The 130492-nt window shown below is 41.4% G+C and overlaps 2 protein-coding genes, 2 long non-coding RNA genes and 2 pseudogenes across 4 annotated transcripts; 3 read left to right on the top strand and 3 right to left on the bottom strand.

The window, feature by feature from the left end:
* Positions 1-23732: 23732 nt before the first annotated feature.
* On the bottom strand, positions 23733-29393 carry HHEX (hematopoietically expressed homeobox). The gene is made up of 4 exons (XM_001090715.5): positions 29001-29393; positions 26821-26999; positions 26614-26664; positions 23733-24826 (listed from the first exon to the last, which is right to left on the bottom strand). The coding sequence occupies exons 1-4, from the start codon at positions 29359-29361 to the stop codon at positions 24605-24607; spliced, it is 813 nt and encodes a 270-aa protein (XP_001090715.2). The 5' UTR covers positions 29362-29393; the 3' UTR covers positions 23733-24604.
* A 9254-nt stretch (positions 29394-38647) lies between these two features.
* On the top strand, positions 38648-41571 carry LOC144331196 (uncharacterized). The gene is made up of 2 exons (XR_013398157.1): positions 38648-39685; positions 40428-41571. It is a non-coding gene; the product is annotated as an uncharacterized LOC144331196 (long non-coding RNA).
* LOC144331195 (uncharacterized) lies at positions 41513-47087 on the bottom strand. The gene is made up of 2 exons (XR_013398156.1): positions 45975-47087; positions 41513-41638 (listed from the first exon to the last, which is right to left on the bottom strand). It is a non-coding gene; the product is annotated as an uncharacterized LOC144331195 (long non-coding RNA).
* Positions 47088-47151: 64 nt separating this feature from the next.
* On the top strand, positions 47152-49067 carry LOC698890 (eukaryotic translation initiation factor 2 subunit 2-like; annotated as a pseudogene).
* Positions 49068-64156: 15089 nt separating this feature from the next.
* On the bottom strand, positions 64157-129252 carry KIF11 (kinesin family member 11). Its single transcript, XM_015147695.3, has 22 exons — positions 128844-129252; positions 117891-118023; positions 117573-117670; positions 117055-117133; positions 114694-114879; positions 114430-114554; positions 110188-110278; positions 109702-109944; positions 106581-106676; positions 101039-101127; positions 93465-93552; positions 91679-91867; positions 89740-89947; positions 88597-88769; positions 84758-84883; positions 84522-84680; positions 82161-82267; positions 75263-75542; positions 72202-72424; positions 68786-68937; positions 68251-68367; positions 64157-65901 (listed from the first exon to the last, which is right to left on the bottom strand). Exons 1-22 carry the CDS (start codon positions 128918-128920, stop codon positions 65770-65772), a joined length of 3171 nt encoding a protein of 1056 aa, XP_015003181.2. The 5' UTR covers positions 128921-129252; the 3' UTR covers positions 64157-65769.
* LOC144331045 (deoxyuridine 5'-triphosphate nucleotidohydrolase pseudogene) lies at positions 68975-70473 on the top strand (annotated as a pseudogene).
* Positions 129253-130492: the final 1240 nt, after the last annotated feature.

Genomic DNA, 130492 nt, shown 5'->3' with positions numbered 1-130492 from the left:
TAAAACTGTGCATGAAATTGCAAATGTATTGGCAAACACATAAGAAGGAGCAGACTAAGTGCTATGTGCTTATTCATAGCCAGTCATTTCTGAGGCTGCCAATGTGTTATTGCAGTGGTTATTTGCCCACACTTGCCTAGGCTGTGAATAGTTAGTACCTCTGATTACTTAGTTAAATATGCTTCTAGATGGAGAGAGGAAAGGCATGGAAGAAATGAAGGATTATCTAAATTTTGTGTAATGAACAATTAAGTCATAATATACTTCTTGATTCATGGTTGATATTTCCAGAGTAATTAGGTTAGTATCCTTCAGAAAGAGCTGTTTGCTTCCCTAATCATCATACATGGCCACATTTTAACTGATGTAGTTGAGGAATAAAAAGGACTAAGGATCTTAGAGTAAAAATAATTTTTCAAACAGAACCTTAATTTTTTGCCACCATTAAAACTAGTAAGATGAAACTTTTCCCTGTTATGAGATGAGAACTTTGGTTTATTTTGTGTAATCTTAAACCTTGACTCAAATATTGTCTGACATGTGGTTATCCAAATGACTGGAGAGAAACTCTAGTATATTTCACGATCTAGAGTGTTAAAAATTAAATGCAATGAAAAGCAATGCAATTTGGCACCAGGAAGCAAGCTAGAGTAATTTTTATGAAAGTGGGTTTTGGAGTCAGACCTCTTGGGTTTGAACCCCAGCTTTGGTCCCTACCAGCAATTACGGACAGGCAGACCCACCTGAATATAGGATGGAGGAGAGAGGTGGTGTCCCATGAGCAAAAATAAAAGGGATGTAAGGAGCTGAAAACAACAGGTGTCTAGTCTACTTCAAGGGATGGTAATGGAACTGAGGGGCACAGAGCAGAGAGACTAAATGCCCACTCTCAAATCCATGGGGCAGACCAGGGCCCAGAAGCAAAGGAGTTTAAATTTGAGGCTGAGAAATAATTTACAACTAGGATGAAGATCCACAAAACAGGTTCGCATCCAGCCCTACTATATAATAGCAGCTCCATATTCAGAGTCGGCCCCAGCCACAACAGGGTTGGTGAGGACCAGCCATCAGAGCAAGCTGTATAAACACAGGGGCCAGGAAGAGATTTCTTATTGGTTTCAGAGAGTGAGATGGGTGTGTCAGAAAGGAGAGTCCATGGAATGATCTAGAGACTTCCATTTTATTTTGACTTTGTGTCTCATTCATCCAGGTATCCTTTCTGAAGTCTTTTGTTGTTTCTGTTTTTGTTTCTGTGTTTTTGAGACAGAATCTCACTCTGTTGTCCAGGCTGGAGTGCAGTGGCGCAATCTCTGCTCACTGCAACTTCTGCCTCCCAGGTTCAAGCGATTCTCCTGCCTCAGCCTCCCAAGTAGCTAGGATTACAGCTGCCTGCCACCACGCCCAGCTAATTTTTGTATTTTTAGTAGAGATGAGGTTTCGCTACGTTGGTCTCAAACTCCTGACCACAACTGATCCACCCGCCTCGGCCTCACAAAGCACTGGGATTACAGGAGTGAGTGACCACACCTGGCCATCTCTGAAGTTATAGCGTACAAGATGAAACACGGACTACTGACCAAGGCCATTGCTGAGTGCCTCGGTATCACCCAGAACCTCCACCCAATCTTCAGGATGGCTTTTGGTTCTAGAAATACCCACAACAATTCTGTTACTATCTTTATGGATCCTGGCTTTCTATTTTGGTTCCAGGTTCCCAGACAATAAAACATCAACATCCAGTCCTCTATTCCTAAACTGTGTTCACAGAATATTAATTCTAAGGGAAATAATGAGTGCTACACAAGCAAAGGGTTCTATGATCAAACAAACTTTAGGGACACTTTGTTAAACAAAGCTTAATTTACTTCTCTAGGCCGGGTGTGGTGGTTTATGCCTGTAATCTCAAGACTTTGGGAGGCCGAGGCTGGTGGATCACCTAAGGTCAGGGGTTTGAGACCAGCCTGACCAACATGGAGAAACCCCGTCTCTACTAAAACTACAAAATTAGTCAGGTGTGGTGGTGCCTATAATCTCAGCTACTTGAGAGGCTGAGGCAGGAGAATTGCTTGAACCTGGGAGGTGGAGGTTGCAGTGAGCTGAGAGGTTGAACCTGGGAGGTGGAACCTGGGAGGTGGAGGTTGCAGCGAGCTGAGATTGTGCCATTGCACTTCAGCCTGGGCAACAAGAGCAAGACTCCATCTCAAAAAAAAAAAAAAAAAAAAAAAATATATATATATATATATATATATATATATATTTCTCTATTCTGCAAGAATTCTCAGGATCTTTAAGATGTGAATGTACCATGTAAATATCCAGAAGAGGATAAGGCATGACAAATGTCTTAAGTTTATTCAACCCTAGGATTCTTTCTTTCTCATATCCCACACTCTGTGAGGCTGGCATACACAAGAAAAAAATGGATAAACAGCCGGGTGCGGTGGCTCACGCCTGTAATCCCAGCACTTTGAGAGGCCGAAGCGGGCAGATCACCTAAGGTCAGGAACTCGAGACCAGCCTGGCCAACATGGCAAAACCCCATCTCTACTAAAAATACAAAAATTAGCTGAGCATAGTGGCGGGCACCTGTAATCCCAGCTACTTGGGAGGCTGAGGAAGGAGAATCGCTTAAACCCAGGAGGTGGAGGTTGGTTGCAGTGAGCCAAGATTGTGCCACTGCGCACCAGCCTGGGTAACAGAGTGAGACTCTGTCTCAAAAACAAAACAAACAAACAAAAACCCTCAATGTGTCAAATAAATATATTAAAAAATGGATAACCTATAAGACATACAAAACCATAGTTTTGTTTTAGTTCATCAGCAAATTGAGCTATTATACAAAGCAATCAAGGCAACTGAATTCCTAAAGCTCACAAGTCCTTCCAAAGAGGGACAAGACACACCAGCTGTTTCCTCTTTTGGCAGAGAATGGGAAGAACAGACAATCATCAGAAAACTGGCTAAGAAGAAAACAAATTCTTACCGGCAAAGGATAAGCTAGCAGGGCAGTTTAGAAGTCCTGAGCATGCTGGACACAGAGAAATCCCCATCTGCTTGCCACCTTTCCCACTGGCCTCTACTCGGTGTGCAGGAGAAAGACTGGAAACAGCGCAGTAGGCCTAGGAGACCCTTCCCCCTTGGTGGTACAGCCCTACAGCACCTGCCAAGGTTTTAGGGTGGAGCAGGCATACCTAGAGAAGCCCATTCATGCCTTGAGTCTTGTCTGAGGACAAGGTGGTGCCTGTCTGCCCCTGGGGGAGGGGCAAGAAACACACTCTGATATAAATTAGCGGTCTACTGCTGCCAGGTGAAGGCCAGAAATCTCTCTTGGGCCCCAGACACTCCATCAGTACAAAGTCAGAGTTCAGTAGCTATGGCAGAAAGGGCAGGAAACCTGCCTGTGCTCTAGATCCAGAACTCAGCAGGAAGCAGAGGTTATCACTAGGAAAAGCCCTGAAATGTTATTAAAAAAAAAAAAAAAAAAGTTACCACTCCATGAAATTATTCATGTCAATGAAAGGGTCAAATCCAGGTAGACAGGGACAGACTGGCTGGTTGGGAGACTGGGGAGAGATACGAGGACAGTATAATGCGCACCGACGTTAGCAGACCTGGCCCAGGATCCAGGGTACCCCCTAATAGCTACGTGACTTTTGGAATGTTATCCAAAGTCTCCAAGTCTTAGTTTCCTACATGTAAAAAGGGTGAGCCGGGCGCGGTGGCTCACGCCTGTAATCCCAGCACTTTGGGAGGCCGAGGAGGGTAATCACTTGAAGTCAGGCATTCAAGACCAGCCTGGCCAACGTGGTGAAACCCCATCTCTACTAAAAATACAAAAGTTAGCTGGGCATGGTGGCAGACGCCTATAATCCCAGCTGCTCGGGAGGCTGAGGCAGGAGAATCGCTTGAACCTGGGAGGTGGAGGTTGCAGTGAGCGGAAATCGTGCCACTGCACTCCAGCCTGGGTGACAGAGCGAGACTCTGCCTCAAAAGAAAAGAAAAGAAAAGAAAAGAAAAGAAAAGAAAAGAAAAGAAAAGAAAAGAAAAGAAAAGAAAAAGAGGTGAGAGTAGTGGAATCTTCCCCAGAGGAATGCTGGGGAAACTGGAGCCATGTAAAACACGTGGCATAGTGCCCAGCACATTGAAAATAATCAATTGCTTTGATTCCAGCAGTTGTTGGAAACTGATAAGGAGCGGTTGCAAAAGGCACTTTCCTATTTGTAGAGGAAATTAGTTGTTTTTACCTGACAATCATTCAGTTCCTCTTCTTCTGTTAACATCTCCCTAGTTTTCTTCCAGGGAGCCCCTTATCCACAATCAATTTACATGATTCATGTGGCACTGACCCCTGCCCATCCCTACCTTTAGGAGTAGGGACATGATCACATCCTGGCCAACCATCATGTTCCATGTCTGGGCTGTAGCGATAAGTTCAAGGATGAACACACATGTATGCCAAGGCAGCCCAATGAGAGACAGTCCTGAGACTTCTAATGAAACTCTCCTATCTCCTGAAGTTGCTAAGCCTGACGTTGTGAGGATTGGGAACAACTGTAACTCTCAGGCACTGCTAGTGGGAATGCAACATGGTACAGCCTGAGTAAGTGTTCCCCTCAAAATTCATGTCCACCCTGAACCTAAAAATGTGAACTTACTTGAAAATAGGGTCTTTGCAGATATAATTAGTTAAAATGAGGTCATACTTGATAAGGGTGGGCTGTAAACCCAATGACTAGTGTCGTTAAAAAAAGGAAAAAACACAGAAAGACACAGGAGAGAAGGCCATGTGCAGATAAAGGCAGAGATTGAGTGACAGTTGCAAACCAAGGAATTCCAAGGTTTGCAGGAGCTACCAGAAGGTGAGAAGAGGAAGGAAGGGTCAGGCTAGTGGCTCATGCCTGTCATCCCAGGGATGGCAGCTGACCATGGCCACAGACCCAGTCCTCCTGCTCTACTGAGCAGGCAGGGGCCCTGCCCCCCTGGGTGCAACTGCAGCCCCTGGACCCGCAGCTGCAGACCTGGGCCTCCTGCTCCACAGAGCAGGCAGGAGCCAGGGACAAGCAGAGGAAGAGGCTTCCAAGTTGGAGGGGTGGTAGCTCCTAGGGTGCAGCTGCAGCTGCCCTCCCAGGCACAGGACCCAGGCATCTCTGCAGCCTGCACCCTCGGGGGCCCAAGAAGGCCCCTCCCACCCATACCTGCAGGCCTGGGGTTGTCTGCTCCCACTGCCTGGCCTCTCTCCTCTCCCAGTGCCTGCTCCAATCTCTGAGCAGCATGGGGGCTGAGCCCTGGGGTCATGAATGGCAGCAGAAGGCAGACAGATTCCTGCGGGGAAGGGAACACATTCCAGTAAGGCCACACCTTCAGGCCAGAGAGGGGGCTGGGTTGCCAGTCCCACAGACCAGAGTGAGGAGTTGTGGTGCCTCCTCCAGGCCACCTATGGCTGCCATGGGCCAATCAGCACATACTTCCTCCCCTCTGAGCCCTGGGCTCAGCAAGAAGAGGGCAGAGGATGGACAGACAATGGGAGGACTAGCTGCAGAGAGGAGCTACCCTCTCTGCTGAGAGCTTCAGAGACCTGCAGAGATGCCCTTAACAACCTGCCTGTGGAGAGGAGCTACCCTCTCCAGGGCCTCCTCTCTGCTGAGAGCTGAACACTCCATGGGACAACCTGCCTGCAGAGGGGAGCTACCCACTGTGGGTCTCCTCTGAGCTGTGCTAACACTAAATAAAGCTCCCCTTTGACGTCTTCACCTTTCACTTGTCTGCGTACCTCATTCTTCCTGGACACAAGAACTCAGGCAAAGGTGCCACCGGCCACAAAGGTTTCCAGGAAGAAAATCGATACCCCAAAGATCCCAGCACTTTGGGAGGCCAAGGCGGGCAGATGACTTAAGGTCAAGAATTTGAGACCAACCTGGCCAATATGGTGAAACACTGTCTCTACTAAAAAGACAAAAATTAGCCGGGCAAGGTGATGGGCACCTGTAATCCCAGCTACTTGGCAGCCTGAGGCAGGAGTATGGCTGGAACTCGGGAGGCAGAGGCTGCAGTGAGCTGAGATTGCCCCACTGTGCTCCAGCCTAGGTGACAGAGTGACAGTCTGTCTCAGGAAAAAAAAAAAGGAAGGAAGAATTCTCCCCTAGAACTTTCAGAGGGTGTATGGGCCTGCCAACATTTTGAATTTGAACTTCTAGCGTCACAGAACTATGAGGCAATAAAAATTCTGTTGTTTTAAGCCACCAAGACCGTGATAATTCGTTGTGGTGGCTCTACAAAACTGAAAATGTTTGGCAGTTTCTTATTAAACCTTAATTTATCCTATAATTCAGGAATCCCATTCCTAGATACGTACCCAAGAGAAATGAGAACATATGTTTACACAAATACCTTTATGTTAACTGTTTATAGCTGCTTTATTTGTAATCACCAACAACTGGAAAGAATTCAAATGTTCTTCAAGTAGCAAATAAATAAACAAACTGAGGTATATGCATACTATGGAATACTACTCAGAAACAAAGGAACTATTAATAAGCATATGAACACAGATAAACCTCAAATGCACTGTACTAAGTGAAAAAGAAAAAAAAAATGCATTCAAAAGGCATGACACCACAAACCTACAGCCATTTAATCTTCAGCAAAGTCAACAAAAATAAGCAATGGGGAAAGGACTCCCCTATTCAATAAGTGATGCTGGGATAGCTGGCTATCCATTTGCAGAAGAATGAAACTGGATCCTTCCCTCTTACCATACACAAAAATCAAGTCAAGATGGATTAAAGACTTAAATGTTAGACCTCAAATTATAAGAATCCTAGAAGAAAATCTAGGAAACATCATTCTGAATATCGGCCTTGGGAAAGAATTTATGACTAAGTCCTCAAAAGCAATTACAACAAAAACAAAAATTGACAAATGGAACCTAATTAAACTAAAGAGCCTCTGCACAACAAAAGAAACTATCAACAGAGTAAATAGACAACCTACAGAATGGGAGAGAAAATATTCACAAACTGCATCAGACAAAGGTCTGATATCCAAAATTATAAGAAACTTAAATAATCCAACAGGTAAAAAACAAATAACCACATTAAAAAGTGGACAAAAGACATGAACAGACACTTCTCAAAAGAAGACACACAAGCAGGCAAAAAATGTATGAAAAATGCTCAACATCACTAGTCATCAGAGAAATGCAAATCAAAACCACAGCGAGATACCATCTCACACCAGTCAGAACAGCTATTATTAAAAAGTCAAAAAACATCAGATGCTGGCGAGGCTGTGGAGAAAAGGGAACGCCTATATACCATTGGTGGGAATTGAAATTAGTTCAGCCACTGTGGGAAGCACTTTGGAGAAATCTCAGCTTGAGTTTCCCATCCAGTGTAGGAGACTGACAGGAGGTCACAGTATTGACAATGTGGACAGCTTCAACAGGAACTACTTTTGAGCTATTGTGATAATAAATCAGATTTGTATAGTTTTCTCAAAATAGAAAATAACCTCAAAACATTCATCTGAAGAAATAAGGTCATGAAAAGAGGAAGACAAAGGAGGATGCAAAACTGAGCAGTCACAAACTTGACAAAAATTAAGTACTATATGTGAACAAGAAAAATTGCTCAGTATATCTATCAACCTAACTGTGGGTTACCAATTAAGAAACGTTCACTAGTACAAACAGATTTTTAGTCTTTTTGTTTATCTAACCTTTTGTAAACCTAAAGTAAACAACGTATTAAGTGCCAATGGTCTCTCCTCTTCGACAGAGACGGTATGTAATTCTTAAGAAAATAAGCTCAGGATCGGGCGTGATGTCACACGCCTGCAATCCCAGAACTTTGGGAGGCTGTGACGGGAGGATGACCTGAGGTCAGGAGATCGAGACCATCCTGGCTAACATGGTGAAACCCTGTCTCTACTAAAAAATACAAAAAAATTAGCGGGGTGTGGTGGCAGGCACCTGTAGTCCCAGCTACTCGGGAGGCTGAGGCAGGAGAATGGCATGAACCTGGGAGGCAGAACTTGTAGTGAGCCAAGATCGCAATACTGCACTCCAGCCTGGGTGACAGAGCAAGACCCCGTCTCAAACACACACACACACACACACACACACACACAAATTATCCAGGCATGGTGGCATGTACCTGTGGTCTCAACTACTTGGGAAGCTAGGCATGAAAATCCCTTGAAGCCAGGAGGCGGAGGTTACAGTGAACTGAGATCATGCCACTGCACTCCAGCCTAGGCAACAGAGTGAGACTCCATTTAAAAAAAATTTAAAATAAAAAAAAGAAAGTACAGAAATAACCCATATGTCTATAGTTAATTGATCTTCAACAGGGTGCTAAAACCATTCAGTGGGAAAAGCATAATCTCTATAAGTGGTACTAGGACAATTGGATATCGGCTTGCAAAACAATGAAGCTGTGGCTGGGCATGATGGCTCACGCCTATAATCCCAGCACTTTGTGAGGCCGAGGTGGGTGGATCACTTGAGGTCAGGGGTTCAAGACCAGCCTGGCCAACATGATGAAACCTGTATCTACTAAAAATACAAAAATTTGCCAGGCCTGGTGGCAGACGCCTGTAATCCCAGCTACTTGGGAGGCTGAGGAAGGCGAATCGCTTGAACCCAGAAGGCCAAGGTTGGAGTGAGCCGAGATCGCACTACTGTACTCCAGCCTGGGCAATAGAGTGAGACTCTGTCTCAAAAAAAAAAAAAAAATTAAAACAAAAAGAATGAAGCTGCCTCATACTATATCCAAAAAGTAACTCAAAATGAATCAACAACTCAAATATAAGAGCTAAAATAATAAATCTATTTGAAGAAACCATAGGAGTAAATCTTTATGACCTTGGATTTGACAACTGATTCTTAACTGTGACATCAAAAGCTTGAGCAATGAAAGAAAAATTGAGAAATGGAACTTCATCAAAATTAAAGATTTCTATATAAAAAAGGACATTATCAAAAAAGTGAAAGAATGGTTATCAATAATTTATTGTATATTTCAAAGTAGCTAGAAGATGTGGAATGTTCTCAACAAAAAGAAATGATAAATGTTTGAGGTGATGGATATTCCAGTTACCCTGATTTGATCATTACACATTGTATGCATGTATCAAAATATTACACGTACCCTCTAAATAAGTACAATTGTTATGTATCAATTTTTAAAAAATGAAAAGACAACCTACAGAATGGGGAAAAAATATTTGCAAATCATATATCTGATAATGGTTCAGTATCCAGAATATGTAACAAACTCCTACAACTCAACAACAAAAAAGACAAACAACACAATTTTTAAATGAGTAAAAAATTTGAAAAGACATTTCTCCAAAGAAGGTATACAGGCTGATCTGAAGATAGTGAGTTATCTCAGTTGATTGTTCAGAGTCAGTTATAGATCGAACTCCTTGTTCTACTCTTTCCCCCTTCTCACTACTGCACTTGGCTACTCAAAAATAAAAAATAAAAAAGCAAAGAAGGTATACAAATGCAAATAGGCATATAAAAGGTGCCCAACATCATTAGTCATTAGAGAAATGCAAATCAAAACCACAAAGATATACCACTTCATACCCATGAGGTTAGCTATAATTTTTCTATAAAAGGAAACAACAAGTATTGGTAAGGACGGAGAAACTGGAATCCTCAAACATTGCTGGTAGGAATGTAAAATGGCGCAGTGATGATGGAAAATGATTTAGAATTTCCTCAAAAAGTTAAATATACAATTGCCATATGGCCCAGCAATTTCACTCCTAGGCATATACCCCAAGTAACTGAAAACAGATACTCAAATAAGTACTTGGACACACAGGTTCATAGCAGCACTACTCACAATTGCCAAAATGTGGGAACAACCCAAACGTCCATCAACTAACAAATGGATAAATAAACTGTGTTTTATTTATACAATGAAATATTGTCCAGCCATAAGAAAGAATGAAGTACCGATACATGCTACAACGTGGATGAACCTCAAACACATTATGCTAATGTTTTATAAATAAGACATGAAAGATCACATATTGTATTATTCCATTTGAGTGAAATGCTTAGAATAAGTAAACCCATCCAGAAAGCAGATTGGTGGTTGCCAGAAAATGGGGAGAAGAGAGAATGGGAGTGACTGCTTAATGGATGCAGAGTTTTATTTTGGAAAGATGATAATGTTTTGAAACAGGCCGGGCATGGTGGCTCCTGCCTGTAATCCCTGAACTTTGGGAGGCCGAGGCAGGTGGATCACCTGAGGTCAGGAGTTCGAGACCATCCTGGCCAACATGGTGAAACCCCATCTCTACCAAAAATACAAAACCTTAGCCAGGTGTGGTGGCACGCACCTGTAATCCCAGCTACTCAGGAGGCTAAGGCAGGAGAATCGCTTGAACCCAGCGGGTGGAGGTTGCAGTCAGCCGAGATCATGCCACTGCCCTCCAGCCTGGGCACCAAAAGCTAAATCAAAAAAAAAAAGGAAAAGAAAATGTTTTGGAACAAATAAAGGTGGTGTTTGTACAACATTTTGAATGTACTAAATGCCACTGAATTGTTCACTTTAAAATGGCTAATTTTATGTAATATTTCACCTCAATAAACTTGAAAATTTTTAATGAGTATGTATTAAAGAAAATATTTAACTTTACTGAGGACATTCATAAAGATTTGAAAAAAAATGCAAAAAATATAAGTCTCCAGTAAGTGTTAGCTATTGTTTTCATCTAAAGACTTTTTCTAATACACCACTGGAGTAGTATACTATAATTTAAAATAGAAATGGACTAGCAGGCAGGGCACTTGCTCCTCCGTGTCAGAGGATTCAGCCAATGATACACATAAAGCTTCCTACGTTCTGTTTCTTGAGTTCAGTGCTCTGTAGGTTCTGATAGCACTTTCATCTGCAGTGCAAGAGTCATGAACAGAAGGCCAGGCACGATAGCTCACACCTGTAATCCCAGCACTCTAGGAGGCTGAGGTGGGTGGATCACCTGAGATCAAGAGTTTGAGACCAGCCTGACCAATATGGTGAAACTGCATCTCTACTGAAAATACAAAAATTAGCCGGGCGTGGTGGCGAGCGCCTGTAATCCCAGCTACTCGGGAGGCTGAGACAGGAGAATCACTTGAACCCGGGAGACGGAGTTTGCAGTGAGCCAAGATCGTGCCACTGAACTCCAGCCTGGGCAACAGAGACAGGCTCAGTCTCACCAAAAAAAAAAAAAAAAAAAAAAAAAAAAAAGTCATAAACAGGAAAACCCAGATATGGTAGACTCTGAAGAGAATCTGATGAGAAGGCTAGCTATTGTTTGTTTTAAAAGCCAGCTCACACCTTTGAAGGAGAAAGCTGATTATATGTAAGAATGAACAGAAGCTCTCATCCTTCTGCTACAGAAAGCAAATTCTAGTCCGTAAGCCCAGCCACACAAAATACAAAAACAAAATTGAAAGAACATAGCAATTAGTCCAGAAACCAAGGTGTTTTTAGACATTTAATCCAGGAAAAGGGCAAAAAGGAATGATTATTGCATGAATGAAACAGTTAGGTATTTGGGGGTAATTTTTTATTTTAGTTCCTTACCTGATATTGTTGAGCAAAATGAATTTCAGGTAGATTAAGCATTAAATGTAAAATAATGAGGGGTTGGGGAGAGAAGGAAGAGTTTTAGGGGGAGGGTTTTTGTTTAATGTATGTGGATGTCCATTTGCTTTCTGAATGAGGGAATCTTTCTAAGCTTACGAGAAAAGAAAGAAATAATAAAAGAGATTGTTACATTTGACTACACAGAAATTTTCCGTTTTCCTAAACATCTTCTTAAATAACTGAGAAACATTTTTGCAATAAATAAGGCAAAAAGTTTATATCTTCCAACATAAAGAATTCAAATAAATCAGCTGGACATGGTGGCTTCCACCTGAAATCTCAGCACTTTGGGAAGCAGAGGCGGGCGGATCACCTGAGGTCGGGAGTTTGAGACCAGCCTGACCTAAATGGTGAAACCCCGTCTCTACTAAAAATGCAAAAAATTAGCCGGGCATGGGGGTGCGCACCTGTAGTTCCAGCTACTTGGGAGACTGAGGCAGGAGAATTGGTTGAACCTGGGAGGCGGAGGTTGCAGTGAGCCGAGATGGCACCACTGCACTCCAGCCTGGGCAACAGAGTGAACTGTCTCAAAAAATAAAAAAATAAATTCAAATAAATCCACAAAAAGGACTAAGACATGAAAGACATTATACTAAAGAAGATAAAGAAATAAAAGGTTAGCTTATATACATTTTTTTAATTTTTGAGACAGAGTCTCACTCTGTCACCCAGGCTGGAGTGCAGTGGCATGATTTCGGCTCACTGCAACCGCCACCTCCCGGGTTCAAGTGATTCTCCTCCCTCAGCCTCCGGAAGTAGTTGGGACTACAGCTACGTGCCACCACACCTGGCTAATTTTTTGTATTTTTAGTAGAGATAGGGTTTCACTGTGTTAGCCAGGATGGTCTCGATCTCCTGACCTCATGATCCTCCCGCCTCGGCCTCCCAAAGTGCTGGGATTACAGGCGTGAGCCACCGCGCCCAGCCAGAATATTTTTAAAATTCACCTTTGGGAATAATGAAATAAATGAAACATAAAACTAAAATACAGCATACTATTCTTCTCCTAAATAATTAAGATTAGAAAAACAGCACTTCCATTGGTGAAGATATAGAGAAATAATCCTTGTTCTCCACTGATATAAATTGATAGAACTTTCCCAGGAAGTAATTTCACAGTATTTATCAAATATTCATCCCTTTGCCTCAATGATTCATTTTCTACGAATATACTCTAGAAGGAATTAAACTGAAATGGAGGGAAAACATTCTCATTTTAGAAGATTTTATAATAACAAAACAACATTAACCCAACAAGAGAATTAAGAAACCATGCCATCTCTACCTAATAATATATTATGTGCCCAAAGGGTAGCTCATGCTTGTAATCCCAAGCACTTTGGGAGGCTGAGGCAGGAGGATTGCTTAAGGCTGGGAGTTCAAGACCAGCCTGGATAACATAGAGATCTTACCTCTATAAAAATTTTTTAAAAATTAGCCAAGTGTGGTAGTATGCACCTATAGTCCCAGCTACTTGCGGGCCCGAGGTGGAAGGATCCCTTGTGCCCAAGAGTTGGAGGCTGCAGTGAGCTATGATTATGCCACTGTACTCCAGCCTGGGTGACAGAGCGAGACCTTGCCTCTAAAAATATGTATACATATACTTTTATACATGTAAATATAGATATATATATACACATAATGCAAACCTTGCCCAAGGTGGAGTTACCTGGAGGAAACCAGGGGAGATGGGCAGATTCACAGCCTCAATGCTAAAGGAAGGAAATGTCAAGGGAGAGATGACAGTCCTGGGTGTGGGATGCCAGATAATGCCATCTGTTGGAGACACTTTTATCGTTATTTCAACCACACTGTGTGGGAGGTGAAGTGGGCATTGACCCCAGAATGGAAATGAGGAGAGAAGAGGGCATTTGTGGGGACATGCTCTAAAAGGAGGTCCACTTCATTTCTTATTTATGACTTTGGAATGCCCATGTGTTATTAAATATTTTGCTATGGGTTGTTTGGCAAAAGTTTTGCAAGACAAACTCAAGAACTGAAACAGCATGAAATTATTATATAGCAAGCAAAATTATAATTATGCTTAGGATAAAAATAGGTTCATCCTTGAATATTGGAAATTAAAAGGATGTTTTTTCTGGTCTTCAAAGTCATCCTACTGTGCCTTATGCAAATTTATATCCCCAGGGCTTCTCATACCACTTGCCACATAGTAGGTGCTCAATAAATATTTTCTGAATGAATACTTGAATAATTTGATAGAAAAATTATAATCAACATTCGAGTTTACTTCAATACCCTATTATTTGTTTGAAAATATATGGACAGCTGGGAAACACTTCCCTAGGGTGAGCTTTTATAGGCTTTGATAGAGACTGAGCCTTGATTCAACCTTAGAACTGACCTTAAGTATAAGACAAGTCCTGCTCAGGGAGTGAACACCAGAAGGCTGGTGAAATAAAAGATTCTTCACTCCCCTCAACACCTAAAACACATAGCCACTGAAGTTTAGGGGATGAATATGTTGCTTAGAAAGATATAGAACAGAAAAACATAGCATCTTAGTGTTAAGTGCAACATTAAAGATGACCTAGGCTGGGTGCAATGGCTCACGCCTATAATCCTAGCACTTTGGGAGGCCAAGGGGAGTGGATCACCTGAGGTCAGGAATTTGAGACCAGCCTGGCCAACATGGTGAAACCTCATCTCTCCTAAAAAATACAAATATTAGACAGGATGGTGGTGTGTGCCTGTAATCCCAGCTACTCCGGAGGCTGAGGCAGGAGAATCTCTTGAACCCGGGAGGCAGAGGTTGCAGTGAGCAAAGATTGCGCCACTACACTCCAGCCTGGGTGACAGAGTGAGACTCCATTTCAAATAAAAAAGAAAAAAAAAAAAAAAAAAAAGATGACCTGGTTGAAGCGCCTCATTTTATGATGAGGAAACAGAGAGGTAAGTGACATGTCCAAAGTCACATTGCTACTTAACAGCAAATCTAGGCATAAAATCCAGCACACCATCCCATAGCAGCTTTATAATCATAAACATCAAAGCAACAGAAAATGAAAGTGGAATAGAATGCAAACTAAATTCCTAAAACTACTGAAACAAAATACTGTAACTACAGGGAGACCTATGTCCAGAATTAAAATAAAGTTGTCTTTAGAAAATTTTTTTTTTCTTTTTGGAGACGGATTCTTGCTTTGTTGCCCAGGCTGGAGTGCAGTGGCATGATCTCAGTTCACTGCAACCTCTGCCTCCCAGGTTCAAGCAATTCTCCTGCCTCAGCCTCCCGAGTAGCTGGGATTACAGGTACCCGCCACCACGCCTGATTAATTTTTTAGAGTTTTTGTTGTCGTTGTTGTTGTTTTTTGGTACTTTTAGTAGAGATGGGTGTCACCATGTTGCCCAGGCTGGTCTCGAACTCCTGACCACAAGTGATCCAATCGCTTCAGCCTCCCAAAGTGCTGCGATCACAAGCGTGAGCAACCGCACCCAACCTAGGTGATTTTTCATTTAACCCACATGAGTGGGAAAAATAAGTGGTATTTTGGTTACTGATATTCCCAGCCCTTCTGATATGTGAAAGGTTGCAGTAATTTGTTTCTTGACAGTCTAATGCTCCTGGTCTTTCTGCTGTCTTTCTTTCTCTACACCTAGGAGTCCTGGAGTCCAGTAAAATGTGAGCAGTGTCATTTTCAAATGTAAATTTTATGGTACAGTTTTTATATTTTAGATGCATTATTTAAACTAACATGAAAATTCATACAATGGACCACTATGCAGCAGTGAGGATGAACAAACAACATCACACCATAACGTGGATGAATTTTACCAGCAAAAAACTAAAGGAATGGGCAGCCGGGCATGGTGGCTCACTGCTGTAATCCCAGCACTTCGGGAGGCCGAGGCGGGTAGACCACTTGAGGTCAGGACTTCGAGACCAGTCTGCCCAACATGGTGAAACACCATCTCTACTAAAAATACAAAAATTTGCCAGGTGTGATGGCAGATACCTGTAATCCCAGCTACTCAGGAGGCTGAGACAGGAGAATTGCTTGAACCTGGGAGGCAAGGTTGCAGTGAGCCGAGATCACGCCACTGCACTCCAGCCTGGGTGACAGAGCAAGACTCTGTCTCCAAAAAAAAAAAAAACACAAAAACAAAAACCAAAACCTAAAAATTAAAGGAATGGGAGATAAAAGAGAAAATACTGTGGGATTTTACTTTCATAAAGTTCAAAAATTGGCAAGTGAATCTATGCGATTTGGAATCAGGTTAGTGGAGTCCCTTGGAGTGGGGTTGGGGATAGTGACCTAGAGGGGGCATAAAGAGAGCTCCTTGGGATCTGGTAATGTTCTATTTCAAGATATAGATTCCAGTTACATAGTGTAGTCATGTTGTAAGCTGTACACCTATGATTTGTGAGCTTTTAAAATATATATATTATATTTTAATAAGTAGTTTCTTGAAAAAAATTGACAATCCATATCTCTTGACAAATTTTACTTGTAAAAAAAACTATCTTGTAAACATGCTTTAAAACACATTTGAAAAGTAAAACAAATACGAAATGTAAATATATGCAAAATGTAAATATATTTTAGTGCTCCATGTTGATACAGGATGGATAATACTGAATAATGGCTAAGATTCAGAACAATATATACCAGAAACTGCACACATAAATTCCCTGGTCACCATTAACATTGTGTTTTTCTTAATGCCTGAAATAACTTCTAAACAAGGGGCAGCTGCCTCAGGCAAAATGGTACTTAGGTGATTTTAAAGACCTTAATGAGATCAGGTAATTGCTTGGTGAAGCTAAAAATTTTACCTTCAATTAACTGATCAACAGCACCATATATCATCATAACTTCTCACTCCTTTCCACCTCCGTACTGTCAAGTCATTTCCTCTAGACGTCTGAACCTGCACTCAGGGTCCATTTTTTAAACACTTATTGAATTAGTCTGGTCTAATCTACAATTAATGGAAAGTCTGTAGTAATGCAGATTCCATAAGCAGCTAAGGAAAGTAAAAACTTTGAAAGAGCATGTGAAGCAAACACTTTCTGTTCCTTCTACACTTGTTTCTTTGCAATTCATAAAATACTTTCAGAAATAATTTTAAAACATTTGGATTTCCTGCTTCCATTTTCTGAATAGATGATGCTGATAAAAATAGTAGTGATCACAGCCCATCCCAAATAGTGTCATTTTTTTTTTCCAGGAAACTGGGTATATTTTAAATAAAACTCTTGATTGAAATTGAGAAGTGTGAACTGGAAATTGAATGAAATTGCCAAGTCTGAAAGGGAAAAATGGCTAATAAAACCACAGAAGCATTTCCTCTTCAAATTTATGCTGGTAAAAAGATGGGAGAGAACATTTTCTTTTAGAGCTTGTTTAGGCTTAAATAGACCTAAATATGTCCTCCCCTCACCTGTGGCCCAAGTTGGCACCTGGCAAGTGTCTCTGTAGCACTTACAGCCCCTACCCACTATGCTTTCTGCTGTGCTCCCAAAGCCATTCAGGCAAGCTGTGTTTCTGGTGGCCAAAGAATAGGAAGTATAGTGAGAGTGCAGGGCTTGGGGAGGGAGAGAAACGGCTCTCCTTTCCTTCAGGGAGGGCACATGGCTTTCACTTTCATTCTGTAATACGATATTTATTAAAAGTTTACTGTAGGCCAAACACAGTGCTGGATGCTGGGGACACAAATAGTAAGCCATCACATTGCCATGTTCAGAGTCCCTTGTGGAACATGCCTCAATGGGCCAGATGAGAGGCAAACTTTTATATATATGGATATTTTATATATATGGACATTTAAAATATATATATATATATATATTTTTTTTTTTTTTTTTTTTTTGAGATGAAGTCTCATTTTGTCTCCAGGCTGGAGTGCAGTGACCCCATCTCAGCTCACTGCAACCTCTGCCTCCTGGGTTCAAGTGATTCTCCTGCCTCAGCCTCCCAAGTAGCTGGGATTACAGGAGTGCACCACCATGCCCGGCTAATTTTTGTATTTTTAGTGGAGATGAGATTTCACCATGTTGGTCAGGATGGTCTTGATCTCTTGATCTCATGATCTGCCCGACTCGGCCTCCCAAAGTGCTGGGATTACAGGCGTGAGCCACCACGCCTGGCCAACTTTTTTTTTTTTTTAAACACTTTGAAAGATATAAAGTATATCTTATAATGCTCATTTCCCCAGAAAACTGAGGGGAAAATGGTACTTCACCCAGCTTATTAGTTTCCTAATGTAATAGAATAATATGTTACATACACAGAAATTGCTTATCCCCTATACTGTATCATAATCCCTTCCAGATGTAATGCTAGACTTGAATCAAGGCAAAAGATTAAATAAGATGAGAAAAAAAAAAGCCTCAACTCTCTTCTTATAGCTAGAATTAGACTTGATTTGATACCTTCTCAAGAATGCAACAGATTCAATGAGGAATTTCTCATTACAACATTGACCAGTATGGTAATTGAGGTTTTGGGCTTAACTTCTCAGTGACAGTTTCCTTATCTGGAAAATGGGGTTGATAACAGCCTCTACCTCATACAGTCGTTGATGATTAAATGATATAAAGCAGGTGAAAGACTTACATAATATTTAGCAGCACATAGTACACGCTCAGTAATTCATTAATGTAACGTATGTTTAACAAGCACCTAATAGGTCAGGCTGAAGATACATAGCAGTGAACAAAACAGACAAAAATCCCTACCCTCATGATGTTCATATGTCAATGAGGACAAATAATAAATAAGGCAGTAAAAATATTATATCCAATTGCATTAAGTGAAATAGAGAAAATTAAATTGTTTTTGGGGATAGGAAGAGGAGGTTGGCACGTAGAAAGGTGGCAAGTGAAGGCCATGTCTGAAGTAGAGGAGGGAGCAAGCCATGAGGCTATATTTGGGGAGAAGAGAGTTCCAGAGAGAGGAAAGTGCCAATGCAAAAACAGAGACCTTTGTGGTGCGTAGAAAGAACATAGGTCCACAATCCCTCATTCAAAATTCTCAAATCCAAAATCTCTGGAGTCCAGTCATGCATACTCCCTGCCCTCTTTCACCTCCAGGCCTGTGTACAGGATCGTCCTTCTCCGTGGAACAGCCTTCCTTTTCCTTTTCTCTAGTTGGGAGTCCCTGGCGGACTCTGCCACAGCATCTGCTGTCCACCCCTTATTGCAGCATCTCTCTGTGTCAGCTCCGTTACACTCTAGTGCTACTGAGTGCCTGGACCCTAGAGACACAGGGATTATTACTCTTCTATTTATGTTATTTTTTTTTAATTATTTTTTGAGATGGAGTCCCGCTTTGTTACCCAGGCTGGAGTGCAGTGGCTCACTGCAACCTCCACCTCCCAGGTTCAAGTGATTCTCCTGCCTCAGCCTCCTGAGTAGCTGGGATTACAGGCACCTGCCACCACACCGTGCCAATTTTTGTATTTGTTTTAACAGAGGCGGGGTTTCACCATGTTGGCCAGGCTGGTCTTGAACTCCTGACCTCAAATCATCTGCCTGCCTCCGCCTCCCAAAGTGCTGGGATCACAGGCATGAGCCACCGTGCCCGGCCTATGTTATTATTATTGCTTGTTTTGTTTTGTTTAAAAAAAAAAAAAATCCCTGGTGGGATGGGAGCAACGCATTAGGACTCCAGCAACATTTCCCTCAAACAGGATTCTCACCTCAGCTAAAAGTTGAACATTTCTAGAAATGTAAAGAAAATCTTGGCCCCAATAGTGACATCTAAAGAGCGGAGATTAGTCATTTTCTATTCTAAATGGGGAAGTAAACTGAACGAAGATGAGGAATCCTAAAAGGGAAGGGGGAAAAAAGAGAAAGGGAATGAATAAGATGAGGAAGGAAAAGTGGGGAGCAGAAGGATGGAAGGGCATGAACCATGAAAGAAAAACATAAACAAGGTTATGAGCATGTCTTACTGCAAGCGTCTGCGAGCATCAGGGGAGGGATCCTCTACTGTTAACTGTTTCCCATACTTGTTCATCTATGAAGTTGTCTTCAGAGAGAATGAGATTTTTGAATACTTACGGTTTTTCAAGGACACCAAACTCACCTTCCAAAATAAAAAGGAGTCTAAGGAATGCTTAGAAAATATGTTTTAAACAAATGTTTTTAAAGTGGGAAGCGGCCTCATTGGCTTTCATGTGGAAAGTCGCCTGATACTGGCAGTGACTTTTTTTTTTTTTTTTTTAAGTAGCGACGCAGGAAAGTGTTCGGCTGCTCGCGGCGACGGCCGGATGCTCCAAAGTCAAGATCCTCCGCAGACAGGAAATGCCTCTACCAGCTCCAAGGTCCCTTCGCCGCAGCCCTCCAGAGAGATTTGTGTACATCCGACTGAATAGGTTTCCCGCCTGCAACTGCGAACCCAAGAGCTATCTCAGAAGAAGGGAATCACTCGGGCTGTCTAGCTTTTCTGACTGACACTCGGGGCCCACGGCGGGCCAGGGACGGACGCTTTCCGCTCTAGGAACTGAGGGACGTAGGCAGAGGATGCCGGTGTCCCCCGGGGCTCCGGCCAGCAAGAGAAGGGTAGGGGGTTCCATCTCCCCTGCTGCGAGCCATGCTTGTATCCACAACGGGGTGATTCTGGTTTTCCTACAGCCACATGTGAAGGGGTAACTGCTCTTCTGTAGACCTGGGGTCTCAGATCTTTGGGTGAGTGGGATGAGTCTCCAAAGTGCTTCTTATCTGGAGTTATCAGCAATACCAAAAAATACATATCAAGGGACAAAATTAGATTAGACATATACAGAGCCCAACTGGGACTTCCTAAAACTTCTATGGACTGAAAAATAAATGTCAGTCCAACCTGATTATTTTGACCACAAAATACTGAACTAATCATTTCTTTTTTTTCTTTTTTTCTTTTTTCTTTTTTTTCTTTTTTTGAGACAGAGGCTCACGCTATCACCCAGGCTGGAGTGCAGTGGCATGATCTCAGCTCGCTGCAACCTCTGCCTCCTGGGTTCAAGCCATTCTCCTGCCTCAGCCTACCGAGTAGCTGGGATTACAGGTGCGTGCCACCATGCCCAGCTAATTTTGTAGTTTTAGTAGAGACAGAGTTTCACCATGTTGGCCAGGCTTGTCCCAAACTCCTGACCTCAAGTGATCTGCCCACCTTGGCCTCCCAAAGTGGTGGATTACAGGCATGAGCCACCATGCCCAGCTTGAACTCCCAATCATTTAGAAGCATCCTGGGTGATTGTTTGGTATTCACATTCTGTCCCATATTGTAAGTAGTCACGTAAGTACCTCCAATCACAGATTTAAAGGATCATTGATTAGTAGATCTTGAAAAAAATCAAAATCAGGAGATTTTGAGTTCATCAGCTTCCACATGCCAATATATCTGGAGTGGGAATTTTGGTGTCTTCTGTCCCTAGCAAAATGCATTTTCCCCAAGTCCAAATAAGTTTTCTTGAATCCCTGTCTGCCCCCATTAACTATGATGAGTATTCACAGTAATGAAAACCACACACACACACACACAAGCTTGTCAGAAAAGTTGAAAGAGAAAAGGTACTTTCACTATCAGAGATGGTTTCCTCTTTTCCCACAAGATGTCTTATCAGCTTTCACCCTGAGAAAACCATAAAAAGTAAGAAAAAGAAATGTTATGCAATAGTTCTCTGAATAAAATACTACACAGTAGGCTAGTCATCTCTAAAAGTTATATTGTTTAAAGAGTCAAAGTACATCATCCAACAAAATCAATATCATATTAAGTTAGAAAGGGTTCTGAATATCAAAGACCAATGAACTGAATAACTTAAAGTATAAGTACACGACCCAGGGGATTAATCACACACTGTCATGGTGAAATTAGGGCAATTCTTCCAATCATTAACGTTTTGCTTACAAAAATGTGCTTTTCTGTTTGTCTTTCTGCTAAATGATAACCGTTTTCAAGTTGAATCTCCTGATAAAAAGAGTTAAAAACAAGACAGGAGTTGTGCTGTAAAGGTCATACGTGCTGCTTCGACATGAAATAGCCAAAAGACAAACAAATGAAAAATGCCCGGATCGTAGGAGGAATTTCTAAATCTTCATTGGCAATCTGCAATGGGGTACTTCAGAAAAGTGAATGCCTACCTGTGTCCTGAGAATATTGCACCTCCTCCAGTTAACATGCTCTTGATTCTTAAGGACATGTTTAGATTCAGAATGGGAGCGACTTGAAGAGAGTTAGGATAAGCTTGAAACTGGAAAGCAGCCTGATTTCAGGGAATTGTCAACTTTAAAACTAGATTTTACCCCTCAAATTTTCTAGTGTCAATCAATACATTAGTCTGTATTTCTCTGCTGAATAGTCATGATACAGTTACTCTCAAGAATAAACATTAACCAGGGTTTATCTCCAGAAGTGAAACACACACACAGGTTTCAGGATTACTTTAATATTACATCCATAAGCCTCCCATTCTCCAAAAATCTGATACGGACAATCCCATTTTCAGACGAGACAGATTATGACCTTTGAAACCCTGATGTAATCTGTTAGGCAGGGTCTGGAGCTTGGAGCCTACAGCTGATGGGAAGGGAAACTCTCCCTCTGGGTGGCCACTTTGGGTGCCAAGGCTGAGGAGACATGGGGAGTAGGGAGAACAATAATGACAGCATGAACTGAGTTGGGAATTTGGGAGCTGGAAGGGGTTCGTGTGGTTCAACTAGACCATCTTCATTCTACAAATGATTTGAGGCCAATAACTAAAACACCAACCCAAATCTTCCAAGTCTAACCACACCTCTCTGCTTAAGGGCTAGTACTGCTTTTCTCAGAAATCTTAATTCCCCTGCAATTCTAGGGGCCTTCTTAAAAAGGAGGCAGGATATGACAAGTCCCTGAGAGCAATGACTTTTTCACTGTCTTCATCTGAGTGTCCATATCTGGGGGTACCACAGCCCTGGGAGCCAGGCCAGGGGTAGGGGCATTCCTTCACAAGTCCTTAGCCAGGAGGTACCCAACTCTCCAACTAGAGGCCTCCATGGAGGCCAAGGCTAGAGAGAGAGATTTCCAGACCTCTCCCGAAAAGGTCTCTGTCATGGTTTACCTGGAATGTCAGAGACCTGATGGCTCAGCTAGGCAAGCAGCTGGCACAGACTAGCAATACCCTGAAGAGTCAGAAACCTGGGCCCCCACACCCACCTAACCTCAGCACCCCATTCTCCCTCCATCTCATAGTGTCCCCTCCTCCACCCTGCGCCCTGGGCTCAGCCATCAAACCTCACTCCCACTAGCCTGGATAAGCCCCGCGTTCTTCTGTTCCCCCTCGCCTTTCCTTCCTCTCAGGCCTCCGCCCCAGCCTCTTGCTGGCCAGAGTTCCCCGGGGGAAGCAGGTGGGAGGGAGGAGTGCCGGTCCCAGCTGCTTCTTCCACACCCCCAAGCGCTCACATCAGTGGTTCCCCAGGGGTGGTGTCTGGGCTCGCAGCTTTGGTGTCACCTCAACGCTTGTTGGAAATACAAATTCCCGGTCCCAGCCCAGTCCTAACAGCTCAGAACTCCAGGGACAGGGCTGGCAATGAGCTTCCACAAGCCCTGCAGGAGGTTCTGAAGTTCCCCGGGTTCGAGAACCGCTCTCAGTGCAAACCACCTCCCCGCTCCTCTCGGCCAGGGTCCCCCATCCCCCCACACGAACCTCCCCACCGCGGGCCCAGCGGTGCGGAGCCGGCTCCTGAGCCCCGGCAACGGAGAGATGACGCGGTGTTGACTCAGCCGGTCAAGGACAGCGAGGGCCAGCCCGGGGGCTGAGGCGAATCGATGGGGTCCGGACAGTCCCGCGCTTCGCAGCGTAGGGGGCCTGGGCCTCGGCTCTTCCCGTCACCTGGCGTGCCCGGGACTCGAACCTGCCTGGCTCGCCATCCGCCGGCAGGAGCAGAGCCCCAAGGCAAACGCCCCGGGAGAGACCCCAACCCACATTCCAAGCACCCAGCCGCGGTCCCGGGCCTCAGAGCGAGAGCCAACAAGATGCAGCCCCAGTCACTTCCTGTCCCCAGAGCCCAGCACCACGCCAGGCACCCAGGAGGTCAAGAAAAGGTGTACAGATTTTTTAAATCAAAGAATTAGACTTGCAACGAGGTCAGTCGTCCCACGGACGGCTTTATTTTACAGTCAAGTTACTTATTTAAAAAAAAACATTTGGGCCATTTTTTTTTTTTTTACAGTGAACAATTCTATATACACATTATAAACATTGTTTGATATAAAACAGTATCTACAATCTACTTACATTTAATTAAGCTGTGACTTCTAGTTCATCTGCGATTAATTTTAGTCAGGTCAGTTTCTCTGCTTGAATTGGGAGGTACTATCCCCTTAACACCTTGGTCAAACAGGTACTAAGTGATAGTGCAAAACAAGCATTTAAGATTCTTATCAGCTATATCTCCGACAAAAAGAACACACATCTCTGAGACAAGAGCTCTGAAATGGTTTTGGATTTAAGACGCCAGTATAAGAATGTCATATAAAAGTAAAGAATGTTTTCATTTTAAAATACTCCAAGGCTGCCTGAAATGTAGGCACCTCTGGATGTGGGGTATCCCTTTGCCTTTCCATTAAGTGGGAGATACACAGATTACAGAAAAGACATTCAAGAAGGTCCTATTAAAACCTTTAAAGCTGTAACTTAAAAATTTAAATTTAACAAAATTACTTTTTTATAAATAGTGAAAACAACTTATTTTTTTTTAAAGGGGGATGAATTTAATCACTACAATGTCACTTTATGAAAACCACCTAAGATCGGTACATAAACTATTTGTTAAGTCAAAATCAAGGTCTCCATGTAGGTTTGTTAACTGAGCAGTGCACCAAATATTTTTAGGTTTCCAGAATACCAGAAAATTGATTCCCTTTCTTATATAGCCTTCCAGTTCTTCTATGAAGATTTTCTGTAGCAAAATATTATTCCTAAATCCAGTTTTCTGAACATGCCAATGCCAGTGGTCATCATCCAGCATTAAAATAGCCTTTATCGCCCTCAATGTCCACTTCCTGATCAGAATCCTCTGAAATCTCTGATTCAAGGTCTTCCTGGGAGGCAGGGGAGGGCGAACATTGAGAGCTATCCAAAGAAGCACCTTTATTCTGTTCACTGGGCAAATCTTGCCTCTGATCACAGGAACTGTCCAAACTTTCCAGTTCTTCTTTTTTATTGCTTTGAGGGTTCTCCTGAATAAAAGAAATGAAAATGGAGATTGGAAGGATCATAAAATATGGATAGTGAGAGGAATATATCAAAATGTCTCCTCATCTGATTCCATCTTTTAATTTTTAGTTTACTGTTTTTAGTTTATAATCTTATTCAGGAGATACATACTTGTGCTTTTCTCTCACTTTGTAAGAAAAGTTTCTGTCATATCAAAGATTATATGCTTAAAAGATGAGAACCAATCATGAATATAAGTGTGATATATTACACCAATTGAACATGAATTCTGGTTACTTAACACCAGCCCAGACCCATGGTTTCAATATTCTCAAAAGTTTAAGGGGGAAAGAAAATCCGATCTCTACAGATACACCTTAACTTCATTCTTTAAATATTTAAACACCTTGCCAATTAACAGTCTTTCCGACATTTTAAAAATAAGAATGCTAAATGGTGAATTAAGAATAAAGTTTCAAAATTATTAGACTGGATTTTTTTCATTCATTTTCTGGAGCAAATTTATAAACATCTACATGTGTAAATGTATAACAAGTTAAAAAATCATGGCAAAGAAAAAAATGTGTATCTGGAAGAAGGCTGCCAACTGAGAACGTAGACAATTAGCTACAATTTACTTAAAATCTGGGGCAAATTTCTGGGAAATATCCCCATATTACATAGAAACCACTATTTTTAAGGTCTCTGGTAAACTAGAGTCAAGCCTTTGACCAAGAACTATTAAGTATATAAGCTAGTGAATTTTTAATCCTATGCTTGTCTAAAATGCATATAAATACTACACAGAAATATTACAACATCTATTTGTTATATAGTTGCAAGCCTATAGTCTCAACAAATAGATGTACAAGGTCACAAATTGAGAGTGAATCTGCAAATATTTAAATCACATTACAGTAATGAAATTACAGGAATTTTATTTTCTATTTCAAAATATTCTTTGGGACACTTTCTTTTTAATGAAAAAGTAATGATCAGTAAATTTTAAAATCCACTTTGCTTTAAATTTCTCTACTCATTGTTTCAAAGTATTTATTATAAACTGTATATATAATGACAAGTGAACAATTCAGCAATTATCAGATAACTATGGAGAATATATCCAGATTAGGACATCAAAAATGAATGTTTAGCTTTAAGTCAATAGACCTTCTTTTAAAAAACCAAATTAGCCTTTACTTTTTATCGCATATTGCGAAACAAGGTCACTGGAAGAAAGACTGTTAGAAAGTTTAAGCTACTTTTCAAACAGGCTTGAATATTTTCTTACAAGTTTTATATTTCATTTTAAGAGCTGGCATTAGATAGAAAATAATTTTTAAACTCCGTGACATTTAATTCTTCTAAAAAAACAGTGCAAACAAGACTTAAAGGTGTTTGTTTCTTTATATTTACCCTTGAGTTCTGCCTGGTTTTATTATGGCTGTGTAAATAAAAGAAACAATTTTCTCCCAAAGATAACTGCTTAAGTCATTTACTGTCAATTACTTTATCTTTCCTGCGTTAATTAGATAAACAACATATGGGATTTATAAAACAATTAGCTGGGAGTTTTACTAGCCAGTGTGTGAAAACCCAAGCATAATTGATATAGGAACCCCATTAGGTGCTTTTAGCATTACTGCCACCTGAGCAACTCATCCTGAATTTCAGCAGGACTATTTGTCTTTTTAATCAAGGTGAAGAGGTTAAATAGTCTCTTAAATGACTTTTGCATACAACCCATAACAGCCTTGCACTGAGATAACGTGATAAAAATATTTCCATAGAAACAGAACCATGTCCATACCTGTTTTAATCTCCTCCATTTAGCGCGTCTATTCTGAAACCAGGTTTTGACCTACAGAAAAGAGAGAAAGAAAACTTGCCACGAGCCCGCATCGGGACGTGCCAGAGGGCAGGGTGGCTCCTCGCCTCTCTCTCGGTGACCCGGCGACCCCTGCCCCAGAAGCCTTCCCTTCCCGGGAGGCGGCCCCAGGCCCCCGAACGAGCTCACCTGTCTCTCGCTGAGCTGCAGCATCTTGGCCAGACGCTTCCTTTCGGGCGGAGAGAGATATTTCTGCGTCTCGAACTTCTTCTCCAGCTCGATGGTCTGGTCGTTGGAGAACCTCACCTGGCCGCCTTTCCTTTTATGCAGAGGCCTCTGCAAGAAGGGGCTCCAGAGTAGAGGTTTGCCTGCGGGCGGAAAGAGCGACATTCACCCACGGCCCTGGAGCGGCCTGGCCAGACCCGAGCTGCCGGGCCCAGGGGATGACAAAGGTTGGCCAGGAGGCCACCCAACCAGACACGTTCACATACACCCACCGGCACGTGGACCTAACACGTTCCCATCAACACATAAACATACCCAAAGTCACACCCGACACCGCAGATGCACACAGCTTTGTACACACACACAGACGCACAGCCGTCACACCTAGAACTAAATCCAGACATATCTTTAACCCCGAAAAAAATGCGCACTACCTGCTGGTTTTACAATACCATGACCCTCTTTCACCAGTGGATCTCGGATTTATACATAACTTTTTGCCCCGTTGGATCTCCCTTGGTGGGCCGCACTTTCGAACACCGGGTGTGTGCGTGTTGGAGAGGAGCGGGGCTGCTGCACCGCCGAGGCCTGGCTGCGCGGGAAGCGCTCCGGCCCGGCCGCCCGCATTAGGCCGCGCGAGGAGCCTCCAATCCTGGCTGGGGGAGCCGCGGCCTCCTCTGATTTCACACCCAGCCCGCGGGGGCGGCCAGTTAAAGCCACCCCATGGGCTATGGCAACATTTCCGTCAATGTGTTTCCTGTTGGTCTAGCTCGAAAAACCCTTTGCTTCCTCCTGCGCGGTCCCAGCAGTAACCCAAGGAAACTCAGGGCGCACTGTGAAAACGTTAGCCCCCAGGTCCGGCCCGGCTGAGGGTCCAGCTCCAGCCCCGACAGGCGACCACAGCCAAGCTCGGGCCGCATCATCAAACCCTCGAGGCTGGAATCAGACAGGATAACAACTGAAAATCATAAAAAGATGAACTAAAAATACAATCCCCCTCCCTGTAACGGCGAGAAGGTAAGGTAGAGGGCCGAGCTAGAGGCCGCGCCATAATAATGGCGACATTAAAATGCTAATTAAGACGTTAATTGTTTTCAGGGTCCCTACTGAAGCTTCTAATAACAGAGTTCATTTAAAACTCTAGAGGCGCCCCGTTTCCTTATTTACCCTAGGGCTCCAGACCTCGAAGGCGCCAAGGGTCACCCACAGCGCGGACCACGGGCGGCTTATTTCTTAGGCCGCACAGCGAGGGGACAAGCCCCGAAGTTCTGGAATATATGCCCTATGTGTCCCTGCTTCCCTTCCTAACTGGCGACCAGCAGCTGCTGCTTCCTACTCCCAAAGTAGTGTCGGTCGGTGTGTCCGTCAGTGTGCAGGCCTGCACCTCAACGCTTTGAAAGCTAGCATTGTTTTTTCGAGATTTTGCTTGCGTCAGGCTTCAGACTGGTGCAAAACAGCCTCGAAAAAAAAAATAGGAAGCAACTGGTTATTTTAGCTGCCATAAAGTCACATCCCACACAGAGGAAATGAACAATATCAGAAAAACGGATCCCGGCTATCAGAAGTCGAGTGTTTCCTGAATTTGTCTGTATTGAGGATGTCGATAAAATAATCAGCAGCGTGCACTACTCCGGGGGAAGGGTCTGCTTCATGCAGCCAGGAAAACACTTAACAGCTTCTGAAACCAGATTTACTCCTATCGAGAACTCAAGATTTCCTGTATGAACGGAAAGGGTCAGGCTCTTTCACTGCACAAGCCTGTTGAACCAGGTCCAGCCCCGTAGTCACCCGGGCCCGGCTGCCCCACGGGGGCCGGCCCAGGCGCCTCGACGCCCCTTTCCCCATCCCTCCCGCTAAGGGAGCCCCACCCCGGGTGACACGCGCGGTCCACGGCTGCTCTCGCCGCGAGGTCTATCGCCGGCCCGCGGGCCCCGACGCCTGCAAGGTGCAGGAAAACCAATCTGAGTCACGGTGCGGTCAGCCCCGGCCGCGCGCCTCCTGTCGCCGCGCGTGACCCACAGCCTTTTTTCCATCGCTTTTGCCACAGCCGTCTACGGCCTGGCCCCTTCGCCCCCTTGGCCTCCCCGGGGCTGCCACCTGCCGGGTGGCGCCTCCTCACCCCCACCCTCGCCCGGCCGCCTTACCCAGGGGGTCGTGGCGGAGCAGGGCGTGCGTGTAGTCGTTCACCGTCCGCGGGAAGGGGTAGAGAGGGCCCCCGAAGCCGCCGGGTCCGTAGGCAGCGGCCAGTGCGGCGGCGGAGTGGTGCGAGAAGGCGGGGTGGATCGGCGTGGGCTCGTACACCGGGGTCCGGTAGGGGGACACGAGGCTGGTGAAGGAGGAGTTGGGGGACGGCAGCGTGGGGGCGGGCGTGGGCGCGGCGGGCCCGCGGCCCAGGATGTCCTCGATGTAAAAGGGCGTCGGGTGTGCTGGCTGCAGCAGCGGCGTAGGCGCATACAGCGGCACCCCCACGGCGCCCGCCGCCGGCCCGGGGTGCGGGTACTGCATGGCTCCGCCGCGCTCCGGCCCTTCGCAGAGCTACTAGCTCGCGCCGCGGCGCTACATTTATCCGCGCTCCGCGCTCCCGGCGATAGGCTCCGCCGGCCGCGGGGTGGGGCCGCGCTTGCTGGCCCCTTCCTGCCGCCGGGCCCTGCGGCCAATGGCGCGGGGCCCCAGGAGCTGCCGCCCGCCCCCACCCCGGCCCGCCCTGCCGGCTGAGCTCCCCGCCCCTGGGACGCGCTTGCTCCCAGGCTCCGGGGACCTGGCTCCCTGGTTCCCCGCCGCCGCCGTCGCCCCTCGGGGCTCCAGGCACCCCGGCTGAGGACGCCCTCGAGGGAAGCCCGGGGCCGCGTGCGTCGGGGGAGGCGCGAGGAAGGCGGCCGCCTGGAGTGCGGGCTCCAGCGGCCCTGTCCGCGGTCCCGAGGCACCTCTGCCGAAATTCGGGAGCGCCGTCCGGCCCCGGGACCGGGGTGGCAGCAGGCGTTTCCAGGCGGGGAGCAGCGGGACTCGGCGGGAGCAGAGGCCGCTGGCCTAAGACGCCTTCCCAGTGGGTGCGCTCCCTGGATTAACAGTGGCGCTGGCTGTCACCCCGGCCGTCTCCCGAGCTCAGAGCGGGACAGCGCCCTGGGTTCCTAGGGCTGCTCCGCGGCCCTTAGCTGCGGCTCGGCGGGGTTCGGATGGCTGGCGTTCAGGTGCTGCGGGCTCTTGGCCGCTCCACCCGGTTTCATTTGGAAGCCTCGGACTCAAGCCACTTCCGCGAGGATGCTGGCAGAAGCCGCACCGAGCAGCAATCAAGGGGAGACCCGGGTTCTACAGCGCCGGGCGGAGGCTGTGCAGTCTACAATCCAGTGGGGGCTGCTCCGTGTCTTTTCTGCCGGCTCTTGAGGGTCGCAGCTGCGCGCAGTCTGGCTCTCTGGTTTTGCACATGTTTTCTATTGAGGCAGTCCGTACCGCTGGCCGGTATGGCCTCGGCTCTGTGCGGCTCCACTCGCCTGCGGGGCAAGGGGGCATTTTCTTGATTGACGCCCTCCTGCGGTCGTCACACCTCGCGGTGAGCGGTTTCTGCTAAGGTGCTCCATTAATCGTGGAAATGGAAAGACTTCCCAGCTTTTTCCCAGCTTTTTCTACTGAGACTTCTCAGGTTTTAAAGTTTATAATTTGGAACTATTTGTCCAAACGCAGCGGGACCACAGTAGGAAGAGGCGTGGACTGTGAGCCTGACCGCCTGTTCGAGTTTCACTTCGCACATTTTTGTTGAGCAACTAGTGTGTGCCAGCAGTGAAAAGGACAGATGTAGTCTCTCTCCTCACGGAGACAGGAAACAAATTTTAATACATGTATGTGCTAGGAAGGAGATGTACATAATGATCTAAAACCTGTAACAAGGGGACATCAGCTATCTGGGGGACATTAAGGAAGGGAAAAGCTTCCCAAGAATTGATGTTTGAAAAGTGAGTAGGTGTCAGCAAGCCCAGGGTGCTTTCACATTCCAAGTCCAGAGAACAGCATGTGAGCGTTGTTAGTTAATGCAACTTTCATCAAGTCACCATCCCTGAGTTTTTCTCACCTGAAACATTTGAGACTTGGCCTAAAGGCTCCTAATCTTTCTAGGGTAGTGTTAACAGGTATCTTTCAGAATCTAAGGACGAACAAGAGCTACAAGCCCAGACAAACTCAGAAATGTACTACACTGTCATTCGAGTTAAAGCATGTTGGGGGTAGGTAAGAATATAATTGCTCTATTATATAGTATATATAAATTATAATTTTATATATGATATAAACTATCTCTGGAAGGATAACGAACATTGGTTGACTATGAAGAAAAGAGTGGATTGGAGGGAACATGTATGGCTGTGAATATTTGGAGACTTGCACTAGATGGATGTATGACCTATTTGTCGTATAAGTAAGTCCTTGAAGAAGTGACTGATTCTAGGTCTAGGGCAAGAAAAGTACAAGGTAAGCTCAAAGACATCTTGTGCCAGAAACCGTGAAAAGAAAATAGGGACCACCTTGGAGTGGTTTCCATCGGCAAAATTTGGGGTGATTTAAGCTTTAAAAATACATTATAGATTTATACCACTTTGAATATAACAATTCGTGAGTCCGTAGTGGTACTCAGAGGGGGAAACGTGCAGTGGATGTGAAAGCTGGAAGAATGCCAGCTAACAGATGCAGAAAAATTGGTACAATCAAAAAACGTAATAATTCTTTCAAGAAAGTCATCATCAACTAACAAGTGAAATGTTGAGGATGAGGATTTTCACACGGCCTCATAATATCATCCCAATTAACTGGATTCTAGATTTAAAAAAACTATAAAAGACATTGCTTTTTATGGGGGGATAATGGGGACAAACTATGAAGTGTATGTTAGTTGACATTATTAATCTTCTTTTAGATATGATATTGGTATTGTAAGTTACTTTGGAAAATGTCTGCGATCTTGGGAGTTGCAAGCTAAAGTGTTTAGGGGTGATGGGTCATATCTGCAGCTTACTTTCATATGCTTCAATATATACATATATGTGCACACACATCTACATGTATATTTATACACACATATCTATGTATATGCACATATATGTATATATAAAGAGGGAGATATCACAGGTTCAGTTCCAGACCACTTCAATAAATAAACAGCAATAAAGCAAGTCACATGAATTCGTTGGTTTCCCAGTGCATATAAAGGAGGTTATCTTTATACTGTATTCAGTGTTCAATAGCATTATGTCTGAAAAAACAATGTACATACCTTAATTTAAAAATACTTTGTTACTAAAAAAATTGCTAACTATCGGCAAGGGGTGTTAGCTCATGCCTGTAATCCTAGTACTTTGGGAGGCCAAGGCCAGCGGATCACTTGAGGTCATGAGTTCAAGACCAGCCTGGCCAATATAGTAAAACCCCCGTGTCTACTAAAAGTACAAAAATTAGCCGGAAATTGCTTGAATCCGGGGGGAAGAGGTTGCAGTGAGCTGAGATCATGCTACTACACTCCAGCCTGGGCAACAGAATGAGACTCCATCTCAAAAAAAAAGAAAAAATTGCTAACAATCATCTGTGCCTTCAGCAAGTAATAATCTTTTTGCTTTTGAGGGGTGTTGCCTTGATGTGGATGACTGCAGGGTGGGAGGCACAGAAGGTTGGGGTGGCTGTGGCAACTCCTTAAAGACAACAATGAAGTTTGCCACATCTATTGACTGCTCCATTCATAAAAGATTTCTCTGTAGCATGTGGTGATGTTTGATAGCATTTTTATCCACAGTAGAACTTTCAAAATCGGAGTTAATTTTCTCAAACCCTGTGCTGCTCTATCAAGTGTGGTTGTGTAATAGTCTCTCTCTTTTTTGTCCTTTTTTTTTCCTTTTTGTAGAGAATGGAGTCTCACTACATTGCCCAGGCAGGTCACGAACTACTGGGCTCAAGCTATTCTCCTGCCTCTGCCTCCCTAAATGGATTACAGGCATGAACCATTGCATCCAGCTATGTAATATTCTAAATCCTTTGTTGTCATTTCAATAATGTTCACAGCATATTCAGCAGAAGTAGATTCCATCTCAAAAAAACACTTTCTTTGCTCATCCGTAAGAAGTAACTCCTCGTCATTCAAGTTGTATCATGAGATTGCAGCAATTCAGTCACATCTTCAGGCTCCACTTCTATTTCTCTTGCTGTTTTCAGCACATATGCAATTACTTTCTCCACCGAAATCTTGAACCCCTCAAAGTCATCTGTGAGGGTTGGAATCAACTTCTTCCAAACTTCTGTTAATGTTGATATTTTTACCTCCTCCCATGAATCATGGCCTCTGGAGTGGTGAATCTTTTCCAGAAGGGTTTCACTTGACTTTGCCCACATCCATCAGAGGAATCACTATCTATGGCAGCTATAGCCTTACAAAATGTATTTCTTAAGTAATAAGATTTGAAAATCAAAATCACTCTTTGATTCATGGCCTGCAGAATGGATGTTGTGTTAGCAGGCATGAAAACAACATTCATCTTTTTGTATATCTTCAGAGCTCTTGGGTGACCAGGTGCATTGTCAATGATCAGTAATAATTTGAAAGGCATATTTTTTTTTTCCTGAGCAGTAGATCTCAACAGTAGGCTTAAAATATTCAGTAAACCACACAGTAAAATGATGTGCTGCCATCTAGGCTTTGTTGTTTTATTTATAGGGCACAGGCAGAGTAGATGTAGCATAATTCTTAAGGGCCCTAGGATTTTCAGAATGGCCAATAAGCATTGCTTTCAACTTAAGTGTCAGCTGCATTAGCACCTAACAAGAGAGTCAGACTGTCCTTTGAAACTCTGAAGCCAGCATTGACTTCTCACTAGCTATGAAAGTCCTAGATGGCATCTTCTTCCAATAGAAGGCTTTTTGATCTACATGTAGAATCAGTTTAGTGTAGCCATGTTCATCAATGATCTTAGCTAGATCTTCTGGGTAATTTGCTGCACCTTTTCTATCAACATTTTCTGCTTTACCTTGCACTTTTATGTTATGGTGATGGCTTCCTTCTTTAAACCTCGTGAACCAACCTCATCTAATATCCACCATTTCTTCTGCAGCTTCCTCACCTTTCTCAGCCTTCATAGAATTGAAGAGAGTTGGGGCCTTGCTCTGGATTAGGCTTTCGTGTAAGGGAATGTTGTGGCTGGTTTAATCTTCTATCCAGACCACTTGCACTTTCTCCAGATCAGCAATAAGGCTGTTTCACTTCTTAGCATTCATTTGTTCATTGGAGTACCACCTTACATTTCCTTCAAGAACTCTTCCGTTGTGTTCACAGCTTGTCTAACTTCTGGTGGATCTTAACTTTCTACATGACCTCCTTGCTGAGCTTAATCATTTCTTGCTTTTGATTGAAAGAGACATGCGATTCTTGCTTTCCCTTGAACACTTAAGGGCTATTGTAGGGTTATTAATTTGCCCAATTTCAATATTGTTGTCTCTCAAGGAATAAGGAGGCCCAAGGAGAGAAGGAAAGAGACTGGGGAACAGCCTGTCAGTAGGACAGTCAGAACACACGACATTTATTAAGTTAGCCATCTTCTATGGGTGCAGTTTGTGGTGCCCCAAAATGATTAAGCAGTAACATCAAAGATCACTGATCACAGATCATCATTACAGATATAATAATAAATATTACAAGAATTACCCAAATGTTACACAAAGACATAAAATGGGCACATATTCTTGGGAAAATGGTGCCAATAGACTTGCTTGATGCAGGGGCGTCACAAAGCTTCAATTTGTAAAAAACGGTAGTATCTGCAAAGCACAATAAGGTGAAGCACAATAAAATGAGGTATGCCTGTATCGAGAATTATTAACTGGTGAATTTAGGCGAAGAGTATACAGGTATTTGTTTTACTATAATTTCAGGGTATATAAGTATTTGTTGTACTCTAATTTTAGCTTTTTTATAATTACACATAGTAATTAAATTACCATAATTCCTATAGATTTGAAAGTTTTCAATGTAAAAATGAGAAAAAAATGAAAACACCATTTCTTTTTTTAAATCTCAAATTCCTTTTTACCATCCTTTTTTTTTTTTTTTTTTTTTTTTTTTTTGTGACGGAGTCTTGCTCTGTCACCCAGGCTGGAGTGCAGTGGCGCCATCTTGGCTCACTGCAAGCTCTGCCTTCCAGGTTCACGCCATTCTCCTGCCTCAGCCTCCCAAATAGCTGGGGCTACAGGCGCCCGCCACCACACCCAGCTAATTCTTTTGTACTTTTAGTAGAGATGGGCTTTCACCGTATTAGCCAGGATGGTCTCGATCTCCTGACCTCATGATCCTCCCGTCTCGGCCTCCCAAAGTGCTGGCATTACAGGCATGAGCCACCATGCCCAGCCTACCATCCATTTTTTTAAAGGCAAAATGTTTTGAATAATTTGTGAAGATTGCGTACAATTTCAGGTAGTGCCTTGCCCCTGGAAACTATCAGTGAAGCGTTATTTGGGAATCATTGATCCCTCTGTGGGTCAGCTCCAATGTTATGCCATCTCCACCAGTCATCATTCTCATGAATGGCCTGATGAATTCAATGTGCTCTTCTGTGTTCCAAGGACAGAGACAAGCTCTGGGGACCAAGAAAGAACAGTTATCTGAAATTCAAACCTACCTTCACAAGTTATGTTTGGGTCTTCAAAGATTGGGACCTCAGTAAACTAAGCAGAAAACTGTGCTTATTATTTTTCTCACAAAATGTTTCCCCCTTGTTTTTGTTGTTCTCCTTTTTCCTGCCCCTTCTACTCCGCAAGTAACAGATGATGACTCCAATTCATTTAATGCTTTCACAGTAAATCACTAGCCAGCCTTTATTCCTCATCTTCAGAAATAGTATGAGTTTATGGTACTGGTTTATTCTGTGCATGATTCAACCACCAGCCAAAAGATCTAAATCTACAAATCTTTTAAAAATATATATTAAAATGCTAGGGAAATAATCACTAGCATAGAATTATTAAATAATCACTAATAAAGGAAGCATCCTCTCTTTCTTTGATTTAGCCACAGATCCTGGGAAGTAGATGGAGATCTGAGAAGGCATTGGTAAAACATTCCAACTCAGCTACATAATTCTCACTGGCAAACTGAAGCACTTAATTCTGTTAAGCTATATAACACTACCTTTTCTACATCTAATCATCAGATCCATGTTCACTTAGCTAAAGTTAAAAAAAAAATTACAACCACATTTGTGAATGTCACATTTATTGAACTACATAATTTTTAATATCACTTGTGTACGTTTTATAGTTTGTTTTATTGTTTTAAAAGTCATTTGGGGCCCTAAAAGAACTAGATTTTTCCAAAGTTGTCCTTATGATTTTTTTTCACACAGTCAGAACTAATAAAACAAAACTGTTCTAGCTATTTAATTCAAAATCTCTTGGAGTTTCAATATTTTTTCTCTGCTGGATACTAAAACCAATAAAGCTACATGAGATTTTAATTATATTCTGAATTAAACAAGACTTTCTCCAAAAATTTGGCCCCATTTATTTTAGCCATTGCTGTTGTGCAAAAGACCAAATTTGTAAGAAGGTTCTTGTAATTTATCTAGAAGGAATTTAGGTAAACATTTTGCAACTTACTTTTAATAAATATATGTAGAGGTAAAAATTCAAGTTAGCTATAGCTTGAAAGCATCAGTGGATTTTATTATAACAACTTGGTTCTATTTATACTTACACTAAGTTTTATCTTCAACTGTTGGGATGACTAAAGCATTTATTGAATTTCATATCAAATCATATATTTTTCAAATATTTGACAAAATCTAGTTAGTGCTTTAGTGGTTTACTAATTTACAAAATACTAACCTGATCAAACAGAAATGCCTCATCCACATCATAAATGGAATCAGAGCCCTGAAATACATAAACAGTAGGCATCATGACATTGCTTCAGTGATGTTCTTTTTCCAATTTTTTTTTTTTTTTTTTTTTTGAGATGGAGTCTTGCTCTGTCACCCAGGCTGGAGTGCAATGGCGTGATCTTGGCTCACTGCAACCTCCACCTCCTGCATTCAAGCAATTCTCCTGCCTCAGCCTCCTGAGTAGCTGGGGTTACAGGTACTGGCTAATTTTTGTATTTTTAGTAGAGATGAAGTTTTGCCATGTTGGCCAGGCTAGTCTTGAACACCTGGCCTCAGGTGATCCACCAGTCTCAGCCTCCCAAAGTGCTGGGATTACACGCATGAGCCACCATGCCTAGCCTTTTTCCACATTTTACATACTACAAGGTGCATCACATACCACTGTCATGTGGGTGAATTTTACTGACCATGGAGCTTTAGGTAGAGCTTTAGGTAACTGCTCAATTTAAAAAGTGATGAAGAATTCAATAATAAAAAGAGCACCCAGTTCTTTAAATGGGCTAAAGGTCTGAATAGATACTTCTCCAAAGAAGATATACAAATAGCCAATAAGCACATGAAAAAATATTCAATGTCATTAGTCATCAGGGAAATGCAAATCAAAACCACAATGAGATGCCACTTCACATCCACTAGGATAGCTATAATAATTTTAAAAACACAAGTGTTGGTGAGGATGTGGAGATTTGGAACCCCATGCTTTGCTAATTGCAATGTAAAATGAAGCAGCAGCTTGGAAAAGCAGTCTGGCAATGCCTGAAAAGTTTAAACATAATGTTACCACATGACCCAATGATTCTATTCTTGGGTATATTCCCACAAAATGAAAACATGTGTCCACACAAAAACACACAAAAACATCGTTCACTAATGTTCACAGCAGAATTATTTATAATAGCCAAAAAGTGGAAACAACCCAAATGTCCCTCAAATGATGAATGTGTATGTTCAAAGTGGTATATCCATACAATGGAATATTATTTGGTAATAAAAAGATACATCTGATACATGGATGAACTTTGAAAAGATTTATTTTCAAAAGAAGTCAAATGCAAAAGCCCACATATTATATGTATCTTTCAAGTTTGTCCAGCCCACGGCCCATGGGTCGCATGTGGCCCAGGATGGCTTTGAATGCAGTCCATCACAGATTCGGAAACTTTCTTAAAACGTGATGAGATTTTTTGTGATTTTTTTTTTTTTTTTTTTTTTAGCTCATCAGCAATCGTTAGTGTTAGTGTATTTTAGTGTGGCCCAAGATAGTTCCTCTTCCAGTGTGGCCCAGGGAAGCCAAAAGATTGGACACCCCTGCTGTATATGAGATGTTCAGAATAGGCAAATGTGTAGAAATGAAAAGTGGAATAGTGTTTGCCAAGGCTGAGGAGGTTGGGGATAAATGAAGGGTGACTGCTGGTGGATACAGGGTTTCTTTCTGGAGTGATGAAAATGTTCTAACAGTTATTGTGGTGGTTGTTACACAGCTTTGTGAATAGCTTTAATAACACTTTTTCTTCTTTTTTTTTTTTTTTTGTTTTTTGAGACAGGGCGGAGTTCACTGTTACCCAGGCTGGAGTGCAGTGGCATGATCTTGGCTCACTGCAACCTCTGCTTCCCAGATTCAAGCAAGTCTCCTGCCTCAGCCTCCCAAGTAGCTGAGATTACTGGTGTGCGCTACCACACCCAACTAATTTTTGTGTTTTTGGTGGAGACGGGGTTTCACCATCTTGCCCAGGCTGGTCTCGAACTCCTAACCTCAGGTAATCCACCCACCTCAGCCTCCCAAAGTGCTGGGATTACAGACATGAGCCACCACACCCGGCCAAAAAAAAAACTTTAAATGAGTAAATTTTATGATATGTGAATTATATCTCAATACAACTGGTAGGTTTGGTTCTTTTTTTTTTTTTTTTGAGACGGAGTCTCCCTCTGTCACCCAGGCTAGAGTGCAGTGGCGTGATATCAGCTCACTGCAACCTCTGCCTCCCAGGCTCAGGTGATTCTTGTGCCTCAGCCTCCCGAGTAGCTGGGACTACAGGCCTGTGCCACCATGCCCAGCTCATTTTTGTATTTTTAGTCGAGATGGGGTTTCATCATGTTGGCCAGGCTGGTCTCAAACTCCTGTCCTCAAGTGATTGGCCTGTCTCAACTTCCCAAAATGCTGGGATTACAGGTGTGAGCCACCACACCCAGCCTCTACGTAGTTTTTTTTTTAGACGATGAAAGGATATCATATGAAAGCCAGTAATGTACCCTATAATAATTTTAAACGAGGGTTACAATATCAGAAGTGAGATTTCTACATATAATCTAAATCTGTAGATATACAGCCAAACTCCTAGGCAACAAGTCCTGAGAAAGTACTATCAACATCTTTTTTTGGCGGGGGACGGAGTTTCAGTTTTGTTGGAGTGCCCAGGCTGGAGTGCAGTGGCGTGATCTCAGCTCACTGCAACCTCCACCTCCCGGGTCCGAGTGATTCTCCTGCCTCAGCCTCCAGGGTAGCTGGGATTACAGATGCCCACCACCATGCCTGGCTAATTTTTGTATTTTTAGTAGAGACGGGGTTTCACCATGTTGGCCAGGGTGGTCTCAAACTCCTGACCTCAGGTGATCCGCCAGCCTCAGCCTCCCAAAGTACTGGGATTACAAGCGCAAGTCACCTCGCCTGGCCGTTTTTTGTTTCTTGAGACAGGATCTCTCTCTGTTGCCCAGGCTGGAGTGCAGTGGCATGATCTCGGCTCACTGCAACCTCTGACTCCCAGGTTCAAGCAATTCGCCTGTCTCAGCCTCCTGAGTAGCTGGGATTACAGGTGCATGCCACCACAGCCAGGGTAATTTTTTATTTTTAGTAGAGATGGGGTTTCACCATATTGGTCAGGCTAGTCTCAAATTCCCGACCTCAGGTGATCTGCCAGCCTCAGCCTCTCAAAGTGCTGGGATTACAGGTATGAGCCACCACACCTGGCCGGTACTATTAATCTCAATGATAAACCAGGACTCATGCTGTCTGGACCATGGACACCTCTATTCAAGAGCAACAGCCTGCTCCTCTTGATCCTGTGCCTTTTAATTTGCATGTTTTTCGCTAACCAGGTGCCCTTCTAATCACCACCGAGAAAGTAGGGGAAGAGGGACTTACTGCCAGAGATCTCAAAGTCTATTGGAAAACCTGGAAGCCAGTCCAAATTCTGTTCCTGATTTTAAAATTTTCACAATGTCCTCTCAGATCTTATGGCCACAAAATTCCACCATCCTTCACTTTAAGGAGCACTGTAAAGATTCCACTCTGAGAAAAGGAAAAGACAACAAATGTCACGATGCCAGGCCCACAAAGAAGTCGCAAGACCCGTGTTCTGTGGGGCTGCCAGTGTCAGAGAGAGCCCGGTTCAGACAGAGGTGGAAGGCAAGCAGTGTGGACTTTCTAAGTATGGGGATCTATGAGAGCTGAGGATGGCCGCCTCCTAGAAAAACGGAGGCTTCATGGTAAAGACATTGTGAATTAACCTACAGGAACTCACCCTTCCGTTCCTTAAGGACTTCATCTCGTTTCAAACATAAGCTGCCTTCCCAAGACACATGTTTCCCCCAGACGTGAAATGGGCCTGAAACACTGAATTATTTAAGATTGGCTTATCGCTGGCCAGGCACGGTGGCTCATGCCTATAATCCCAGCACTTTGGGAGGCTGAGGTGGGTGGATCACAAGGTCAGGAGTTCAAGACCAGCCTGGCCAACATGGTGAAACCCCGTCTCTACTCAAAATACAAAAATTAGCTGGGCGTGGTGACACACACCTGTAATCCCAGCTACTCGGGAGGCTGAGGCAGGAGAATGGTTTGAACCCAGGAGGCAGAAGTTGTGGTGAGCCGAGATCATGCCACTGCACTCCAGGCTGGGTGATAGAGCAAGACTCCATCTCAAAAAAAAAAAAAAAAAAAAAAAGATTGGCTTATTGAAGAAGTCTGAGGTCATTTGGAGAGGTGTGAGAGTGGTAGGAGAGATTGCCCATGCCAAGGTTTGACCCAAAAAGGAACTCCCTGACTGAAGTTACAGGCCTCACCAGAAACTGATAACATTGGTTGCTCAAAAGAGGGAAGCTGGTTGGTGGTGTAGACACAGTGGTGGAGAGAGGCAGGGCAGAATGAGATGGGAAATGGCTTTATGCTGCCACTTTTGTACTTTGTGAATTTTGAACCCGGTTTCTAAAAAGTATCTGGCATATAGTAGGTGCACAATAGGTATTTTTGAAAAGCTGCATGAATGGAGTCAAATAAAAATGATTGTTTAAAACTTTTAGTTTCAGGGGTACATGTACAGGTTGGTTCTATAGATAAATCGCATGTTGCAGGGGTTTGGTGTACATATTATTTTGTCACCCAAGTAATAAGCATAGTACCCTTTAGGTAGTTTTTCAGTCCTCACCCTCCACCTTCGGTTAGACCCTGGCATCTATTGCTCCCTTCTTTATCTCAATGTTCAGCTCCTACTTATAAGTGAGAACGTGTGGTGTTTGGTTTTCTGATCCTGCATTAGTTTGCTTAGGTTAATGGCCTCCATCTCCATCCATGTTGCTGCAGAGAACATAATCTCATTCTTTGTTATGGCTGTGTACTATTCCATAGTGTATATGTACCACATTTTCTTTATCCACTCTACTTTGGATGGACATTTGGATTGATTCCTTGTCTTTGCTATTGTGAACAGTGCTGCAATGAACATGCAAGTGCATGCATCTTTATGGTAGAATGAGTTATATTTATTTGAGAATATACCCAATAATGGGTCACATGCAAACATGATTTTGAATTCAAGTCCCACCAATTTAACTGTGTGCTTTGATTAGTTTCCTCTTTTTTTTTTTTTTTTTTTTGAGACAGTTTCACTCTGTCGCCTAGGCTGGAGTGCAGTGGCATGATCTTGGTTCACTGAAACCTCTGCCTCCCAGGTTCAAGCGATTCTCCTGCCTCAGCCTCCCGAGTAGCTGGGACTACAGGTGTGCCCCACCACGCCCAGCTAATTTTTGTATTTTTAGTGGAGACGGGGTTTCACCATATTGGTCAGGCTGGTCTTGAACTCCTGACCTTGAGATCTGCCCGCCTCAGCCTCCTGAAGTGCTGGGATTACAAGTGTGTGCCACCAAGCCCAGCCTGATTAGTTTCTTAACTTCTTCGAGCCCCAGTGTCCTTCAGGTAGCATAGGGATGGTAATATCTTTCTCATAATAGTATTGTGATGATAAAATGAGTTGTTGCAGTAAATCACTAGCATAGAGTAAGCACTTAATAAATGGTAGTTGCTATGGTGATAATAATGCCAATGACAACTACAATAATGATAATGGAGAAAAGTAGCTCAAGGGACTCTTCTAATTCTTTTATGGTAAAGTAGAGCATTTCTCTAGCAAATATTGCTTGAAATAAATGTGCCTTGTCTGAATTTTGGAAATCTGTTACTATAGGGAGGATTTCAGTTAGAAATTTACCCAGGGTCTATCGTGCTAGATGTAAATATCTAGTGGAGAATATAAATATTAATAGGACAAGGCTCCTGCCCTCAAGGAGCTTTGTTATAATGGTATTGGTAAATGAATGTCCTGAAAAGCTCCAGACTATCTGATTTTTGTTGGTGTTATTGTAGTGGATTTAATTATAATGAATATATAACATGAAGATTCAAGAGCTGGAAATTCAATGAATCTAATACTCTAGATTCTCTAGTCACTAGTGTGGCAATGTGCCAAATATCACATGGACAATAGTCTCATCTTCTTACCTTTGCTTAGCAACTGAATTTTTTGTATGGTGTTTATATATATTCCTGAATGTAGAAGGTAGTGTTACCCAGTAGTTAAAAGTATGGACTTTTCTCTAAACTTCCTAACTCTGTGACGTTCGGCAAGGCATTTACTCTTTCTCAGAGTGTGTTTTTTTATTGTTTTGTTTTGAGTTTAGCCTTTTAAAAAAAGGCCGGCTAATAATCACACTCGTATCATATGGTTTTAAAATGTTTAGCGCTATGTCTGACCCAGTAAGTTCTCTACTTCCTTCTGTTTGAGGAGAGTCGAATAAATTTTGCCTAGTGGCAGAAAAATAGCTGTAGAAAAAACTAGTTCAGGCCAGGCATGGTGGCTCATGCCTGTAATCCCAGCAATCTGGGAGGCTGAAGCAGGAGCATCTTTTGAGCTCAGAAGTTCAGACTAACCTGGGCAACATGGTGAAACCCCATCTCTACGAAAACAAAAACAAACAAAAAACCCAAAAACCTTAGCTCAGCCCATCTTTCCTTCTCCCATGTTTAAGGGCAAACAATTTTTTGGTTGATTGATTTTTTAACTTCATAAATTATGCAAATGCTATGAGTTTAATGTATCCCACAAAGTTTTGTGTTGTAAATGTAATCACCTAATGCAACAGTGTTGAGAGATGGGGTGTGTAAAAGGTGATTAGGTCATGAATGATCTGCCCTCATGAATGGATTAAGGTTGTTATTATGGGAGTGGATTCATTGTCGAGATAGTGGGTTTGTTATAAAATCGAGTCAGCCCTCTCTCATCCTTTCCCACTCTCTCATCTTCCACCATGGGATGATGCAGCAGGAAAGCCCTCATTAGATGCTGGCACCTTCATATTGGACTTTCCAGGCTCCAGAACTCAAAAGTTTGGGAGCTAAATACATTTTTTCTTTATAAGTTACTTAGTCTTCAGATATTCTGTTACAGCAGCACAAAATGGACCAAGACAGAAAACTGGTACCAAGAAGCAGGGCTGATGCTATAACAAATGCCTGAAAATGTGGAATCAAGTTTGGAACCGGGTAATGCATAGAGGCTGGAAGAATTTGGAAGAGCAGGCTAGAAAACACCTAGACTGCCATGAGTGGAGCACTAAGGGCAATTCTCAAGAAGGCTCAGAAGAAGAGAAAAGCTGTTGGCAAAGTTTGGACCTTCCTAGAGATTACTAGAGTGATGTTGCTTAGAATGTTCATAGAAATATGGACAGTAGTCCAGGCTCAGTGGCTCATGCCTGTAATCCCAACACTTTGGGAGCCCAAGGTGGGTGGATCACCTGAGGTCAGAAGTTCGAGACCAGCCTTACCAATATGGTGAAACCCTGTCTCTACTAAAAATACAAAAATCAGTTGGGCATGGTGGTGTGTGCCTGTAATCCCAGCTACTCGAGAGGCTGAGGCAGGAGAATCGCTTAAACCTGGGAGGCGGAGGTTGCAGTGAGCCCAGATCACACCACTGCACTCCAGCCTGGGAGACAGAGTGAGACTCTGTCTCAAAAAAAGAAAAGAAAAAATATGGACAATGAAGGCCATTCTGATGGGGTCTCAGATAGAAATGAGGAATAAGATATTGCAAACTGGAGTAAAGACCATCCTTCTTATACCGTTGCAAAGAACTTGATAGAATTTCGTCCATGTCCTAGGGCTTTGTGGAAGGCAGAACTTGAGTGTGATGAACTATTAATAGAATATCTGGGCTGGGCACGGTGGCTCATGCGTGTAATCCCAGCCCTTTCGGAGGCCGTGGCAGGTGGATCACCTGAGGTCAGGAGTTCAAGACCAGTCTAGCCAACATGGTGAAACCCTGTCTCTACTAATAATACAAAAAAATTAGCCAGGAGTGGTAGCATACACCTGTAATCCCAGCTAATTGTGAGACTGAGGCAGGAGAATTGCTTGAACCCAGGAGGTGGAGGTTGCAGTGAGCCAAGATTGTGCCATTGCACTCCAACCTGGGTGACAAGAGCGAAACTCCATCTCAAAAAAATAAACAACAATAAAAAATAAATAGAATATCTCGTGGAAAAATCTCTAAGATGCAAAATATTGAAGGAGCTTCGTGGCTACTTTTAACTGCATGTAGTAAGATATGAGAGGATAGAAAGAATTTTTTTACTCCCACCAAGAAACTGATGGAAATAATTAATTTCATTTCTTTCTTTTCCTTTTTTGAGATGGAGTCTGGCTCTGTCGCTCAAGCTAGAGTGCTGTGGCGCCATCTCAGCTCAGCTCACTTGAACCTCCCAGGTTCAAGCGATTCTCCTGCCTCAGCCTCCTGAGTAGCTGAGATTACTGGCGTGCAGCACCACGCCTGGCTAATTTTTGTAATTTTAGTAGAGACAGGGTTTCACCATGTTGGCCAGGATAGTCTCAAACTCCTGGCTTCAAGTGATCCACCTACCTCAGCCTCCCAAAGTGCTGGGATTACAGGCGTGAGCCATGGCGCCAGGCCTGATGAGAAATAATTTAAAGATTGAATGTATCACTAAAAGGGAAGCAGAGCAGAAAGATTTAGAAAATTCACGGCCTGTCCTGGTAAAGAGTGAAAAGGCGTCTTCAGGAGAGCAAACCAAGGCCATGGCCAAGCAACAATTTGCTAAAGAGATTAGTAGGACTAGAGGAAAACCAGGTTCCGTTTATTAAGGCAAAGGAAGGATGATCGCAGAGGCATTTCAGAGCTCTTTAAGACAAGCAGGGGCCTTGAGGGCGAGGTTTCCAGAGAGGCCCCTGTGAAACCTCAACATTTGCTGCCCTGTACTGACTCCTGCCCAGGAGTCAACTCCCACCCAGGAGTTCGAGGCTGCAGTGAGCTGTAATCACACCACTGTACTCCAGCCTGAGCAACAGAGCAAGATGCTTGTCTCAAAAGAAAAGAAAGACCCTCTAGCAACCTAGCCCCCCACCACACTACTGAAAACCAGAAAGAGAACACTTTGAAGACAACCAAAAACAGAAGGCACATTAAATGCAGAGGAATGAAGATAAGAATTATACCAGGTTTTTCATTAAAACTGTGCAAACCAGAAGACAATAAAGTGACATTTAAAAAATATTGAAAAAACCCACTTTTAACCAGAGTTCTATACTCAATGAAAATACTTTTCAAAAATGAAGGCAAAATAAATACTTCCTTAGAAAACAAACCAAACAATTTATTACCAACAGTCCTGTACTATAAGAAATATTGGCCAGGCATGGTGGCTCCCACCTGTAATCCCAGCACTTTGGGAGGCTGAGGCGGGTGGATCACCTGAGTTCGGGAGTTCAAGACCAGCCTGACCAACATGGAGAAGCCCATCTGTACTAAAAATACAAAAATTAGCCAGGCGTGGTGGTGCATGCCTGTAATCCCAGCTACTCAGGAGGCTGAGGCAGGAGAATTGCTTGAATCCAGGAGGTGGAGGTTGTGGTGAGCTGAAATCGCACCATTGCACTCCAGCCTGGGCAACAAGAGTGAAAGTGAAACTCCATCTCAAAAAAAAAAGAAAAAAGAAAGAAAGAAAGAAAAGAAATGTTAAAAGGAGTTCTTAGGCCAGGCGTGGTCGTTCCCGTCTGTAATCCCAGCACTTTGGGAGGCCAAGGTGGATCACTTGAGCCCAGGAGTTTGAGACCAGTCTGGGCAATATAGTGAGACCTTGTCTCTACAAAAAAAAAAAAAAGGAAAGAAGTAGCCAGGCATGGTGGTGCACACCTGTAGTCCCAGCTCCTTGGGAGGCTGGGGTGGGAGGACTGCTTGAGCCCAAAAGGTAGAGGCTGCAGTGAGCTGTGACTGTGCCACTACACTCTAGCCTGGGTGACAAAGCAAGAGCTTGCCTCAAAAAAAAAAAGGAAGTTCTTTAAGCAAGAGGAATATGATAGCACAGAATCTGGTATTACACACAAAGCAAAGAAATCTACACACAAAAAATGAAGATTTCTGGAAATGACTAAAATTACATATAAAAACTTTTTTACTTTTATTTTTGATCTCTAAAAATTATTGACTTTCAAAAAGAAATATAGTGGAATGTATTGTGGGTTTATTGCACATTTATAAATAAAATAAAAGCAATCATAGAAAAGATTAAAGAGAATAATTGAAAGTGTACTGTTATTAGGTTCTTCTTTTTTTTTTTTTTGAGACGAAGTTTCGCTCTTGTCACCCAGGCTGGAGTGTAATAGGGCGATCTCAGCTCACTGCAATCTCCGCTACCCAGGTTCAAACAATTCTCCTGCCTCAGCCTCCCGAGTAGCTGGGATTACAAGTGTCTGCCACCATGTCCGGCTACTTTTTTTATTTTTAATAGAAACGGGGTTTCACCACGTTGGCCAGGCTGGTCTCGAACTCCTGACCTCAGGTGACTGCCTGCCTTGGCCTCCCAAAATGCTGGGATTACAGGCATGAGCCACTGTGCCCAGCAGATAGTCTTTTTTATTATTATTAAAAAATTTTTTACAAGAAAATAGTGTCCTATCGTATATCAAAGAGACATCAATATTGTTTGTAGAATTAATTAGCAGATATGACAAAGTTTTTAAATGTTACAATTTTAAAAACATTGTGCACCCGTAAAATACAGCTGTTTACACTCCTTTTTTTTTTTTTTTTTTTTTTTTTTGAGACGGAAAAAAAGAACCTGGTATACAGGCCGGGTGCAGTGGCTGACGCCTATAATCCCACCACTTTGGGAAGCTGAGGTGGGTGGATGACAAGGTCAGGAAATCGAGACCATCCTGGCCAACACGGCGAAACACCGTCTCTACTAAAAATACAAAAAATTAGCTGGGCGTGGTGGCAGGCGCCCTGTAGTCCCAGCTACTCGAGAGGCTGAGTCAGGAGAATCGCTTGAAATCAGGAGGCAGAGGTTGCAGTGAGCCGAGATCCTGCCATTGCACTCCAGCCTGGGCAATAGAGCAAGACTCCGTCTCAAAAAAAAGAAAAAAAGAAAAGAAAGAATCTGGTATACAAGAAGATAGCCCTTGATCCAAAACCAAGAGAAAAGACAGACAATTAAAAAAATAAAAATAAAAAGCACCGGTGCGGTGGTGGGAGAGGTAACCGGCAGGAGCAGCACTGCCGCTGGGGCCTGGGGCTCACCAGCCTGACTTCCCGTCCGTCCCAAGCCCACTCGAGCCGCAGCCATGTCTGGGGAGGAGATGATTTTTGATCCTACTATGAGCAAAAAGAAAAAGAAGAAAAAGAAGCCTTTTATGTTAGATGAGGAAGGGGATACCCAAACTGAGAAAACCAGCCTTCAGAAACAAAACAAGTGGAGCCAGAGCCAAATGAGGACAAAGATTTGGAAGCTGATGAAGAGGGCACTGGGAAAAAAAGATGCTTCTGGTGATCTAGATGACTTGAACTTCTTTAATCAAAAGAAAAAGAAGAAAAAAACTAAAAAGATGTTTGATACTGATGAAGCTAAATAAAGCGTAAAGGATCTTAAGATTGAAAGTGATGTTCAAGCCGGGTACAGTGGCTCACGCCTGTAATCCCAGCACTTTGGGAGGCTGAGGCCGGCGGATCACCTAAGGTCGGGAGTTCGAGACCAGCCTGACCAACATGGTGAAACCCCATCTCTACTAAAAATACAAAAATTAGCCATGCATGGTGGCCGGCACCTGTAGTCCCAGCTACACGGGAATGTGAGGCAGAGAACTGCTTGAACCTGGGAGGCGGAGGTTACAGTGAGTCGAGATCGCATCACTGCACTCCAGCCTGGGTGACACAGAGTGACTCTGTCTCAAAAAAAAAAAAAAAAAAGTGATGTTCAAGAACTAACTAAACCAGAGGATGACCGTGACATTATGCTTGGCAATAAAAAGAAGAAAAAGAAGGTCAAATTCCCAGATGAGGATGAAATACTAGAGAAAGATAAAGCTCTAGAAGATGAAGACAACAAAAAAGATGATGGTATCTCATTTGGTAATCAGACAGGCCCTGCTTGGGCAGGCTCAGAAAGAGACTACACATATGAGGAGCTACTGAATTGAGTGTTCAACATCACGAGGGAAAAGAATCCAGATCTGGTTGCTGGGGAGAAAAGGAAATTTGTCATGAAACCTCCACAGTTCGTCCGACTAGGAACCAAGAAAACTTGTCAACTTTACACATATCTGTAAACTATTACATCGTCAGCCCAAACATCTCCTGCATTTTTGTTGGCTGAATTGGATACAAGTAGTTCTATAGCTGGTAATAATCAACTTGTAATCAAAGGAAGATTCCAACAGAAACAGATAGAAAATGCCTTGAGAAGATATATCAAGGAATATGTCACTTGTCACATGTGCCGATTACTGGACACAATCCTGCAGAAGGACACGTGACTCTATTTCCTACAGTGCGAAACTTGTCATTCTAGATGTTCTGTTGCCAGCATCAAAACCGGCTTCCAGGCTGTCATGGGCAAGCGAGCAAAGCTCGGTGCCAAAGCTAACTAATTTGCTAATCACTGATTTTGCAAAGCGTGTTGTGGAGATGTGGCTGGACAGGTTTGCCATCAGAGTGGATGTACCATTGTATTAAAAGCAAGATTTAAAAAGCTGCCAAGATTTTTGGCGAGTGGTTGATTGATCTGAAGTCCTTGCAAGACGCTGATGCTCAAGCTGTTGACATACTCATTGTCTACTTTAACACCTATCAAAGAAACATGATATGGGGTAAGAAGGTGCTTTTTTAAAATCGTTCCTAGACTTCTGTAAAATGCAAGTTAAATTAAAGTTATTATAACAGTGAAAAAAAAAGCACCATACAGCTAATGGAGTTGTAAAACAAGATTTTGAGACAGGATCTTGCTCTGTATCTAGGCTGGCATGCAGTGGTGTGATTATATCTCACTGCAGCTTCAACTCTTGGGCTCAGGTGATCCTCCCACCTCAGCCTCCCAAGTAGCTAGGACTACAGGTGCATGTCACCACACCGGTGTAATTTTTAAAATTTTTGTAGAGACAAAAAGTCTCCCTATGTTGCCCAGGCTGGTCTTGAACTCCTGGCCTCAAGCAATCCTTCTACCTCGGCCTCCCAAAGTGCAGGGATTATAGGCATGAGCCACCATGCCCAGCCCAAACAAAGTTTTTAAAACTTGAATTTTCAAAAACTTTAAAGACAAGATGGAGTACTTTGGCTGAAAACTATAAAAAGTAATTGGATGGAAATTCTAGAATTGAAAAATGCAAAAAAATTGTGAACAGGGGATGGGTTTACTTACTGACTACTACTGAAAAGAGAAAAAGACTGGGTGATAGTTGTAAGAAAATAGTTACAGTTGACCCTTGAACAACATGGGCTTGAACCGTGTGGATCCACTTATACATAGATTTTCTTCCACTTCTGCTGCTCCTGAGACAGCAAGACCAACCCTTCCTCCTCCTCCTTCCCCTCCTCTTCTTCCTCTTCATCCTTTTCCTCCTCCTCAGCATGAAGACAATAAAGACAAATACCTTTATGATGATCCACTTCCACTTAATAGTAAATATATTTTCCTCATGCCTTTTAAAATAACATTTTATTCCCTCTAAGTTACTTATTGTAAGAGTACAGTATATAATACATATACAAAATATGTGTTAATGGACTGTTTATGTTATCAGTAAGGCTTCCAGTCAACAGTAAGCTATTCATAGCTGAGTTCTGGGGGGTGGGGGGTGAAAAGTTATACAAGGCCGGTGCGGTAGCTCACGCCTGTAATCCCAGCTACTCGGGAGGCTGAGGCAGGGGAATCACTTGAACCCTGAACCCAGGAGGCAGAGGTTGCAGTGAGCTGAGATCATCCCACTGCGCTCCAGCCTGGCGACAAACCAAGACTCTGTCTTAAAAAAAAAAAAAAAAAAGTTATACACAAATTTTCAACTGCATGGGGTGGGACAGCACCCCTAACCCCTGCATTATTTAAGGGTCATCTGTTACTAAGGCATGGGTAGGCAAAAGGATGAGAAACATAAAGAGGTTATGGTAAAGAAGTCTAACATACATGTAAGTGGCGTCTCGGAAAAAAAGAATGGGACTGAAGCGCTATGTATTAGTCAGCTCATGCTGCCATAAAATACCATAAAATGGGTGGCTTTTTTTTTTCTTTTTTAGATGGAGTTTTGCTCAGTCTGGAGCGCAGTGGCGCAATCTCAGCTCACTGCAACCTCCACCTCCCAGGTTCAAGCCATTCTCATGCCTCAGCCTCCCAAGTAGCTGAGACTACAGGTGTGTGCTATCACGCCTGGCTAATTTTTGTATTTTTAGTAGAGACGTAGTTTCACCACGTTAGCCAGACTGGTCTCGAAGTCCGGACCTCAGGTGATCCTCCTGGCTTGGCCTCCCAAAGTTCTGGGATTACAGGTGTGAGCCACCACACCTAGCCAGAATGGGTGGCTTGAACAGAAATGTTTTCAAATTGTGGAGGCTGAAAGTCTCGGATCAGGGTGCCAGCACAGTTGGGTTCTGGTGAGAGCTCGCTTCCTAGGTTGCAGATGGTGCTTTTTCACTGTGTTCTTATGTGGCAGAGTGGGATGCAGGGGGAAAGGGCCCTCTCTGGTATTTCTCTACAAGGATGTATTCTGTAGTACCAGAACCCCACCCTCAAGACCGCATTAAACCTTAATTCATTCCTTATAGGCCCTATTTCCAAATACATTCACATTGAGAGTTAGGGCTTCAATATGTGGACTGGGGCGTGGGGAGACACAATTAGGTCTATAGCACTGTATAAACCCTAAACGGGATACATACAAAGTCACACTGAGGTATATCATAGCAAAACTGCTAAAAACCAAAGATAAAGAAATATCTTAAAAGTAACCAAAGAGCAGAGGCAGGGGGATTGCTTTGAACTCAGGAGATCAAGATCAGCCTAGGCAACATGGCAAAACCCTGTCTCTACTAAAAATATAAAAACTAACTGAGCATGGTCATGCATGACTATATTCTTAGCTACTCAGGAGGCTGAGGTGGGAGGATGGCTTGAGCCCGGGAGATGGAGGTTGGAGTGAGCTGAAATCGTGCCATTGCATTCCAGCTTGAGTGACAGAGCCAGACCCTGTCTCAAAGAAAAAAAAAGTAACCAAGGAGAAAAAGATTATTTTCATAGGAACAATAATTAAACTGACTATGATTTTGCAACAGAAAAAATGAAGCAGACAATGGCATGATACCTTCAAATTACTGAATGAGGTGAGGTCAGTAGGAATGGTGGAGTAAGGGCCTCTAAAAACCTATTCCTCCATAAAAGCAGTGAGAATATTGAGATAACTTGTAAAATAAAAATTTTCAGAATTCTGAAATTAACGAAAGCTTTGCAATAACCCAAAGAACTTTTTTCTTTTTTTTAAAGGCTGTATCTCAGTAAGAATGGTGAGCTTTGTGGTGTTTTAACTTGCCTTATTCTCAACACTCTCTTCAACTCCTCATTAGTCTTCAAAACCAACAGTTCTACAATCATAGTGAAGACCAGTAGCCTAGCAGCCACTTGTTAGGACAAAATGGGTTTGGAGATCCCCAAAATAGCATTATTTGAGACCTGTCCTTATTTGGCCTGTCTGACAATTCCCTGGAAATCCTCATTCACAAGACTTGCCTTGGCCAGCCACAGTGGCTCATGCCTATAATCCCATTACTTTGGGAGGCTGAGGTGGAAGGATTGTGTGAGGCTAGGCGTTCAAGACCAGCCTGGGCAACAGAGTGAGACACTGCCCCTACAACAACAACAAAAAATTAGGCATGTGGCACACACCTATGGTCTCAGCGACTTGGGAGGCTGAAGCAGGGGAATTGCTTGAGCCCAGGAGTTCGAGGCTTCAGTGAGCTATGGTCACACCACTGCACTCCAACCTGGGTGATAGAGCAAGACCCTGTCTCTAAAGAAAATAAAATAAATGTAAATGACTAGTTAATGGGTGCAGCACACCAACATGGCACATGTGTACATATGTAACAAACCTGCACGTTGTGCACATGTACCCTAGGACTTAAAGTATAATAAAAAAATAAATAAAATTAAAAAACAAATGTTTGCCTTTATTTGACCCAACTCAGACCATGCTCAGTGAAAATAGCTTTTCACCTGGGACATTTGTTGAAAATAATTAGTAGCATGGCTAACATGCAGCTAACTGAGGTAGTGATAACAGTTGAGGCAAACAAGCTGCCCCCCTCAGCCAAAAAAAAAATCAAAAGAAGAGCTGAGGAATGAGGTGTCCATAAGAGGCTTTCAAAACTGCTGACATACTGCACAGCTGTAATCCCAGCACTTTGGGAGGCTGAGACAGGCAGATCACCTGAGGTAAGGAGTTTGAAACCAGCCTGGCCGACATGTTGAAACCCCGTCTCTAATAAAAATAGAAAAATTAGGGGCTGGGCGCAGTGGCTCATGCCTGTAATCCAGCACTTTGGGAGGCCGGAGCAGGCAGATCACCTGAGGTCAGGAGTTGGAGACTAGCCTGACCTACATGGTGAAACCCTATCTCTACTAAAAATACAAAAATTAGCCAGGCATGGTAGCGGGCGCCTGTAATCCCAGCTACTCGGGAGGCTAAGGCAGAAGAATTGCTCGAACCCAGGAGACAGAGGTTGCAGTGAGCCGAGATTGCGCCATTGCACTCCAGACTGGGCAACAAGAGCTAAGCTCCATCTCAAAAAAAAAAAACAAAAAAAAACTGCTGACATATTCATGGGACTCTAGAAGGCCACGCACATGCATGGGCTATGTGCATGCTCAAATCTGTCCACATGCCGAGGAAAGACCTAAGAAGGTCCGAAGTTCTAACACAACATCTGGCTGACCTTGAAGCACTGCAAAAAAAAAAAAAAAAAAAATGGCAAAAGCTGTCAGCATTTTTAAATGCCTGCCTGAGTGTGAAGGGTGCCCCAACACAAACATACACAGAGCCTCTTGGAAATGGCTGGGACAGTGAACAGATTCAGTCATTTAAGTAACTATCTTTTTTTTTTTTTTTTTTTTTGAGACGGAGTCTTGCTCTGTCACCCAGGCTGGAGTGCTATGGCCGGATCTCAGCTCACTGCAAGCTCCGCCTCCTGGGTTCCCACCATTCTCCTGCCTCAGCCTCCCGAGTAGCTGGGACTACAGGCGCCCGCCACCTCGCCCGGCTAGTTTTTTGTATTTTTTAGTAGAGACAGGGTTTCACCGTGTTAGCCAGGATGGTCTCGATCTCCTGACCTCGTGATCCGCCCGTCTCGGCCTCCCAAAGTGCTGGGATTACAGGCTTGAGCCACCGCGCCCGGCCCTTAAGTAACTATCTAGTCACTAGCTGACGACTAAGCTAAGTGAGCAGAGAATTCAGTGAGAAAGAAGACATACTTCACAGATTCATTTGGAAAAGCCACTAAAAAAACCCCAACATCAACAAGTCGTTAGAAGGGGAAATAGTTTGATTTCCAGAGTAGTCACATTGTATTATTAGAAATGTCAGTTTTTGGCCCAGCATGGTAGTTCACACCTGTAATCCCAGCACTTTGAGAGGCCGAGGCAAGCGGGTCATTAGAGGTCAGGAGATTGAGACCAGCCTGGCCAACGTGGTGAAACCTCATCTCTACTAAAAATACAAAAATTAGCCAGGCGTGGTGGCACATGCCTTTAGTACCAGCTAGTTGGGAAACTGAGGCATGAGAACTACTTAAGTCTGGGAGGCAGAGGTTGCAGTGAGCTGAGATCGCAACAGTGCACTCTAGCCTAGGCAATAGTGAGACTCTGTCTCAAGCAACAACAACAACAACAACAAAGAAATGTCAGCTTTCTGTATAAAATTATGAGACAAGCAAAGAAATAAAGTATTGTTCTTACACAGGAAAATAGCAATCTATAGAAACTATCCTTGAGGATATTTTAAATGTATTCAAAGCATTAAAGGAAATCATGTTTTTAAAAATGTTAGGCCGGGCGCGGTGGCTCAAGCCTGTAATCCCAGCACTTTGGGAGGCCGAGGCGGGCGGATCACAAGGTCAGGAGATCGAGACCACAGTGAAACCCCGTCTCTACTAAAAATACAAAAAATTAGCCGGGCGCGGTGGCGGGCGCCTGTAGTCCCAGCTACTCAGGAGGCTGAGGCAGGAGAATGACGGGAACCCGGGAGGCGGAGCTTGCAGTGAGCCGAGATCGCGCCACTGCACTCCAGCCTGGGCAACAGCGTGAGACTCCGTCTCAAAAAAAAAAAAAAAAAATGTTAAAAAGTGGCCAGGCGCGGTGGCTCATGCCTGTAATCCCAGCACTTTGGGAGGCTGAGGCAGGCTTCACGAGGTCAGGAGATGGAGACAATTCTGGCTAACAATGGTGAAACCCCGCCTCTACTAAAAAAAATAAATAAATAAATACAAAAAATTAGCCGGGCTTGGTGGCAGGTGCCTGTAGTCCCAGCTACTCAGGAGGCTGAGGGAGGAGAATGGCGTGAACCTGGAAGGTGGAGCTTGCAGTGAGCTGAGATGTTGTCACTGCACTTCAGCCTGGGTGACAGAGCGAGACTCCATCTCAAAAAAAAAAAGTTAAAAAATGCAATAACTGAAATTAAAAATTCACTAGAGGGACTCACAAGCAAATGTGATTAAGCAAAAACCAAGACTCGGCAAAAGTCCTTTTGGATCCATTGGATCTCTAGGAAACACCAGAATTGTCAGTGAAGAATATATTAAGTGGCTCGAGGCCTACTGTCAGGCCTATTTCTATGGCTTGACAGTAAAACTCCTAGACCTGGTTCCTGTTTCTGCAACGAGGTGTTCCTTTAGAGTCAACGATAACTCACAAACAAAACCTACAAGTTCATGCAAGAGACATCCTGAAGTTCTTAAAAAAGTCAGTTGAAGAAAAATTGAAGAAAAGTCAATTGTGATTGTCTAGTCTGAGGAACAGACAGGAAGAAGGATAAATAAAAATGAATACAACATCAGAGACCTGCGGGACATTATCAAGTCTACCACCATACACATAATGAGAATACTAGTAGAAGAGAGTAGAAAAGGACAGAAATAATATTTGAAGAAACAATTTGCCAAAAAGTATTTTTTGCTGAAAAACAAAATAAATTTGTTGAAAAACATTTATCTCCATATCCAAGAAGCTCAGTGAACTCCAACTAAGACAAACTTAAAAAGATCCACACTTATACACATCATCATAATCAAACTGTCAAAATCCAAAGAAGAGTCTTGAAGAAAGAGAAATACAATTAATCATTTAGAAGAGCTCCTTCACATGATTAACAGCTGACTTCTTATCAGTAACCATGGAGGCCAGAAAGCCATGGGATGACATTCAAAGTGCTGAAAAAGACTGTCAACCAAGAATTTTATATCCAGCAAAACCAACCTTCAAAGATGAAGCAAAATTTAAGTCATTCCCAGATAAACAAAACTGAGACAATTTGTCATTAGCAAACCTGTCACACAAGAAATACTGAAGGGGGTCCATCAAGTTGAAATGAAGGAACACTAGACAGTAATTTGAGACCACATGAAGAAATAAAGAGCACTGGTAAAGGAAACTAAATAAATATAAAAGACCATATTAATATATTTTTGCTTATAATTCTTTTTTTCTTTTAAATGATTTTAAAGACTACTGCATAAAGTTATACTTATAAACCTGTGCTGATGGGCACACAATGTATGAACATGTAATTATGACAACATTGCAAAGAAGGGGAAAGGGAACAGAGCTACGTAGGAGCTAGATTTTGTATACTATTGATATTAAATTGGTAGTAACGTAAACTAGATCGTTAAATTAAGTTGTTAATTGTAATCTTCAAAACAACAAAGGAAATGACTCAAAAATATACATGGTAAAAAAAATGAAATGACAAAGGAATTAAAATAGTATATTAGAAAATATCTATTTAATACAAATGAGGAGAATAATGGAAAATAGAAAGGAAAAATGACATAAGACATATAGAGAATATAGCAAAATGGCAGATGTAATTCCTTCCTTAATAGTAATGACGTGAAATTGATTAAACACTCCAGTCAAAAGTAAGAGAATGGCAAATGGATTTAAAAAATGATTCAACTGAGGCTGGGCGCGGTGGCTCAAGCCTGTAATCCCAGCACTTTGGGAGGCCGAGACGGGCGGATCACAAGGTCAGGAGATCGAGACCATCCTGGCTAACATGGTGAAACCCTGTCTCTACTAAAAATACAAAAAAACTAGCCGGGCGAGGTGGCGGGCGCCTGTAGTCCCAGCTACTCGGGAGGCTGAGGCAGGAGAATGGCGTAAACCCGGGAGGCGGAGCTTGCAGTGAGCTGAGATCTGGCCACTGCACTCCAGCCTGGGCGACAGAGCGAGACTTCGTCTCAAAAAAAAAAAAAAATGATTCAACTGTATATTGTCTTACAAGTAACACACTAGATTCAAAGACGTGAATATGTTGAAAGTAAAAGGTTGGCGGCTGGGTGCAGTGGCTCATGCCTGTAATCCCAGCACTTTGAGAGGCCAAGGCAGGCAGATCACAAGGTCAGGAGTTTGAGACCAGCCTGGCCAACATAGTGAAACCCCATCTCTACTAAAAATACAAAAATTAGCCAGGTGTGGTGGCCTGAGCCTGTAGTCGCAGCTACTCAGGTGGATGAGGCAGGAGAATTGCTTGAACCCGAGAGCCGGAGGTTGCAGTGAGCAGAGACCATGACATTGCACTCCAGCCTGGATGACAAGTGAGACTCCGTCTCAAGAAAAAAAAAAAAAAAAAGACGGCAAAAGCTACACTATGCATACAGTAACTCAAAGAGACCTGAGGTGGCTATTCTAATATCCCACAAAATAGATTTTAAGGCAAAAAGTGTTACCAATTATAAAAAGGGACATATTTTAATGATAAAAGTATCAGTTTATTAGCAAGGCTTAACTACAAACATATGTAATTAACAACAGAACCCCAAAATACATGAAACAAAAAATAACAGAATTGAAGAGAGAAAGAGACAATTAAAAAATAACAGTTGGGGACTTAAATATGCCACTTTTTTTTTTTTTTTGAGACAGAGTCTCACTGTGTCCCCCAGGCTGGAGTGCAGTGGTGCCATCTCGGCTCACTGCAAGCTCTGCCTCCCAGGTTCACGCCATTCTCCTGCCTCAGCCTCCTGAGTAGCTGGGACTACAGGCGCCCGCCACCAAGCTTGGCTAATTTTTTTATATTTTTAGTAGAGACAGGGTTTCACCGTATTAGCCAGGATGGTCTGGATCGCCTGACCTCTTGATTCACCCACCTCGGCTTCACAAAGTGCTGGGATTACAGGTGTGAGCCACTGCGCCCGGCCAAATATGCCACTTTTACTAATAAAACAAATAGGCAGAAGATTAAGAGGGTAATAAAAGACTTGAACAATAGTATAATCCAATTAGACCTAACAGATTTTTGTAGAACATTCCACCGAACAACAGTGTAAGATACATTTTTCTCAAGTGGGGATGGAACATTTCCAAGATAGACCATATGTTAGGCCATAAAACAAATCTCAATACATTTAAATTGATTGCAGTAATACAAAGTATTTTTCTCCAACTATAATAGAACAAAATTAGAAATAACAGAAGGACATTTGAGAAGTTCACACATATGAGGAAATTAGACAACACACTCCTAAATAACCTGTTGGTTAAAGAAAAAGTCACAAGGGATATTACATAATACTATGAGAGGAAAGAAACAAATATACAACATATCAAAATTTATGGGATGTAACTAAAGCAGTGCCTAGAAAGAAATTTATAGTTGTACATACCTACATATATAATTATACCTACATACATATATGTATGTATATGTATGTATATATTATGTATACATATATGTACATATGCAAACATGCATGTATGTACATACATATATATAACACACACATTATATATTGTATAATATACGTATATTTTGTATATTTTTTTCTTTTTTCCTAGAGTCCTGCTCTGTCTCCCAGGCTGGAGTCCAGTGACACAAGCATAGCTCACCACAGCTTCAAACTCTGAGCTCAAGTGATCCTCCTGTCTTAGCCTCAGCTGGAACTACAGGTGTGTGTCACCACACTCAACTAATTTTTTTTTTTTTTTTTTGAGATGGGATCTCACTCCATCACTCAGGCCAGAATGCCAGTCTCGGCTCACTGCCACCTCTGCCTCCTGGGCTCAAGCCATCCTCCCACTTCAGCCTCCCCAAGTAACTGGAAATAAAGGCATGCTCCACCACACCCAGCTAATTTTTTCTATTTTTAGTAGAGATGGGGGCCCCACCAGGTTGCTTAGGCTGGTTTTGAACTCCTGAGCTCAAGTGATCTGCCTGCATTTGACTCCCAAAATGTTGGATGAAAGGCGTGAGCCACTGCACCTGGCCAAATTTTTTGTTTATTTTGTAGAAATAGGGTCTTGCTATGTTGCCCAGGCTGCTCTCACACTCCTGACCTGAAGAGATCCTCCTGCCTCAGCCTCCAGAGTAGCTGGTATTACAGGCACAAGCCACCATTTAACATTTTCTAATTTTACATGTGACTTCCTCTTTGATCAGTGGGTTTAGAATTGTGTTGTTTAATTTCCAAATATTTGGAAATATTTGGGGAATTAAACTTGACTTAAAATTGAGTTAAACTTGAAGTCAATAATACATAGTTGTGGATTTTCCAACTATGTATTATTGACTTCAAGTTGTATGACTTGGATTGACTTCAAGTTGTATGTATTATTGACTTCAAGTTGTATGTATTGACTTCATACTTGTATGATTTCAATTCTTTAAAACTTGTGGAGTTGTTTTTTAATGACTCAGAATATAGTTCATATTGTTTGAATGTTTCAAGCACTTCACAAATAATATATTCTCCTATTGTTGGGTGTATTGTTCTATAAATATTCATTAGGTCAAGTTGGTTGACAGAGTTGTCAGGTTTTCAATATCATTTTGATTTTCTCTCTAGTTGTGTTATTTAAGATGTTTATTAAAATATCATTATGTAATGTTCCTCATTATCCTTGGTGACATTCCTTATTCTAAAGTCAACTTTGGTAGTAATCTAGACACTCCAGCTTTCTTTGGATGAGGGTTTGTATATCTTTTCCCATCCTTTTCTTGTTAATCTGTATATAGCTTTTCTATCTGAAGTGGACTTCTTGTAGATAGATTATAATTACTTTTTATCCAATCTGATGATCTTTTAATTCGTTTATTTAAACCACTTCATTTAATGTGGTTATTAGGCTTAAATATATCCATTTGCTACTTCTTTTCTGTTTGTTTTCTTTGTTCTTTGTCCCCTTTCCCTCATTTTCTGTAATTCTAAAATTAACTGAGTACTTTTATGAATCTGTTTTATATCCATTAAAAATGTTGCCTAGTTATTGCCCAAAGGCTTACAAGATACATCACGAATTAATCATGGTGTACTTTCAAAAATTATTATACTGATTCATATATAGTTTAAGAACCCTGGCCAGGCGCGGTGACTCCTGCCTATGATCCCAGCACTTTGGGAGGCCGAGGTGGGTGAATCATCTGAGGTCGGGGGTTTGAAACCAGCCTGACCAACATGGAGAAACCCTGTCTCTACTAAAAATACAAAAATCAGGCCGGGTGTGGTGGCTCACGCCTGTAATCCCAGCACTTTGGGAGGCCGAGGCGGGTGGATCACAAGGTCAGGAGATCGAGACCATCCTAGCTAACACGATGAAACCCCATCTCTACTAAAAACTACAAAAAATTAGCCGGGTGTGGTGGTGGGCACCTGTAGTCCCAGCTACTTGGGAGGCTGAGGCAGGAGAATCACTTGAACCTGGGAGGCGGAGGTTGCAGTGAGCCGAGATTGCGCCATTGCACTCCAACCTGGGCAGCAAGAATAAAACTCTGTCTCAAAAACAAACAAAACAGTCTGTCACTCAGGCTGGAGTGCAGTGGTACAATCTCGGCTCACTGCGACCTCCGCCTCCCAGGTTCAAGCGATTCTCCTGCCTCAGCCTCTCGAGTAGCTGGGATTACAGGCGTCTGCCACCACACCTGGCTATTTTTTGTATTTTTAGTAGAGATGGGGTTTCACAATGTTGCTCAGGCTGGTCTCGAACTGTTGACCTCAGGTATTGCACCCTCCTTGGCCTCCCAAAGTGCTGGGATTACAGGCTAGTTCCAACATATTTCCAACATCCCATACCCATTAAGCAGTCACTCTTCATTCCCCTCCTCACACCAGATTTAACCACCACCAGTCTGGTGATTCTATGAATTTACCTATTCTGGATATTTCATAAAACTAGAATCATAGAATATGTGAACTTTTGTGTCTTACTTCTTTCACTTAGCATAATGTTTTCGGTGTTTATCCATATGGTAGCATGTATCTGTACTTCATTTTTATGGCTGAGTAATCTATCATATGTATATAATACATTTTGTTTATCCATTCATATATTGATGGGTTGTTTACACCACTGGGTCACTGTGAGTAGTGCTACTACAGCATCTGTGTATACATTTTTGTGGATGCATGTTTTCTCTTGGGCAGACAGCTAGGAATGGAATTGCTGGGTTATATGATAATTCTGTTTATCTTTTTCAGGAACCACCAAACTCTTTGTTTACAGTGACTGAACCATTTTACATTCCCATGAACAATGTACAAGGTTCCCATTTTCAGGCTGGGCGGGGTGGCTCATGCCTGAAATCTTAGTACTTTGGGAGGCCAAGACAGGTGGATCACTTGAGACCAGGAGTTCAAGACTAACCCGGGCAACATGGTGAAACCCCATCTCTACTAAAAATATAAAAATTAGCCAGAAAAAAAATTAGCTGGGTGTGATGGTGGGCACCTGTAATCCCAGCTACTCCAGAAGCTGAGGCAGGAGAATCACTGGAACCCAGAGGGCAGGGGTGGCAGTGAGCTGAGACAGAGCCACTGCACTCCAGCCTGGCCGACAGAATGAACTCCATCTCAGAAAACAAAAAGGTTCCCATTTTCCAGCATCCCCAACAACACTTTGTTTTTTCTGTATTTTTTGTTATAGCCATCCTTCTGGATGTGAAGTGGTATCTCACTGTGATTTGGATTTGCTTTTCTCTGATGGCCACTGTCTTACTGCTTCCAAGATCCTCTCTTCAGTTTTGGACAGTTTATGTATGTCTCGACATGGATCTCTCCTGACTTATCCTATTTGGAGTTCTGCAAACTTCTTGGATGGGTACATTCAAGTGTTTTCACAAATGTGAGGTGTTTGGGGCCGTTATTTCTTCAAATATTCTTTCTGCCCCTTTCTCTCTTCTCTCCTTCTCAAACTCCTATTTTGCAAAGGTTGGTATGCTTGGTGGTAATCCACAGGCCTCTTAAATTGCTTCTTTCCTTTGTTCTTCTGCTCCTCAGATGGGTAATTTCAACTGATCTACCTTCAGCTTCACTGATTCTTTCTACTGTCTGGCCATATCTGCTATTAGAACCATTCAGTGATTATCCCCCCTTTTTTATTGTACCTTTCAGCTAATTTTTATGGTTCCTTTTTATAATTCCTTTGATAATCTCTATGGGACATTGTTTCCCTGTATTCCCTTAGCTCTTTGAGCACTTTTGAGACAGTTGATTTACAAATGTTGTCTTCAAGTCCAATGTCTATGCTTCCTCAGATAGTTTATTTTAATATTTGCTGTAAGTGGGCTATAATTTCTTTGCATGCTTCACAGTTTTTTGTTGGAAGCTGAATATTACTTTACTATCATGTGGTAACTCTGGAAACCAGATTCTTCACTCCTCAGGGTTTTTGTTACTTGCTGTGGGTTGTAGTGGTTTGTTTAGGGACTTATATATATTTAGAGACAAGGTCTCGCTCTGTTCCCGAGGCTGGAATGCAGTGGCACAATCAGAGCTCACTGCAGCCTCAAATCCCTGGGCTCGACTGATCCTTCCACCTCAGCCTCCCAAGTGGTTGGGACTATAGGCATATGCCACCATGCCCAACTAATTAAAAAGAGAAATTTGCTTTATAGAGACGAGCTCTCACTATGTTGCCCAGGCAGGTCTCGAACTCCTGGACTCAAGTGATCCTCCCACCTTGGCCTCCCAAAGTACTGAGATTACAGGCGTGAGCCACAGCACTCAGTCCTAGTGACTTTTCTGACCTGTTTTTGTAAAGTTTCTGTTCTTTGACTTACATGGTCTGTAAGGTGTCTTCCTTTTGCTTGTGTTCAGCCAGTGTGTTGAGATTTCTTTGAAAACTGGTTGCCCCAAAAATTAACAAAGGAAGAAAAAAACCCTGTTTTTGCTGATTGGCTGTGTTGGGACACACCTTCAGTGTCTATCTGGGCCATTTTAATTTGGCCTTAGCCTTTACTTCCTGCTTGCACTGAGCCTACACATCAGCCAGACATGAAATCTTGGGGTCTTCTCAGGTTTGAATGTGCAGACTGAACTGGGAATGTGCATGGCTTTCTAAATCCCCCAATATACATGGGTGCTTTTGAATAACCTAATTTCTCTAAGAAATTCTCTCTGCTGCTTTCCTCTCAGGCTTTAGGCACTCCTTTGTTTACCTAAACTGTAATTTTTTGCCTCAGGTGGCAGCAGGTTGTTCATTTGTCTTACAATATTTAGAGACAAACCTGCCACTTTCTTTCCAACCCTGATTGAGTTCTGAGTTAGATGAAACAAAGCAGATGCCTTGTGTCAGTCCTTGAAGCTGCCAGACTGGCCAGAACAAGCATAATCTTTCAAGAATAAGATCTCTGGGGCTGGGTGCAGTGTCTCACGCCTATAATCCAAGCACTTTGGGAGGCGGAAAAGGGTGGATCACCTGAGGTCAGGAGTGTGAGACCAGCCTGGTCAACATGGTGAAACTCCGTCTCTACTAAAAGTACAAAAATTAGCCGGGTGTCGTGGTGTGTGCCTGTGGTCCCAGCTACTTGGGAGGCTGAGGCACGAATTGCTTGAACCTGGGAGGTTGCAGTGAGCCAAGATCATGCCAATTTGCACTCTGGCCTTGGTGAGAGTGAGACTCTGTCTCCAAAAAAAAAAAAAAAAAACCTCTCTTCTCTCTAGAAACCAGGACCAGGACCCCACGCTGAGAATGTGGTCTGTGTGTCTTCAAGACTGTTGCAGAGCTGAGAATGGGGAAAGGGCAAGTAACACTGCCAAGCTTTCCTTCTCTTTTTAGGTTGCCTTTTTCTTGATTCAGCAAATGCTTAGTGCTGTAAACTATTTTCCTGGGTTCTGACAAAGTTGTTTCTGAAAGTTTTTGCTTGATTTTTCAATGTTTCTGTGGAGGAAAAGGTCCTTGAAGCTACCTACTTGGCCATTTTTGCTGATGCTACTCTTGGTTACATTCTGAGGGCCCGACATTGTGTATGAAAATTGGTAGAGCTAATTTATGGCTCTGCATGTTAAAATTCTCTGGAGATTTATTTTTGCTTCTGTGAGGCAGTGAAATTAGTTGCATCAGCATTCTCAGATAACTTTTAAACAGTCATGGAATGAGATGACTTAAAACTGGACTTCAGGCTGTGTGAGGGCCTATTTCTCACTAACCTTGCACATAGGATAGTCCCTTGGAGTGCAACTAAAACCCTGCATGTTTACTAGGCTCCTTCTTCTTTGGTGGTACCTGCATAGTTTATTTTGGGAATGTGAATGCAGCTTGCCTAACTCTCTAAACATACCCATTGCCAGAGAAGAAATAATGGAGCAAGCAGGTTAATGTAGAAACCACATTTATTAACCATGGATTCACTGAGGGCAGTTTTATTAGATATTATCCACAGCTTATGCTGACATCTGATTTTGCAGAGAAATTATAGCCATTATTTTATTAAGATAATTCTACAAGATCAATATAGTTTCTTGAAGGAGCATATATTCTAATTCTTCAATAGGGTTTGGTTTAATTTAGCTATCAAAGTCAAATGTCTCTAAACTTTACACACTAAACTCATTGTGGGCACAAAATTTATTCTTTGTACATATTCCTTCTAAGTGCTTTGGTTCTTCAAGCTGAAACATCTCAACTTCCAGAAATATGGTTGCCAGATCAAAAATACCAGAGTCCTTCTAAGGGTTAAGATTTGAATCAAGAAAAAGATACATATACATATTTTATTATATACAAACAAGGAACAACAAAAAGTTTCATCATGTAAACAAAAGAATATAAATTATAGACATAATTGGAAGTTTCAAAAAGTCCTTAAATCATTGTGATCTTCTCCAAAAGACACAGGTCTTGGAGTGTGGGCACAGAGCCATCAGTCAGACGTCTGGGTGGTCTCCCATAATAGCAATTTATATTCTAGAGAAGTGGGCTTTTTGTGAACTCTGTCAGGGTGAATGAGTTAGGCCTCTTAAAGGAATGAAATGCTTTCACATTTGGGGCAACAAGTGAAAAATATTGAAAGAAGGGATATAACTAGGATTAGATTTATTGTTGACAGTGATTTTAGAAATAAATCACTGAAAACATGTTAAAAGATTTCTAGATAAAATTCTGGCTACCAAAAATAAGAAAGGATACCTTTTGTGGCTCTACAAATGGTTTGGTGAAAAATAAAAAAGGAAAAAGTGAGCCGAGGAGAAAGCGAAATAGGGAAGTCTAGGGAGGAGGCAAGAAAATACACAAGTCATAGCAAGAAAAAAACATGAGATGGTCCTTTCTAAGGCCAGGTGTTGGTGATATTTACCTATGTAAGCTCAAGCCTAGAAGAGTACAGTTCTTATATATTCACTACCTAATGCTATACAAGAAAAAATACTTTTCATTTGTTATGAAAGAACTACTTTATATGAAAACTAAAAATATGTATTTACATTGCAAATCCCAGATGAAACCCAATTTAATACAAAGTGAACTATTGGGATGACAGAAAAATGGGTAGATATCAAAATTCAACTAAATTTACAGTACTGCCTTATATCTTTTTTAAATTTTGTTTTTGAGACCGAGTCTTGCTCTGTTGCCCAGGCTGGAGTGTAGTGGTGTGATCTCGGCTCAACGCAACCCCTGCTTCCTGGGTTCAAGTGATTCTCGTGCCTCAGCCTCCCCAGTAGCTGGGATTACAGGAGTGTGCCACCACACCCGGCTAATTTTTAATAGAGACGAGGTTTTGCCATGTTGGCCAGGCTGGTCTCAAACTCCTGGGCTCAAGCAATCCACCCGCCTCAGCCTCCCAAAGTGCTGGGATTACAGGCATGAGCCACTGCACCCGGCTGATATATATATTCTTTTAAAATCTATACACAAGGCTCAAGTTCTGGGGTTTCAGGTTTTATTTTTAAGTTTTCTTTAAAAATAAAATTGCTAACCCCCAAGTGAATTAAAGGTTGATCTGGGCTCGCAGAGGTAATCTGCTCTTTGTCACCAAGTGCTCTGTAGTTTCTTCCACTTTAGACCTCTCCAGTGTGTTAATGCCTCTGTTTTCTTTGTCTTTTCCATGTGATTTTTTATGCTGTGGATTTAAGGGGGAAAAATTAAGTCAATATAAAGTAACATTTGATACACATTAACTACACTCTATTTTCAAAGTTCTCTGGGCTATAAGCAAGAAAACTTAAGTGTAGAAAACCAGAAAAGGTTTAGCACAAGTTTGAGCCAACAATTTGGCAAGTAGAACCAAATGCCTTCTTTATTTGATCACTACTGGAAGGAGTAGAGTGAAAGAAGTATTAATTTTCTGTGTTATTTTCTAAGACATAGTTACAGATTTTACTCCAGGGTAGTGGTTCTCATCAGGGAGCGATTTTGCTGCCACAGGGGACGTTTGGCAATGTTTAGAGACTTTTTTGGTGTTACAACCAAGGAGTGCTACTGGCTTTGAGTGAGTATTCACATAGTTCACTGTTTTTCTTGTGTACCGACATAGTACAGTCCACAGGAAAGACCATTACAACAAAGAATTACCCAGTTTAAAATGCCAATAGCACTGCTGTCAAGAAACCCTGCTCTAAGGAAACAAAGATTTGCTGTCATGCAGAAAAGCCAATTCTGTTTTAAGCAGAGAAACTGGTATATGGGACACCTTAAAAACAGTTTTGCTTAGTTCTTAAAAATTGTTTTTTATTTTATTTGTAAAACCTATTTAATATTCCTCATTTGGAAGTTCTATTTCATTGGAATCCTACTTACCCATACAGAACATTAATGGACTGGTGACATTCATTGTACACTCAGTCATCAATGCTGAGACAAATTATAAACCAACTATTAAAGCTTTAAACCCAGAGAAAATCCCCACATCACACTGTTACTAGGGAAAAGATTTCTGGACTTCAGCTGAAGGTCTAAAACTCCATCCCAAACCCTCTCTGGTATTGTAGGGACTTCCTTGCCATAGCTGAATCACTAAGCCTAATTCAAAATGCCACAGGTAATAATAATAAAAGAACTCCTGACCAGGGATTAAGTAGTCACCAGGTTCTCTTATCCTTCCCCCTTTCCTAACTTTATAAGATAGAAGAAAAGGATAAAAACTGAAAGAAACATATATATAGTTCTCTAATAGTAAAGAATAAAGCAAAAGGTGGCAAGAATTTGGGGATAAAATTGCCCAGAGGAAAACAGGGAGGAATTTATGAGAACCTGAATTAGAACTTTGTTAACAGTTGAAAGCAGTGATGGAGAATCTTTAGACCTTAAGGGAAGGACCTGTAGATCAACTAAAAACAGTTACAGGCCAAGCACAGTGGCTCACGCTTGTAATCCCAGCACTTTGGGAGGCCGAGGCGGGCGGTTCACCTGAGGTCGGGAGTTTGAGACTAGCCTGACCAACATGGAGAAACCCCTTCTCTACTAAAAATACAAAATTAGCCAGGTGTGGTGGTGCATGCCTGTAATCCCAGCTACTTGGGAGGCTGAGGCAGGAGAATCGCTTGAACCCAGGAGGCAGAGGTTGTGGTGAGCCAAGATTGTGCTATTATACTCCAGCCTGGGCAACAAGAGTGAAACTCCATCTCAAAAAAAAAAAGAAAAGAAAAAAAGTGGGTAGAGGGCTGGGCACAGTGGCTCACGCCTGTAATCCCAGCACTATGGGAGGCCGAGGACGGTGGATCACTTGAGGCCAGGAGTTTGAGACCAGCCTGGCCCACATAGTGAAACCCTATCTCTACTAAAAATACAAAAAAATTAGCCAGGTGTGGTGGTGTATGCCTGTAATCCTAGCTACCTGGGAGGCTGAGTCAGGAGAATCACTTGAACTCGGGAGGTGAAGGTTGAGTGAGCCGAGATTGTGCCACTCCACTTCAGCCTGAGTGACTCAGTCTCAAAAAAAAAACCAAAAGTGGGTAGGAGAGGTCACAGGATTTAATTACATTGGATTAGAGCAGGCAAGGTGCTCAGGAAACATGGGGCAACAGTTTACAAGAGAAGAGCCTCAGGGAGGGGAAATCACTAATATAACCTAAGCAGTCTCCAGTCTCTCAATCTTTTCAGTCACTTTGCCTTCAAAGTCTGATTATGGGCAGAGATAGGTTCCAAGACTTACATGTCAAAGGTAGAAGGAAGAGGAATGACTGCTCTCAGTGTCTGAGTACATAGGAAGCAGAAAAGGAATAAATACAATAGCTAAACACTATCAGCTAAGGATGTAGATTAAGTCAAATTCTGCCTTCATTTATTCTACAGAAAACCCCTTATCAGTATCAGATTTTTGTAAATAATTCAAATCATAAGCCTTAACAAGCCATCCTAAGGAATAATTGAAAGGCTTTTGTTGTTCTACTCACCACAAATAATGCCTTTATACTGAATAGTAAATGAATGACTTACATCAGATATGGAAGGGTTATCTGATATGATATACCTGGAAAAATGGAACCCCGCCAATTGATGAACAATCCACACCAGCATCTACAGATGGCTCTTGACTTAGAGGTTCTTCAGTACACTGCCCTAGAACTGCCTTTTCTACATCCACATCCTAAAAGAAGAAACTGGATGAGTGACTAAGTCCAAGGGCTTAAAAGTCATCGCAAGAGTAACGGTAGTTTTCTTCTTTGAATATAACACAATGCCCATGGTATAATATGAAAGTTAAACCTCAACAAAATTATTAGAAAGTCTACAAATTAATGAAAATAATTCCTAATATATTTTTATAGAGAGTAGAGGTTCCTATATAACAATGTTACTAAGTACAATATTAAATATTGGCAATTATTATCTACTAGCATAATTTAAAAACTAGTAAGATTAAAAGAAGCCTAAGGGCTAGGCCTATCATTAATGAGAGGCAGGGTAAGACTGAGGAGTGAAAAGTAAAATTCTTCACATGAAGTCAACCACATCAAGAGTTCATAAGAGAGTTCTATTATAAAATTATGATCCTTTAAATTTACCGGAATTGTCTCTTCTTTGTTGTTTTCCGAAGAGTTTAGCATCATTAACAGCTCAGGCTGTTTCCTTTTCAACTGATCAAGGAGATGTTCACGTGGTTCGGTTCTTACCAGTGTTGATGGGTATAAATAATTTTTCCTCTGTGGTGTTGTACCTTTAATGGACATTAGATAAGAGGTAACAATTAAAGTATGAGATGTAAATATTTTTAAAAAGTACTAAAACTTCCTAATCAATCTTATCTTCTAAAAATATAAAATATAAAAGTATAATTGCCATATTTGAGGATCAGTCTTGCTACCTGTAAGGCAGACATTGTTTGCAACTAACAATATTTTCTAATTTGACAACAGACTTTACTATTTTCAAGATTCATCCTACTCTCTAAAACATGAAGTTTACCATCTCTGAGGATATATAAAAGATGTGTTATAAGCTCTAAAAGGAGTTGTAGTGTTCTGAAAAAAATGGCAGCATTATTGGAACGAGATTTCCCAACATGATTACTTTGATAGGAGTAATCATTTCACTATAAATGTGGAGTGGTGGTTAAATATTAACCAGTTATATATATATACTATGTTGCCCAGGCTGGTCTTGAACTCGTGGGTTCAAACGATGCTCCTGCCTTGGCCTCCCAAAGTGCTGGGATTATAGGCCTGAGCCACCACATCAGGCCCCCAGTTATATTTATCTGTAATGAGCTCATGCTTTGGTAATTTACAAAAGTACTTGCCTTTCCACTCAACATTTACATTCCTAACTTCATTGAAAAGTAGACAGTAAATCTTACAGGTCTCTTGGGGAAAAAATAAACCAACATTCTATGTAGCACCATCCCCTTTTAACAATTGGTTTTTAAATTTTAAAAAAAGAGAGTTTTGTGATATAACTGACATACCATAAAACACTCATTTTATGTGTACAATTTAGTGGATTTTAGTGAGTTTACAGGGTATGCAACCATCACCACAATCCAATGAAGAACCCAATTATTTGTGTTGTGTAAAACAGCTTGTGGCTCTCCTCGCTCGCCTTCTGGCTTTGCCACGCCCTGCTCTGGAGAGACACCCGCCATTTCACCCAGTAAGCGGCCCCGGCCTGCAGAGGAGAGCGGCTGTAGCTCCGCTTTGCCCGGCTCTCCGAGCACGCCACGGCCCCCACCCGGGGCTCCGCACGGGCCGCGGGCTACGGGACCTGTACAGTGCCTATGATTACACAATACCACCTGGGGAGAAAGCTCTTGTGAAAACGGACATTCAGATAGCGCTCCCTTCTGGGCGTTATGGAAGAGTAGCTCCACAGTCAGGCTTGGCTTGCAAAACACTTTATTGATGTAGGAGCTGGTGTCATAGATGAAGATTATAGAGGAAATGTTGGTGGTGTACTGTTTAACTTTGGCAAAGAAAAGTTTGAAGTCAAAAAGTGTGATCGAATTGCACAGCTCATTTGCGAACGGATTTTTTATCCAGAAATAGAAGTTGTTCAAGCTTTGGATGACACCGAAAGGGGTTCAGGAGGTTTTGGTTCCACTGGAAAGGATTAAAATTTATGCCAAGAACAGAAAACGAGAAGTCATGCCTTTTTCTTAAAAAAAAAAAAAAAGTTTTTGCTTAAAGTGTTTTGCACTTCTATAAACTTACTAGCTTCACCTTTGAAAAGTACTGAATTTTTTACTTTTTTTTTTATGGTCAAGGAAAAGATCATAAAAAAATAAAACACAAAGTTTTTCTTTGTGTTTGGATCAAAAAGAAACTTTGTTTTTCTGCAATTGATGGTTGTATGTAAATCTGCTTTGTGGTGACCTGATGTAAAGTGTCTTCTTACAATCAAATGTACATCAATTACAGATTTAAAAAAAAAACCCTGTATTTAACTCAAATGATCCCCCTTCAGCAACTTATTTTGCTTTGTTTTAAATCTTAAGCAATATTTTGTATTCAGTAAACTTATATTCTTTCACAAGGTACAAAATCTTGCATAAGCTGAGCTAAAAGAAATGAAAATGAAAAGGAGAGATTAAAGGTATTCCTTGTTCTTCTTTCTCTTCACTAGTTTAAAAACTTTTTAATCTTAAGATTCTTTGTGATGAGGATGAGAAAAGAATCCTCAGTTTATTTTTCCACTATTAATCTTTCTTTTTATAAATCCTCTATTGACTGGATAGAGGTATGTTTGTGAAAGACATGTAACTTGGGGATTTGTTACCTTTGGTTTGTTCCCCCTGAATTTCATCTCATCAGGCAAATTGTACTAGTTGTAGCTATGAGTTTCCCTAAGTGAAGTAGCAATAGGCTGTAATCGAGAAAATATGCCATTTATAGGCATATAAATGAAATAATAAGATAAATGAAATAATATATACTTCGGCCACCAGCTTTTTCTGTCTCTCACACATAAGCAGCACTTCATTGCAGATACGGGACTGATTCTGTGGCTTAGCTTGATTAACATCTTTTGGAAGTTTCTGCTAGTGTGCTTTCCTTTCTTTACTATGTTTCTCAAATTCCTTTGTGTCAGGGTTTTTGGTGTTACTTAGGTTTTGTCCATCAGATTCTATGAGACACCAGGCATTGTTTTGAGGATGTGGGTTATATACATGGAGTGCTTCTGGAACTATCAGTTTACTTGGCCACCCAGTTTGTGGAAGCACAGGCAAGACTGTTCTTTTCTGGTGATTCTCCAGGCCATTTAATACCCTGCAATGTATTTGTCCATCTGTGGGTCACAGTTCATTAGTGAGTCATGAAATCAACTCACTGGGACATAGCCACCATTTTTGTGTACTGGGTTGGGCTATAAATTATTTCTGTTGTCAATAAAATTTAAATGTTTTTCTGCTAAAAAAAAAAAAAAAAAAAAAAAACAGCTTGTTACATCTCTTCTATGAAGACCTCCCTGAATCATTACAGCCTACAATGATCTTTGACTTATCTGATCTCTCAAAATGTTGATTCCTAAATGCCAGTGGTCCACGGTGATCCCTCATCTCTTAAAACAGGGATTCCTAAATGGCAATAGTCTATGACAAAATGAGAGGAACACAGAACAAAATGCACAATGTGGTAAACTTTGCATTAAACTCGATTTAGTTAGTTACATCTCTCCAATATTTGTGGTATTAAAATGTCCTTTTACAAACAGTGCTAGGTTTGTATTTGTTTTAAAAATATCCCCTATTAACAAAGTCAATTCCCTGAATGTATGTGAAATTTTACTCAATTGTGATACCACCTATATCATGACACTTGATTAAAACTATTTTAAGGTTCCAGTTTTCCCATTTTGAGTTGATTACAGTGAGATGGTAAATTCCTGTCAGGCAACGGCAGGACCTAATTTTTCTGAACATCTGACACTACATAGAGTTGAATTCGACTTCAAAAAATTTAACAATTCTATTTCTCTTTTAAAGTACCTGTTGGGATATCCAGTTTCAGATCCTGTTCCAGAAAGCAATTAAGCTTAGTCAAACCAATTTTTATGGTTTCGTTAAGTTCTAGATTTTGTGCTATCAATTTTTCTTCATCAATAGTCATCTGACCAAGAAAAATGTTATGCTGCCTCTCATGAGCTGCCTTATGTCCATTTGATTTCTCAGTGATGTCTGAACTTGAAGCCTCACAACATTGGTTTACAACCTGTAAATGATGCAAACAAGTGTTTATTACTCAAATTAAAGTTGCCAGTGTTTTATTCAATATCATATTTCCCCTTACCTTTTCCATAAATTTTTTTTTTTTTTTGAGACAAGTCTCACTCTGTTGCCCAGGCTGGAGTGTAGTGGCATGACTAGGGCTCACTATAGCCTTGACCTCCCAGGCTCAAGCCAGGTAGCCTCCCAGGTAGCTGGGACTATAGGCATGCCTGGCTAATTTATGTATTTTTTGAAGAGATGGGGTTTCACCATGTTGCCCAAGCTGGTCTCAAACTCCTGGGGTCAAGCAATCTGCCCACCTTGGCCTCCAAAGATTATAGGCATGAGCCACCACGCCTGGCCTTCAGTAATAAAAGATTTTAAAACATATACAAAAGTAGAGAGAACAGTATAATTAATCTCCTTGTATTCATTACCCAGCTTCAACATTTACCAACAAGTAGAGTACAAACATTTACCAACAGGACTGGCCACTTAACTCCTTCACAAACCCAGGATTATTTTGAAACAAATCCTGTATCATTTCATCCATTTACTTCAGCATGTATCTCTAAGAGGTAAGAGCACTTTAAGACCACTATCACATCTGAAAATGTTAACACTGATTCCTTCCTATCAAATGTCTAGTCCATGTTCAGACTTCACCAGTTGTCTCAAATGTGTGTTACAATTGCTTTGTTTGAACCAGAATTCACCACTAGATTTGGTTTATAGGTCTTAAGTCGGTCACTATATAATTTATCATCCAAATTGGAAACCTTTTAGAGTGAAAGGGCCCATTCATAATAATCATTCGAATACAACTTCAACAAGGACTGCCTCAGGCAAACTAAGACTTAAGGACCTCTAGTCTTAAGTCTCTTTTGGTCTACAGGTTATCTTTTCTCCTATTTTTTTCCCTTGGAAAAAAACTTGTTGCTGAAGACATGAGGTCTTTACCCTATTGAACACCTCAAATTCTGGATTTGGTCAACTGCATTTCTATGCTTTATTTTCTACAAACTGGCTAGACCTAAAGGCTTGATTTAATTCAGGTTTAATTTTTTAGCAAGAATATTTCATAGGTAGTACAGCAAACACAAAATGCTTTGCTGGGTCTCTCATGTTAAGATTTATCAGTGAGTTCAGGTATGGTTAGCCTATTAATTATAAAGTTCCCCATCAGCTTTTGATCAAATGGTTTAAGCCATCATTAATATCCACAGGGGTTATTTTATTAAGAGTTGCATACTGGTGATATATTCTATCATTTCTTCTCCATTTTATTAGCTTAGAGTCTAATGAAAACTTTTCTTCATTACCCTACTAAACCAAGATATGGAAAGACAGATGGATGCTATATTGTTTTTTAGGATGCTATATTGTTTCTTCTTCTTTACCCATTTTCAGGACAATGTTTTGCTTCCCTGGCATGATCCAAAGAAGACCTATGAAATTTTTATGAGTTCCTAAGTTTTAATATATTTGATGTGTTTTAATCCTTTATGGCCATTATTCTTTTTGATGCTCAAATTATACCACCTTTGAACATGGGGAGGTTGGCTACTAAGACCTTTTGACAACCTTGAGATGGAGTCTCGCTCTGTCGCCCAGGCTGGAGTGCAGTGGCGCGATCTCAGCTCACTGCAAGCTCCGCCTCCTGGGTTTACACCATTCTCCTGCCTCAGCCTCCCATGTAGCTGGGACTACAGGAGCCGCCACCTTGCCCGGCTAGTTTTTTGTATTTTTTAGTAGAGACGGGGTTTCACCGGGTTAGCCAGGATGGTCTCGATCTCCTGACCTCGTGATCCGCCCGTCTCGGCCTCCCAAAGTGCTGGGATTACAGACTTGAGCCACTGCGCCCGGCCCCTCAGAAATCTTTAACAGCTTTCTTACTTTCTGGTATGACAAGATCTCTAGGGTCATATATTGTACATTTCCTATCGCAAATCTAAAATTAGTTATTTGTATACAAACTCTAGTTCCTTTTAGTGAAAACAGCTTATATAGATTATAATTTTTAATTCTTTGTAACCTACTTCCTGAGAATGTTAGTAAAATCCTTCTAATGCAAAGAAAGAAAAAACCAAGTTACAAAGGGCTTGTGCAAGTATTAAGTTTAAGCGAATCCATAAACCTATCAAGTATCCTTTGGTTACCAGAACAATAACCTAAATATTTAAAACAATAATAGGTTTGAATATACTTGGAGAAAAGTAAAAAGCATAGATAGGCCGGGCGCAGTGGCTCATGCCTGTAATTCCAGCACTTTGGGAGGCCAAGGTGGGTAGATCAAGAGGTCAGGAGTTCGAGACCAGCTTGGCTAACATAGTGAAACCCCGTCTCTACTAAAAATACAAAAAAAGTAGCTGGGTGTGGTGGCGGGTGCCTGCAATCCCAACTACTCGGGAGGCTGAGGCAGGAGAATTGCTTGAACCTGGGAGGCGGATGTTGCAGTGAGCTGAGATCGTGCCATTGCACACCAGCCTGGGCAACGAAGCTAGACTCCGTCTCAATTTAAAAAAAAAAAAAAAAGCATATATAAGTGGAGGGTATTACATATCAAAGACAGGCTGCCCTTCTTTGAAGAAACTACTAAGTCAGAAACCAAGGATAAATACAGGAAAGAAACTGTACAAATGTTAAATTAATTCCAAGATTGAGAAGACATATACCAAAGCACAAAACAAGATCATGTGTAAGCATACCAAATATTATACTTAAAAGTTGAAGTGATTATGGCTTAAAATATCATTTGTTTTGAAATCTATTCTCAGCCAAGAATATTTAATTTTCTGATTATTATTCTCCCCAAAGTAAGTTCTAGTTATAAAGTTATTACCTCCAATAAGTTCTGAAGTTCCTGTTCCCTTTCATTTAAGGAAGATACCCAGTGTTCAGAAAAATAAACTGTTCTTGTGTTCAGAGACTCACATCGCTGTTCAATCTCCTGAGATATTTTTTCCAGGTTGCCATTGAGTTTATCAGAGTGTTTTACAGACTCTTCAACCAATTTTGTACCTTCTTGGTTAAAATTTCTGAGTTCCTGTGACAAGCCATCAGAATCAGCACAAAATTTTTGACTGTGAAAAGTCATTTTGTTGACTATATCCTTAGATTTCCTATAGGAAAAGAGAATGACACTGTTGAAATGGGGAATTAAGACTCAAAGGATATATAACTTCCCAAGATCACTCATCTCTTAAGTGGCAGATCTGAACGTGGGCAGTCTGGCTCCAGGGCCCGTGATCTTAATAAATCGACATTGAGAATGGATGCCTTGGCCACTGTCTTTTCACAGCATTGCCATTAAATGACCTTTGAAAGGATCATCTTTGCTCATGAAACCTTTCACAGCCCTCCTTCAGTTACGATGCTTTCAAAATCTGTCCGCTTGTTTTATTCCTCTTACTAAGCAATGTTACTTCAAGGCATCTACTACAGCCTCTTGTCTAGTCTCTAAATTGGACAATCAGTCATTTATTCTGTTATTAAGCAGTTTCCTTTGCCTAGTATATAAAACAAATCACGAACATTACAAACGTTATGTTTAAATTAGCTATAAAGCTTTCTAATAATTAAAAGAAAATTATATTGGGGTGTGACAAATTATACATATAGAACAATATAACATAAACTTGATATAAAATTAATGTTGGTTAGACATACATTTAAAATTCACTGATAATTTCCCTCTTTGTAAGTTTCCCTATAATAGCATTCCAAGTTATCTTACAGGACAAGATTTAAACCTTGTGGAATGAAGTGACTCTTTATTACCACTAGATGGTACACCACGTGGGTAAACCAAGTGAGTCAGCCAAGATGTTGAAAACCAAACCTACAAATGAAAGTCATAATGATTGAAAAAAGGGCACAGTGGCTCACACCTGTAATCCCAGCACTTTGGGAGGCCGAGGCAGGCGGATCACCTGAGGTCAGGAGTTAGAGACCAGTCTGGCCAATATGGTGAAGCCCTGTCTCTATTAAAAATACAATAAATTAGCCAGGTGTGATGGTGGGTGCCTGTAATCTCAGCTACTTGGGAGAGAGTGAGGCAGGAGAATTGCTTGACCCTGGGAGGCAGAGGCTGCAGTGAGCCGAGATTGTGTCATTGTACTTCAGCCTGGGCAACAGAGTGAGACTCTGTCTCAAAACAAAACAAAAAACAAAACAAAACAAAACAAAACCTCACAACTTAATGGGAAGATGAGATTGAGTTAAAAATATTACAAGCCATGACAATAAATGCCAAGTGCAGTTATGTTCAGTGTGTATATAAAACATCACCTAGATTCCTGAGTGATGAATACAAAGTCCCTAGACCATACTGGGAAACACTGGTGTAGACAATAAATGTCAGGAAAGCAGGAAAAATGATTTACATGGGCCTTAAGAAACTATATCACACTTCTCTTCCTACTTCAACCCCACTCTAGTATTTCCTCCAAAGCCATGGAATGGCATAGAAATCCATCAGTCTAGATACCAGGAATAAAAAGTAGGAAATACTTTTTTGCTTCAGCATATAGGAAGAGCTCACAATGGAACACGCTATACTTAACAGGATCAAAAACAGGGTTGAAAAACAAATGATAGAAGTTAGGTAGGGATATATAAATGATAGCTACAGTTCTAGAACAGCACTGCTCAACAGAAGTATAATAGGAGCCACATATGCAATTAAAAATTTTCGGCCAGGCGCAGTGGCTCACACCTGTAATCCCAGCACTTTGGGAGGCCGAGGCGGGCAATCACAAGGTCCGGAGTTTGAGACCAGCCTGGCCAACATGGTGAAACCCCATCTCTACTAAAAATACAAAAATTAGCCTGGCGTGGTGATGAGTGCCTGTAATCCCAGCTACTTGAAAGGCTGAGGCAGGAGAATTGCTTGAACCTGGGAGACAGAGGTTGCAGCGAGCCAAGATTGCGCCACTGCACTCCAGCCTGGGCGACAGACCAAAGATTCCCTCTCAAAAAAAAAAAATCTAGTAGATACATTAAAAAAGAAAACAGATAAAGCAATCCAAGTAACAATGTATTAGGTGTTTACTGCATATACAAACACCTAAGTAAAATATATGAAAATAATGACAAATACCAAAGACTCCCTCTCAAAACAAAAAAAAAATCTAATAGATACATTAAAAATGAAGATAAAGCAATCCAAGTAATCTATTGGGTGTTTATTGCATATATAAACACCTAAGTAAAATATATGAAAATAATGACAAATGGGAAACAGGAATATACTATTATAATGTCCTTTCACTACACGTGAAATGGCAAATTATTTGATAATGGATTCAAATTATCTTAAAATGTATACTTTAGCCAGGCGCGGTGGCTCACACCTGTAATCCCAGCACTTTGGGAGGCCAAGACAGGTGGATCACGAGGTCAGGAGATTGAGACCATCCTGGCTAACACGGTGAAACCCCGTCTCTACTAAAAATACAAAAATTAGCCGGGCGCAGTGGCAGGTGCCTGTAGTCCCAGCTACACGGGAGGCTGAGGCAGGAGAATGGCGTGAACCTGGGAGGCGGAGCTTGCAGTGAGTGGAGATCGCACCACTGCACTCCACCCTGGGCGACAGAGTGAGACTCTATCTCAACAAAAAAAAAAAAAAAAAAAAATCTATACTTTAAATCCTAGAAATACTACTAAAAAGGGAAAATTTTAAAAGTATAAATAAGTCAATGGAAGAGATAAAATAAAAACATAAAAATTGCTCAATTTAAATGAGGAAAGGCAGCTGGGTGCAGTGGCTCACACCTATAATCCCAGCACTTTGGGAGGCCAGGGCAGGTAAATCACTTGAGGTCAGGAGTTCGAAACCAGCCTGGCCAACACGGTGAAACCCCATCTCTAGTAAAAATACAAAAATTAGCTGGGCATGGTGGTGTGTGCCTATAGCCCCAGCTACTCAGGAGGCTGAGGCAGGAGAAACGCTTGAACCCAGGAGGCAGAGGCTGCAGTGAGCCAAGATTGCACCACTGTACTCCAGCCTGGGCCACACAGCAAAAGACTCTGTCTCAAATAAATAAATAAATCATCATAGATTATAAATTTGATGAAAAAGCAAGACCCAACTATATGCTGTCTATAAGAAACCCACTTTAAATATAAAGACTTAGACCAAAAGGGCCGGGCACGGTGGCTCATGCCTGTAATCCCAGCACTTTGCGAGGCCGAGGCGGGCAGATCACGAGGTCAGGAGATCGAGACCATCCTGGCTACCACGGTGAAATCCCGTCTCTACTAAAAATACAAAAAAATTAGCTGGGCGTGGTGGCAGGTGCCTGTAGTCCCAACTACTCGGGAGGCTGAGGCAGGAGAATGGCGTGAACCCAGGAGGTGGAGCTTGCAGTGAGGGAGACAGCGCCACTGCACTCCAGCCTGGGCGACAGAGCGAGACTCTGTCTAAAAAAAAAAAAAAGGAAGACTTAGACCAAAAGTAAAGAGATGGAGAAGGATACATCATACAAATAGCAATCAAAGGAAAGCTGGAGAATCTGTATTCATTTCAGACAAAACAGACTTCAGAACAAGACAGATTATCAGAAATAAAAGTGGATATTACATAATGATAAAGAGGTCAATTCTCCAAGGAGGTATAATAATCCTAAATGTATATGCACCCAACAACAGAGTTTCAGATACACGAGGCAAAAACTGATAGAACTAATTAAAAAAAAACAGATAAATCTACAATTAGAGATTTCAATACTCCCCTCTTAGTCATTGAGAGAACAAATAGGCAGAAACTCAGTAAGGCCGTGGATGACCTGAATAGCACTATCAATCAACTTGATCAAAGTGACACATACAGAACACTTCATCCAACAAAAGCAGAATACAGATTTTTCTCATGTAGGTAGCACACAAACAAAGCATTATCAGAGTAACACTGCAAGGGCTCTAAAAACTAAATTGTCAGTGGAACCACAGCCCATAAAAGTGAGCCTGGATCTGTATGCTAAGCCTAAACAGGGTAAATGCCAGCTAAAAAATACTTAAATAAGATCCTGAATCTCCTAACATAATACCCAAAATCTTCAAGGTACAATATGGAATCACTTATCAAGAATCACAAAATCACAAGTTGAATGAGAAAAGACAATCAATAGACGCCAACAACAAGAAAACTCAGATGTTGGAATTGTCTGGAAAGGATTTTAAAGCAGCCATCATAAAAATGCTCTAAAAAGAAATTAAAATACTCCTGGGGAAAAAAAAATTCCTAGCTAAGAAACAAGGTATAAAAAATGCAAATGAAAATTATAAAACTAAAAATAAAAAAGCAATAACTGAAATAAAACACCTCACTGAATGGGTTTAACAGTAGGTTAGAGATGACAGAAGGAGACTCAGTGAATATGAAGACAGATCAATAGAATTTCCCCAATGTGAACAACAAAGAGAATATATATATATATCTATAAGAAATATACGTATCTCCTGAGGGACCAAAATAAAAGATTTAGCATTTGTGTCATCAAAGTCATTGGGGCAGAGAAAAAGAGAGTATAGGGCTGAAAACTATTCAAAGAATTAATAGATGAAAAATTCCCAAGTTTTGGTGAAAGGCATAAGCCTACAGATTGAAGCAGCTAAATAAAACCCAAATAGAATAAACTCAAAGAAATATGAGTAGACAAAATATAATCAAGTTTCTAAAGACAAAAAAGTTTTGAAAGCAGCTGTACTGAGATTGCCTATAAGGGAACAATTACTTGAATGGCAGTGGATTTCTCATTTCATAGTGGCCAGAAGAAGAAAATGAATAGCATATTTCAAATGCTGGAAAAAAATAATTGTCAACCCTGAATTCCATAGCCAGCGAAAATACCTTTCAGGAATGCAGGGGAAATCAAGACATTCTTGGACAAAGGAAAACAGAATTTGTGTCCAACAGACCCACCCTTAAAGACTACAAGAAGTTCTTCACACCAAAGAAAGCTTGAAACTTTAGGAAGTTTAATTTAGGAATTAAATGGGGAAAAATAGGGTAAATATAGTATCTTTCTCCTCATGAGAATAGAATATAGGCAAAAAAACTGAAACCTGGCAAATCTCCTATGTTATATAAAAATTTTTAAATGGATTATGAATATAAATGTTAAACCATAAAGTTATAAAATTCCTAAAAAAGAAAACATAGGTCTGACTGTAGTGTATGGTAAGTATGCGGAATTGGCAAGCAATGAGGCTACAAAGCAACCTTAAACTCTAATACAGGCCAGAACTGGCAAGCAATGAGGCTACAAAGCAACATTAAACTCTAATATAGGCGGGGGGGCAGTGATTCACACCTGCAATCCCAATACTTTGGGAGGTCGAGGTGGGAGATCAGTTGAGACCAGGAGTTCAAGACCAGCCTGGCCAAAATGGCGAAGCCCCATCTCTACTAAAAATACAAAAAATTAGCCAGGCATGGTGGTATGTGCCTATAATCCCAGCTACTCGGGAGGCTGAAGCAGGAGAATCGCCTGAACTTGGGAGGCGGAGGTTGCAATGAGCCGAGATCACGCCACTGCACTCGGGCCACTGTACTCCAGCCTGGGCTACAGAGCAGGTTTTTTTTTTTTTTTTTTTTTTTGAGACGGAGTCTCGCTCTGTCACCCAGGCTGGAGTGCAGTGGCGCAATCTCGGCTCACTGCAAGCTCCGCCTCCCGGGTTCACGCCATTCTCCGGCCTCAGCCTCCCGAGTAGCTGGGACTACAGGCGCCCGCCACTGCGCCCGGCTAATTTTTTCTATTTTTAGTAGAGACGGGGTTTCACCATGGTCTCGATCTCCTGACCTTGTGATCCGCCCGCCTCGGCTTTCCAAAGTGCTGGGATTACAGGTGTGAGCCACCGCGCCCAGCCTGGTTGTTTGTTTTTGTCTCAAAAAACAAAATAGGGCCGGGTGCGGTGGCTCACGCCTGTAATCGCAGCACTTTGGGAGGTCGAGGCGGGCAGATCACGAGGTCAGGAGATAGAGACCATCCTGGCTAACATGGTGAAACCCCATCTCTACTAAAAATACAAAAAATTAGCCAGGCGTGGTGACGGGCACCTGTAGTCCCAGCTAGTTGGGAGGCTGAGGCAGGAGAATGGCGTGAGCCCGGGAGGCGGAGCTTGCAGTGAGCGGAGATCGCACCACTGCACTCCAGCCTGGCTGACAGAGCAAGACTCCATCTCAAAAACAAAAACAAAAATGAAAAAACAAAACAAAACTCTAATACAGGAATCAGCAAACTTTTTCTTGAAAAGCCAGATAGCAAATATTTTAGGCTATTGTTCAATGACTTGGATGCAATGACTCAACTTTGCCACTGCAGTGCAAAGGCAGCCAAAGACAACATGTAAACAGATGGATATGACAGTGTCCAATGAAATTATTTGCAATAATAGGCATCCAGCCTGCTAGCCATAGTTTGCCAAACCCTGCTCTAGTTAGTAAATTTTTCATCAGTAATATAGGTTAGAAATTGTGAAATTACTTAGTGTGTTTTCTAAGATTGAGGAAATTCGAAAATATATTGTGGATAACAGCCAGGTTTTTCACTGTCTTAAAAGAGAGCACAAATATGCAATGAAAAGACATTTATATGCATGTATATATACACATACATAATAAAATATCAACAAAATTTGAAAGTACACAGAGGAATTATTTGTACTATTTAAAGCTTTTTCTTCTGAAATAATTTCAGACTTACAGAAAAGTTTAAGAGAATTTTAAAATAGCTTACTGCTGTATATCTTCCTGGACACTACTAAGTGGTTTCTGTATATTTTCACACTTTTCCTCCAAAGCACAGAATCTCTCTGTCCAAAGATTGATTAACTGGCAAAGTTCCTGTAAGAAAAGTGTGGGAAGTGAGGAGACTTAAAATTATGACACTTGAACATTTTTTATGACTGGTAACAAAACAAGAAGTATTGTCCATAGGTGTTAATTATATAAATTCTTGACAAGAGAGCTTTAACTCTACCTTTCTTCCACAGAGGAAAGCGGTGGAAGTGATATTAAAATGTAGGATTTTTTTTTTAGAGACAGGGTCTCACTCTGTTGTCCAAGCTGTAGTGCAGTGGCACAATCAAGGCTCACTGCAGCTTCAACCTCCTGGGCTCAAGGGATCCTCTTTCCTCAGTCCCCAAGTAGTTGGGGCTACAGGCATGAGCCACCATGCCTGGCTAATTTAAACAATTTTTTTTTTTTGTAGAGACGTGGTCTCACTATGTTGACCAGACTGGTCTCAAACTCCTAGCCTCAGGTATCACCCTGCCTCAGCCTCTCAAAGTGCGGAGATTACAGATGTGAGCCATCACATCCAGCCAGGATTTTTTAAAAAGTAAATAATTAGCAAACTTTACTATTTTAGCTGTAAGTAACAAATTACTTTCAGTGTACCTCAAAACTACTCAAACAACCCCATATATCACATTAAGTTTAAGACCAACTTTGACAGATATATGTAGTAGCTTTTTAACTGATAACACTACTAGAAGGGAAAATTAATGTGATATACTAACGGGTCAAGCAATCCAAAAATATTATCAATTACTGGAGCTAAAAAATTTTACAGAACCTAGTTGGATCATATTAACAAAATGTAAATAGTCTTATCTTTGCTCATATTTTACATTTTTGAAAACAAGCTCTTGCAGGCATATAACATGCTACATTGCAAAATGAAGAAGCCATCCTAATGACCAAGGAAGAGCTGAAAATACATCTAACATTCTTATTCACTGTTCAGTCTGCTGGTTGGCCAGTATCTCTGAATAACACATCAGTTGACAATACATATCTAACATTCTGATTATGAATAAAGTCTGTCAGTATTTTTACTAGTCTCAAAGGTATTACCAGATTAATAATTTGAATGCTAATGCAGGTATTATCATATTTATCCATATGTAAATGTGTTCAAAGTTTTACACAATTATTTTAATAGTGCTCATTTCAAGTTCTGGAAAACCTAAGAAATAGCTCACAAACTGAACTTGCTTCCTTAAAGCCAGGGAAGCCAAATTATTCATGCTAAGATACTTTACAGATCAGATTTTTTTGTTTTGTTTTTTTAAACAACTACCTAACAATTTTAAGCATTTCAAAACAGTAAATTTATAAAAAGCCTTAGATCAGCCTTAGAATATACACCTAAAAAGTTCTCAACAGGCTTAAGGGGAAATAACCTACGCAGATGTATGAGAAAATACTGCAATTTTAAGTTGCCAAGAAACACATAGAAGAGACACTCAAACATGGATGCTTTTCAGGTAATACAATCACTCCCACCTTCTGTAAGATGATCTACATACTATTAGATGCTCACAAGGTCTCAGTTTCCTCATTAAATCTGACTAGTAATAGAATTTATATCTATATTGATGGGAGGAATAAACACACAGTTAATTGCTCAATAAATGTTAACTATTACAAGAGTTCAGTCATATCATAATAAGCTTATTTAATAAAATTTTAGACAGTCATTATTAAAGTCTTAAGAATACCAGAAGCTGTTTTTCATATATCTGATATTTATAGATTATGGTTTGAAGGCTTGGTTTTGGTTTAAAGCCTCATATAATGAGGAACAGTTTACAGGGAAGATAAATCATGAATTACATTTATAATCAATAAGAATTATAAATTGTATCAATTTACTATGTTTTAAATGTCTATCAATGAGACAGAAATAAGAGAAAAGTAGGACTTGGTTTATGAAAGACAACTATCCATGCCATCCTAGAAAGAAGCAACTTAGCAGGTTTTAATGTAGATACATGTTCACTTTAAATGTTATAACCATTCTTCTCTAAAGGTATGTTTCTCCAGATTCCTCTTTCATCTTGATGTGAGAAAAGGACTGTTTTGTCATATTGTGGTTCTGCATGGGGTTCTAGCTATAGCAAAACTTCAAATATTAAGAGAAGTATTCTCGATTGCTTTACAATAATTAGTGTTATAAGCAACAGTGGCTATGGTATTTTCAGGTTTCAGGTTTTACAGTATTCAGATTGTATAACATAGATTAATTATCAAGTTATATCAAATCATCCTAAAACTCTCTTTCTGTACTCCCCAAGTCAGCTAAACAACATACCTGGGAATGGGTCTGCTTTATTGTCTTCAGGTCTTCAGTTAGGTTTCCACATTGCTTTTGTGACTCAACCAAGGAAGAAATGGTATTTTCTTGTAGTTCATGTAGATTGTTACGCAGTATACTGAGAAAGCCATCTAGTTCCTTTTTTTGATCTTCTATCTTTGAAGAAACAAAAATGAGTTTCCTTCTTAAACAACACATCAATTTTGAGATATTAAGAACATAGCATTTGTTACCTTATTGGCCACTGTCAATGAAGTCTTGAAAATATGCTTCAGTTGACTATTGATTTTCAGTATAGACACCACAGTTGGGGATAAAATCGTTTCCAGTGAAGTTAGAAGATCAGTCTTGAGTACATTCTGGTTTTAAAAATAAACAAATAGGTCTTTAAAAAGAATATTTCCACTTCCATAAACCTTTCTAAATGATATCTTAAATACTTTGGTAGCTAAATAGTCACATTAAAATTCTAAATTTCCATTCTCCATTTTTTTTTTTTTTTTTGAGACAGAGTCTCTCTGTTGCCCAGGTTGGAGTACCATGGCAAGATCTTGGCTCACTGCAACCTCTGCCTCATGGGTTCAAGTGATTCTCCTGCCTCAGCCTCCCGAGTAGCTGGGATTACAGGTGTGAGCCACCATACCCTGGCAATTTTTGTATTTTTAGTAGAGATGGGGTTTCGCCATGTTGGCCAGGCTGGTCTCAAACTCCTGACCTCAGATGATCTGCCCGTCTAGGCCTCCCAAAGTGCTGAGATTACAGGCATGAGCCACCGCGCCCGGCCCCATTCTCCGTTCTTTATAGTCTACATAGATAAATCAATATAATAATATAATAATTTATTATAATTTATTATATTACAATAAATATAATAATTTCTCTTTTTTCAAGCCCAGTGAAAACATAGAATTTTTTTTTTCTTTTTCTGAGATAGAGTTTCACTCTTGTGGCCCAGGCTGGAGTGCAATGGCGTGATCTCGGCTCACTGCAACTTCTGCCTCCTGGGTTCAAGCAATTATCCTGCCTCAGCCTCCCAAGTAGCTGGGATTACAGGCACCTGCTACCATGCCTAGCTAATTTTTGTATTTCTGTAAAGACAGGGTTTCACCATGTTGGCCAGGCTGATCTCGAACTCCTGACCTCAGGTGATCCACCCACCTCGGCCTCCCAAAGTGCTGCGATGAGCTGCCGCACGAGCCAGAACAATTTCTTAATAGTTTAATGAAATAGAAGTCAGAAGAATTCAAAAGAGAGGAAAATGACAATCAATTAAGATTTCAGCACTCCAAAGAAAATAAATTTTAAAAAACCTGTAAGTATACTTTAAGAAAATAAATTTCAAACAAGTTTAGGTTACCAGTCAAAAAGGCTGAGACCAAGTAGTCATCAAGATTAGCCCTTGGGCTAGAAGTATTTAACTTTGAAGATCTGAGATGACTTATATCCTATTGTATCAGAAGAACTTGTGAAAGATGTTGTTCTTGTCAAGAAATGGGAAAAATTGGCCGGGCGCGGTGGCTCAAGCCTGTAATCCCAGCACTTTGGGAGGCCGAGACGGGCGGATCACGAGGTCAGGAGATCGAGACCATCCTGGTTAACACGGTGAAACCCCGTCTCTACTAAAAAATACAAAAAATTAGCCGGGCGCGGTGGTGGGCGCCTGTAGTCCCAGCTACTCGGGAGGCTGAGGCAGGAGAAGGGCGTGAACCCGGGAGGCGGAGCTTGCAGTCAGCTGAGATCCGGCCACTGCACTCCAGCCCGGGCGACAGAGCGAGACTCTGTCTCAAAAAAAAAAAAAAAAAAAAAAGAAATGGGAAAAATTAAGAATGTGGTATAGATTGGAAATATTTATAAAAAGAAAAAAAGTCCTGATCTAAGCTCTTTTGGTAGGATAGGGGTGAGGAAGTATAACAGAAATACATTAGTAAATACTTATAGGCCTACTGGCATTCTTTTGGAAAGAAGAGCTAGCATATCAATTTCAACTAATTTTATGACAGCAACATTCCTCTTTTCTTTTAATTCAAGCAAAAATCGTAACTTGGTAAGTAGAAATATATCAATTCAGGCATAGCTTATTTTATTGTGCTTCGCCTTACTATGCATCACAGATACCAAATTTTTACAAATTGAAGGTTTGTGGCAACCCTACCTTGAGCAAGTCTATCAGTGACTTTTTTCAAATATCATGTGCTCACTTTCTGTCTCTGCATCACATTTTGGTAACTACTGCAGTATTTCAAACTTTTTCATTACACACTGTGATCAATGATCTTTGATGTTACTATTATAATTGTCTTGGGGTACCGTAAACTGTACCCCTGTAAGACAGCAAACGTAATTGATAAACGTTGTTTGTGTTCTGATTGTCCCACCAGGCGTCTGCTGGAATTACAGGCGTGAGCCACTGCGCCTGGTCAACATAACCTTTATATGCACTGGGAAACCAAAAAATTCATGACTTGCTTTATTGTAATATTCACTTTATTGCAGTAGTCTGGAAGCAAACCTGCAACATCTTTGAAGTATGCTTGTATATATAGAGACCATTTAATGAATGAATCAATATTTGAAAAGTTAGTACTGACAGGGTATCTTTTAACACTGTCAAATTTGGGTGATTGAGAAAACCTATCAAATAATGTCATCTAAGCAATGAATTGAGGCAGAGGGTCAGCTAACATTTGTAGTATTTACTTGGAAATGTTTAATAAATATTGTTAAACTGAAAAAGGGAGGCAAAGACCCTGCACACAGAAAACAAATTATATGACTAAGAACTTCCTAGACCAACCATACAATTTTAAAATAAAGACTATATAAATCAAGTATGAAGGAGGTAATATGAAGTGCAATTAGATAAGTGACTTCCATAGAACTGTGGAGAAAAGATTTACAGTTATGGCCCAGAAGGGCACAGCCACACAGATCTAACCCTAAGAATTGTTATGTGTTCCCAGAATTCTTAAACATACTTTTCTTGCACTATTATTACTATCATATATTACTGTAGTTTTAAAATTAACTACCCAATATCCCCTTCTGGTTGGGTCCAGGACCCCTGAGGAAAGAGGGACTTACCAATTTCTGGGCCAACTAACAAATCCCTTGCTATCATGTGGTGCTAAACTTGCCCTTTAGTCATTAAAAGCCTCACTAATAACTCCTATTCCTAATGTTACAAGACATGAGTGAAAAAAGTTTCAAAAGTTAGTTCCATACATTTGAAAATAATCTTTCTGGGAGAGAATAAACAGTGGAGAGATCTGTCTTTTAAAATATAGACGTACTCTCGGCCGGGCACGGTGACTCACGCCTATAATCCCAGCACTTTGGGAGGCTGAGGTGGGTGGATTGCTTGAGGTTAGGAGTTCGAGACCAGCCGGACCAACATGGTAAAACCCCATCTCTACTAAAAAAAAAACAAAAACAAAAATTAGCCAGGCATGTTGGCACATGCCTATAATCCCATCTACTCAGGAGGCTGAGGCAAGAGAATCACTTGAACCCAGGAGGCAGAGGTTGCAGTGAACTGAGAAAAGGAGAGGCTAAAAAAAAAAAATACATAAAAATAAAGAAAATGAGACGCTGGCTGGGCACGGTGGCTCACGCCTATAATCCCAGCACTTTGGGAGGCTAAGGTGGGCGGATCACGAGGTCAGGCGATCGAGATCATCCTGGCTAACACAGTGAAACCCCGTCTCTACTAAAAATACAAAAAATTAGCCAGGCGTGGTGGCGGGCACCTGTAGTCCCAGCTACTCGGGAGGCTGAGGCAGGAGAATGGCATGAACCTGGGAGGCGGAGCTTGCAGTGAGCCGAGATGGTGCCACTGCACTCCTGGGCGACAGAGCAAGACTCCGTCTCAAAAAAAAAAAAAAGAAAGAAAAAAAAAAATATATATATGTACTCTCACAGTGACGTGTCTATGACTGCGTCTAGCAAAGCTTAAGATGAAAGAATAGCAGTTAACATTGTTTATTAAGATTTATCAAATGTAACCCTTCAAAATATTTTATCAAATACTTATCAAATGTAATCCTTCAAAAATATTTTAAAAGATAATACTAACAATCCGTTCCTGTAGTACAGTTTTACTTTCTGCTGCTAACGATTGTTCTTTTAGTATCATATTAAAAATCTGAGAAACACGAGTAGACACATTTTCTGGAATAGATGTGAGAGATCCAAGTGCTACTGTAGTAATGGTATCTAACGCAGAGACACTGGAAGACAGCAGATTACCTAGAACAAACAGAAAAAAACAGAAAGATGTAAACTTTGACATAAATATATTTGATATACACATATATATATATTAAATACAGTTCAAACCATTTCAGAGAAGTTGGCAAAAGTATACCCTTGTAGAATTTGTAATAACGAGCTTAAAAGAACTGGCTCACTACATAAGCAAGGAAATATTTAAATATACATTACATATTTTCTATAGTGCTCTGTAAGCCCTTAACATATTTGTAAGTCTATCAGACCCATAACTATAATTCATAGTGCACAAAGAATTAGAATATTCTATAATTAATCTCTAACTAAAAATAATATACAGAATTATGGTAAGTTTACAGAAGAAAAGAAAAACTGGAAATCAATACCAAAATGTATTGATTGTGCTTGGCTTAATGAGACTAGAGTCTAGATGATTTTTTAAATTTTTATATTTCTAGATGTCCAAATTTTCCATAATGAAGATAGTATTTCACACTAAATAAACATACTTTTTTCCTAAAGGGAGATAATAGAATAGTTAAAAACAATGAGACACAAACATATTCTGACAATATAGCGAATCATCAAGATATACATGCCCCCCCCCAATAAAAAGTTGCAGAATGTTTATGCACAGAAAATTTCTAGAAAAAGGCCCAAGAAATTTAACAATAACACCTATGGTGAATGACCCAGGGACAGGAGCCAGAGTCAGGGAAAAAGAGGACTTCTACTTCTAACGTTTATATACTTAGTTACTTAATAAATGTAACAATTTATAGAAAACAGAAGGGAGGGTGGGGAGGGAAAAAGATTTGTTTTAATTCAGAGACAGTAAAGCATTAATCTGCAGCCTGAACAAATAGTTTGTGCATGGTAGAGAGTATTGGTGACACTGTCATCTACGTTTCACAAAATTAAATTATCAGTTTTGAAATCAACATCACACTTAACACATCAAGACTAGAACAGAACAGCCTGAACTTACCAAATAAGGTCTTATGTACTTCTAGCATGGCCTTTTGTTTTGAGCTGCCATCCTTAATTAATTCCTCCATATTATTAAATAGACTATTCAGGTTTTTGCCAAAAATATCCTGAGCTTCTGCATTGTGTTGGTCAACTGCCTTCTTACGATCCAGTTTGGAATGGAGATCAGATACATCTTTTGTAGTTTCTTCAACTGTGTTAAGCAGCTGTATTTTAAAAAATAAGTGTTAGACAAAATGGATATGACGAAAGGAATCTAATGAAAGTATCTACATAAGGATTTATCTTGATAAGAACTAGTAAATTTTCCAGCCTGACCAACATGGTGAAATCTCGTCTCTACTAAAAATACAAAAATTAGCCAGGCGTGGTGGTACACACTTGCAGTTCCAGCTACTCAGGGGGCTGAGGCAGAAGAATTGCTTGAACCTGGGAGGTGGAGGTTGCAGTGAGCCAAGATTGTGCCACTGTCACTCCAGGCCGGGCGACAGACAGAGAGACTCTGTCTCAAAAAAAAAAAAAAAAAAAAAAAACAAACTAGTAAATTTTAGACATTGTATCAGAAGAAATGCTTTAACTTATGCTAATTTATCCAGATGCCCAGTAATTTTTATTTCCCTTCCTGTAGCCATCTACGCAAACAAGGAAAACTGATTTTGTCAGTTATTGCAATAATCATGCCTCCTCAGAAATTTTTTCCCTTCTATGTTCTACTATTTCCTCAAAAGTACACCTAATGGCCGGGGGTGGTGGCTCACACCTGTAATCCCAACATTTTGGGAGGCCTAGGCAGGCAGATCACCTGAGGTCAGGAGTTTGAGACCAGCCTGGCCAACATGGTGAAACCCCGTCTCTAATAAAATTCAAAATTAGCTGGGTGTGGTGGCAGGCACTTGTAATCCCAGCTACTTGGGAGGCTGAGGCAGGAGAATCACTTGAACCCGGGAGGCAAAGGTTACAGTGAGCTGAGATGATGTCACTGCACTCCAGCCTAGGTGACAAAGCAAGAGTCTGTCTCAAAAAAAAAGTACAACTAATAAAAAATTAAATACCTTCAACATCTTTCATCATTAGAACATACTAAATTCTTTTTTTTTTCTTTTTGAGACAGAGTCTTGCTCTGTTACCCAGGCTGGAGTGCAGTGGCATGATCTCGGCTCATTGCAACCTCTGCCTCCTGGGTTCAAGCAATTCTCTTGCCTCAGCCTCCTGAGTAGATGGGATTATAGGCATGTGCCACCATGCCTGGCTAATTTTTGTATTTTTTTTTTAGTAGAGATGGGGTTTTACCATGTTGGTCAGGCTGGTCTCGAACTCCTAACCTCAAGCAATCCACCCACCTCAGCCTCCCAAAGTGCTGGGATTATAGGCGTGAGATATTGTGCCCGGCCAGAACATACTCAATTCTTAATGACTAATTAGGTTCAATCATCCCCACAAAGAAAAAGCATCACAACATCACATTCTAAATGTCTACAAAACATAAAGTTATGTTCTATTTTCTTTTTTTTTTTTTTTTGAGACAGAGTTTTGTTCTTGTTGCCCAGGCTGGAGTGCAATGGCGCGATCACGCCCAGCTAATTTTGTATTTTTAGTAGAGACGGGTTTCTCCATGTTGGTCAGGCTGGTCTCGAACACCTGACCTCAGGTCATCCGCCCGCCTCGGCCTCCCAAAGTCCTGGGATTACAGGCGTGAGCCACCACGCCTGGCTAAGTTATGTTCTATTTTCCAAACTCCAGGAGCAGGAGTAGTTTTTTCATAAGTCAACATCTCCACTAAGAAAGATATGGATGAAATAGTAAAATAATGTTTTTTAAATGGACAGAAATACCATTTTGGGTGCATAAACAGAATATCATAATTAATGCTTAAGCACAGACATTATTTCTACCCATTCTCTATTTAATATGAGTATAAATCAATACAAGGGACAAACCTTGCTGGCAGCATCATGAAGTTTCTCCTCAGTACTTTCCAAAGCTGATGTGATATATTCTTCTTTAACAAGTTGTAATTTAGTTTCTTGCAAATGTTTCTGAGTGGTTTCAAGTTCTTGTGTTTTATTTTGCAGGTCAGATTTACACTGGTCAAGTTCATTTTTATTATCCATAAACAACTCTGTAACCTAAATATAACGTAGAAATTAAAAAATGCTGATCTGGTTGGTAGGATATCTGGCTAGTTCATAAGATTAGAAAAATGAAACAAATTATTTCCATGCAAAAGCTGTAACAAGTTACCCAGTAGATTAACACAAACATGTCATCCGGTTTCTTTCTGCAATCTTACTCAACTCTTTGAGATTAAATAATAGGTTTGGGGTAGTACTATTAATTCTTCAGGTTCCTTCAACATTGCCATTGAATTTGAATAAAACAGTGTTAATGTGGCCCGGCAAGGTGATTCACGCCTGTAATTCCAGCACTTTGGGAGGCCAAGGCAGGAGGATCACTTGAGCCCCAGAGTTTGAGACCAGCCTAGGCAACATAGCAAGACTCCATCTCTACAAAAAAATAAAATAATTAGCCAGGTATGGTGGTGCATGCCTGAAGTCCAGCTACTCAGGAGGCTGAGGCAGGAGAGTTGCTTGAGACCAGAAGTTTGAGGCTGCAGTAAGATATGATTACGCCACTGCACTGTAGCCTGGGCATCAGAGCAAGACCCTGTCTCTAAAAAATAATTTAAAATGGCCAGGCATGGTGGCTCATGCCTGTAATCCCAGCACTTTGGAAGGCCGAGGCGGGTGGATCACGAGGTCAGGAGATAGAGACCATCCTGGCTAACACGGTGAAACCCTGTCTCTACTAAAAATACAAAAAATTAGCCGGGCGCGGTGGCGGGTGCCTGTAGTCCCAGCTAGTCGGGAGGCTGTGGCAGGAGAATGGCGTGAACCCGGGAGGCGGAGCTTGCAGTGAGCCAAGATCACGCCACACTCCAGCCTGGGTGACACAGTGAGACTCTGTCTCAAAAATAATAATAATTATTATTATTAATAAATAAAGGTATTAATATGAGAGTGGCCTGAAAGGTCAGGCCTCTTGCCTACCCTAGTTATATTACTTTTCTTTAATATCCAGTCTCTCCCAATATCTGTGTTCCTTCATCTGATAAACATGTTAACAAAAATGCTTCAGCATTCACTATTTTGTAGTTTTAATAACAAAATCAAACAATTCAGTTAATTTTTTGTAATGTTTCATTAATATAAGCTGTCAGCTTTTTTTATGTGATTGATGATAGTAAAAAATCATGATATAACTTACTTTCAGTATAAGGGTCAGCAAAATAAAATCTTTTTTTTTTTTTTAAATAAAATCTTAAAGAAGGAGCTGGGTGCGGTAGCTCATGCCTGTAATCCGAGCATTTTGGGAGGCCGAGATGGGTGGATCATGAGGTCAGGAGTTCAAGACCAGCCTGGCCAGCATGGTGAAACCCTGTCTCTACTAAAAATACAAAAAAATTAGCCGGGCATGGTGGCACACGCCTGTAATCTCAGCTACTTGGGAGGCTGAGGCAGGAGAATCGCTTGACCCCAGGCAGCAGAGGTTACAGTGAGCTGAGATCACACCACTGCACTCCAGCCTGGGTGACAGAGCGAGACTCCATCTAAAAAATATATATATACATATATTGAAGGAAAAAATATTAGGTCTTTCACCTTCTAAAATTTTCTTTCAATATTTGCTTTTCACATAACAGTAAATATCATTTTAAATGCTTACCCTATTCAGCTCCTCCTCAACAGCACCAATTTTTTCAATCAATTCTACAATCTGCTCTTCTTGAACAGTTAATTTTCCACTCATGACTCTAAAATAAAGTTTAATATGAGTTTAACAGTTAATATTTTTTCTAACTCCTACAAAATGTATTCCAACACAATTGTGACAGCTACACAAACTCATTTCCAACATTTATCACCATGACTTGATACCCAAGTGTCACCTGATACCCAAGTGTCACTTAATACCTAAGTGTCAATAAGCAATAAATACAAATTACAAAGAACAAATTATATTCCTTGTCTTTGTTTTATAAATGAAATATTTTTCCCTTGCCCTAAATTCTGAAACTAAGAATCCCTACCTATGAGGGGAAAAGTATGTGTGTACCCAATTTGAGAAGCTAGAAAGCTAACAGAGGACTGACTGTAACTCAAAGTAGAGAGAAAAGGGAATACAACCTAAGTGTCTATAATCAGGGATACAGAATATAAATATGCCCCACAGAATGTTGGAAAAATGTGGGACTAGGCCGGGCGCAGTGGCTCACGCCTATAATCCCAGCACTTTGGATGGCCAAGGTGGGCGGATCACGAGGTCAGGAGATCAAGACCATCCTGGCTAACACGGTGAAACCCCGTCACTACTAAAAATACAAAAAATTAGCCAGGCGTGGTGGTGGGCGCTGTAGTCCAAGCTACTAGGAAGGCTGAGGCAGGAGAATGGCGTGAACCCAGGAGGCGGAGCTTACAGTGAGCCGAGATCGTGCCACTGTACTCCAGCCTGGGCAACAGTGAGACTCCGTCTCAAAAAAAAAAAAAAAAAAAAAAAAAGTAAGAAAAGAAAACGAAAAATGTGGGACTTGAAGGCATCAGGTATCTCAGAAGGAAGGGGTAAGATTAGGGGTTAAAAACTGAGACTTAAAGTATGTATACAGAGCAATCATACCCCCTGCTGCAGCAACATGCACACACACCAGCACAAACACCACCCTCACACCACCACATAACCCTCATGAGAACAAAGGATTACTCTCTAGAGCAGAGTTTCTCAGCCTCAGCACTAGTGGATCAAATAATTCTTCATTGTGGGGATGTCCTGTACATTTTAGGATGTTCAGTACCATCCAAGTCATGACAATAAAAAATGTCTCTGGACCCTGCCAAATGTCCTCTGGGGGACAAAATCACCCACCACCACCACTCCCCAAACACCACTTCCGCTGAGAGCCACTAGTCCTCAGGAATTGCAGCAGAATTTCCAGGTTCACTTTCACTAGACACCATGGATTGCAGAAGGTTTAGGGACTAGAAATGAGCATTTAGGTGTAAATCTGCATACTAAAATGATGGGATCCTCAGCCTCCTATACCCATTCTAATCAAAAAATGTCAGCAGCTAGAAAAATCTCCAAGCAAACTGGGTAAGTCTTCTCAGTAAAGACTGAGGCCTTGTCCAAAAGAAAAAAAATCCAACAAAGAATGATATCTGATGGAAGCCCAGACTTAAGACTGAGATCACCACTTTTTCATCTGCAGTGAACTCACAGATCCATAATCCTCACCCATGTACAAAGCTTCTAATCCATCTTAATTGCCAGCCAAGTCATTAGACATTTGAAGAAAATAAATACAAATGACAGATATCACAACAGGGAAAAAAAAAATCCCAAAGGAAAGAAAAACAGAAAAGAAAACATTAATAACATTAATAATGTTCCTGAGATAAGGAACAGATCTGTAAAATAAGAAGATGTTATAGTTTTCAAAAGGAGGGACAAAGATGGCAGAAAAGAGTTTTTAGAAACTAAAAATTTGACAGCAAAAATGAAATTCAACAAAAATATTAGAAGATGAAGTCAAAGTCAAAAGAAGTCATAAAAAGTAAAATAGAACAATGCTTTTCTCAAGCACAAAGCTCACAGGTCTTCCAAACCCACTTTAATGGGTCTCTGATTTCTTGAGTATTAGTAAGTTTCAGAAGTGAATGCCTGTATTTGCTCATCTAATTCTTTGATAACAACCAACAATTTTATATTTCACATTATGCTTAAATGACAAAGATTCTTCCGTGAATACAAATTCCCTTAACATATTAGCTAAAGATATTGTTGACTAAAGGAAAAGCTAGAAAAGAGCTGTAAGAGAAGAGTTAATTCTAATAGTCTTTTAATTAAATATATTAGCTTTTTATTAGAAATGGACCTTCTACGGCCGGGCGCGGTGGCTCACACCTGTAATCCCAGCACTTTGGGAGGCCGAGGCGGGAGGATCATGAGGTCAGCAAATCAAGACCATCCTGGCTAACACGGTGAAACCCCATCTCTACTAAAAATACAAAAACAAAATTAGCAGGGCATGGTGGCAGGCACCTGTAGTCCCAGCTACTCAGGAGGCTGAGGCGAGAGAATGGCATGAACCCGGGAGGCGGAGCTTGCAGTGAGCCAAGATCGCGCCACTGCACTCCAGCCTGGGTGACAGAGCGAGACTCCGTCTCAAAAATAAAAAATAAAATAAAATAGAAATGGATCTTTTATGCAAAATGGGATTATTTGAAATGCTTTTCTTATAGTGAATGCCAAAGGGTAAGACAATATTGTTATTGTATGGATGACATGATTTTGATATGGTTTTAAAATGTCTATTAAGCTTGGCTTAAATAAAGCATTATCCTGTTTTAAATGTTGGCTGTAGTTTTTGTGATTCTTCTCTGACTGACACTGTACTAATTCCAAAAGTTTTTTCAGACAAAACTATCTCAGATTATGCTCATGTCTGTTAGAGAACAAACACTTAGGATTTTCACAAGGGTTTTTAGTTTTAGGTTTTACATTTAAGTTTTTAATCCATCTTGAGTTGATTTCTGTATACGGGCATTAAGGAAGGGGTTCAGTTTCAGTCTTCTGCATATGGCTAGCCAGTTATCCCAGCACCATTTATTGAACAGGCAGTTTTATCTCCATTGCATGTTCTGTCGAAGATCAGATGGCTGTAGGTGTGTAGCTTTATTTCTGGGCTCTCTATTCGGTTTCACTGGTCCATGTGTCTGTTTTTGTACCAGTACCATGATGTTGTGGTTACTGTAGCACTGTAGTAGTCAGGTAATGCGATGCCTCCAGCTTTGTTCTTTTTGCCTAGGATTGTTTTGGCTATTTGGGCTCTTTTACACTTCCATGTGAATTTTATAATAGTTTCTTCCAATTCTGTGAAGAATGTCATTGGTAGTTTGAGAGGAACAGCATTCAGTCTGTAAATTGCTTTTGGTGGTATGGCCATTTTAACAATATTGATTCTTCTTATCCATGAGCATGGAATGTTTTTCCATTTGTTTGTGTCAACTCTGATTTCTTTCAGCAGTGTTTTACAATTCTTACCGTAGAGATCTTTCACCTCTCTGGTTAGTTGTATTCCTAGGTATTTTACTGTTTTTGTGGCTATTGTGAATGGGATTGCGTTCCTGTTTGGCACTCAGCTTGGACATTATTAGTATATAGGAATGCTACTGATTTTTGTACAACAATTGTGTATCCAGAAACTCTGCTTAAATTGTTTATCAGATCTAGGAGCTTATGGACAGAGACTATGGGGTTTTTCTAGGTATAAAATCATATAGGCCCAGCTGGGCACGGTGGCTAACACCTGTAATCCCAGCAGTTTGGGAAGCGGAGGTGGGCAGATCACTTGAGATCAGGAGTTCAAGACCAGCCTGGCCGACATGGTGAAACCCCATCTCTACTAAAAATACAAAAATTAGCCACGCGTAGTGGCAGGCGCCTGTAATCCCAGCTACTTAGGAGGCTGAGGCAGGAGAATTGCTTGAATGTGGGAGGCAGAGGATGCAGTGAGCCAAGATCTTGCCACTGCACTCCAGCCTGGGCAAGAGAGCAAGACTTCATCTCAAAAAAAAACGGTGGTATAGGCCCTGACAAAGATTTCATGATGAAGATGCTAACAGCAATTGCAACAAACCAGAAATTAACAAATGGGAGGTAATTAAACTAAAGAGCTTCTGCATAACAAAAGAAACTATCACAGGGCATGGTGGCCTGTAATCCCAGCACTTTAGAAGGCTGAGGTGGGTGGATCACCTGAAGTCAGGAGTTTGAGACCAGCCTGGCCAACATGGTGAAACCACATCTCTACTAAAAATACAAAAATTAGCCGGGCATGATGGCAGGCACCTGTAATCCCAGCTACTTAGGAGGCTGAGGCAGGAGAATTGCTTGAACCTGGGGGGCAGAGTTTGCAGTGAGCCAAGATTGTGCCACTCTGGGCAAAAGAGCAAGACTCCATCTCAAAAAAAATAAATAAATAAAACACACACACAAAGAAATACTATTTGAGCCAGCAATCCCATTACTAGGTATATATCCAAAGGAATATAAATTGTTCTACCATAAAGACACATGCACACATATGTTCATCATAGCACTATTCATAACAGCAAAGACGTGGAATCAACCTAGTTATCCATCCACAGTAGACTGGATAAAGAAAATGTGGTACATATACACCATGGAACACTACACAGGCATAAAAAAGACAAGACGGCCAGGTGCAGTGGCTCATGCCTGTAATCCCAGCACTTCAGGAGACTGAGGTGAGTTGATCACTTGAGGCCAGGAATTCAAAACCAGCCTGGCCAACATTGTGCATGGTGAAACCCCGTCTCTACTTAAAAAAAAAAAAAAAATTCGCTGGGCATGGTGGCAGGCGCCTGTAATCCCAGCAACTCAGGTGGCTGGGGTAGGAGAATCACTTGAACCTAGGAGGCAGAGGTTGCAGTGAGCCAAGATCACACCACTGCACTCCAGCCTGGGTGACAGAGCAAGACTGTCTCAAAAGAAAAAAAGAACGAGATCATGTCCTTTGCAGCAACATGGATGGAGCTGGATGCTGGATGCCATTGTCCTAAACAAACTGACACAGGAACAGAAAACCAAACACTGAATGTTTTCACTTATAAGTAGGAGCTAAACCCTGAGTACACATGGACACGAGGAAGGGAACAATAGTCTCCTAGGCCTCTTTGAGGGTGGAGGGTAAGAGGAAAGTAAGGATTGAAAAGCTACCCATCAGGTTCTATGATTATTATCTGGGTGACAAAATAATATATACACCAACTCCTGTTACATGCAATCTATCTATAGAACAAACCTGCACATGTACCCATGAAACTAAAATAAAAGTTAAAAAAAAAGAGCAAACACCATATTTTAAATCATGGGATTAAACAAACGAAAACTAAAGTTACTTCTTAAGTTCAAAAATAAAATCAGAAAGATGAAAGCCAGTAATCGATATCATTTCTAAAGATTACAGGCCAGGACTGAGTGCCTCACCAATTACTTTTTACTTCTAAAGCATCAAAAAAAGAACACCTCCTTTAGTGGTGGTAAACTGTTATCTAACCCACAATCTTACATTGTTCTGATTCTAGGGCATCTTACTCCACAATCATGGAGTACATTATGACAGCTGGAAACAACACAGAAAAAAGTAAGTTTATTAAATGATTTATATACTATTAGCGCGTTAACATCTATAAAAAAGTTCAGTAAAAGATTATACTAAAATGCTTCTGGTTATTATTAATTAGGTCTAATATCTTTTATCACTATTAACTTTTAAAAAATGCTCTGTGAAAGTCTTGCTTCCTACTATCTTCAAGGATAAACACAATCAAGAATTTTCAAGTTATAGTCCTTAGCATCCCTCTTGCCTTCTTCCCCTTGTTTTCTCTGTTATTATTGTTGTTTTATATAATGGGCCTCAATAAAAGCTTTCCTTTGAACAACTACTCCAGGGCTTTAAAAAGTGAACAGATTAGTGGTTGCCAGGGGTTAGGAATCATGAAAAAGATGGACTGAGTGCGACTATAGTGAATTAGCAAGAGAGTTCCTTGTGATGATAGGATAGCCTGTATCTTGATTGCAGTGGTGGTTACACAAATCTATACAAGTGACAAAATGGCACAGAAGTATATACACATGTTGATATGGTCTGGCTCTCTGTCCCCACCAAAATCTCATGTTGAATTATAATCCCATGTTGGAGGAGAGGCCTGGTGGGAGATAACTGAATGATAAAGATGGACTTCCCCCTTGCTATTCTCATGATAGCGAATGAGTTCTCACAAGATCTGGTTGTTCAGAAATGTGCAGCGCTCTCCTCTTCACTTTCTCTCTCCTGCCGCCATGTGAAGATGTGCTTGCTTCCCCTTAGCCCTTCTACCAGGATTGTCAGTTTCCTGAGGCCTCCCCAGCCATGCCTCCTGTAGAGTCTGTTGAACTGTGAGCCAATTAAACTTCTTTTCTTTACAAATTACCCAGTCTCCGTGGTTCTTTATAGTAGTATAAGAACAAACTAATATACATATTGTATCAAGGTCAATTTCCCAGCTTTGGTATTGTACTATAATTGTTATTTATTTTATTGTTTTCTTTTTTTTTTTTTTTTTTTTTGAGATGAAGTCTCACTCTTCTTCCCCAGGCTGGAGTGCAATGGTGCTATCTCAGCTCACTGCAACCTCTGCCTCCCAGGTTCAAGCGATTCTCCTGCCTCAGCCTCCCAAGTAGCTGGGATTACAGGCCTGCCACCACGCCCGGCTAACTTTTGTATTTTTAGTGGAGACAGGGTTTCACCATGTTGGCCAGGCTGGTCTCGAACTCCTGACCTCAGGTGATCCACCCGCCTCAGCCTCCCAAAGTGCTGGGATTACAGGCATGAGCTATGGCGCCCAGTCTATTTTTTATTTATCTTTTTTTTTTTTTGAGACAGAATTTTGCTGTCATTGCCCAGGCTGGAGTGCAATGGCGCTATCTCGGCTCACCACAACCTCTGCCTCCCAGGTTCAAGCAATTCTCCTGCCTCAGCCTCTGGAGCAGCTGTGATTACAGGCATGTACCACCACACCTGGCTAATTTTATGTTTTTAGTAGAGATTGGGTTTCTCCATGTTGGTCAGACTGATCTCAAACTCCCAACCTCAGGTGATCCGCCTGCCTTGGCCTCACAAAGTGCTAGAATTCACAGGCATGAGCCACCACACCCAGCCTTGTACTATAATTATATAAGAGATAACCACTGAGGAAGACTGGGTGAAGAATACATGAAACCTCTCTTGTACTCTTCTTGAAACTTCATATGAATTAATGATTTAAAAACTAAAAGTAAAGATTTTATAAAGTGTTTGATAGCTACTTGTTAATGTCAAAACAAAATAGAAGCCTAGGCAGCATGGCGACACCTTGTCTCTACAAAAAATTGCAAAAATTAACTGAGTGTGGTGGCTCATGCCTGTAACCCCAGCTACTTGGGAGGCTGAGGCAGGGGGATCACTTGAGCCCAGGAGATTGAGGATATAGCAAGCCAAGATTGTGCCACTGCACTCCAGTCTGGGTGAGAGTGCACACTCACCCTGTCTCAAAAGAAAACACACACACACACACACAAAATGAAGTATTTATCGGCACTTGATATAAAGATTTTATTTACTGCTACGTAAGTTTTACTTCAAATAGCCTGTTATCAGAAATGCTTATTCTTGGAAATTAACTCCATAGCCAAGGGCTTACCTAAAATTTTCTTCAGAAATGTACACTCCATTTTTCTCACGAGCTGCAGCAAGATCTCGTTTTAAACGCTCTATCTCCTCCGTATACTCCTACACAAGAGGAATGTTGAAGGTGTCAGTTTAGTACTTTTTTCATTCAGTTTGGGAAGGATATGCATCAAATAAAAAGTAAAGTTAGCCTTTTTATGTCTTTTAAAACATAAAGAAGCATGATAAAAAGTTATAACCATACTTGTTAATCAATATTAATTTGTATAGAAATAAAGTCTTTCAAAGCTCCTTTTTAAATGCACTCATTCTAAAAATATGGACTTCCCAAGAAAAACCACAACCTCCAGTACCCAGGTTGGTAGCAGTATTTCAAACTAAAATGAACCAGGATTCCTTAGAAAAGCATCTGATTCCAGGACTGAGGTAGGAAATACTCAAGATGAACACAGAACATCTTGTCAAATAAGGCAAGGAAAGAAGCTAAACAAAGACTACTAGGCTAATCAAAAGGACTCAAGAAGCCACCTGAAGAGATAACCCCTTAATATAGATTGGCTCTGTCTCCCCACCCAAATTTCATCTTGTAGCTCCCATAATTCCCACTTGTTGTGGGAGGGACCCGGTGGGAGATGATTGAATTGTAGGGGCAGATCTTTCCCATGCCGTTCTCATGACAGTGAATGGGTCTCACAAGATCTGATGGTTTTATTTATTTATTTATTTTTTTTTTTTGGTGACAGAGTCTCGCTCTGTCTCCCAGGCTGGAGTGCAGTGGCCCGATCTCGGCTCACTACAACCTCCGCCTCCTGGGTTCAAGCGATTCTCCTGCTCAGCCTCCCAAGTAGCTGGGACTACAGGCGTCCACCACCACTCCCGGCTAATTTTTGTATTTTTAGTAGAGACGGGGTTTGACCATATTGGCCAGGCTGGTCTCGAACTCCTGACCTTGTGATCCGCCCGTCTTGGCCTCCCAAAGTGCTGGGATTACAGGCTTGAGCCACCGCACCCGGCCCTGATGGTTTTAAAAATGGGAGTTTCTCCACACAAGCGCTCTCTCTTTGCCTGCTGCCACCCACGTAAGATGTGACTTGCTCCTCCTTGCCTTCCACTATGATTATGAGGGCTCCCCGGCCATGTGGAACTATAAGTCCAATAAACCTCTTTATTTTGTAAATTGCCCAATCTTGGGTATGTCTTCAGCAGCATGAAAACAGACTAACATACCCCTGGCCAAAGATGAGCCAATCTGAGCATCAGTGAGGAGAAAAACTACAGTCAGTTAACACAAACAATTTAAATATATGAGATTATAATGACACTAAGAAACCTAGGAAACCAACTCATTATTCTCAAAATTGGCAAATAAAGGAAATTATCAAGCATGTGTCCTGCCTTTCCTATAAGAACTATACCTCTAAGTAGATGAGAGAAAGAACCTCTTAATAGAAGCACAGGTTGAACATCCCTAATCTGAAAACCTGAAACCCAAAAGTTTGGGTCCAAAAGACCCAAACTTTTTGAGCACCGACATGACACCAGAAATTGAAAATTTTGCACCTGATCTCATGTGACAGGTCACAGTTAAAACACTGTCTCATACACAAAATTATTCAAAATATTGCATAAAATTACTTGCAGGCTACGTATATATGGTTCTATGAAACAAAAATGAATTTCATATTTAGACTTGGGTCCCATCCCCAATATACCTTATTATGTATACGCAAATATTCCAAAATCCAAAATATCTGAAATCCAAAACACTTCTGGTCCCATGCATTTCAGATAAGGGATATTCAACCTGAGGTTCAGCAATCAATTAAGAAAGAATAATTGAATTCAAATATTACCATATTGCAACCTTAGAAAACTATTGACCAAGTCCCTGAATATTGTCATTGCCCATAAAAAAGACAAAGAACCGGCCGGGCGCGGTGGCTCACGCCTGTAATCCCAGCACTTTGGGAGGCCGAGGCGGGCGGATCACAAGGTCAGGAGATCAAGACCATCCTGGCTAACACGGTGAAACCCCATCTCTACTAAAATACAAAAATTTAGCCGGGCATGGTGGCGGGTGCCTGTAGTCCCAGCTACTGGGGAGGCTGAGGCAGGAGAATGGCGTGAACCTGGGAGGCAGAGCTTGCAGTGAGCCGAGATGGTGCCACTGCACTCCAGCCTGGGCAACAGAGCGAGACTCCGTCTCAAAAAAAAAAAAAAGAGAACCAGAGATTATATACTTCTAAATGGAAGAAGACACTACTGCTTATGAATTAGTTTTGCCAAAAATAAATAAGACAAAACTTGAATTTAATTAAGCCTCAAGATTCAGCTTCCAATTTACAGAAAATACAAAGAACAGAGGAACACATCAAAAGATACTACGGTAAAACTCTACAGGACAAACATACAGATATTTCCACAAATAAATTATAAGAGGAAATAAATATATATATACACATATATATGTTACCTATACATGTGTATGTTATATACATATCAATATGCAATATATGTATATGCTATATATACATAAATATATAAACATCAAATAAGCATGTTAAAAAGATGCTCAACATCATTAGCCTTTAGAAAAATTCAAGTTAAAAACCACAATGAGATATCTATTACCTACCACACCTATCAGAATGACTAAAATAAAAAAGTTACAACACTAAATGCTGGTGAGGATATGAAGAAACTAGATCACTCATACATTATAAAATGATATAGCCAATTTGAAAAACAGGCAGTTCCCTAAAATAGTAAACATTCAATTATTATACAACCCAGCAATTGCACTCTTGGGCAATTATCCAAGAGAAATAAAAATGTATGTTTACATAAATACCTATAAATGAATGTCAATAGCAGTTTTGTTTGTAATAGCAAAAAAACTGCAATCAGGTCATATGTCATTCAATAAGTGAATAGTTACAAAAACTGTATGGTACACACTCACCATGGACTACTACTTATTACTAAAAAAAAAGATCTGCTGGGTGCAGTGGCTCCCAGCACTTTGGGAGGCCAAGGTGGGTGGATCACAAGGTCAAGAGTTTGAGACCAGCCTGGCGAACATGGTGAAACCCTGTCTCTACTAAAAATGCAGAAAATTATCTGGACATGGTGGCAAACACCTGTAATCCCAGCTACTTGGGAGAGTGAGGCAGGAGAATTGCTTGAACCTGGGAGGCAGAGGTTGCAGTGAGCTGAGATCGCACCACTGCACTCCAGCCTGGGCAACAGAGTGAGACTCCGTCTCAAAATAAATAAATAAATAAATAAATAAATAAATAAATAAATAAATAAGGCAATCTCAGACCTTTACATAATATATGATTCTAATCAATAACAGTCTTGAAATGATAGAGGACAGATTATTGGGTGCACTCCAGCCTGGGCAACAGAGTAAGACTCCATCTCAAAATAAATAAATAAATAAATAAATAGGGCAATCTCAGACCTTTACATAATGTATGATTCCAATCAATAACAGTCTTGAAATTATAGAGGACAGATTATTGGGTACCAGGAAAGGAGGGAGATGGTGGGAAGAAAAGTGGTAACAAAAGGGCAATATGAGGGGTCCTTGTGGTGATGGAACTGTTCAGTATCTTGATTGTGGTAGTGAATACACGAACCTATACATGTGACAATACTGTCTAGACTTAAATACACATACACACACACGTAAGGAAAACTGGGAAAGATCCGTGGATTGTTATTAATATCAATATCCCTGTGGTAATATTCTATAGTTCAAGAAAATGTACAAAGGATTTCTCTGTATTATTACTTTTTTTTTTTTTTTGAGACAGAGCCTCACTCTGTCTCCCATGCTGGAGTGCAGTGGCGCGATCTCAGCTCACTGCAACCTCTGTCTCCTGGGTTCAAGTAAATCTCCTGTCTCAGCCTCCTGAGTAACTGGGATTACAGGCAGGCGCCGCTACGCCCAGCTAATTTTTGTATTTTTAGTAGAGATAAGGGTTTCACTATGTTGGCCAGGCTAGTCCCAAACTCCTGATCTAAAGCAATCCGCCTACCTCGGTCTCCCAAAGTGCTGGGATTACAGGCATGAGCCATTGTGCCTGGCCTGTTTTCTCTGTATTATTTCTTATAACTGCATGTGAATCTATAATTATCTCAATAATAAAAACTTTATTTAAAAAAAAAACCAAGGAAAGGAAAAAGTAAAGCCAGACTGGGAGGAAATATTTGCAAATCATATCTCATTAAGGGCCTGCATCTAGACTACATGAACTTCTTACAACTTAATAAGAAGACAAACCAATTAAAATTGGGGAAAGCATTTGAATAGACATTTCACCAAAAAAGATAAACAAATAGATAATAAGCACAAGAAAAGACGTTCAACGTCATTAGGGAAATGCTAATTAAAACCATACTGGAGCCAGGTGTATTGGCTCACGCCTGTGATCCCAGCACTTTGGGAGGCTGAGGCAGGCGGATCACAAGGTCAGGAGTTCAAGACCAGCCTGGCCAACATGTTGAAACCCCATCTCTACTAAAAGTACAAAAATGAGCTGGGCGTGGTGGTGCACACTGGTAGTCCCAGCTACTCGGAAGACTGAGGTCGAAGAATCGCTTGAATCTGGGAGGCAGAGGTTGCAGTGAGTCAAGATCGTGCCACTGCACTCCAGCCTGGGTGAAAGAGCGAGACTTCATCTCAAAAAAAAAAAAAAAGAAAACAAAAACAAAACAAGTGTTGAAAAGGAGGTGGAGAAATTGCAGACCTCATAAACTGCTGTAGGAAATACAAAGTGGTAGAGCTACTTGGAAAAGTTTCTTAAGCATAAACTTACTATACAACCCAGAAATTAAATCCCTAGATATCTACCCAAGAGAAAAGAAAACACATCAACACAAAAGACATGTAGAGAAATGTTCACAATGGCATTATTGGAAATGATCCAAATGTCATATTATCAGCATATAATTGAATACTATTCAGCAATAAAAAGAAATAAACTACTGATACATGTTATAAATGGAATCCCAAATGTTATGCTAGGCAAAAGAAACTTGATGCAAAAGACCAAATACTACATGATTCCATTTATAGGAAATTTCCAGAAAAGGCAAATCTATAGACAGAAAGCAGTTCAGTGGCCACATGATTGTAAAGGAGCAAAGGGAAATTGGATAGTGATACAAATTTTCTAAAACTAGATCGTGGTTATATTCCACAACTCTGTAAATGCACTATAAATCATTGAATTGTATGCTTACATTAGGGGGTGGGTGTTATGGCATGTAAATTATACCTCAAAAATGCAAATAAATAAATTTTGTAAATGTAAATAAATGAAAATTTTGTTAAGAGTACCAACTCAGTTGATAAAGTTGGTAAAGTCAACATATTAGCATTAGAAAAAAATATGTTAACACGTAAGATATTTAGTTTAAATCACTATATAAAAAGCCTTCCATGGGCAATTTACAAATGTCGTTTAACAATTATCTCCCACTTAAGTTTCTTATTTTCACATTTGTCAAGCAAGATTACATTATGCTCCAAAATTCACAGTTACCTTAATAAGAGCTTTTTTGGTGAGTTTCTGATTCACTTCAGGCTTATTCAATATGTTCTTTGCTCTATGAGCATATTCCAATGTACTCAGCGTTTCCTGTCATAGAAAGGAAAGATCAATTAGTGAAGATATTGTGAGAATAATGTAGTTCTGTTATCTAAAATATGTTATATAATAACTTAAAGTAATATTTCATAGTTGTATCTAATTTTAAAATCTAGTCATTAAGACCACTATGCCCAACCTTTAAAAAGGAAGCTGTTCAATCCTTTTTTCCCTTCTCTTCAATTTTCATAGTCTTGACCCTTAGGATAATTTCCTTTAGACTATTCTTAAACTCAATGATGGCTCACATTTGTAATCCCAGCACTTTGGAGGCCAAGGCATGAGGGTCACTTGAGTCCAGGAGTTCGAGACAAGCCTTGGCAACATAGGGAGACCCTGTTTCTACAATAAATAGATAAATATTAGTTGGGCATGGTAGCATGTGCCTATAGTCCCACCTACTTGGGAGTCTGAGGTGGGAGGATCACTTAAGCCCAGGAGGTTGAGATTGCAGTGACTGTGCCATTGCACTCCAGCCTAGGCAACAGGTTTGTTTGTCTCAAACAAACAAAAAAACAAAAACAAAAAACCACAAAGCTCAATGAATCTACCAACTGATGAATAAACAAAATGTCCCATATCAGCCGGGCACAGTGGCTCACGTCTGTAATCCCAGCACTTTGGAAGGCCAAGGCAGGTGGATCATGAGGTCAAGAGTTCGAGACCAGCCTGGCCAACATGGTGAAACCCTGTCTCTGCTAAAAATACAAAAATTAGCTAGGCGTGGTGGCAGGCGCCTGTAATCCCAGCTACTTGGGAGGGTGAGGCAGGAGAATCACTTGAACCCGGGAGGCAAAGGTTGCAGTGAGCCAAGACCATACCATTGCACTCCATACTATAGAATATTATTCACCCATTAAAAGGAATAAAGTATTGCTGCTACAATACAGATGAACCTTGAAAACATTATGCTAAGTGAAAGAAGCCAGTCACAAAAAAACCACATATTACATAATTCCATTTATATGAAATATCCAGAACAGGCAAATCCATAGATGCAAAAAGCAGTAGTGTCCTAGAGCTGGGAGTGGGGCAAATGGAAAAGTAATTTCAATGGGTACAGGCCTTCTTTCTGGGGTTACGAAAATGTTCAAAACTTAGATTTCGGTGACGGTTGGACAGCTCTGTTAATATACTAAAATTATTAAATTAATATACTTTAAATCGGTGAATTTTATGATATGTGAATTAAATCTCAATAAAGTTTTTTTTTAATGAAGGGGAAGTTGGAGACCTTAAAGAAGGTTTTTTGTTTTTTTGAGACAAAGTCTCGCTCTGTCACCCAGGCTTGAGTGCAGTGGCTCAATCTCAGCTCACTGCAACCCCTACTTCCTGGGTTCAAGCAACTCTCCTGCCTCAGCCTCCTGAGTAGTTGGGATTACAGGCGTGCACCACCACGCCCAGCTAATTTTTTTTGTGTTTTTTAGTGGAGACGGGGTTTCACCATGTTGCTCAGGCTGGTCTTGAACTCCTGAGCTAAGATGATCCACTCACCTCAGCCTCCCAAAGTGCTGGGATTACAGGTGTAAGCCACCGTGCCCGGCCTAAAAAAGCTTTTTAAAATCCATTTAGGTCAAGCGAGGTGGCCCATGCCTAAATCGCAGCACTTCAGGAGGCTGAGGTAGGAGGATCCCTTGAGCCCAGGAGTTCAAGATCAGCCTAGGAAACATAGTGAGACCTCTGTCTCTATTTAAAACAAAACAAAACAAAACAAAACTTAGCCAGGCCTGGTGGCTCACACTTGTAGTACTAGCTACTCAGGAGGCTGTGGTTGGGGGAATCACTTGAGTCCAGGAATTTAAGTTGCAGTGAGCCATGATCATGCTACTGTACTGCAACCTTGGCAACAGCATGAGACTCTACTTCTAAAAATAAATAAATAAATAAACAAATAAAATTTCCACTTAAGGCAGATGATAGCAATAAAATAAGACTACATTTTACCATCTTTGTTATTTCTCTTGGTTTTTCTCTCTGTTCTCACACATCCAACGCCATCTTCAGTGTTCTCTAAGCAGCCTTACCACACTAGCGAGCATTCACTTTACCTGCTCCTAAGTCCTCAATTAAATCTCCATATACCACCCACTGCTAATGACCACAGCAATTTTCTTTGAAGACTGTGTGGAAAAGCCATTGAGAAACTGGCTTTTTAAGGTTAAAAACTCTGCCAGGAAGGAAAAAGATAACTTCTTCAGGAGTGTCCTCCTGTATATGTTCATATGCAATGTCCAGATTGTTTTACATTATAGCATAGAATGAAGCAAGGTAGGCCGGGCGCGGTGGCATACGCCTGTAATCCCAGAACTTTGGGAGACAAAGGCGGGCGGTTCACCTGAGGTCAGGAGTTTGAGACCAGCCTGGTCAACAAGGTGAAACCACATCTCTACTAAAAATACAAAAATTAGCTGGGTGTGGTGGCAGGCGCCTGTAATCCCAGCTACTTGGGAGGCTGAGGCAGGAAAATCGTTTGAACCCGGGAGGTGGAGGTTGCAGTGAGCTGAGATCTCGTCATCGCACTCCAGCCTGGGGGATAAGAGCGGGATTCATCTCAAAAAAAAAAAAAGAATGAAGCTACTAAATGAACTTTTTTTATTCCACCATATATATATATATAATATATATATATATATATATTTTTTTTTTTTTTTGAGATGGGGTCTCCCTCTGCCACCCGGGCTGTAGTGTAGTGGCATGATCTCAGTTCAGTGCAACTTCCGCCTCCCAGGCTTAAGTGATTCTCCCACCTCAGCCCCATAAGTAGGTGGGACCACAGGTGTGCACCACCAAACCCACCTAATTTTTTGTATTTTTGGTAGAGACAGGGTTTCGGCAGGTTGCCCAGGCTGGTCTCGAACTCCTAAGCTCAAGTGATCCACCCACCTCGGACTTCCAAAGTGCTGGGTTTACAGGTATGAGTCACTATGTCCAGCCTAGTAAATAAACTTTTAAAATATATAATAGCTAAATAAGAATTACAGCTACTACACTCGCAGCTTGCTTTCAAAGGGCTTACCTCAAGATTGAGAGATGCAGGAGAAATTGTTGCAATTATAGATGTTCTCGTACGCCCTCCAAGAGAATCCTGGAGGATTCTAGTTAGTTTAGATTCTCGATAAGGAACATGAGGTGTTCTTTCTACAAGGGCGGTAATAACCCTTCCCAAAGTCAACAGGGATTGATTTATATTTCCAGCTTCCCGAGCTCTCTTATCAACAGCTCCAGAACGGCCGATGTTTTCACTTCCTGCAAGATCAACCTTTAATTTCAAAAATAAAAATAAAAAGTGAGTCTATTGGATTTGGATTCAAAGACTTTCATTCTTATAGTATACATAATGTATTAAATAGCCAGCAAAATAATTTTTCTGTAATTAATAAATTTGTTCTCCCACTACAAAGCTAATCACCCAGTGACCACAAAAACTGTCTCAAGGGCAAAATTTCAAGCTGCTCTATAAGGTGTTTAAGAGTGAAACAGTAGTATTAAGGTGGATGCTTACCAAGTTCAACTTTCCAATTTTAACAAGCTCTTCTCCATCAATCGTAGTTTCTTTCATATGTATTGTAACAGAGAAAACTGAGTGGGAACGACTAGAAAACAATATCAAGTTGCCCAGTCATTATAATGTAAAACAGCATTTCCTGCTTCTGAAATACTGAAAACAGGAAAGGAAGATCTAAATCCACATGGGTAGAGAAAGATAACATCAGACAGGAGATATCAAGAATATTCTGGAAGATAGGAGATGGATAGAACAGTGATTAGGATTTTGTTTTCTCCTATCTACTGCCTGCAAAAGCGGCATCAATAAGAAGCTATCTGAAAAAAAACTCCAAAAGACTTAGAATCCTGAGGCACCTCTGAAAGCTGGATGTGGATGGGGTCGAAACATTTGCCTGGTATGTCAAGAAGAGATGGCTTGCAATCAATCTGCTATTCATAAGAACCATTTGAAGTATGTCATTACCATAAATTCAAATGGTACCAGGCAAGGCATTAGTTTACTCTTCCACCTCCCCATCCATGTCAGCTGTTGTGTACATGCACAAGTACACTTCTCTGCTTTGAGACTGTCATCAGAAATAGGTGACTCCTATCCCCTAACAGCAGAAATAGTAAACAGCATGATTACTAAAACACTACAAGATAATCACTGCTAGATTATAAAATGTTCAAAAGTCTACCTTATGCTAAATACTGATATTCAGGCCAGGGGTGGCAGCTCATGCCTGTAATCCCAACACTTTGGGAGGCCAAGGTAGGAGGGTCACTTCAACCCAGGAGTTCGAAACCAGCCTGGGCAACATAGTGGGACTGCCATCTCTACAAAAAAATTTCAAAATTAGCTGGGCATAGTGGTATGCTCCTACAGTTACAGCTACCCTAGAGGCTCGGGTGGGAGGATCACTTTAGCCCAGGAAGTCAAGGCTGCAGTAAGTCATGACTGAGTCACTGCACTCTAGCCTGGGTGACAAAGTAAGATGTTGTCTTGGGAAAAAAAACAAACAAGCAAAAAAACAAACAAAAAAAACCAAATACTCTGCTTTTATCTTAGGGGAAAAAAAATTATACAGATGACCAAAGACATTCTTTTTGTATCCAATGGCAGTTGGTGAACATTATCATGTTTGTTAATATCATTGACAGTTGACAGAGAATCTGGTAAGTTTCAATTTTCTTCTTTGTACTTTCATGTTACTTAAACAAAAAATTAAGTTTTTTTTTTTTTTTTGAGACTTATTGCCCAGGCTAGACTTATTGCAATGGCTCGATCTCAGCTCACTGCAACTTCTGCCTCCTGGGTTCAAGCAGTTCTCCTGACTCAGCCTACCAAGTATCTGGGATTACAGGCACACGCCACCACGCCCAGCTAGTTTTTGTAATTTTAGTAGAGACGGGGTTTCACCACATTGGCCAGGCTGGTCTCGAACTCCGGACCTCAAGTGATCCTCCCGCCTTGGCCTCCCAAAGTGCTGGGATTACAGGCGTGAGCCATCGCGCCCAGCCAAGTAGCATTTTTATAAAAATTATTTAAATTATTTAAAATTACAGAAAAGGAGGAAGATCCAAGGAAAAGCATAAATGCAAACTATAGATCTGAATTATAATATTCATCTCCACCAGGCGTGGTGCCTCAAGCCTGTAATCATTTTGGGAGGCCGAGGCGGGCAGATCACGAGGTCAGGAGATCAAGACCACCCTGACTAACACAGTCAAACCCCGCCTCTACTAAAAAATACAAAAAATTAGCTGGGCGTAGTGGTGGGCGCCTGTTGTCCCAGCTACTCGGGAGGCTGAGGCAGGAGAATAGCATGAACCCGGGAGGCGGAGCTTGCAGTGAGCCGAGATCGCGTCACTTCACTCCAGCCTGGGGGACAGAGAGAGACTTTGTCTCAAAAAAAAAAAAAAAAAACATAATAATAATAATAATAATAATAATAGGCCGGGCGCGGTGGCTCAAGCCTGTAATCCCAGCACTTTGGGAGGCCGAGGTGGGCGGATCACGAGGTCAGGAGATCGAGACCATCCTGGCTAACACGGTGAAACCCCGTCTCTATCTCTACTAAAAAATACAAAAAAAACTAACCGGGCGAGGTGGCAGGCGCCTATAGTCCCAGCTACTCGGGAGGCTGAGGCAGGAGAATGGCGTAAACCGGGGAGGCGGAGCTTGCAGTGAGCTGAGAGCAAGACTCCGTCTCAAAAAATAATAATAATAATAATAATATTCATCTCATATTTTTCGACCATTATCTACCCATTCCTAATCCAGATTAGGCAATTAATACAAATAAGCATTGGAGTTAGCTCTAATTTGGGAAAACTGAATTAGCTTCTCCTCTTTGTCACATACATTCATAAAAAGTGACCTTTATACAAGTCTACATATAAGAAAAAAGGAAAAATAGAAATTTTATACTTTAGTGAAATGTACCTAAAGAAATTTTAACTAGTCTTCAGTTCAGTTCTCAAAATTCTACATGAAATTAAGTCATAAATCAACCACAGAATAAAATTTCCATTTTATTGGAAAGCCATTAAGTGAAAATTTAATTAAAATTTTGAAATCATCCAAAATTCCATGATCTTAATCACTTTTTTTTTTTTTTTTTGAGACGGAGTCTCGCTCTGTCGCCCAGGCCGGAGTGCAGTGGCCAGATCTCAGCTCACTGCAAGCTCCGCCTCCCGGGTTCACGCCATTCTCCTGCCTCAGCCTCCAGAGTAGCTGGGACTACAGGCGCCCGCCACCTCGCCCGGCTAGTTTTTTGTACTTTTCAGTAGAGACGGGGTTTCACCGTATTAACCAGGATGGTCTCGATCTCCTGACCTCGTGATTCGCCCGTCTCGGCCTCCCAAAGTGCTGGGATTACAGGCTTGAGCCACCGTGCCCGGCCCTTAATCACTTTTATGTTATATTTTTCTTCTTTCTTTAAATGCAAACTTTTTTTAGAGTTGTAACTATAATTGCTATGGCATTTTATAGAAATTTTCAACTACAAGCCAGCAAAGAAATAAGACTTCCAATCTTAATAATAATTTTGTAGCTCAGAGAAACTGATATGCAGATAAATTCACTTATTCACCCGAAGTCACATACTGAATTAACTGTGAAACTGAGACTACACACAAATATCTAATTCCCAATCTATTGCTTTTTCTATCACATTTTGATGTTTCCTTCAAAGACAACACACACACACACACACACACACACACAAACACTTGTTTTAGTAAACTATATTTGTAGAATTTGGAATTTGTCCTGTAGGGGTCTTTACAAGAAAAAAGGAGTTCCTAACTTATGTAAATTTATGACAGGCATTTTATATTTCAATGAATAGAGTGGTAAGAGAGGAAAATAAACAATTTTTAAAAAGGAATTTTTATATTTCAGTAAAAGATACTTAGAGAGAAAAAATCATCCCTTTCAATCCATGAAAGCCAGTGTTAGTGACCATCTGTCTCCCACATTAAAATGAAGCCATTTTAAAAGACCTGACTTCTTCTAATCCTTATTAAATGCAAGGGTTTTCAAACTATATTCTAATATCAGTAGGGGGCTCCACAAAAGTGCCTCAGGGACCCCTTCATAAGGCTTAAGGAGGTAAGCCTCAGAGCGTCCCATTCTAAAATCAACTATAGCAGCCACATTTTATCCTGGGCTTCCATATATGATGTCACTAGAATAAAAGGATTCTTCTACTTCAAAAAAGTTTAGGCTGGGTGCGGTGGCTCACACCTGTAATCTCAGCACTTTGGGAGGCCAAGGCAGGTGGTTCACCTAAGGTCAGGAGTTTGAGACCAGCCTGGCCAACATGGTGAAACCACATCTCTACCAAAAATACAAAAATTAGCTAGGCTAGTGGCGGGCACCTATAATCCCAGCTACTCAGGAGGCTGAGGCAGGAGAATTGCTTGAACCTGGTGGGCAGAGGTTGCAGTGAGCCGAGATCGTGCCACTGCACTCCAGCCTGGGTAACAAGAGCGAAACTTGGTCTCAAAAAAGAAAAAAAAAAAGTTTAATACTTCAGCTATGGTTCAACTTATCTTTGTTCTCCTTTCAACATTCTTCCAATATTGGTTCCTTCCCTATAAATCTCAAGCCAATCACCAACGACCCCTCCTTATAACACAAACTCTAGGTACGTGACTCATACCCTGACCCACACCAATTTGATTTTCTCCAAGTCCTAATTCTTCTTAAAAGAAAATGGGGCTAGGAAAGAGACTATGGCTTTCTTACCTAGAGTATGCATTCATCAGAGTAGCTGCAGTTGTCCTTTTTGCTGCCCCCTTTTCTAAAATTTGATAGACTTCATCCTTGTTGTGTACTGTAATTTCTTCCAAACCTTTAATTATCACTCCTCTCTGACCAAAATACCAAAAGAACATCCATTAGATTGGTTAAAAAACACACACACACACATTCTCTCTCTCTCTCTCTCTGACTTCTCAAAGCCTCACACGTTAAAATTCAGAGACATTTCATTCTCAAAGACTGAATTACCTTGTTACGGGGATCATCAAACATCTGTAGTCTCTCAGAAACATCAGATGATGGATTAAGAAGATCAAAAAGCTCTTCATTATAGATCTCCAACAGAGACACTTTGACTGAAAATTCAGTACCATTATCAGTAAGTTTCTCAAAAATTTGATGAAGGGTACGTGGAATTATACCAGCCAAGGGATCCTGAAATTATAATAAGGACTAATATAAAGGAAGAATGCCATTTACTGTGGCAGTTAAAATACATGGGCCTCCTTTATAATATATTTAAACATAAGTATGGCAAAGCAAGTTAAAATAAAAAAAAAAGAAACAACTAAGTTAATGTTAGAGAAGCCATTTACAACAATCTGTTCAATAGTAGTCTTCACACCCTCCATAAACCTGTCACACTTCTTAGCCATCTTCATGCCTGAGCATTACATAGAAACCAATGGAACCTATCTACTTAAAAAGCCAAGTTCAGGCCGGGCGTGGTGGCTCAAGCCTGTAATCCCAGCACTTTGGGAGGCCAAGACGGGCGGATCACGAGGTCAGGAGATCGAGACCATCCTGGCTAACACAGTGAAACCCCGTCTCTACTAAAAAAAAAAAATACAAAAAACTAGCCGGGCGAGGTGGCGGGCGCCTGTAGTCCCAGCTACTCTGGAGGCTGAGGCAGGAGAATGGCGGGAATCCGGGAGGCGGAGCTTGCAGTGAGCGGAGATCCGGCCACTGCACTCCAGCCTGGGCGACAGAGCGAGACTCCGTCTCAAAAAAAAAAAAAAAAAAAAAAAAGCCAAGTTCAGCCAGGCGTGATGGCTCACGCCTGTAATCCCAGCACTTTGGGAGGCCAAGGCAGGTGGATCACGAGGTCAGGAGATCAAGACCATTCTGGCCAATATGGTGAAACCCCATCTGTAATAAAAATACAAAAATTTGCCGGGCTTGGTGGCGTGCACCTGTAGTCCCAGCTACTCAGGAGGCTGAGGCAGGAGAATCACTTGAACCCGGGAGGTGGAGGTTGCAGTGAGCTGAGATTGAGTCACTGTACTCCAGCCTGACCAACAGAGCGAGACTCCATCTCAAAAAAAAAAAAAAGCCAAGTTCAATAATTCTGCCCAATGAAACTATGCTTTAAGCCTATTCCATATCCCCTATGGTTACAATTCATAACTTTATTATCCATATATGTAAAGTAAGTTAATGACTCAATTATGTAACCACTAGAAAAAAGGTTCTACCCAACTTTCAATAATTTGGAAAATTGGCTGGGCAAGGTAGTATGTGCCTCTAATTCCAGCTACTCAGGAGGCTGAGTTGGGAGGACTCCTGAAGCCCAAGAGTTCAAGACTGGCCTGGGGAACACAGTGGGACCCCATCAATTTAAAATTTTAAAAAATAAAATAAGATAATTTTTTTTTTTTTTTGGAAAATTAACTAGCTTTTTGGTTGTTTTTTGAGACAGAGTCTCATTCTGTTGCCCAGGCTGGAGTGCAGTGGTGCCACCTCAGCTCACTGCAGCGTCTACCTCCTGGGTTCCAGTGAATCTCCCGCCTTAGCCCCTCGGGTAGCTGGGATTACAAGCATGCACCACCACACACAGTTAGTTTTTGTATTTTTAGTAGAGACGAGGTTTCACCATGTTGGCCAGGCTGGTCTCGAACTGCTGACCTCAGGTGATCCACCCGCCTTGGCCTCCCAAAGTGTTTGGATTACAGGCATGAGCCACCACACCCGGCCAATTAACTAGTTATTAAACTCATTTAAATTTAAACACATTACTAAATTTAAAACTAAACTTTTTATAAAAAGTTGTAACACTTCAGCTCTAGTTCAACTTGTCTTGTTCTTCTTTCAACTTTCTTCCAGTATTGGTTCTCTCCCATAGTTATTAAACTCACTTAAATTCATGGAAATCTTTGTAAAATGTAGTATATGCTTTCCGCAATATTAAACAATACATTCATCTTAATTTATTGAACACTTAAGATCATCATGAATAAAGTACTATACTTCCCCTGGCCGTGCTAACTTTGAGACCCATTCCTACAGTACAAAGCCCTGCCTGCTTTCAAGCCTCACTCATATTCCAACTTTTCTACAATATTCTGCTCCAACCATTCTGTCGTAAATAGACCCCTCTTTTATGACATAACTGTGCCATACATATTGGTCCTTCCTCTTCCATTGAGGCTGTTTCTTAAACAGGAGTCATACCATGCACTTTAATTTTACTGTAGTAGTGGTTTATCCTAAGTTCATTTTGACATAGGTATTTTGATCTTCTCTATTTCAAGACAGAGACCCTCAAACAAGTTTTATACAGTTAAATTTCAGCCACATTAGAGATAAAAGTATATTATAAACAATAAATACCTCTTCCCAGGTATACTCTTCATTAGGTGACCTTTCACCTTCCATTGTAAAAGTTTTTCCAGTGCCAGTTTGGCCATACCTGTAAAGATTAACAAGTGTTAAATCAAAAGGAAACACACCCATATGACTCTTAGTGATAGACTAAAAAACAAAAAACAGGCCAGGCGCAGTGGCTCACGCCTATAATCCCAACACTTTGGGAGGCTGAGGTAGGCAGATCACCTGAGGTCAGGAGTTCGAGATCAGCCTGGCCAGCAAGGTGAAACCACGTCTCTACTAAAAATACAAAAATTAGCCAGGCGTGGTGGCAGGCGCCTGTAATCCCAGCTACTTGGGAGGCTGAGACAGGAGAACTGCTTGAACCCAGGAGGCGGAGGTTGCAGTGAGCCAAGATTGCGCCATTGCACTCCAGCCAGGGCAACAAGAGTGAAACTCCGTCTCAAAAAGCAAACAACAAACAAACAAAACACACGCATTTAAGCTTTTTCATAAATCTGAAAAAACACTGTTTTACTTACGCAAAGATAGTGCAATTATAGCCCATAATAACTTCATCCAGAATTGGACAAACAACACTTCGGTAAACATCAATCTGTTTAGTAGATGCTCCAAACACCTATCAAAAAAAAGAATTAAAAAAATAAAACTCAAAATTACTCATTTTAATAATTTTGTTTTTCGTATGTTAATTAATTCATAATTCAGCCCACTAGAAGCCATCTGACAATTCAAAGAGACAACCGAAATTCCTAAGTATACACCCTTTTCCAGGTAAAATATGTATATTAAAATTATTTTACATTAGTGGATAATCAATAAATTGCACCATATGTTACCATGTCAAAAGTATACGTCTTCCTTGAGCTCTTGTCAGCCAATCCTCCAGTTCGTACACTAACTTCTTTTCGTATAGGATCACATTCTACTATTGAATGGGCGCTAGCTTTCCGCTCTGCCAAATTAAATGGTCTATAAAAGAAATACACAAAGTCATTCAAGAGCTCTTAGTTCTCAGGTTATCAACGACATTTTCCCTAACTACATTTGTCAAGAAAAACGCGAAGTTCTGACCACATTGTTGGTGATGGGGATTAAATCAGGACTAAATGATACTGCTAAAGCAGACAGTAAAATTATAAGTGTCTCAAGTTTCACAAATATAATTTTTTAAATGTTCAAAGATATGTAAGACATTACAACTCTGGCAGCTTCTTACGAGTAGATACTAACAGAATTGTTTTGTTTTGACAGTAGAGATTGGGGTCTCACTGTGTTGCACAGGCTGGTCTCAAACTTCTGGGCTCAAGTGATCATCCCACCTCAGCTTCCCAAGGTGCTAGTATTACAGATGTGAGACACTGTGCCAAGCCACTAACTGGTTTTAACTTGTAAAAATGCCAAACTTATTTTTCAGAATTCCATTTCTCCTATTCTTAAAATCTGATTGGCTGGGCGTGGTGGCTCACGCCTGTAATCCCAGCACTTTGGGAGGCCGAGACGGGCGGATCACGAGGTCAGGAGATCGAGACCCTCCTGGCTAACACGGTGAAACCCCGTCTCTACTAAAAAATACAAAAAACTAGCCGGGCGAGGTGGCGGGCACCTGTAGTCCCAGCTACTCGGAAGGCTGAGGCAGGAGAATGGCGTAAACTCCGGAGGCGGAGCTTGCAGTGAGCTGAGATTCGGCCACTGCACTCCAGGCTGGGCAACAGAGCAAGACTCTGTCTCAAAAAAAAAAAAAAAAAAAAAAAATCTGATCAAGTTGGGTTATGATGTAGCAGAAAAAACATGTCAAGTTTGTGTTCAAAATACTCATCTGCCAGTGGATACCTGGCACAAAATAAAAAGTACATAAAAATAATGACTAATAAGCTGAGTACTTACTATGTGCCAGGTACTTATTGTTTCAAGTGCTTTACATGTGCTCACTCAGTATGTCCACACAACACTGTGAGGTTGGCAATATTATTAGCCCCATTTTTCAAATGAGTGAATAGACACAGAAGGTCTACACTGCCCAAGCCGACTGGATCAAGAGTCCTCATTCTACGGAAATGCCTGAGTAGGTATTTAGTTGAAATGGTTATTTCCTCAGGAAGTCCTTTCCATCCTACGTGCCTCCCCTACCTGCTCCAACCAAGACCACATTAAATGTTTGCTATATATTCCTACAGCACCCTTTATACACCCTTTCTAAACATCACCTCTCTTATCTTTTTTTTAATGTGTTACCCACTAGACCTCAGATCACTACGGAAAGAAATCCTGTCTAGTTTACTGTTTCCCCAGCAACAACTACCATGCTTAGCACACAGTAGGTTCTCAAATATTTGTTAAACCACATTACCTAATAAATGTCATCCTAAGAGGAATTATGGGAAAACTAAAAATAATCACAGTCCACAGAGTAGCATTAATAAGATAATTATATACTTAACACATGTCTGGGCCAAAGGGAGAGACATAATCTTGACCTGAGTTCATTTTTCCCATTGAGTATCATGTATTTTGGAGAAAGTGCCAAACAGGAAATTATTTTCCCCTTATCACTAAATAAACCAAGTTGCTATTTATTTAAGGATACCTTAACTTCCCCTGGCACAGCCCACTCTACTTCCGAGTGATCAGAAGACCAAATTTGTGATCCTAGGAAACTTAACTCCCAGGTAATATTTGGTAATGCTTTCATTTGCCAACTATACTAAAACCTACACAATGCATATAACCTACATGAATGTACAGTATTATTAAAACTTCAACAAAACTAAGGCAGAACCAACTTATACTGAGGTAGGCCAAGAGCATCAAGTGGAGTGATTTGCTCTCACGTGACTAAAGCTTTTCCAATTAGTCTATTATTTTTGGCATCCCCTAAACTAGTATCTTGCCTGGATGTATAAAATTAAGCTACCAAATGAATACCATTCACATTGTCAGGACTGAGTAATAGGAAATTCATACAGATCACACATTCCTAAAAGTTATCAAAATTCTTAGAGAAGCTTTAGGGACCATCTGTACTCTAAGAAAGAGTAATGCCAAGCCATTACTTTCCTACCCAGACTTCTCTAACTTATTAGAAATTGCAAAGTTTCTGCCGATCACACTAACAAATCCATCAATTTGCTGGTTTCACTATAGTTATATAAAAATTCAAACAATCAAAATGGTGAGGGAATGGAGATGGAGGATTAAAAAAACCTAAGTCCTATCCTGTGGAGAAGTGCTAAATTAACTCATTCCACAAATATTCATCAAGTACTTACTATGTGATAGGTAATTTTCTAGACACTGGAGATATAACAATGAACAATACAAAGTTAAAGGAAAGAAAAAAACACCAAAATCCTGTGCTCAGGGAGCTTTTAACTTAGTTGAAGGAAGGAAGAGATAATTATCAAATAAATAAATATATTAGATGCTGATAAATTAGAAATGAAAATAAAGCAGGCCAGGTACAGTGGCTCATGACTGTAATCTCAGGACTTTGGGAGGCTGAGGTGGGCGAATCATTTGAGGTCAGGAGTTTGAGACCAGCCTGGCCAACATGGTGAAAACCCATCTCTATTAAAAAATACAAAAATTAGGCTGGGCACAGTGGCTCACACCTGTAATCCTAGCACTTTGGGAGGCCAAGGTGGGCAGATCACTTGAGGTCAGAAGCTCGAAACCAGCCTGGCCAATATGGTGAAACCTCATATCTACTAAAAATACAAAAATTAGCCAGAAATCACTTGAACCTGGGAGATGGAGGTTGCAGTGAACCGAGACTGTGCACTACACTCCAGCCTAGGCGACAGAGTGAGACTCCATCTCAAAAAAAAAAAAAAAATTAGCCAGGCATGGTGGCTGCCGCCTACTGTCCCAGCTACTTGGGAAGCTGAAGCAGAGGCTGCAGTGAGCCAAGAATGCACCACTGCACTCCAGGCCTGGACAACAGAGCAAGACTCTGTTGGAAAAGAAAGGAAAGGAAAGGAAAGGAAAGAAAGGAAAGGAAAGGAAAAAGGAAAGGAAAAAGGAAAGGAAAAAGGAAAGGAAAAAGGAAAGGAAAAAGGAAAGGAAAAAGGAAAAAGGAAAAAGGAAAGGAAAGGAAAGGGAAGGGAAGGGAAGGGAAGGGAAAGGAAAGGAAAGGAAAAGAAAAGAAAGCAGTTTAAGGGGGATAGGAAGTGTTGAGGGGGGAAGATAGTTGGTTGCTATTCTAGGGTAGCTAGGGAATGCTTCTATACAGAAGATGACATTTAAGTACAACCTAAAAAGCAAGGGAGCCAGGCCCTATAGGTATTTTGGTGGAAAAGTTTTTCAGGCAGAGAGAACAGAAATTGCAAAAATTCTGAAGTAAAAGCAGGTAGATGTATTTTTTAAATGTGTGTGTGAAATTAGCCAGGCGTGGTGGCATGCGCCTGTAATCCCAGCTACTTGGGAGGCTGAGACAGGAGAATCGCTTGAACCAGGAGGTAGAGGTTGCAGTGAGCCAAGATCGCACCATTGCACTCCAGCATGGGCAACAAGAGTGAAACTCCGTCTCAAAACAAACAAACAAAAAACCACACACACACATATACACACACAAACGTGTGTGTTTAAGTAACCAGGGTTCAAAGAAGATATCACAAGGAAAATTAGAAAATACTTAGAGATTAATGAAAATGAAAACACAACATACCAAACAAAACTTATGGGACACAACAAAAGCAGTGCTAAGGGGAAAATTTATAGCTATGAATGCTTACATTAAAAAGCAAGAGGCCGGGCGCGGTGGCTCAAGCCTGTAATCCCAGCACTTTGGGAGGCCGAGACGGGCGGATCACGAGGTCAGGAGATGGAGACCATCCTGGCTAACACAGTGAAACCCCGTCTCTACTAAAAAATACAAAAAACTTAGCTGGGCGAGGTGGCGGGCGCCTGTAGTCCCAGCTACTCGGGAGGCTGAGGCAGGAGAATGGCGTAAACCCGGGAGGCGGAGCTTGCAGTGAGCTGAGATCCGGCCACTGCACTCCAGCCTGGGTGGCAAAGGGAGACTCCGTCTCAAAAAAAAAAAAAAAAAAAAAAGCAAGAAAGATCTCACATCAACACCCTAACTTTACAACTTAAGGAACTGGAAACAGAAGAACTAACTAAATACAAAGGCAGCAGAAGGAAAGAAATAATAAAGATTAGAGCAGAGATAAAAAAGAGAAGAGAAAAACCAATGAAATCAAAAGTTGGTTCTTCAAGAGGATAAAATTGACAAGCTTTTAGCTAAATGGACTAAGAAAATAAGAGAGAAGACACATGGAGCTATAACCGGTAAACAGATAGACTCACTCACCAAAAACCTCCTGACAAAGAAAAGCCCTAGATCTCGGTTTCATAGGTGAATTCTACAAAACATTTCAAGATCTAATACCAGTTCTTCTCAATCTTTTCCTAGAAAAAATCTGGTAAAGGAGAAAACACTTCCCAACTCATTTTGTGAGGCCAGCATTATTCTGATACCAAAGTCAGACAAAGGCAACTATAAGAAAACTACAGATCACTATCCCTTATGAACACTGATTAAAAAATCCTCAACAAAATACCAACACATTGAACTGAGCAGCACAAGGATTATACACCATGACCAAGTGGGATTTATTCCTGGAATACAGGGATGGTTCAACATGTAAAAATTGATCAATGTAATATACCACATTAATAGAATGAAGGAAACCACAGGATCATGGCAATCGATGCAGGAAAAACATTAGACAAAATTCAAAACCCATTAGTCATAAAAACACTCAACAAACTAGGAATAGAGTGAAACTACCTCAACAAAATAAAAGCAACGTATGAAAAACCCACAGCAAACATAATTGATGGTCAAAGACTGAAGAATGTTCCTCTAAAAACAAGAACAAGGCCAGCACAGTGGCTCACACCTGTAATCACAGCACTGTGGGAAGCTGAGAAGATCACTTGAAGTCAGGAGTTCAAGATCAGCATGGGAAACATAGCGAGACCACATCTCTAAAAAAAAAAAAAATTCTTTTTTAAAATTAGCTGGGTGTAGTAGTGTGTCCACAGTCCCAGCTACTCAGGAAATTGAGGCAGGAGGATCTCAAACAAACTAATAAAAGAACAGGAGCAAGACAAGGATGCCCAATGCCCATTTTCACCACTTCCATTCGACATAATACTGGAAGTTCTAGCTAGAGCAATCAGGCAAGAAAGAAAAATAAGGGCCAGGCATGGTGGCTTATGCCTGTAATCCCAGCATTTTGGGAGGCTGAGGCAGGCGGATCACGAGGTCAGGAGATCGAGACCAGCCTGGCTAAACTGAGAAACCTCGTCTCTACTAAAAATACAAAAAAATAATTAGCTGGGTGTGGTGGCACATGCCTGTATCACCAGCTACTCGGGAGGCTGAGGCAGGAGAATCGCTTGAACCCAGGAGGCAGAGGCTGCAGTGAGCAGAGATCGCGCCACTGCACTCCAGCGTGGACAACAGAGTTTGACTCCATCTCAAAAAAAAAGAAAAAAGAAAAAGAAAAGGCATCTCCAAATTGAAAAGGAAAAGGTTGACAGCCGAGAGCACGCCTGTAATCCCAAAACTTTGGGAGGCCAAGGCGGATGGATCACGAGGTCAGGAGTTCAAAACCAGCCTGGCCAAGAAGATGAACTCCCCATCTCTACTAAAAATACAAAAATTAGCTGGGCGTGGTGGCATGTGCATGTAATCCCAGCTACTCGGGAGGCTGAGGCAAAGAACTGCTTGAACCCAGGAGGCAGAGGTTGCAGGGAGCCGGGATGGCACCACTGCACTCCAGCCTGGGCGACAGAACAAGACTCCATCTCAAAAAAAAAAAAAAAAAGAAAAGAAAAGCAAAAAGTAAAATTATCTGTCTGCAGACTATATGATCTTTTATATAGAAACCTGGCCGGGTGTGGTGGCTCAGGCCTATAATCCCAGTACTTCGGGAACCCAAGGGGACTTGAGGTCAGGAGTTTGAGACCAGCCTTGCCAACATGGTGAAACCCCGTCTCTACAAAAACTACAAAAACTTAGCTAGACATGGGTGCATGCCTGCAGTCCCAACTACTTGGGAGGCTGAGGCAGGAGAATCGCTTGAACCCAGGAGGCGGAGGTTGCAATGAGCCAAGACCGTGCCACTGCACTCCAGCCTGGGCAGCAGAGCAAGACTCCATCTCGAAAGAAAAAAAAAAGTAAAGAAAGAAAACCCTAAAATTCAGCGGGGCACAAGGAGCTAGAGCATCAAGAAGAATAGCTAGTGGATGCTGGGCTTAATTAATAGCTAGGTGATGGGTTGATCTGTGCAGCAAACTACCATGGCACAGGTTTACCTATGTAACAAACCTGCACATCCTGCACAAAAAAAAAGAAAGAAAAGAAAAAAGAAAACCCTAAAATTACACACACACAAAAATAAACTGTTAGAACTAATAAGTGAATTCAGCAAAGTAGCTGGATACAAAGTCAACATGCAAGATCCAGCAACATTTCTTTCTTTCTTTTTTTTTTTTTTTTTTTGAGACAGAGTCTCACTCTGTTGCCCAGACTGGAGTACAGTGGCAGGATCTTGGCTCACCACAACCTCCACCTTCCAGGTTCAAGCGATTCTCTTGCCTCAGCCTCCCAAGTAGCTGGGACTACAGGCGTGTGCCACCATGCCTGGCTAATTTTTACATTTTTAGTAGAGAAAGGGTTTCACTATGTTGGCCAGGCTGGTCTTCAACTCCTGATCTCATGATCCGCCCACCTTGGCCTCCCAAAGTGCTGGGATTACAGGTGAGAGCCACCACACCTTGCCTCCAGTTACATTTTTATACACTAAGAATGAACAATCTAAAAAGGAAATTACAAAAACAGGTCAATTTAAAATAGCATCAAAAAGAATAAAATATTAATAATTAATTTAACCACACAGGTGGAAGACTTATAAAATGAAAACTATAAAACACTGCTGAGACCAGCCAGGCGCAGTGGCTCACAACCCCAGCACTTTGGGAGGCCAAGGCAGGTGGTTCACCTGAGGTCAAGAGTTCGTGACCAGCCTGACCAACATGGTGAAACCTTGTCTCTAGTAAAAATACAAAAATTAGCTGGGCGTGGTGGCGCATACCTGTAATCCCAGCTACTGAGGAGGCTGAGGCAGGAGAATCACTTGAACTAGGAAGGTGGGGGTTGCAATGAGCCGAGATTGCACCACTGCACTCCAGCCTGGGCAACAAGAGCGAAACTCCGTCTCAAAAAAAAAAAAAAAAAAAAAAAAAAAAAAAAAAACTGCTGACAGAAATTAAAGGGCATAAATAAATGGAAACACATCCCTTGTTCATGAACTGAAGACTTAATATTGTTAAGATGCCAATACTACCCAAAGTGATCTACAGATTCAATGTAATCCGTATTACACAGCCAAATACATTGTCAGATCCTTTGGCATCAGGAGAAATGAAAAGATTGCCACCTACTGCACAAAGGGCCAAAGCAGAAGAAACCCTGGAGAAAGGCCTAAAGATGCAGGAGTGTGAATCAATAAAGAGCAACTTTTCGGATACGGAAACTGGTTTGGAGATGCAGGAACACATAGATTTGGGTATCAAATGTGACCCATGCATTGGTATCTACAGCCTGGACTTCTACATGGTGCAGGGTAGGCCTGGTTTCAGCACTGCAGACACATAGCACAGAACAGTCTGCACTGGGGCCAAACAGAATCAGCAAAGAGGCCATGCGCTGGTTCCAAAAAGAAAAAGAAAGGAAAAGACCACAGTATCAATGAGTAAAAAGGCAACCCACAGTAATGGGGAAAAATTTTTTGCAGATCATATATCTGAAAATACCCAAAATACATAGAAAACTCCTAAAACTCAACAACAAAAAAGCAAACCAATATAAAAATGGGCAAAGGACTTAGACATTTCTCCAAAGATATACAAAATGGCCAGTAAACACACGAAAAGATGCTCAAAATCATCACAAATCAAAACTACAATGAGATGCCACCTCACACCTAATGGGATGGCTACTCGAAAAAAAAAGAAACAGAAAATAAATGTTGGTGAGGATGTGGATAAATGGGAACCCTTATGCACTGTTGGTGGGAATGTAAATGGTCCAGCCACTGTGGAAAATAGTTTGTTGGTTCCTCAAAAAATTTAAAATAGAATTATCATATGATCCAGCAATTATAATTCTGGGTAAATACCCAAAAGAATTGAAAACCCATATTCATAGCAACTTTATTCATAATAGCCAAAATTAAGAAGTAACTCAAGTGTCCACTGACATATGAAGGGACAAGCAAAATATGATACATACATATAATACTATTCAGCCTTAAAAAAGAAGACGTTTGCTACAACATGGTCCAACCTGGAGGACATTATGCTAAGTGGAATAAGCAAGTTACAAAAGGATAAATACTGTATTATGACTCTATTTTATGAAGTATTTAGAGTAGTCAAAATCATAGACAGTAGAATGGTAGGTGTCAGGGGTTGATGGGAGAGGGAAATGGGGAGTTATTGTTTAATGTGTATAGAGTTTCAGTTGTTCATGATGAAAAGAGTTATGGAGATGGATGGTAGTAATGGTTGCAGAATATTATGTATTTAATATCACCGAACTGTACACTTAAAAGTGGTTAAGATGTTAAATTTTATATTATGTGTATTCGAAAGTGACTTTTTAAATTGGGAAAAAAATAGGGGACAGAATAGCAGGGGCATAAGAAAGATAGCCAGTAGCGCATTATGTAGGGATCTGTAAACTTTAACCTGTGAGTCAAACCTGGCCCTTGCCCTGCCAGATTTAAGAATGATTTTTACAGTTTTAAAGTGTTCTTTAAAAAAAAAAAAAAAAGATCAGAAAATAATGTGACAGAAACCACATGTGGAGGGGTGCAGTAGCTCATGCCTATAATCCCAGCACTTTGGGAGGCTGAGGCGGGTGGATTCCCTGAGGTCAGGAGTTTGAGACCAGCCTGGCCAACATGGTGAAACCCCATCTCTACTAAAAATACAAAAATTAGCAAGGCATGGCGGTGTGCACCTGTAATCCCAGCTACCTGAGAGGCTGAAGTGGGAAAACCGCTTGAATCTAGGAGGCGGAGGTTGCAGTGAGCAGAGATTGCGCCACTGCACTAGGGCCTGAGCGAGACAGCAAGGCCTTGTCTCAAAAAAAAAAAAAAATAACAAACCACATGTGACCTGCAAAGTCTAAAGTATTTAAATAAAATAAATATTTATTTCTCTGGGCCCTTTTCAGAAAAGGCTTACCAACCCCTGAGGGCCTTGCAACTCATAAGTTGCCTATTTACGAAAGCTTAATAACAGACTTGCACCAGGAAGGCTATTTGAAAGAAAAAGGCTAATGTGGAAAAAAAAATCTCTTTACACAAAAATTATTGTAAATATTAGACACAAGCAAATAACTATTATATTCATTGGTGATAAAGTAAATCTCCTGTAAGGCAAGGCTTGAAATGTATGCGGATCATAAACATCAAGTTCAAGATAATGGTTAACTGTGGCTGGAGGAAAAGGGATAGAGAGGGGAAAGGGGGGGCTCCAGCAATGATTGTTTTGTTTCTTAATCTGGGTGATGAATATACAAATGTTTATTACATTGTTCTTAATAACTTTTGTAAGTCTGAAGTATTTTGTAACTAATGTTAAAAAAAGAAATCAAATAAAGGCATACGGAAAAGGTAATATTGCCTGGTTTTATTAAACAACCAAAATAAGTTTAAAATTTGCACTTGTTATATGCACAGCATTTTTAAATAAAAATTTTCAGAACAACTACTAACAGAAGCCCCAGAGTACAACAACTGGTAAGTGTCACTGGCTAGATTTAAGATTGCCACCAAATTTCCTCTCTGGCACCTCGCTTAGAAACCTAGTCATCACCTTTGATATCTACAATTGAAGTTACCAGGGCTGAGTAAACAATAGCCTAAGAAAGTTTGTTGAAACAGGTTTTTCCAAAAAAATAGCCTTTTAATTTTAGACTACTTTGGGGTTTACAGAAAAGTTGCAACAGCAACTGTTAACAGCCACAAAAACAGACACACAAAACACAAACTCAGTAAACTGTGGAGAGCCTCTAAAAAGTTGAATACATCAATTCTAACTAAACAGCAGTTTCTAGCTCATTTTAAAATTGGGAAGTTATTTGGAAACGAGTCAGGGGAGGGCCGAACACCCCTCCACATCTTCTTATCTCGAAATATCCATTTAATTTGGTCTATGAACAAACAGGCAGATAAAAGGGAAAACTGTAGCACAATCAGAAATTTACACTAGCTTAGCTTGTCTTGATCTTTTAAAAAACATAAACTCACTTTATAACTTAATTTTTAATGTTTAAAGACAGATGTTTACTTGTTTAGTAGGGATGCAGAAAATACTGCATCTAGAATAAAGAGAACAGTGGTTGATTGCTTTTTAGAGGCGATAATACCAACGTAAGTGCTAAACCATCTGCAAAACAGGTATTCAGTCTTACTTCCAAACGGACAAACTACATGAAGTAGCATATATAAGTGACACCTAAGTCTTTATTGACTATAGTTTAAAAATAACGCACTTTTCAGTATGGAACAGTGATCAAACCAAACATACTATTTTCTGCTAAAAATCAGACACACAAAGCAACCGGGTGTCATTTTTATTGAACAGAAAGAGGAGAACCAAGAAACTGGGACCCTCAGGAAATGCAAATAAAATCCCTCTCCCTGGACCGCGCACTAGGGGGCCCAGCAGCGAAGCCCCGGCGCTCGGAATCCTGTCAGCCCTCTCCCTACCTGCATCTCACCACCACCTGGATGTTCTTCCCCTTCTCTTCTTTCTTCTTCGCAGACGAATTTGGCTGCGACGCCATGACTGTCCCCGCCAAAAAATCAAGGCCTGGCCGCGGACTTGGGCGCTGTGAGGCGCGGAGGGGCTTGGCGGCCGACGGGGGCCGGAGTCTCCCTGGTCCCTCCCGGGCGCTGGCGTGGCCTGGAGGACCGACGCACGCAGCTCGGCGTCCCCGCTCTCTACCCGGTACTCTGGCCGTGGCGTTTATCCCGCGCCAGCCGGAGCCGCCAAATCACCAATCTCGTCTCCACCCCAAGCCCCAGAAACCAAGCAACGACTCGGCGCCTCAATTTGAAAAAGGGACCGAGTAGCCGGACCAATGACTGCGCTGGCGCGCAAGGCACCATGGGATGCAGTGTCCTCACCAAGAGCCCCGCCCTCGGAGCGTGGCCTGCGGGAACTTAAAGAGTTGGGCTGTCCGCCTGCTCCGGAATTTCGTAGTCCAGAGCTGAGACTTTGGAACTAAGCGTGGAACTTTTAGCGTAGCGTGGCTCAACTTACATAACGTCCCTAGCCCAAAATTCCCTCATCTGCAGAGAGGAAATAATAGTAACCATCTCAGAGGGTTAGGATGAGAATTAATAAGCTCGTGGAAATAGATCGGAATATATGGTAAGCACTCGCCATGATTATAATTATTAGAGAATTGTAAGAGAGGGCAATAGAAGCACAGAAGAGAGGTCCAAAGCGAGCCGCCATCCCGGAGGCAGAGACCAGGATAGTCTTTTTTTTTTTTTTTTTTTTTTTGAGACGGGGTCTCGCTCTTGTCACCCGGGCTGGATCTCGGCTCACTGCGCCTCCCGGTTCGAGCGATTCTCCTGCTTCAGCCCCCGAGTTGCTGGGATTACAGGTATGTTCCACCACGCCCGGCTAATATTTGTATTTTCAGTAGAGATGTGGTTTCACCATATTAGCTAGGCTGGTCTCGAACTCCGGACCTCAGATGATCCGCCCGCCTTGGCCTCCCAAAGTGCTAGGATTACAGGTGTGAGCTACCGCGCCCGGCCCAGAATAGTCTTGAAGAATAATTAATGTCGGGGCCCGGTGGCTCACGCCTGTAATCCCAACACTTTAACGGGCCGAGGTATGAGGATAGCTTGAGGCCAGGAGTTTGAGACCAGCCTGGGCGACATAGGGAGACCCCCCTTCGCCCCCCGCTCCCCGATGCGTCTCAACAATAAACAGGAGGAAAAAATAGCCTGGTGTGGTGGTGCGTGCCTGTTGGTCCCAGCTACTCAGGAGGCTGAGGCAGAAGGATCGCTGAACAGGGGAGATCGAGGCTGCAGTGAGCCGGGATTATGCCGCTGGATTACTACAGCCTAGGCGACAGAGCAATGCCCTTTTTCAAAAAATAATAATAATAATAATAAGGAAGTGTTAAGAGATAGGCTACTACAGGTTCCAAATCGTGATGAAATGGACACTGGATGCCATTTGGAGGACTCTGAATTTATCCTTTGGTCATCATCTCTAAGCGACTCCAGGCAAAAAAGCAGGGTCCGCCTTGATTTTAGAACGACTGCACTGACCGACTGACGCAGGCCGCGGGCGCGCTGCGCTCCGGGTTTCCGCGCGGCGCAGCGGGCGGTCGCAT

This window comes from Macaca mulatta, chromosome 9 (genome assembly GCF_049350105.2).
Source record: "Macaca mulatta isolate MMU2019108-1 chromosome 9, T2T-MMU8v2.0, whole genome shotgun sequence".
NCBI lineage: Eukaryota > Metazoa > Chordata > Mammalia > Primates > Cercopithecidae > Macaca > Macaca mulatta.
The sequence above is the reverse complement of the archived record's forward strand: the minus strand, read 5'-3'. Positions and strand labels throughout refer to the sequence as shown.

Bases quoted from the DNA above. Each gene is read 5' to 3' on its own strand.
- HHEX (XM_001090715.5), bottom strand. From the start codon at position 29,361: ATGCAGTACCCGCACCCCGGGCCGGCGGCGGGCGCCGTGGGGGTGCCG. The intron at 27,000-29,000 runs GTAAGGCGGCCG...TTCCGCCCGCAG, and splicing joins GCTCCGCCACGACCCCCTGG to GCAAACCTCTACTCTGGAGC. The intron at 24,827-26,613 runs GTATGGACATGG...TCTTTTATTCAG, and splicing joins AATGGAGGAGATTAAAACAG to GAGAACCCTCAAAGCAATAA.
- KIF11 (XM_015147695.3), bottom strand. From the start codon at position 128,920: ATGGCGTCGCAGCCAAATTCGTCTGCGAAGAAGAAAGAAGAGAAGGGG. The intron at 117,671-117,890 runs GTAACATATGGT...TTTTTTTGATAG, and splicing joins AGACGTATACTTTTGACATG to GTGTTTGGAGCATCTACTAA. The intron at 106,677-109,701 runs GTAAGCCCTTTG...TTTCTATGACAG, and splicing joins CTGCATCTCTCAATCTTGAG to GAAACGCTGAGTACATTGGA.